This window comes from Oncorhynchus masou, chromosome 33, assembly GCF_036934945.1.
Source record: "Oncorhynchus masou masou isolate Uvic2021 chromosome 33, UVic_Omas_1.1, whole genome shotgun sequence".
NCBI lineage: Eukaryota > Metazoa > Chordata > Actinopteri > Salmoniformes > Salmonidae > Oncorhynchus > Oncorhynchus masou.
In genome coordinates this window covers 13524862-13646757 of record NC_088244.1, presented here as the reverse complement: position 1 = coordinate 13646757, position 121896 = coordinate 13524862, and the positions used below count along the sequence as shown (strand labels likewise).

The 121896-nt window shown below is 43.8% G+C and overlaps 5 protein-coding genes, 1 long non-coding RNA gene and 4 other non-coding genes across 12 annotated transcripts in view; 6 read left to right on the top strand and 4 right to left on the bottom strand.

Annotated features, from left to right (window-relative positions):
- Positions 1-18976: 18976 nt before the first annotated feature.
- Positions 18977-51793, bottom strand: LOC135527864 (deoxynucleoside triphosphate triphosphohydrolase SAMHD1-like). Of its 2 annotated transcripts, none has more exons than XM_064956473.1 (16): positions 51520-51793; positions 51132-51198; positions 50857-50929; positions 44345-44505; positions 38021-38136; positions 37876-37946; positions 37611-37766; positions 36650-36750; positions 26260-26368; positions 25889-25980; positions 25604-25719; positions 25222-25361; positions 25007-25102; positions 24212-24316; positions 23981-24118; positions 18977-20690 (listed from the first exon to the last, which is right to left on the bottom strand). In XM_064956473.1, the coding sequence occupies exons 1-16, from the start codon at positions 51695-51697 to the stop codon at positions 20574-20576; spliced, it is 1836 nt and encodes a 611-aa protein (XP_064812545.1). In that variant the 5' UTR covers positions 51698-51793; the 3' UTR covers positions 18977-20573. The 2 variants fall into 2 exon arrangements, with proteins under 2 accessions (XP_064812545.1, XP_064812546.1); XM_064956474.1 differs by having other exon boundaries at positions 25007-25096.
- A 78-nt stretch (positions 51794-51871) lies between these two features.
- LOC135527866 (uncharacterized) lies at positions 51872-53670 on the top strand. The gene is made up of 2 exons (XR_010453482.1): positions 51872-52011; positions 52206-53670. It is a non-coding gene; the product is annotated as an uncharacterized LOC135527866 (long non-coding RNA).
- Positions 53671-58649: 4979 nt separating this feature from the next.
- Positions 58650-103625, bottom strand: LOC135527862 (NUAK family SNF1-like kinase 1). The gene is made up of 7 exons (XM_064956471.1): positions 102838-103625; positions 86562-86682; positions 86316-86467; positions 82381-82446; positions 62641-62760; positions 62432-62564; positions 58650-62315 (listed from the first exon to the last, which is right to left on the bottom strand). Exons 1-7 carry the CDS (start codon positions 103165-103167, stop codon positions 61081-61083), a joined length of 2157 nt encoding a protein of 718 aa, XP_064812543.1. The 5' UTR covers positions 103168-103625; the 3' UTR covers positions 58650-61080.
- On the bottom strand, positions 68177-69924 carry LOC135527623 (histidine-rich glycoprotein-like; the record flags this gene model as incomplete). The annotated part of the gene is made up of 2 exons (XM_064956113.1): positions 68177-68321; positions 68552-69924. Coding segments are annotated over 2 exons (1518 nt in total), but the record flags the coding sequence as incomplete, so codon positions are not given.
- trnag-gcc (transfer RNA glycine (anticodon GCC)) lies at positions 79740-79810 on the top strand. Its single transcript has one exon. It is a non-coding gene; the product is annotated as a tRNA-Gly (tRNA).
- trnag-gcc (transfer RNA glycine (anticodon GCC)) lies at positions 80202-80272 on the top strand. The gene has a single exon. It is a non-coding gene; the product is annotated as a tRNA-Gly (tRNA).
- trnag-gcc (transfer RNA glycine (anticodon GCC)) lies at positions 80570-80640 on the top strand. The gene has a single exon. It is a non-coding gene; the product is annotated as a tRNA-Gly (tRNA).
- Positions 82140-82210, top strand: trnag-gcc (transfer RNA glycine (anticodon GCC)). The gene has a single exon. It is a non-coding gene; the product is annotated as a tRNA-Gly (tRNA).
- Positions 103626-103872: 247 nt separating the features above from the next.
- On the bottom strand, positions 103873-109492 carry LOC135527863 (kelch repeat and BTB domain-containing protein 12-like). The gene is made up of 10 exons (XM_064956472.1): positions 109365-109492; positions 108920-109126; positions 108658-108839; positions 108455-108587; positions 107950-108183; positions 107519-107868; positions 107098-107371; positions 106788-106938; positions 104554-104751; positions 103873-104482 (listed from the first exon to the last, which is right to left on the bottom strand). Exons 2-10 carry the CDS (start codon positions 109088-109090, stop codon positions 104322-104324), a joined length of 1854 nt encoding a protein of 617 aa, XP_064812544.1. The 5' UTR covers positions 109091-109126; positions 109365-109492; the 3' UTR covers positions 103873-104321.
- Positions 109493-121200: 11708 nt separating this feature from the next.
- Positions 121201-121896, top strand: part of slc26a6l2 (solute carrier family 26 member 6, like 2) — a 22013-nt gene continuing 21317 nt past the window's right edge. For both annotated transcript variants that reach the window (XM_064956470.1, XM_064956469.1), the window contains exon 1: positions 121201-121704. In XM_064956470.1, coding sequence (XP_064812542.1) covers positions 121565-121704 — 140 coding nt within the window. In that variant the 5' untranslated portion in view covers positions 121201-121564. The remainder of the gene's footprint in view (positions 121705-121896) is intronic.

Sequence of the window (121896 nt, the reverse complement as noted above, 5' to 3'; positions counted from 1 at the left end):
TGCATGGAGATCTTAGGCTTGTGTGTGCCTGCTCGGCCATGGAAACCCATTTCAGGAAGTTCCCAACAAACAGTTCTGGTGCTGAAGTTGCATCCAGAGGCAGTTTGGAACTCGGTAGTGAGATGATTTTTATGCGTTAGCGCTTGGCGGTGCTGTTCTGTGAGCTTGTGTGGCCTACCACTTCGGGGCTGAGCTGTTGTTGCTCCTAGACATTTCCAATTCACAATAACAGCACTTACAGTTGAACAGGGCAACTCTAGCAGGGCAGACATTTGAGTAACTGACTTGTTGGAAAGGTGGCACCCTATGACGTGCCACGTTGAAAGTTACTGAGCTCTTCGGTAAGGCCATTCTATTGCCAATGTTTGTCTATGGAGATTGCATGGCTGTGTGCTTGATTTATACACCTGTCAGCAACGGGTGTGGCTGAAATAGCAAAATCCACTCATTTGAAGGGGTGTCCACATACTTTTGTATATATAGTGTATCAATGATTAACTTGAAGATTAAATTTGAAATCAACCACAGCTTGAAACCCAAAGCCAATATAGTACCAGTCAAACGTTTTTGGACACCTACTCATTCAAGGGGTTTTCTTTATGAAATAACACACATGGAATCACGTAGTAACCAGAAAAGGGTTTTATATTTGAGATTCTTCAAATAGCCACCCTTTGCCTTGATGACAGATTTGCACACTTGGCATTCTCTCAACCTGCTTCATGAAGTAGTCATCTGGAATGCATTTAAATTAACAGGTGTGCCTTAAAAGTTAATTTGTGGTATTTCTTTCCTTCTTAAGCGTTTTAGCCAATCAGATGTATTGTGACAAGGTAGAGGGGTATACAGAATATAGCCCTATTTGTTAAAGACCAAGTCCATATTATGGCAAGAACAGCTCAAATAAGCAAAAAGAAACAACAGTCCATCATTACTTTAAGACACTAAGGTCAGTCAATCCGGAAAATTTCAAGAACTTTGAAAGTTTCTTCAAGTGCAGTCGCAAAAACCATCAAGTGCTATGATGAAACTGGCTCTCATGAGGACAGAAACTGGCTCTCAAGACCCAGAGTTAAACTGCTGCAGAGGAGAAGTTCATTAGAGCTACCAGCCTTAGAAATTGCAGCCCAAATAAAGTTCAAGTAACAGACACATCTCAACATCAATTGTTCAGAGGAGACTGTGTGAATCAGGACTTCATGGTCAAATTGCTGCAAAGAAACCACTACTAAAAGGACACCAATATTAATAAGAGACTTGCTTGAACCAAGAAACACGAGCAACGGACATTAGACCGGTGGAAATGTTGAGATTTTTGGTTCCAATCCTGTGTCTTTGTGAGACGCAGTGTGGGTGAACAGAGGATCTCTGCATATGTATTTTCCACCATAAAGCATGGAAAAGGAGATGTGATGGTGTGGGGGTGCTTTGCTGGTGACACTGTCTGTGATTCATTTAGAATTCAAGGCACACTTAACCAGCATGGCTACCACAGCATTTTGCAGCGATACACCATCCCATCTGGTTTGGGATTAGTGTGACTATCATTCATTTTTCAACAGGACATTGACCCAACACACCTCCAGGCTGTGTAAGGGCTATTTTACCAAGAAGGAGAGTGATGGAGTTCTGCATCAGATGACCTGGCCTCCACAATCCCCCGACCTCAACCAAATTGAGATGGTTTGGGATGAGTCGGACCGCAGAGTGAAGGAAAAGCAGCCAACAAGTTCTCAGCATATGTGGGAACTCCTTCAAGACTGTTGGAAAAGCATTCCAGGTGAAGCTGGTTGAGAGAATGCCAAGAGTGTGCAAAGCTGTCATCGAGTCAAAGGGTAGCTATATGAAGAATCTTAAATATAAAATATATTTAGATTTGTTAACACTTTTTTGGTTACTACATGATTCCATATGTGTTATTTCATAGTTTTAATGTCTTCACTATTATTCTACAATGTAGAAAATAGTACAAATAAAGAAAAACCCTTTTGACCGATAGTGTATGTATTGTCTATGTTTAGTTGAACTCTGGGTTGAATTGAAACAATAGCTGTTGATGACTTTTGCAAATGCCATATAGGCTTAAAGAGGATCATTGATAATAATAGTTACATTTCATTTGCTCTGTTAAACCTGCCATTTCGAATGACTTTGATAGCAACAGTGAATACATTTAGTTATTAATATATTTCTCAATAATCATTCTCACGATTGCACTGTAAGTGACAAATATAAAAGCAAAGCAGAGCTGGGCTTAGTTAAAACCCTGACTGGGAGACCAAATTAATAGCTGTACATAGATCAACTCTCCAGTAGGAGGTGCTGCCCAACCTATAGTTTTTTTTTCTGATAGTGGATATAAAGTAGTAGATCTGACGTTTCAAAGGCACAAATGTAACATATTTTTATACAAGGTATTTCTATTTTGAAAATTGGTTACAATGATGACATAATCCTTTGGTTCAAATTTCACTCTCAAAACAACAGCATACTTTGGTAACATTTTTCAAAATGTAATGTATTTTCAATGTAGATTCCATGTCACAATAACGTCTACAAATTACGTTAAAACAACGTTGATTCAACCAGTTTGTGCCCAGTGGGATCAGTGAGTGAGTGAGTGAGAGCTTGAATGACTGTCTGTGAGTGAGCACAGATTGCATCCCCCACCTCCCTCCTCCTTCCCACTCCCCCACCCTGCTCCTCTCCTGTCCCGTCTCATCCTGTCCCTCGGGCAGCCGAAGGGCACACAAATGCACCTGCCTGAAATCCAAACCTCCAGGCCAGACGCTTATCCAACCATCTCCAAGTTCTTACAGCATCTTAAAGCCACACACCGGTGTCCCCTTACACACACACACACACGCGCATGCAAACACACGCACACAGGTTAAGATTGACAGTTTAGTTGGAGATCCATTTGGTTCGTAGTGAGCACATTCCTTCCTGAGGAATGTTGAGATTTATGACATCACTGTCTAATCCCACTTCACCTCATTCTTATACTGAATGAAACGATTGGAATCTTTGGCCCCCTTCACAGTCTTACACTTCGCTTCAATGACACTTTAATTGTTCAACCTTCTTGAGTTGGATCCATACGAGGCGTTCCTTTTCCTCCCGATAGCATAGCATCAGACGTAACAATATCCTTACTGACCCGGGAAGATCTTAAATGACTCAAATGGAAATGTATCTCATGGTAGATGAAGACCTAAATCAGACCAAGAACCTGTCCTTCCCCCTTCCTCTCATTCCTTCTCTCTTCCCCGTCCTCTCTCTCTCTTCTCTTTCACACACCCAGGATTATACGTAACATCATTGTTCTCATATGTCATACTTCCCCCAGTCTCCAACGTGATGACAGTGTGAAAGGCATATAGAGTTAACCCTGGCATGTTTTCCTTGGCTAGGGTTACTTCCCCCAGTCTCCAACGTGATGATAGTGTGAAAGGCATATAGAGTTAACCCTGGCATGTTTTCCTTGGCTAGGGTTACTTCCCCCAGTCTCCAACGTGATGATAGTGTGAAAGGCATATAGAGTTAACCCTGGCATGTTTTCCTTGGCTAGGGTTACTTCCCCCAGTCTCCAATGTGATGATAGTGTGAAAGGCATATAGAGTTAACCCTGGCATGTTTTCCTTGGCTAGGGTTACTTCCCCAGTCTCCAACGTGATGATAGTGTGAAAGGCATATAGAGTTAACCCTGGCATGTTTTCCTTGGCTAGGGTTACTTCCCCAGTCTCCAACGTGATGATAGTGTGAAAGGCATATAGAGTTAACCCTGGCATGTTTTCCTTGGCTAGGGTTACTTCCCCCAGTCTCCAACGTGATGATAGTGTGAAAGGCATATAGAGTTAACCCTGGCATGTTTTCCTTGGCTAGGGTTACTTCCCCAGTCTCCAATGTGATGATAGTGTGAAAGGCACATAGAGTTAACCCTGGCATGTTTTCCTTGGCTAGGGTTACTTCCCCAGTCTCCAACGTGATGATAGTGTGAAAGGCATATAGAGTTAACCCTGGCATGTTTTCCTTGGCTAGGGTTACTTCCCCAGTCTCCAACGTGATGATAGTGTGAAAGGCATATAGAGTTAACCCTGGCATGTTTTCCTTGGCTAGGGTTACTTCCCCAGTCTCCAACGTGATGATAGTGTGAAAGGCATATAGAGTTAACCCTGGCATGTTTTCCTTGGCTAGGGTTACTTCCCCAGTCTCCAACGTGATGATAGTGTGAAAGGCATATAGAGTTAACCCTGGCATGTTTTCCTTGGCTAGGGTTACTTCCCCCAGTCTCCAACGTGATGATAGTGTGAAAGGCATATAGAGTTAACCCTGGCATGTTTTCCTTGGCTAGGGTTACTTCCCCCAGTCTCCAACGTGATGATAGTGTGAAAGGCATATAGAGTTAACCCTGGCATGTTTTCCTTGGCTAGGGTTACTTCCCCCAGTCTCCAACGTGATGATAGTGTGAAAGGCATATAGAGTTAACCCTGGCATGTTTTCCTTGGCTAGGGTTACTTCCCCCAGTCTCCAACGTGATGATAGTGTGAAAGGCATATAGAGTTAACCCTGGCATGTTTTCCTTGGCTAGGGTTACTTCCCCAGTCTCCAACGTGATGATAGTGTGAAAGGCATATAGAGTTAACCCTGGCATGTTTTCCTTGGCTAGGGTTACTTCCCCCAGTCTCCAACGTGATGATAGTGTGAAAGGCATATAGAGTTAACCCTGGCATGTTTTCCTTGGCTAGGGTTACTTCCCCAGTCTCCAACGTGATGATAGTGTGAAAGGCATATAGAGTTAACCCTGGCATGTTTTCCTTGGCTAGGGTTACTTCCCCAGTCTCCAACGTGATGATAGTGTGAAAGGCATATAGAGTTAACCCTGGCATGTTTTCCTTGGCTAGGGTTACTTCCCCCAGTCTCCAACGTGATGATAGTGTGAAAGGCATATAGAGTTAACCCTGGCATGTTTTCCTTGGCTAGGGTTACTTCCCCCAGTCTCCAACGTGATGATAGTGTGAAAGGCATATAGAGTTAACCCTGGCATGTTTTCCTTGGCTAGGGTTACTTCCCCAGTCTCCAACGTGATGATAGTGTGAAAGGCATATAGAGTTAACCCTGGCATGTTTTCCTTGGCTAGGGTTACTTCCCCAGTCTCCAACGTGATGATAGTGTGAAAGGCATATAGAGTTAACCCTGGCATGTTTTCCTTGGCTAGGGTTACTTCCCCAGTCTCCAACGTGATGATAGTGTGAAAGGCATATAGAGTTAACCCTGGCATGTTTTCCTTGGCTAGGGTTACTTCCCCCAGTCTCCAACGTGATGATAGTGTGAAAGGCATATAGAGTTAACCCTGGCATGTTTTCCTTGGCTAGGGTTACTTCCCCCAGTCTCCAACGTGATGATAGTGTGAAAGGCATATAGAGTTAACCCTGGCATGTTTTCCTTGGCTAGGGTTACTTCCCCCAGTCTCCAACGTGATGATAGTGTGAAAGGCATATAGAGTTAACCCTGGCATGTTTTCCTTGGCTAGGGTTACTTCCCCCAGTCTCCAACGTGATGATAGTGTGAAAGGCATATAGAGTTAACCCTGGCATGTTTTCCTTGGCTAGGGTTACTTCCCCAGTCTCCAACGTGATGATAGTGTGAAAGGCATATAGAGTTAACCCTGGCATGTTTTCCTTGGCTAGGGTTACTTCCCCCAGTCTCCAACGTGATGATAGTGTGAAAGGCATATAGAGTTAACCCTGGCATGTTTTCCTTGGCTAGGGTTACTTCCCCCAGTCTCCAACGTGATGATAGTGTGAAAGGCATATAGAGTTAACCCTGGCATGTTTTCCTTGGCTAGGGTTACTTCCCCCAGTCTCCAACGTGATGATAGTGTGAAAGGCATATAGAGTTAACCCTGGCATGTTTTCCTTGGCTAGGGTTACTTCCCCCAGTCTCCAACGTGATGACAGTGTGAAAGGCATATAGAGTTAACCCTGGCATGTTTTCCTTGGCTAGGGTTACTTCCCCCAGTCTCCAACGTGATGATAGTGTGAAAGGCATATAGAGTTAACCCTGGCATGTTTTCCTTGGCTAGGGTTACTTCCCCCAGTCTCCAACGTGATGATAGTGTGAAAGGCATATAGAGTTAACCCTGGCATGTTTTCCTTGGCTAGGGTTACTTCCCCCAGTCTCCAACGTGATGACAGTGTGAAAGGCATATAGAGTTAACCCTGGCATGTTTTCCTTGGCTAGGGTTACTTCCCCAGTCTCCAACGTGATGACAGTGTGAAAGGCATATAGAGTTAACCCTGGCATGTTTTCCTTGGCTAGGGTTACTTCCCCCAGTCTCCAACGTGATGATAGTGTGAAAGGCATATAGAGTTAACCCTGGCATGTTTTCCTTGGCTAGGGTTACTTCCCCAGTCTCCAACGTGATGATAGTGTGAAAGGCATATAGAGTTAACCCTGGCATGTTTTCCTTGGCTAGGGTTACTTCCCCCAGTCTCCAACGTGATGATAGTGTGAAAGGCATATAGAGTTAACCCTGGCATGTTTTCCTTGGCTAGGGTTACTTCCCCCAGTCTCCAACGTGATGATAGTGTGAAAGGCATATAGAGTTAACCCTGGCATGTTTTCCTTGGCTAGGGTTACTTCCCCCAGTCTCCAACGTGATGATAGTGTGAAAGGCATATAGAGTTAACCCTGGCATGTTTTCCTTGGCTAGGGTTACTTCCCCCAGTCTCCAACGTGATGATAGTGTGAAAGGCATATAGAGTTAACCCTGGCATGTTTTCCTTGGCTAGGGTTACTTCCCCCAGTCTCCAACGTGATGATAGTGTGAAAGGCATATAGAGTTAACCCTGGCATGTTTTCCTTGGCTAGGGTTACTTCCCCCAGTCTCCAACGTGATGATAGTGTGAAAGGCATATAGAGTTAACCCTGGCATGTTTTCCTTGGCTAGGGTTACTTCCCCCAGTCTCCAACGTGATGATAGTGTGAAAGGCATATAGAGTTAACCCTGGCATGTTTTCCTTGGCTAGGGTTACTTCCCCCAGTCTCCAACGTGATGATAGTGTGAAAGGCATATAGAGTTAACCCTGGCATGTTTTCCTTGGCTAGGGTTACTTCCCCCAGTCTCCAACGTGATGATAGTGTGAAAGGCATATAGAGTTAACCCTGGCATGTTTTCCTTGGCTAGGGTTACTTCCCCCAGTCTCCAACGTGATGATAGTGTGAAAGGCATATAGAGTTAACCCTGGCATGTTTTCCTTGGCTAGGGTTACTTCCCCCAGTCTCCAACGTGATGATAGTGTGAAAGGCATATAGAGTTAACCCTGGCATGTTTTCCTTGGCTAGGGTTACTGAGAAAAATGGACTGGATTTTCATGGCTAAGTGATATACACTGCCTGAACGAAAGCTACTCTTGGCATTTGCATGTCAGAGCCAATGGCAGGGAAGATGCAGGTGTGTGTGTTCCTATGTAACATGATCCTCCTGTGCGAGTAGGGACAGGTGTGTCACCACTTGACCACGCCCCCAGGCCACACGGCACCTCCTGTCCCTAACACCTGCCCGTCTGTGCAGAGACTTGTGTCTCCACACACATACGCACGCACGCACACACACACACACACACACACACACACACACACACACACACACACACACACACACACACACACACACACACACACACACACACACACACACACACACACAGTGGGCTGGTCAGTGGGCTGTGACGGACTGAACACAACCCTGTCTCCATCTGCTTTCTCCAACTCTGTGACATTTAAGATCACCTCTATCCACCACAATACTAAACCACTCTCCACTGACCAGCCAAGGCAATAAAGATAATCACATCAATCAATGGCTGAGAGGAGCCATGACTGACATGAGTGAGCCACTGCACATTGTAAAGCTAAACATTTTTGGAATGAGAATTAGTGACAAGGAGTTGGCATGATAGCACAACTAGGCATTCAGGCTACAAAAACGAAAACGATGGAACAATATTGCCAGAACCTTGACGTGAATTAGCAATTGATGTCTCTAGTGCTCAATGAAAGTCATTCCACGAGAGCAATGTAAGCAGGAATTTTTGGGGGGCCAAAGAAAATCCTTCAGAAAGTATTCATACCCCTGGACTTATTCCACATTTTGTTGTGTTCCAGCCTGAATTCAAAACCTATTTTCTAACCCATCTACTCACAATACCTGATAATGATAGAGAAAACATGTTTTTAGAAATGTTTGCAAATTTATTGAAAAATAAATATAGAAATATCTAATTTACATAAGTATTCACACCCCCGAGTCAATTCATCAGTACATTTTATCATCACCTTTGGCAGCGATTCATGCTACTACTCTTTCTGAGTAAGTCTCTAAGAGCTTTGCACACCTGGATTGTACAATACTATCTTTAAAATATTCTTCAAGCTCTGTCAAGTTGGTTGTTGATCATTCCAAGACAACTAAGTCTTGCCACAGATTTTCAAGGTGATTTAACCTCTTTAAACTCCCCATCCCGGATCCGGGATTGTGACTAAGCCTCAGGCTCATTAGCATAACGCAACGTTAACGATTTCTGAAAATCGCAAATAAAATTAAAATAATGCGTTTGCTCTCAAGCTTAGCCTTTTCTTAACAACACTGTCATCTCAGATTTTCAAAATATGCTTTTGAACCATAGAAATTGACTAATTTGTGTAAGAGTATGCAAAGCTAGCATAGCATTTTGTGTAGCATGTAGCACGCAACATTTTCACAAAAGCCAGATAACCAAATAAATAAAATCATTTACCTTTGAAGAGCTTCTGATGTTTTCAATGAGGAGACTCCCAGCCACATACCAGATGTGCAGTGTTTCCTGAAAGCGTCTGTGTGTAGGAGAAATCGTTCAGTTTTCTACATTGCGCCTGGCTACCGAAACGAACCGAAAATGCAGTCACCTACAACGTGAAACTTTTTACGGATTAACTACATAATATCGACCGAAACATGGCAAACGTTGTTTGGAATCAATCCTCAAGGTGTTTTTTCACATATCTCTTCATTGACATGCAGTTCGTGGAAGCTTGCTTCTCTCTCTGTGCCCCATGGAAAAATACTGGCAGGTGACTTTTGCACACCAATTTCGGCGCAGGACACCGGGCGGACACGTGGTAAATGTGGTCTCTTATGGTCAATCTTCCAATGATCTGCCTACAAATACGTCACAATGCTGCAGACACCTTGGGGAAACGACAGAAAGGGCAGACTCATTCCTCTTGCGTTCACAGCCATATAAGGAGATCATGAAAGACAGAGCCTCAAAAATCCTTGTCATTTCCTGGATGCCATGTCATCTTGGTTTTGCCTGAAGCTCACGTTAAAGGGCACGCACAGAGAAGATATTTGTATTTCTGGACACGTCAGAGTGTTTTCTTTCGAACAGTAGCAATTATATGCATAGTCGAGCATCTTTTTGTGACAAAATATCTTGTTTAAAACGGGAACGTTTTTCTTCCAAAAATGAAATAGCGCCACCATAGGTGTAAGAGGTTAAGTCAAAACTGTAACTAGGCCACTCAGGAACAGTGTTGTCTTGGTAAGCAACTCCAGTGTACATTTGGCCTTGTGAAATGAAAAGAAAAAGCCATATCTCTGTCCAGTGTCTGTGTTCTTTTGCCCATCTTAATCTTTTCTTTTTATTGGCCAGTCTGAGAAATTGCTTTTTCTTTGCAACTCTTTCTAGAAGGCCAGCATCCCGGAGTCGCCTCCTCTCTGTAGACGTTGAGACTGGTGTTTTGCGGGTACTCTTTAATGAAGCTGCCAGTTGAGGACTTGTGAGGCGTCTGTTTCTCAAACTAGACACTCTAATACACTTGTCCTCTTGCTCAGTTGTGCACCGGGGCCTCCCACTCCTCTTTCTATTCTGGTTAGAGCCAGTTTGCGCTGTTCTTTGAAGGGAGTAGTACACAGCGTTGTACAAGAGCTTCAGGTTCTTGGCAATTTCTCACATGGAATAGCCTTCATTTCTCAGAATAACAATAGACTGATGAGTTTCAGAAGAAAGTTATTTGTTTCTGGTCATTGTGGGCCTGTAATCAAACCTTCAAATGCTGATGCTCCAGATACTCAACTAGTATAAAGGACGCCAGTTAATTGCTTCTTTAATCAGACAACAGTTTTCAGCTGTGTTAACATAATTGCAAATGGGTTTTCTAATGATCAATTAGTCGTTTAAAATTATAAACTTGGGTTAGCTAACACAACGTGCCAATGGCAAACAGGAGTGGTTGCTGATAATGGGCCTCTGTACGCCTATGTAGATATTCCATTAAGAATCAGCCATTTCCAACTACAACAGTCATTTACAACATTAACAATGTCTACACTGTATTTCTGATCAATTTGATGTTATTTTAATGGACAAAAATGTGCTTTTCTTTAAAAAAAAAGGACATTTCTAAGTGACCCCAAACTTTTGAACAGTAGTGTATATCGTTCAACTATGCTGTGATGTTTAACGTACAATTTCAATCTATCTAATCGAATAGAATCCACAGATTGAGAGTTGAAAATAAATACTTTTACTAAGAGTATTAGTATATTAGGAATTGACTGACCCGGTCTCTCTAGATCTCCTAACAGTACTATTTCTAGGGTCAATTTTAGATCAATGTTTTGTAATTTCAGCCATTCCTGAACCTGAGACCAGAAACAGGCTACCTGAGGGGCAATACCAAAATAAATGCTCTATTGATTCTGTATCACAACAAAATCTGCAGAGCTTCGATCATTTTATGCCCCAAATATTCAACATTTTGTTGGTGGCAATAATTCTATATAGGTGCCCTTTGCGAGGCATTGGGAGACATAGCTGGTCTTTGTGATTGAGTCTGTGTTAAACATTATCTGCTCGACTGAGGGACAGATCATGTGTGGTGTACAGAGATGAGGTAGTCATTCAGAAATGTTAAACATTAAAACTGAGGCCATGCAACTTATTATGGGACTTGTTAAGCACATGTTTACTCCTGAACTCATTTAGACTTGCCATAACAAAATATTTATTGACACAAGACATTTCAGCTTTTCATTTCACTTTCACATTATGGGGTATTGTGTGTAGGCAAGTGACACAAAATCTTCATTGAATCAATTGAAAAATCAGGCTGTTCCACAACAAAAATGTGAAAAAAGTCAAGGGGTGTGAAAACTTTCTGAAGGTACTATAAGTATAGGTTAAGTTACCTGAAATGACTAGCTAGCTAATTAAGCTAATCACTAGCTCGAAAAGATGTTTGTTGTCTACGACCTGTAAGTATGGTATTGATTAATATAGTCATGAAAAGTACTGTAATGAAACAGCAGGGAGCACGTCTCGAACCCTCGACCTTCGAGCCCGAGGTCCGGTGTGCTATCGACTGTGCCGTAAAACATGCTCATGCGGCAGGGACGATTTCCGCGCTGAAAACCCAGGGTTGTTACACTACTCCCTCCTTTCAAAGAGCTCGTCCTCGCGACTCTACGTCTTACAGGAACGCGCTCACCAGCCAAGCACCATCCACTTCTGACACCAATGTAATGAAACAGCAGGGAGAAGGTCTCAAACCCTCGAGGCCAGCTAAGACACAGCCTGAGATTGGAACCCAGGTAGTAGTGCAGTGCCTTAGATGCCACTCAGGAGGGCCCTAATAAACATATTTTGGACATAGAATTAAGCATAATAATTATGGCTCTAGATTGCAGGAAAAAAGCTTTTTCTGGTGTTTGAAAAGTGCAAAATCCTCCAACTTCTGGACGGGTACGGATCACCCCCCAGCCATCTTCAAATACTTTGTGCCTCTCATTTCCAACATGGCTATATTTTCTATAAAATAATAAATTGCCAGTGTGATGAACTAATGAGGAACTATGGTCATTGTATTTCAATGCTTTCCTATTCTGAATACCTATTCCTTTTACATAATTATATGGCTTGTATTTAAGATTTAAATAGGATGAAATTAGTTCATCAGACACACACACACACACACACACAGGACCAGCTGAGAGAGAGTAATTTGCAGGTACGTATGCTTATCCCCCTTTCATCCCCTCCTCCTCCCCTCACTCCCCCTCTTCTCCCTCAGACGTTGAAGTCATTACTTGACAGGTTGTTTTCTTGAAACCAAAGGAAAACACCCCCCCCAGGACAGTGCTGAGAGGATTCCCACATGACTGCCTGGACACGGTGCCACTGACCCCCGCAGACACACACACGCACGCACGCACGCACGCACACACGCACGCACGCACGCACGCACACACGCACGCACACACAGCAACCAAACAATTTAGGTCTGTGCAAAAGCTTTTCCAGATGTGCCCTCATCAGAGTATGTCAGAGAAGTGGAGCTGGAGCGGGGCATGGAGTGGAGCATGGAGCTGAGCGTGAAGTGGAGCGCGAAGCGGAGCAGGAGCGTGAAGTGTAGCATAAAGTGAAGCATGAAGTGGAGCGTGGAGTAAAGTGGAGCAAGGAGTGGAGCATGGAGTGGAGTGTGGAGTAAAGTGGAGCAAGGAGTGGAGCATGAAGTGGAGCATGGAGCGGAGCTGGAGCGGAGCTGGAGCGGGGCTGGAGCGGAGCTGGAGCGTGCCCCATTTGACTGGAGCAAGATTCCCAAAGACTGGAGTGTCTGCCTTCTCAGCCGATCCATTTTCGTTCCAGTAGCTCCAATAGCACTAACCTCACGAGCTCGGACCAATACCATTCACTTCACGAGTGCATGCATTTGTAGTCTACTTGTGTGTTGCTATAGCCCTTTTCCTTAGCTACTGTCATGGAGTTCACTAAATATTCTCATAAAGAAACTGATAAAACACAAAGGTACTAAATCAAGAGGATTTACAAAAACAAGGAGCAAGAGAGGGAGTGTGGTGATGTAGTGTCCACAACTAAATAGTCATTGTGGAATCTGAAAAGACAACATATCCTGAAGGCATGACGTGTACTTCAGTGGAGGCTGTTCATAATAATGTCTGTGACGGAGCAACTGGAATGGCATCATACACCGGCACACCACTCCACTCCTTGAGCCACTGCCTGTTCACCCCGCTATCATCCAGAAGGCAAGGTCAGTACAGGTGCATCAAAGCTGGGACCGAGAGACTGAAAAACAGCTTCTATCTCAAGGCCATCAGACTGTTAAACAGCAACCACTGACATTGAGTGGCTGCTGCCAACACACTGACTCAACTCCAGCCACTTCAATAATGGGAATTGATGGGAAAGGATGTAAAATATATCACTAGCCACTTTAAAAAATGCTACCTAATATAATGTTTACATACCCTACATTATTCATCTCATATGTATACGTATATACTGTACTCTATATCATCTACTGCATCCTTATGTAATACATGTATCACTAGCCACTTTAACTATGCCACTTTGTTTACATACTCATCTCATATGTATATACTGTACTCGATACCATCTACTGTATCTTGCCTATGCTGCTCTGCACAATCACTCATTCATATCTTTATGTACATATTCTTTATCCCCTTACACTGTGTATAAGATATTAGTTTTGGAATTGTTAGTTAGATTACTTGTTGGTTATTACTGCATTGCCGGAACTGGAAGCACAAGCATTTCGCTACACTCGCATTAACATCTGCTAACCATGTGTATGTGACAAATAAAATTTGATGTCATGTGTTTTATGTACTTGATACCATTCCACCAATACCACTCCTCATTACCATGAGCCCGTTCTCCCCAATGAAATTGCCACCAGCCTCCTGTGGTCTACTTACTACATGCAAAAAAAAGGAACAAGGTGGGAAGATTACTTTGCTACTGTGACACAGTTTTTATAAACAAAACAATCTGATCTCTTAAACATTTCCTTAATTTTTGTTCTATTATCTATAGATTAAATGATTTTGTCCCAATATACCTGGTATATTTCCATGGCCAAGGAGCTTTCTGTTTTGATTGGGTTATTTTGCCTGAAAACCTTGAGAGCTACCAGAAGTTTTTTTAAATTTAACAACTCTGCATCTCTGCTCAGCCTGGCAAGAGTGGCCAAAGGGTGTTCTGCATCCCCAGGGGCTCTGCAAGTGTTGGGAGGGTGTTCTGCATCCCCAGGGGCTCTGCAAGTGTTGGGAGGGTGTTCTGTATCCCCAGGGGCTCTGCAAGTGTTGGGAGGGTGTTCTGCATCCCCAATGGCTCTGCAAGTGTTGGGAGGGTGTTCTGCATCCCCAGTGGCTCTGCAAGTGTTGGGAGGGTGTTCTGTATCCCCAGGGGCTCTGCAAGTGTTGGGAGGGTGTTCTGCATCCCCAGTGGCTCTGCAAGTGTTGGGAGGGTGTTCTGCATCCCCAATGGCTCTGCAAGTGTTGGGAGGGTGTTCTGCATCCCCAGGGGCTCTGCAAGTGTTGGGAGGGTGTTCTGCATCCCCAGGGGCTCTGCAAGTGTTGGGAGGGTGTTCTGCATCCCCAGGGGCTCTGCAAGTGTTGGGAGGGTGTTCTGCATCCCCAGGGGCTCTGCAAGTGTTGGGAGGGTGTTCTGCATCCCCAGTGGCTCTGCAAGTGTTGGGAGGGTGTTCTGCATCCCCAGGGGCTCTGCAAGTGTTGGGAGGGGTGTTCTGCATCCCCAATGGCTCTGCAAGTGTTGGGAGGGTGTTCTGCATCCCCAGTGGCTCTGCAAGTGTTGGGAGGGTGTTCTGCATCCCCAGGGGCTCTGCAAGTGTTGGGAGGGTGTTCTGCATCCCCAGTGGCTCTGCAAGTGTTGGGAGGGTGTTCTCCGCTGCTGGCCTTCTCTCCAGGCACCATCGCATGAAGCCAAAGACAAGCCAAACATATGTTTCTAAAAAGGCACTAATAAGTAATGTTTTGATTCATTTGTATTTAAAGTCACAGACTATATGCACAATTTATATATAATGATTTACATTTACATTACATTTAAGTCATTTAGCAGACGCTCTTATCCAGAGCGACTTACAAATTGGTGAATTCACCTTCTGACATCCAGTGGAACAGCCACTTTACAATAGTGCATCTAAATCATTTAAGGGGGGGGGTGAGAAGGATTACTTTATCCTATCCTAGGTATTCCTTAAAGAGGTGGGGTTTAAAGAGGTGGGGTTTCAGGTGTCTCCGGAAGGAACGTGTGTTTCAGGTGTCTCCGGAACGCAACAAAATGTTTAAATGCAGAGCTTTTCATGCCCCTACCAGCCTATTGTGTTGCCCTCACAAATGCTTCACAATGTATTTCTTTGTAGGCTAAAGCCTAAATAATGAATTTATGAGTGAATTTGGAGCGGCAGTTTGTTTTCCTGTGACGGAGCGGTTGGAAAGGACGCGGAGCGGTTGGAAAGGACGCGGAGCGGTTGGAAAGGACGCGGAGCGGTTGGAAAGGACGCGGAGCGGGTGGAAAGGAGACGCGGAGCGGGTGGAAAGGAGACGCGGAGCGGTTGGAAAGGACGCGGAGCGGTTGGAAAGGACGCGGAGCGGTTGGAAAGGACGCGGAGCGGTTGGAAAGGACGCGGAGCGGTTGGAAAGGACGCGGAGCGGTTGGAAAGGACGCGGAGCGGTTGGAAAGGACGTGGAGCGGTTGGAAAGGACGTGGAGCGCTGGAGCGGTGCTCCATGAGGGATGAGCAGGATTTCCAACTGCTCACATGCTCTGGCCCTCATCCATTCTATTACAGAGAGATGCCACCAAGGACAAACATACAAACACACACACACACACTGAAGACAGGATGTGATAAAGCCAGCCAAATGGGACATGATTACCAGAGGATCATCAGACACAGGCCAGAGGGAGGGAGGTGTTAGCATCCCCTTTCCCTTTCATTTACTGTAACTCCCAATCCTCAATACACAACTCGAAAATTCATTTGATGATTATGGATCTCTCTCTCGTCCCTGTCCCCCCTCTCTCCCCCTACAGTGACAGACAAGATTCTACCCCAGTTATCCCAAACAGCTGTAAACATTTGTACCCCCGTTACACTGACGACAGGCAAAGGAGAGGGGGCTTACGGAAGGCCCAATAAGGTGCCCCCTTGGGGGCTAGACCACCCCACTACCCTCTGGGTCCTGGAGATCTAGAGCCTGGATCAGTCACTCAGATTATACAAGACTGTTCAAATTGTCTAAAGTGGTCCAGCTCCACCTCTCCTGTTTTAAGGCTCCATCAATCTTGGAGATACAATGTACATGTAGGATTTGTTCCTAGCAACACTCTCCTTGGCTTGCTCTTTTGAGAGTTTGGAGAGGTTTGTGTTGCTCTTATGGTTGCTGTTTGTGTCAAATGCATTAGTGTTGCTCCATGATTAATTGATTAGAGTCATTGATACACAAGGCGGGACACAGGACAGGATGCTAAGCCAGGAACCCTCCACTTTAGCATATCGGGACATTTAGCCAACTTGTCTTTCATTTATATTCTCTTTAAACAGAGGTGACTTAAGCGTTTCTCACTATCACTCTAACAGTCTCTCCATTAACAGGTTTTCACTCATCTCCCCATTTCACTCCCTCTCTCCTTCCCTCCTGCCTCTCTCACTGGAGCGCTAAATGAGCAACAAATATCTAATCAACCTAGAATTGACACCTCACATCAAGGGAAAGAGGGTATAAGGAGGGAGGTAAAGAAAGTACTAATAAAGCCATTACTGCCCCCCCTAAGCTCAGCCTCCACCCTCGCTCCCCAGCCTCCCTCCCTCCCTCCCTCCCTCGCTCCCCAGCCTCCCTCCCTCTCCACTCCTCTCCCAGCAAAAGCCCTCACACCTCAGCAGGTGTGGAGAGAGAAATGGAGAGAACGACTGAAAAAAAGAGTAAGATGAAAAGAAAGAGAAAGAAAGAGAGCACCTGTTTTGAGTCCCAGTCCTTTGCCATACATGCTGGCCTGGACTTGCACTGCAGCACTTTAAACAGACAAAAACTCCCACGCACATACACCATCAGTCTCTCAGCTTCTAGATGTCCATTTGAGTCATATAACAGACACTCTTATCAAGAGCATCTTAAAGTAGTGAGTGAATACATTATCATACTGCTCCCCCACGGGAATTAAACCCACAACTCTGGCGTTGCAAGCGCCATGCTGAGCTACAACTGAGCTACAACTGACTACCAAGCTAGCTACTGCAGCATTGGGGTCAATTCCATTTCAATGTATATTCACTCAATTCAAATGTGTAATTTATATTCAATATTTTTTTTCTTTCTAAACTGGAATTCAATTCCAAAAGTCAATTTGGTCTCGTCTCCAAATCAATTGCGCTTTACCCTCATAGGTTGACAGATAGGGATTATGTGTTTAACCAGATAAGGACTGAATGCTTTGTAGAGTTACTCATATTCCTCACCTTCTTCTATATGTATTATTCTCCACAACTATACTCCTATTTCTCTCTCTCTCTCTGTACCACATACACAACATCACTGCTCCAGTCAGATCCTCCACAGTCCCTCATTAACATCCTGGCAGGGGGTGAGGGCATCAAAGTAGCAGGATCCCTGCAGACTCCCTGAGCAATCCTACCATGGGGGTCTGGAGCCTCAACGTCTCACCCCCCAATGAGAGGCCATGACACACACACACACAGTAGCTATGACCCCATAGGACCAGCTGGGAACCAGTCATGTGCAGGAATACATACCCCCCCCCCATTCCTTCCAGAGTGTCGTGGGCTAGCGTTTTGCCACCATTAGCCCATTTGTGTCAGGGCTTGAGGAGATCAGCTCCCCCATACCTTCACCCCCAGTGTGTTTGTGAGTGTAAATCAGTAATGTCTAATATTAGTTTGTGAGTTTCAGAATGTACAGGGGATCAATGACAAACACATGGAAAGCAGCCTCTCACACAAGTATGCAGGTAATACAATCACATTTTTAAATCAATCAGCACAATTGATGGGTATTGACAAGCAGTTCGAGGCCTATGGAATGGGAGGATTGTGTTTGTGTGTTGGAAAAGCAAGGCGGGGTCTACAAATACCAATCCAATCTGCCAGAGAGGCAAGTGCAGCAGGAGGGTAACGGAGGGGTGGAGGAGGGTGTGGAGGGAAGGCACCTTGCAACAGCTGGTCTCAATTATCCATGGAGGGGCTGGGTGGTGTGTGAGACAGGGGGATGGTGGGGGGCTGAGTGTGTGTGAGACAGGGGGATGGTGGGGGGGCTGAGTGTGTGTGAGACAGGGGGATGGTGGGGGGGCTGAGTGTGTGTGAGACAGGGGGATGGTGGGGGGGCTGAGTGTGTGTGAGACAGGGGGATGGTGGGGGGGCTGAGTGTGTGTGAGACAGGGGGATGGTGGGGGGGCTGAGACCACTGGCGCCAGGAGGGGAGCAACAGGTCAGGGAGGATGAAGATTATAAAAATACTATAGCAGGCAGTTGGCCTTGTGGTGGTGTGAGGGAGGGGTGATATTCCTCGGCTGGCTCTGAGAATCAGTGCCACAGGATGTGTAATGGAAGAGTATGTGCGTGTAGCAGGGCAGCGTTTTACCTCCACTTCCTGTAATATAACTTTCCTGTCCAAACAACAGAAGTTCATTCCTCTGTGACTACAACTAGAAATAGAATATTGTAATTTCCACAGAGGACTCGAGCCAGGACAGTCAGCCAATCCTTTCCTGCAAAATCCTTACTCAGACTGACTGGTATTACTGTCTAAGTGTGTGTGTGTGTTTTTCGGTGTGTGTGTATATCCCTTTGTCAGTGAGCCATGTATGGTATACATACTTAGATATGTGATTGTTGCCAGAGCCGTTTCTGCTTTACAGAAAATTCCCTCTATGGAAAGGGGATGTCTTTACCGCCCTCTAGTGGAGAAAGATGTGAAACACTGGACGTTTATCGACAGAACTCATCACGTCAGCTTTGAGTTCAACCCTCGAATGGTTCAATTGAGGATTTAGTGAGGGAATGCTGATCTTAGACCTGTGCCAAATTACATCTACACAGAGCTCTAAGAAAACAGAACTCAGATAGCCAGGCAGAGAAAATAGTTGTATTTCACAGCTTTTGACAGTTGTACTCCATCATAAAATCCCTGAAACGTTGACTGTCTCTACGATTTGTCTTTCATTATATATATTTTTTAAATGAAGCACATAATTAAAATCAACAAACATACCGTCAATGACCAACAGCTGTGGATTCATCTTGATGCAGACTGTATGGTAAACATTGTGTGTATATTGTTTACATGAAGAGAACATAGCCAGACTCAAGGGTAACATGGATGAAAACAATGTGATACCGCAGCACTTAGAGAAACAGTCCAAATCAAAACCAAAAAAGTTTCAGGTCTGAATCACACACCGCATGCATTGTGTATGTATAACTGACTACACTACCCACACTGCACACTGTGACCCATCTCTGTTTGTCAGTTCAAGTGGCCACTTTTAGGAAAATAATCAAATATACAGATCTCTGATCTTCATGTGCTTTAGTCAACCCCTACCTCACCAAACATACTGTACGTATGTCAACAACCAGGCTAGCTATGGTGGGTGCCTATATTTAAACTAAAACCTTGTAGAAACCATGCTTATAAGAAAGACAATGCCCTGAAAGACAAACAATGGTGATTCAATACCATGAAACAATTACATACTCAGCTACAATGTAAAACAAGCATGATTGTCCAAAAAGGGTTTGAGAACCACTTTCATCAGGTTGTATAAATATGTAACAGTTGCTGCTAGTATTTTCACAGTCACATCGATAATTAAATAAGGCAAAATAACCGCACTTAAAAACCTATAACATATGCTTAAAATAAAACGAGATAAAAAGAGAATAAAATAAAGACTATATGATATAATCCCTAACAGAACTGAGCGTGAACAGAACCCTGAGCCAAAGGTCTTCTTCTGGGCGTTGCTCCTAGACACTGATCTCCAACTCCCTAATATTCTCTGGTTCATATAGAGTCAATGAACTAAGCAGACCAGACCCAGCTGCTATCCCATTGATGTCCACCCAGAAACTATACTTTGGTATTTGTTTCATTAGACCATTGTTGATATAGTCCCAAAATGTTTTGCAAGTCAGCAATCAAGTTCTCAAGATATACTGCATAACTTTCAAAATACAGCCGGTATGATGCTGCGTTTTGTATCATACGATGCAAAATAAATCAAACCAGCTGTATTTCTGTATTTTGAAAGTTAGATATCTTTAACTTGATTGCTGAAATGCAAAACAATTGGTGCCGTATCAACAATGCACTAATGACAAATACGAAAATAGCATTTTGGGTGGAGTTTTCCTTTAAGATGAGAACAATGACCATTTTTTTCAAAGGTAAATGGCCTGAGCAAGACATCATTTACCCACCATCTTTGGTCCCCAACACCTAGTCCTGGGGAGCACCAGGGTATGCAACGGTTTGTTCCAACCCAGCATCAACACGACTGATTCAGCTACTCAATTAATGATTATAACCTAGACTAGCTGAATCAGGTGTGTTAGTGCTGGGTTGGAACAAAACCTTGCATACTCTGTAGCTCTCTGGAACCAGGATTGGTGACAGCTGCCATAAAAGAGGTAAACAGACAGATCCTCTTTCTCATCCTCCTAAAAGAGAGCCCTCCTCCTTCCTCCCTGGCTATCCTCTTCATCACCGTTGTCATCATAATTGTGGGCCCAGCTATGCTTCAGAGGGGTGAGCTCCGGTGCAATCGAATCTCCGTCCTAAACAAACGTGAACACAAACAAATACCAGAGTCAATTTTAAAATGTGGGAAAGTAAGATGATCATTAGAAAGCAAATGACAGACTCCTCTTTAAAGCTCAGTTGTCCTGAGTCTTCACAACACTGTCAGGACATAGGATCAAGGGAGACACTCAAGTTTTTTAATACTAGATCTCTTGACACATTGATGAAAATAGTTATGGCCTCTACTTTCAACCTGCATACTGGACCCTATTCCAACTAAACTACTGAAAGAGCTGCTTCCTGTGCTTGGCCCTCCTATGTTGAACATAATAAACGTCTCTCTATCCACCGGATGTGTACCAAACTCACTAAAAGTGGCAGTAATAAAGCCTCTTGAAAAAACCTTGACCAGGAAAATATTAAAAACTATCAGCCTATATTAAATCTCCAATTCCTCTCAATTAATAATTTTTAAAAAGCTGTTGCGCAGCAACACTGCTTACCTGAACACTAACAACGTATTAGAAACGCTTCAGTCTGGTTTTACACCCCATCATAGCACTGACTGCACTGGAAGGTGGTAAATGACCTTTTAATGGCATCAGACCGAGGCTCTGCATCTGTCCTCGTGCTCCTAGACCGTAGTGCTGCTTTTGATACCATCGATCACCACATTATATTGGAGAGATTGGAAACCCAAATTGGTCTACACAGACAAGTTCGGGCCTGGTTTAGATCTTATCTGTCGGAAAGATATCAGTTTGTCGTCAGACAAATCAATTGTAAGTGTCGGTGTCCTCAAGGTTCCATTTTAGTGATGTCATTCGGAAACAATTTTAACTTTCACTGCTATGCGGACGATACACAGCTGTACATTTTCAATAAAACATGGAGAAGCCCCAAAATTGCCCTCCATGGAAGCCTGGTTTTCAGACATAAGGAAGTTTAACTTAATGTTTTACTTTTAAATTAGGACAACAAAAAAAAGATGCTAGTTCTAGGTCCCAAGAAACAAAGATATTCTGTTGGATCTGACAATTCATCTTAATGGTTGTACAGTCGTCTCAAATGAAACTGAAGGACCTTGGTGTTACTCTGGACCCTGATCTCTCTTTTCACGAACATATCAAGACTGTTTCAAGGTCAGCTTTTTTCCATCTAAGTAACATTGCAAAAATCTGAAACTTAATCCAAATGAATGACAAATGAATCCATGCTTTTGTCACTTCTAGATTAGACTACTGCAATGCTCTACTCTCCGGCTAAAGCACTAAACAATCTTCAGTTTGTGCTAAACACGGCTGCTAGAATCTTGACTAGAACCAGAAAATGTGATCACATGACTCCAATGCTAGCCTCTCTACACTGGCTTCCTGTGAAGGCTAGGGATGATTAAGGTTTTACTGCTAACCTACAAAGCATTACATGGGCTTGCTCCTACCTATCACTCTGATTTGGTCCTGCCGTACATACCTACACGTATTCTACGGTCACAAGACACAGGCCTCCTGATTGTCCCTAGAATTTCTAAGCAAACAGCTGGAGGCAGGGCTTTCTCCTATAGAGCTCCATTTTTATGGAATGGTCTGCTTATCTATGTGAGAAATGCAGACTCAGTCTTGACCTTTAAGTCTTTATTGAAGACTCATCTCTTCAGTAAGTCCTATGTTGAGTGCAGTCAGGCCCAGGTGTGAAGGTGAATGGAAAGGCTCTGGAGCAACAAACCGCCCTTGCTGTCTCTGCCTGGCCGGTTCCCCTCTCTCCACTGGGATTTTCTGCCTCTAACCCTATTACGGGGGCTGAGTCACTGGCTTACTGGTACTCTTCCGTGCCGCCCCAAGGAGGGGTGTGTCACTCGAGTGGGTTGAGTCTAACGTGATCTTCCTGTCCGGTTTGGCTCCCCCCTCGGGTTTGTGCCGTGGGGGAGATCTTCGTGGGCTATACTTGGCCTTGTCTCAGGGTAGTAAGTTGGTGGTTGAAGATATCCCTCTAGTGGTGTGGGGGCTGTGCTTCGGCAAAGTGGATGGGGTTTTATCCTGCCTGGTTGGCCCTGTCCGGGGGTATAGTTGGACGGGGCCACAGGGTCTCCCAACCCCTCCTGTTTCAGCCTCCAGTAATTATGCTGTAATAGTTTGTGTCGGGGGGCTCGGGTCAGTCTGTTATATCTGGAGTATTTCTCCTGTCTTATCCGGTGTCCTGTATGTTCCCTCTAATTCTCGCTGTCTTTTTCCTCAGAGGACCTGAGCCCCAGGACCATGCCTCAGGACAACCTGGCCTGATGACTCCTTGATGTCCGCAGTCCACTTGGTCGTGCTGCTGCTCCAGTTAACTGTTCTGCCTGTGGCTATGGAACCCTGACCTGTTCACCGGACGTGCTACCTGTCTCAGACCTGCTGTGTTCAACTCTTTCTCTACCGCACCTGCCGTCTCTAACTTTGAATGATGGGCTATGAAAAGCCAACTGACATTTACTCATGGAGGTGCTGACCTGTTGCACCCTCTACAACCACTGTGAATATTATTATTTGACCCTGCTGGTCATCTATGAATCTGGCATAGCCAGAAGTGTACTGGCCACCCCTAGGAGCCTGGTTCCTCTCTAGGTATCTTTCTAGGGAGTTGTTCCTAGCCACCATGCTTCTACATCTGCATTACTTGCTGTTTGGTGTTTTTGGCAGGGTTCGTGTATAATCACTTTGTGACCAGGCTGATAGACTTTACAAAAGCATGTTTTTGATTGATTATGGGTGGTGCAGGTAAGCTGGTCATAGCTAGCTGGCTTAGCCTTGCACTCGAATGTCATCATCCGTCAACTGTTCTGCCTGCGGCTATGGAACCCTGACCTGTTCACCGGACATGCTACCGGTCCCAGACCTGCTGTTTTCAACTCTCTAGAGATAGCAGGAGAGGTAGAGATACTCTTAATGATCGGCTATGAAAAGTCAACTGACATTTACTGCTGAGGTGCTGACTTGTTGCACCCTCGACAAATACTGTGATTATTATTATTATTATTTGACTATGCTGGTCATTTATGAACATTTGAACAGCTTGGCCATGTTCTGTTATAATCTCCACCCGGCACAGCCAGAAGAGGACTGGCCACCCCACATAGCCTGGTTCCGCTCTAGGTTTCTTCCTAGGGAGTTTTTCCCAACCACCTGCATTGCTTGCTGTTTGGGGTTTTAGGCTGGGCTTCTGTACAGCACTTTGAGATATCAGCTAATGTAAGAAGGGCTATATAAATACATTTGATTTTCTCCACAACGCTAACAGGTTGAGATAGAGATCCATACAGTAAATGAAAGATCAGAGGCCTACTGACCTGAGGCTTGGAGAAGTTGTTGTCCATGCACCACTTGACATAGTTAATCTTAGCTGCCTCCACGGTCTTCTCATCTCTCTTCTTAAAGTAGACCCTGATCTGCTGCTCAGCAAACTGATCTGGCAGCATCTGAGACACCTACAGGGGAGAACAATCATGTAAAATAATGTTTTCAAGATCCAAAACTAACAGACTATTTCCAAAAAGATTTGAGTGAATTGTAGTATTGACCTGGTTCCTGCTGATCTGGGTGGTTTTGGTTGGGGTATTCTTACAGTAGAAACGCATGTTGTTGATGGGGTTCTTCTCCTTCATACCCCAGTCCATGTTGATGATCTGATGAAGAGAAAGAAAGAGGGACAGAAAGAGAGCGAGTGATTGATAAAGAGACAAAGGGTATTGCTGAGCGATTAGTGCTTTTCTAGGTCGGTTCGGTTATTTAAAAAATAATAAAAATGAGTCCTGGTTTTCGATATCAATCATTTTTGTAAAACAAATGCATTATGAAATAATGCCGAAAAATATTTGAGCTTTTTCATTGAGAAGGATTTGATTTCTCTCTAGAGAAACGGCGTGTTGCGTTCACAAAAAACACAACTTGATTTCCATTTAGTTCTATTAAACCAACGCTGGTCAATTAGTTGTTTAATAACCCGCCCCCCCCCAAAAAAAACTGATGGTGGTTAATCTGGCCTTCATGGCAACATGTCCTCTTAAATCTCCACCTGGTACAGTCAGAAGAGGACAGAGCCTGGTTCCTCTCTAGGTTTCTTCTTTTCTAGGTAGTTGTTCCTAGCCACCGTGCTTCTACATCAGCATTGCTTGCTCTTCATAGTTTTAGGCTGAATATCTGTAAAACACTTTGACAACTGCTGATGTAAAAAGGGCTTTATAAAAAGACATTTTATTGATTGATATATTTCCAATAAAGCCAACGGTAATAAAGGTCATCTATAGACGGGCTTTGTGATGTGACCTGTGTCTTCGATCAGTTCCCTGAGTGAGGTGGAAAGACTGGACACTCACATTGACTACAAAGTCCCCTGGCTCTAGAGTGACGCCCTGGAGGTCGCTCTCAGGCCTGCACGTCGCCAATTCACCTGCCCATTTCTGGAGCTGTTCCTGGGCGAGAAAAGAGGAGGATGAGAGGCACATAATATGGATCTTCTAAAAAAGCTCACCTAGAAAGCCATGGGGGGATATTCACCCTCCATCCCCCAGACATGCACACACACACACACCTGTGAGACCTCCACACGTTCCTTGGCTTGGGTCTGTCCCATATTCTTGTAGAGGTTTCTGCAGGTGATGTTGTAGAGGATCTTTCTGGCCTCTGACAGCTCAGAGGATGAAGAGTACAGGATCTGCTCAAACACATGGTCTACATGGAGAGGGGGGGGAGAAGAGGTTAATCATGCAAACCAAACCCAGGCAGTGATTATGGACATGAATGTGACAGACAACCAGGTGTGGCAAACCCAGCCTGTTCGGGCAGCCATGACACCTAAAAAAACCAAAACAAAAAAAACCCTGACAACCAAAGAGGTTTGAACCATATAATGAGAGTGAGTAGACAAGACCAGAGCCATTCTACATATTATATTTCTATGAGGTTGAACTGACCAGTGAGTTTAGTGTAGGCCTCCATGTCATCTATTGCTGTGGAGATGGTGAACATTTTTCCCTCTGAACCTTGAATCTTGATGTGGGGTTCTGCCTTGATGAAGGCCTCTGTGATCCTGAATTGGGGCACACACACACTTGAATCAAATGTCATTTTTAATCCATAACATACAGCAGAAAAGCACCTGAATGTCCGAGAACCTGTATGTATGACTATATAAGAGATCGTAAGTCAGCTAGATATTTAACAGTAGAATGAATAGCTGTTGATGCGAGAGCACTTACATTGTCTCTATTATGTGTCCCACTTTGTGCTGGTAGGCTTTTCTGTGGAGGTAGCTGCGTGTGTGGAACATGTCGTACAGATTACCCACTTCCTGTAGGTGGACAACACACATGGATATCACTGGTAACGGAAGTGACCTTGTCCGAGCGGCCCATAGGGCAGGAGCCCATCTCCTGATTCTGTAGTGTGAGGCAGCTTGATGTACAAGTACACCCCCTAGACAGGACACTAGTCGATAGCTGGGCCTAGTCTACATCACCACTAAACTAGGCTAATACTGCATTACTTCACCAAATTGAATGAAAAGGTAAATGAAAACATAACAATGAAGGGAATGAATGAGAGGTGAAATCTAGGGCCAAGCCTTCACCTTTTCTCTGGTGCAGATCTGCTTCTTCCCATCTACCTCACACACCCGAGCAAACTTGAGGAAGCGATGGTAGTCAAAGTTATTCGGGATGCCCAGGTGGTAGCAGTCCCTATGGGGAGGGAGAGAGAGTGTTGGTTTGGTCTTCAGTCTGGGTTATCCTTTCCTTTATTAATACTGCTCAAGTATCCATTGTGTTTAAACTGCTGTCCTGTCGTTATACTCCTGACGTAATTGTATGTTCCTGTTGTCATTTAAGTAAAACATGTTTTTTTTTTAAATGAGCTCACTAAACAAAATGTACATTTGTATTAATTTCCTCTGCACTACAATAAAACATATTTGAGAAAGAGAGGGAGAGAGATTATAGATGGAAAGTTGCCCAAAGTGGACTTTTTTTCTATTATAAATTGGGTGGTTGGAGCCCCGAATGCAGGAAATCTGGACGCTCTTTCTGCCAAAATTATCCACCAAAATTGTTGCAACCCCATTACTAGCCTGTTCAACCTCTCATATCGTCTGAGATCCCCAAAGATTGGAAAGCTGCCGCGGTCATCCCCACTTCAAAGGGGGACACTGTTATAGACCCAAAAGTTTATAGACCTATATATATCCATCCTGCCCTGCCATTCTAAAATCTTCAAAAGCCAAGTTAACAAACAGATCACAGACCATTTCAAATCCCACCGTACCTTCTCCGCTATGGAATCTGGTTTCCGAGCTTGTCACTGGTGCACCTCAGCCACGCTCAAGGTCCTAACCGCCATCGATAAGAAACAATACTGTGCAGCCGTATTCATCGACCTGGCCAAGGCTTTCGACTGTCAATCACCACATTCTTATCAGCAGACTCAATAGCCTTGGTTTCTCAAATGACTGCCTCGCCTGGTTCACCAACTACTTCTCAGACAGAGTTCAGTGTCAAATCACAGGGCCTGTTGTCCAGACCTCTGGCAGTCTCTGTGGGTTGCCACAGGGTTCAATACTCAGGCAGACTCTTTTCTCTCTGTGTGTGTGTGTGTGTGTGTGTGTGTGTACACACACACCCACCACAAAAAAAAAGGGAACACTAAAATAACATCCTAGATCTGAATGAATGAAATATTCTTATTATATACTTTTTTCTTTACATAGTTGAATGTGCTGACAACAAAATCACACAAAAATGATCAATGGAAATCAAATTTATCAACCCATGGAGGTCTGGATTTGGAGTCACACTCAAAATTAAAGTGGAAAACCACACTACAGGCTGATCCAACTATGATGGAATGTCCGCAAAATAAGTCAAAATGAGGTTCAGTAGTGTGTGTGAGCTTCACGTGCCTGTATGCCCTCCCTAAAATGCCTGGGCATGCTCCTGATGAGGTGGCGGATGGTCTCCTGAGGGATCTCCTCCCAGACCTGGACTAAAGCACCAACTCCTGGACAGTGTGGTGCAACTTGGCGTTGGTGGATGAAGCGAGACATGATGTCCCAGATGTGCTCAATTGGATTCAGGTCTGGGGAACAGGCGGGCCAGTCCATAGCATCAATGCATTCCTCTTGCAGGAACTGCTGACACACTCTAGCCACATGAGGTCTAGCATTGTCTTGCATGAGGAGGAACCCAGGGCCAACCGCACCAGCATATGTTTATACATACATACATACATACATACATACATACATACATACATACATACATACATACATACATACATACATACATACATACATACATACATACATACATACATACATACATACATACATACATACATACATACATACATACATACATACATACATACATACATACATACATACATACATACATACATACATACATACATACATACATACATACATACATACATACATACATACATACATACATACATACATACATACATACATACATACATACATACATACATACATACATACATACATACATACATACATACATACATACATACATACATACATACATACATACATACATACATACATACATACATACATACATACATACATACATACATACATACATACATACATACATACATACATACATACATACATACATACATACATACATACATACATACATACATACATACATACATACATACATACATACATACATACATACATACATACATACATACATACATACATACATACATACATACATACATACATACATACATACATACATACATACATACATACATACATACATACATACATACATACATACATACATACATACATACATACATACATACATACATACATACATACATACACACACACACATACCTATATCGACATATATACTTTAAAGAATATACCTTTATCATTATTCCCCGCAAACCCTACCACCCTTCCCCCAATTGGAGTAAACTAATAAACACTTCTACTTTTACCTTAAATTTATACATCTTATACACATTTTACATTCACAGTCTATTTTACAATAGTTATTTTGTTTGTTTTTAGTCCTTCCTCTATTTCTGATGTCCATCCAGTTTGATTTCTATTTGTAACTGTGCTATTTCACAAAAGTTCTGACCATAAATACATTTTACAGAGCCTGTGTGTTCTACATGTTGGATTAATCAGACTATATTTCCACCGGTCTATTAGTCCCACCCTTCAGCTCCATGCAACCCATCCCATCGATCGCTCAACAGCATCCATTTTAGATTTCTATTTGCCATATATTTTTCAACTGTGCTGTGATGCTTCAAATGACTTGAACCTTCCTATTGTCATAGCTTCTACAGATTGTAAATGAAATAAAAATATATTTTTTTGTTGCTAAAATACTTATTATATTATTGATTATGGCTTTTCAAATCACCCATTATTGCTGTCTGCAGCATTAGTTCTAGGCAAATGTTGCAATTCTTCAGCCATTCCTGGACCTGTGACCAAAAACAAGCTACATATGGACAATACCAAAATAAATGATCTAATGACTGACTCACAGCAGAATCTGCAGATCTGGGAACAATCGAAAGTGGGCCGGTGTAAATCTGAATAAACGGAAAAAGGCCCTTCTTGAACATTTTGGCAAAAGCCAAAAAAGATCAGACCCCTCCCTCAGTGGTCAGTCCAGATCCAGAGCCACATTCATGGGCTCTAAGACCAACTATTGACTGAGCAATGAAAGAAGAAACTGCCACAACAGCAAGTGATCAGCAGAGGGAGCCAAATGCACGGGAAATACAAGTACTGGGCATTAACCTGTTATGGTTTGAACCCTGTACAGAGATCAACATCAGGGGAAATTTCAGTGTGACAACTAAAAATACAACTTCGTAACATTAAACATTCTTGACCACTGATCTTCTTGAAATCTAGCTGGGTAGATAGCCCATGAGCTGAGGTAAACACCAGTATGTGATGTTTTGGGTTGGAGCCCCATTCCTTGTTTGATATCGCATGCGTAACAAACTCCATTCTCACCTTGACGATCAGAGGAGTTGCTGTGAGGCTTGTTACGCGCAGCTGTATTTCGGAAAGTTGTATTTTCAACGATTTCATTGAAGACATCATGGCGAATAAATCAGGTAAAGCGAAGTCAAAGTCTAAAGTGAAAGTGAGACAGATTTTTTGTTTGAACCATAACACTCAGATTCCTCAATCAGGAACTGAGGAGCTGTACTTCTGGACGGGTAAGTGCTAATGCCGTTTTATGAAATATAAATATACATTTATTTTTTGCAAAAATAATAATAATAAATATATATATATTTTTTTTTACAAATTTGCAATGAAATGTGAGGTTTGTTTGGATATATATATACACACACACACATATATATATATATACACACACACACACACAATGTCAGATTATATATTCCATTTTTTTATTCAAATGGAATGGAGTAGAACAGCAAACACACATGGCCACTGTGCCTGCTACTCCTCTTCATTTCCATACGAAATAGCCATTGGGTGCTGTTCAGGGGAGGGCAGGCCCACAACAATGGCCGGAGTTGAATGGAACAGCACTTCACCTTAGTGACTGTTCCCTCTGCTCTATACAATACATATCTGTTAATTTTATGTGATGATAAAAGGCTCATACAATACAAATATTTTTTTCATGTTTTCTTTCACAGTGATAGCGACTCCGACTGGGAACCCCCGGTGCCAAGCTGCCCGCTCTACCTCTGCCCCAGTGGTGTTCATATGCCACAGTTCATTACTGCAGGCATGACTGTGCCTCAGAGCCCAAAGGGCACAGCATGGAGGCGTCGTTGTGTCGCATGAAATGCACCACTTGTTCAGTTTGCCTCTGCTTTACATCAGAAAGAGACTGCTATGGGACATGTTTTGGGATATATTTTCTACATTAAAAAAAAAAAAACATTTTTTGTGTGTGTGTTTGAATTGCTTTTGGATATGTTATATATAGTTATTTGCACTGTTGTATATAGTTATAGGTCATTTCACCATTTCGGCCACTTGGGTACATTTGGGCAACTTGTGTGGGACACCTGGGTGACTTCATGCTAAATGTCATGTAGCTCACCCATTCCTGAAGTTATCAGTCTGAAACTTTGCACACCTACAGTTGCCCTCTTGTGTTATCCATTAAAATTATCTCCAGCATCCTATCTGACTGTGGCTATTCTAGTACATGTGAAAGATGATACTACAACAAAAAAACAGAAAACGTATGCTCTTTCTTTCTCTTTTCTTCCAGATCTCCTGTGTTATATTCTCCTACATTCAATTAACATTTCCACAAACTTCAGAATGTTTCCATTCAAATGATACCAATAATATGCATATCCGTGCCACCGGGGCTGAGCTACAGGCAGTTAGATTTGGGTTTGTCTTCAGGTGGAAATTGAGATCAAAGGGATGCAGCCATAACAGGTTTTAAACAAGAACCAACCTACAGGAAGAATGAAGAGGAGTGGTATGAACAGACATACCAAACCAACGCCCCAACAGAAGATTACTTATGGGCCTCAGTGCTGAAGGAACTAACATTGGACTAAGTGCTACTTAATCTGGGGCGGCAGGGTAGCCGAGTGGTTAGAGTGTTGGACGAGCAACCGGAAGGTTGAAAGTTCAAAAACTCCCGAGCTGGCAAGTCTGTCGTTCTGCCCCCGAAGAGGCAGTTAACCCACTGTTCCTAGGCAGTCATTGAAAATAAGAATTTGTTCTTAACTGACTTGCCTAGTTAAATAAAGGTCAAATGAAATAAATAATAAATCTCGATGACGCGACAACAAAAAGTGGCAAGGACATAATGTAATGGTGCACTGTTAGTTTGGGGGAAGATTTTCGGGAGTGCAATCTGAGTGTCGAAAAGAGGTATAAAAGGAGGAGAGATCAGTGCCTAGGCATGATCCTCAACCCATTTGGACATCATAGAGAATCAGACAAGGTGAATTACTTTTACTATACTCTGTTTGTATTGACTACTTTGACATCAAGGCACAAGCAAACTATTCACTGGTATATCTTAAGATGTGTGTTGTACACTGGAAGCTCACACCACATAAAAAGAATAAGAGAATAAGAGAACACTGTTGTGAAAGAGAGAACTTCAGGCGTAGAGAACTCTTGGGAGCAACAAGTTCCATCTTGGGTGTGTCAGTGACAATTGCAGTTTGGCAAGATGGAAAAAGCCCAGAAATAAGTAAGCCTCGTAGTAGCAGAGGGTTGATAAAAGGGAATCAATATCTAAACAGTAGGCAGTAAAAAGTGTCACATAGGAAATTCAGACTACATAAGAATGTAATACTATAATTAACAGTGGGGGCTGCAAAAATATTACTACTCTTATAAAGAGCAGTTTGGGGAAGGACCAAGGGAATAGAGCTTCAAGGTAAATATATGGTTATTTGCTTTGTTTAAGAGTTATAAGAAGTGTGTTAAGCAATTTACATTTTCAATATTATTTGGCATAGCGCATTAAGGATTGATTTAGCATTATTGATGTATTGGGACTGTATAACCATTGAATTGTAATAACGTGTATAAGACAAAAAACAGAGTGACTTAATAAAAGCTTCAAACTTTGACAACTAGGCCAGATTAATGATCTGGAGAGCAAATGCATTTGACACTGAACAGAAAGTGACCCTGGTTATAGGTTAAAGTGATTGCACTAAAAAATATTTCATTGTGTAGACAATAATATATCTTTGGAAAAGTCAAATATATATAGCAATACTAGTTTCCAAGTGACTACTAGCTGACGAGCATAATTAACAGAAAATAAGTTATTAGGTATTGATATATAAAAGAGGAAGACCCAAGGTAAGGGAGTATAGGAAGAGTCTATAAACAAAGTAATAAAGTCCTCATCTATCCAAGGCCCCATACTAGACCGGGAAATAAGGGAGTGACAATGTGAACGAAGGAACAAACCCAACTCATGCGAAGGGCCATTACAAATATATAGAAGAGTTGGTAGGGCCGCACGGCAAGGCCCTTGTTACACCGAAGTGACTAAAATCCTAAAGTACTCTGCCTAGCCAGAGGACGGGATAGAGGCTTTTGCTGCAGGCGACGGGCAACAGTCAGCACCGTGACAACATAGGATGAGACATTTGTACCAATTTACTAGAGAACCAGTTTGGATTTAAGTGTAACTTTTGTATGACTGATGCCTTTAGTGAGAGGTCTATTGCTTTAATATTTAATAATGTCTGCCCTCCGAAATTCATATTCGTTATATAAATAGGCCCTTTTAATTTTCTGGCTTGCCGTTCCAAATCAAATTGAATATTTTATGTTCATATAATTTAAAAAAGCAGGTCACTAGGTGTAGGCAAAACCATAAGCAAATAGGTCAACTGTGAACTAACTAAAGAGTTAATCAGGGTGATTTTTCCACAAATAGACAGGTATTTTCATTTCCATGGTAGCAAGATCTTATCCATTTTTGCCAACTTTCTATAAAAATTTGAGTGAGATCATTTCTTTTTGGGATTTGTATACAGAGTATGTCCACATCTCCGTCAGATCATTTAATTGGTAAACTACACTAATGTAAAATTTGCATTTGTTAGTGATCCAATACGTAATATGGTACATTTATCATAATTTGGTTTTAATCCAGAGAGAATAGCAAAAGTATCTAGATCCTCTATGAGGCCGTGGAGGGACTAGTTGTGGTTTTCAAAGAAAACATGAATCATCAACGTACAATGACACCTTAGTTTTTAAGGCACGGATTTCTAATCCCTTAATATTGTTTGATCTGATCTTAACAGCTAACATTTTAATGGCAATAATAAATAGATATGCCAATAGTGGACAACCTTGTTTTACTCCTCTTGAGAGTTTAACATTTTCTGAGATGTAGCCATTATTTACTATTTTACACCTAGGGTTACTATACATAACTTTAACTCATTTTATAAGAGATTGCCCAAAATTCAAATATTCTAGGCATTTATATTTAAACTCCAGTTGTACTTTATCAAAAGCCTTTTCAAAAATCAGCTATGAAAACCAGGCCTGGTGTCCCCGATATTTCATAGTATTCTATTGTTTCCAGTACTTGTCTTATATTATCTCCAATGTATCGTCCATGTAAAAAACCTGTCTGATTAAAATATAATTTGGTGAATCATGCGTGATTCCATCATTTGTAACAAGTTTTAATAAAAACATTTTGGTAGCATTTCTATATTGAAGATTGAAAAATAATTTGGTGCATTTTTCCCCATATTCCATCCAGTTCGCTTTATTTTTATAATCTATTACACTGGATCTTTCTTGAATAATTTCCTCCATTTCTTTTTGTTTTTCCTCTTATTTTGTGCCCTTTATGGTACCGTTTTAATTGCACATTCTTAAAGGGAGTGCTCCTAATCTCAGCTTGTTACCTGTATAAAAGACACCTGTCCACAGAAGCAATCAATCCAAACTCTCCACATTGGCCAAGACCAAAGAGCTCTCTAAGGACGTCAGGGAAAAGATTGTAGACCTACACAAGGCTGTAATGGGCTACAAGTCCATCGCCAAGCAGCTTGGTGAGAAGGTGACAACAATTGGTGCGATTATTCGCAAATGGAAGAAACACAAAAGAACTGTCAATCTCCCTCAGCCTGGGGCGCCATGCAAGATCTCACCTCGTGGAGTTGTAATGATCATGAGAACGGTGAGGAAATCAGCCCAGAACTACACGGGAGGATCTTGTCAATGATCGAGGCAGCTGGGACCATAGTCACCATAGTCATCAGTGGGCAAACATACAAAATCAGCAGGGGATCAAATACTTTACCCCTCACTGTATCAATGTTGTTGCTCTGATCCACCTCTACGCAGACGACACCATTTTGTATACATCTGGCCCGTCTTTGGACACTGTTAGCAAACCTCCAAACGAGCTTCAATGCCATACAACACTCCTAACATGGACTCCAACTGCTTTTAAAAGCTAGTAAATTACGTGCATGCACTTCAACCGATCGCTGCCCGCACCCTCCCGCCCGACTAGCGTCACTATTCTGGACAGTTCGGACTTAGAACATGTGGACAACTACAAATACCTGGGTGTCTGGTTAGACTGTAAACTCTCCTCCCAGACACACATTAAGCATCTCCAATCAAAAATTGGCTTCATATTCCGCAACAAAGCCTCCTTCACTCATGCTGCCAAACATACCCTCGTAAAACTGACTATCCTACCGATCCTTGACTTCGGCAATGTTATTTATAAAATAGCCTCCAACACTCTACTCAGCAAACTGGATGTAGGCTATCACAGTGCCATCCGTTTTGTCACCAAAGCCCCATATACCACCCACCACTGCTACCTGTATACTCTCATTGGCTGGCCCTCGCTACATATCCGTCGCCAAACCCACTGGCTCCAGGTCATCTATAAGTCTTTGCTAGGTAAAGCCCTGCCAATCTCAGCTCACGGGTTACCATAGCAACACCCACCCGTAGCACACGCTCCAGCAGGTATATTTCACTGGTCATCCCCAAAGCCAACACTTCCTTTGGTCGCCTTTCCTTCCAGTTCTCTGCTGCCAATGACGGGAACGAATTGCAAAAAAAATAATCACTTAAGCCGGAGACTTCAATATCTTCTCTAACTATAAGCATCAGCTGTCAGAGCAGCTAACCGATCACTGTACCTGTACAGAGCCAATCTGTAAATAGCACACCCAACTACCTCATCCCCATATTGTTACTTATCTTCCTGCTCTTTTACAACTCAGTATCTCTACTTGCACATCATCATCTGCACATCTATCACTCCAGTGTTAATGGTAAATTGTAATCATTTCACCACTGCGGCCTATTTATTCCATTACCTCCCTAATCTTCTACATTTTCACACACTGTACATAGAAATAATCTATTGTGTTATTGACTGTATGTTTGTTTATGTGTAACTCTGTTGTTTTTGTCGCTCTGCTTTGCTTCATCTTGGCCAGGTCACAGTTGAGAAGTTGAACAACTGGCCTACCTGGTTAAATAAAAGGTGAAATCAAAAAAATGGAGAAATTTTGAGCCTGTAATCAAACCCACAAATGCTGATGCTCCAGATACACAACTAGTCTAAAGAAAGCCAGTTTTATTGCTTCTTTAATTAGCGCAACAGTTTTCAGCTGTGCTAACATAATTGCAAAGGGGTTTCTAATGATCAATTAGCCTTTTAAAATTATAAACTTGTATTAGCTAACACCACATGCCATTGGAACACAGGAGTGATGGTTGCTGATAATGGGCCTCTGTACACCTATGTAGATATTCCATTAAATATTTGCCTTTTCCAGCTACAATAGTCATTTATAACATTTATAACATTAACAATGTCTACACTGTATTTCTGATCAATTTGATATTATTTTAATGGACATTTCTTTTTGCTTTTCTTAAAAATAAAAAACACATTTCTAAGTGACCCCAAACTTTTGAACGGTAGTGTACACCAGTGGTCTATGTATTGTTAGATCTCTAATAGAGCCCCACAGTGGAGGGGTCATTTTACCCATGAAACCTAGCAGTCAAACAGGGAAATGGTTCCAATCATTTTTCCCCATAGGGAATTTTAGAAACACTTAAAATAAGGGCTGTGTTTCTTGCAGGCTTACCCTGGTGTGATGTTTTGATCACCATGTAAAGCTCTTGGACAAAGTGACTTATCAACAGTCGGCTCTAAACACAGGCAAATATATTAATAAAAGTCACCCTGTCCGAGAGATTTACACAGTTATCAGAACGAAACACAGCCCTTACTTTAAATGTTTATAAAATCCCCTATGGGAAAAAGTGATTGGAACCATTTCCCTGTTTGACCGCTAGGTTTTATGGGTATTATGACACATACTGTGGTACTCTATATAGCTTACTCCAGTAACTGATGATGATTTCTAAAAGAGAGATCAACTTCAACTGGGGGACTCACCTGGCGAAGTAGTCCCACTTGTCCACATCGATGCCGGTCAATTTGTTGGCCACAATCTCATAGAGGAAAGACTTCTCCTCTGGACGGCCCTTATAAGGCCACTGTGGAAAGACAGACTCAGAATGACACTAATCCTTTGAAATCCCAGCATGTACAGTAACTCTAAATTAGTTCAAGGGATACTTAACCGGAGTGTTTGTTTGATTTATTTCACCTTTATTTAACCAGGTAAGCCAGTTGAGAACAAGTTCTCATTTACAACCGCAACCTGGCCAATATAAAGCAGTGCGGCAAAAACAACAGTGTTACACATGGGATAAACAAACACAGTCAATAACACAAAATAAAAAATCTATATACAGTGTGTGCAAATGTAGTAAGATTAGGAAGGTAAGGCAAAAAAATAGGCCATAGAGGCGAAATAATTACAATTTAGCATTAACACTGGAGTGACTGATGTGCAGATGATGAGGTGCAAGTAGAGATACTGGGGTGCAAAAATATATAACAATATGGGGACGAGGTAGTTCTCTGACAGCTGATGCTTAAAGCTAGAGCGGGAGATATAAGTCTCTTTTTGCAATTGGTTCCAGTCATTGGCAGCAGAGAACTGGAAGGAAAGGCGGCCAAAGGAGGAATTGGCTTTGGGGACCAGTGAAATATACCTGCTGGAGCGCATGCTCTGGGTGGGTGTTGCTACAGTGACCAGTGAGCTCAGATAATGCGGGGCTTTACCTAGCAAAGACTTATCGATGACCTGGAGCCACTGGTTGGTTAGCAGTAGTTTCACAAGCTAATGCTAATTAGCGTATCCAGAGGTTTAAGAGTTTGAATTCAACCTGTTGTCAATACACTGCTAGTAACCATCAGAAAATCATATTCATAAAGTACTTCAAAATGTTGATTGATGCTCAAATTTTTAATTGATTGAGGCTGTCGACTGACTAGCTAGCTGACTCACCCCCTGTCTGAGAGGGACAGTGCTCTGTGATCCAGCAATCTGCTCCTTGATGAAGACCAGGTCATCAGGTAGGACCAGACCATGATCCTTCATCACTGGCTCCAAGGCATTTACAGACACCAGATGGTCAAACATCGCAAGGGACGCCTCCTCATGCTGTAACACACACACACATACGTGACATGGACATTCTCGCGCCCACACAGGAAGATGAGGAGAGAAGGCTATGGCAATAAAGAGGAGGTTATTCAGACTGTAGTCTTACCTTCCACTTGGACTTTGGACGCATTTTGGGGATGAACATGCTATCAAACATATGGGAGAAAGGACCATGACCTGGAAAGAGAACACATTCAACAGAATAAGATTGGAAAAGAGGGAGGGAAGGAGGGAGAGAGAGAGAGACTCACCCAGGTCGTGACAGAGCCCAGCAATCTGGACACACAGGATGTCTCTACTGGAGATGAGGAGCTCTGGTTGTCTCTCACTCAACTCCTGGACCAGCCGACCTGCTAGGTAGCCCACCCTGAAAACACAACCACAACACAACCAATTAATAACCATTGTACAACCAATTAAACCTGCCAGGCAACCACAGGGGTGTGAGCTTAGGGAAGGGGCTTGGGTCTGAAAAGCAACTAGGCCAGTTTCTGTTGTGCCTTTTAAACGCAGGATAGGGCCTCAAACCACATAGGCGGAATCCCAATTCTCCACGCTTTTCCAGAAGTGTGCACTTGCACGCTGCCCATTATGGATTTAAAAGCATATGATTGGTGTAAGCATAGGCTATACACTTGGCCGGTGGAACCTAAGCTTCCCTCAAAATGGACTAGATTAGAACTCCAGTGGCGGTCGGTGCCGTTTAAGATGAGGGAGGACACCGTTTTGTAATGAGCATTACCTTATTTCTATTACAGCATATTGGATGACGAGCATTCATATTTCATTCAGGTCAATGTCACATCGATAAGTTTAGGCTACTACATGATACTCAAATTTTCCCTATACTGTTAGGGATTTCTGCCCTGTTCATACAAGAGACCACAGGAACCTTATTTGATCAGAGGTTAGTTTGTTTAATAAGGACTGCAACCCAGAGCATACATACACTTAGTGGCACAATCAATACCACCTTGCACACTCTTGCCTCCATCAGTGTGTTAAATCAGAGGGCCTGTTGTCTGGACCTCTTGCAGTCTATGGGGGTACCACAGGGTTCAATTCTCAGGCAGACTCTTTTCTCTGTGTGTGTGTGTGTGTGTGTGTATGTGTGTGTATATATATATATAAATGATGTCGCTCTTGCTGCTGGCGATTCCCTGATCCACCTCTATGCAGACGACACCATTCAGTATACTTCTGGCCTTTTTGGACACTTAACTAATCTCCAAACGAGCTTCAATGCCATACAACACTCCTTCCGTGGCCTCCAACTGCTCTTAAACGCTAGTAAAACTAAATGCATGCTTTTCAACCATTCGCTACCCGCACCCGCCCGCCCGACTAGCATCACTACCCTGGACGGTTCTGACCTAGAATACGTGGTCAACTACAAATACCTAGGTGTCTGGCTCGACTGTAAACTCTCCTTCCAGACTCATATTAAACATCTCCAATCCAAAACCAAATCTAGAATTGGCTTTCTATTTCGCAAAAGCCTCCTTCACTCACGCCTCCAAACTTACCCTAGTAAAACTGACTATCCTACAGATCCACGACTTCGACGATGTCATCTACAAAATAGCTTCCAATACTCTACTCAGCAAACAGGATGCAGTCGATCACAGCGCCATCAGTTGTCACCAACGCCCCATATACTACCCACCACTGCGACCTATATGCTCTAGTCGGCTGGCCCTTGCTACATATTCGTCGCCAGACCCACTCCAGGTCATCTATAAGTCTATGCTCGGTAAAGCTCCGCCTTATCTCAGCTCACTGGACACAATAACACCCACCCGCAGCACGCGCTCCAGCAGGTATATCTCACTGGTCCTCTCCAAAGTCAACACCACCTTTGGCCACCTTCCCTTCCAGTTCTCTGCTGCCAGTGACTGGAACGAATTGCAAAAATCGCTGAAGCTGGAGACTTACATTTCCCTCACTAACTTTAAGCATCAACTTTCTGAGCAGCTAACCGATCGCTGCAGCTGTACATAGTCCATCTATTAATAACCCACCCAATCTGCCTACCTCACCCCCATACTGTTTTTATTTACTCTGCTCTTTTGCACACCAGTATCTTTACTTGCACATCATTATCATTAGTCCAACAGTTGCAAACGAGAGTTTCAATTAGACAAATTCAAGTATGTTTATCCCTGTTTTGTTCAGTTTGCTTCCACTTAAGAAACATTTTTCAACAGAAGAATCGGGCAGAATGAATACACCCGATGACACGCAAACACAGTTCACTTATAGTAGCCACATAGAAACAGCATGATTTGCTAGTTTTATAATTCCTTCTCGCATCGACACTCGTCCTCTCACCTTTTCTTTTCACTTGTGGACTTCAGTGCACAACACATCAGCTGTCTATAACCAACTTTCCAAGCCAAACCTTTGTATCATAACTGCTACACAAGGCCTACATTGTTGTCGCCATATTAGATAACGTCAGTCAGCATCGCTACTTTAACAAATGCGTTAGTAAACCTGCTACAATCATGCAGTACAGTGTAATCAGCAAGTAGTTCAGCAGTTACACCGTCGGGCCCCAGTGGCAATAAATTAATAAAACCAAAAGCTTACCTTGAATTGGAAGAGTTCCAGTGTTGGATAGTCATAGCCAGCAAGCTAACATAGCATCCCTCTGTTTGAGCCAGGTGTTTGAGTAACTAAACTACCTAGATGCATTTGCTAGCTAAGTGGAAAAAATTACAACAGAATATAACTAGCTCTCTCACAACATGCTTCTATCATTTTTTAAAGAAATTAATTTGGTTCAAAAACTGTTCAACTATTGTTGCTCTCTTTGAGTCAACTACTCACAACATTGTATGCACTGTAGGGCTAGCTAACTGTAGCTTATGCTTTCAGTACTAGATTAGTTCTCTGATCCTTTGATGGGGTGGACAACATGTCAGTTCATATGGCAAGAGCTCTGATAGGTTGGAGGAGATCTTCAAGCAAGTTGTCATAATTAATGTGTAAGTCTATGGAAGCGGGTCAGAACCACAAGCTTTCTAGGTTTTGTATTGAAGTCAATGTACCCAGAGGACGGAAACTAGCAGTCCTCCGGCTACACCATGGTGCTACCCTACAGAGTGCTGTTGAGGATACTATAGACTCATTGCAAAACAGAGCGTTTGAAACAATTTTATTCAGTGACGTGAATATATTTAGACGGATAATATTTCACCATTTACATTTCTGATATTCAATGGAGGAGGATGGTCCCCTTCCTCCTCTGAAGTACTCGTGCCTATACATAAATAAATCAAATTATTCACAACACTACACCAGAGAACATGATTTTGGCCACAGGGGATCATTCGCATCTTCCAAAAATGAGCTGTGGATTGTTTTAAGAGCGCAATTTGGGCAGCGCACTTGGCAAATAGCCTACGAAAGCATCATTTGCAAATGCAATTCTAGGAAAAACAAAGTTTAAAAAGCAAATGGCTATTGCTTTAAAAGAGAAGGCAAAGAAAATACTAAATGTCTTTTAGTTACAAAAATTCTCAACTTAAATGAGCAAACAGTAGCCTGTCTTATTTGCACCAGCGGAGAGCAACGGCCATAGCCCCGGTGAGTGCACTCTATCGTCTTCTGGGTGGACAATACTTTCCTCCGGGCCAGATTTATGTCATAATACAATTTGTGCCTCCCCTTTTCGTAGGCTGGATAATCAATGGAGACAGGGTGCAACTGAGGTTAATTTCAAATATCATAGCAAAGGATCTGAATACAAATGTAAATAAGGTATTTCTGTTTTGTTTTTGTTTTTTAAAATTGCACAAATGTCTAAAACCTGTTTTTGCTTTGTCATTATAGGGCATTGTGTGTAGATTGATGAGGGCTAAAAAAACAATTTCATCAACTTTAGTACAAGGCTGTAACGTAACAAAAGGGGTCTGAATACTTTCAGAATGTAGTTGCCTTCAAGAAGAGGTAGTTTCTAATGGTCTGTTTGTTAGTGTAAGAGTAGGCTACTAATTTGTCATATGAAAAAATGTTGCTTGTGTCTCCAGTCATATAGTGGAGTAGAATTGCATGAAATGTATTAATAAAAAGACCACATTTTTTCCGTGCTAAGAACGGAGAAGAAACGTCTCTGATTACCGCCCCAACAGATCACGCACTCTATTGCACTCCACACTGCCCTTTCCCACCGGGACAAAAGGAACACCTGTGAGAATGTTATTCATTGACTACAGCTCAGCGTTCAACACCATAGTGCCCACCATGCTCATCACTAAGCTAAGGACCCTGGGACTAAACACCTCCCTCTGGATCCTGGACTTCCTGACGGGTCGTCCCAGGTGGTAAGGGTAGGTAACAACACATCTGACCAGCAGATCCTCAACACAGGGGCCCCCTCAGGGATGCGTGCTCAGTCCCCTCCTGTACTCCCTGTTCACTCATGACTGCATGGCCAGGCACGACACCAACACCATCATTAAGTTTGCCGATGACAACAGTGGTAGCCCTGATCACCAACAACAACGAGAAAGTATATAGGGAGGAGGTCAGAGACCTGGCCGTATGGTGGCAGGACAACAGCTCCCTCAATGTGATCAAGACAAAGGAGAGGATTGTGGATTACAGGAAAGAGGCTCGAGCACACCCCCATTCTCAAACAGGTCTGCAGTGGAGCAGGTTGAAAGCGTCAAGTTCCTTGGTGTGCACGTCACCAACATGATCCAAACACACTAAGACAGTTGTGAAGAGGGCACGACAAAATCTTTTCCCCCTCAAGAGACAAAAGATTTGGCATGGGTCCTCAGATCCTCAAAAGGTTCTACAGCTGCACCATCAAGAGCACCACTGCCTGGTATGGCAACTACTTGGCCTACAACCGCAAGGCACTACAGAGGGTAGTGCGAACAGCCCAGTACATCACTGGGGCCAAGCTTCCTGCCATCCAGGACCTCTATACCAGGCGGTGTCAGAGGAAGGCTGTAAACATTGTCAAAGACTCCAGCCACCCTAGTCATAGACTGTTCTCTCTGCTATCGCATGGCAAGTGGTAACGGAGTCCCACGTCTAGGTCCAAGAGGCTTCTAAACAGCTTCTACCCCCAAACCATAAGACTCCTGAACATCTAATCAAATGGCTACCCAGGCTATTTGCATTGCCCCCCTCTCCACACCACTCTGTTGTTATCATCTATGCAGTCACTTTAATAACTAAACCTATATGTTCATATTACCTCAACTAACCAGTGCCCGCGCACATCAACTCTGTACCGGTACCAACCTGTATATAGTCTCGCTATGGTTATTTTACTGCTGCTCTTTAAATTACCTATTACTTTTATTTCTTATCAGTATTCTTTTAAACTGCATTGTTGGTTAGGGGCTCGTAAGTAAACATTTCACTGTAAGGTCTACACCCGTTGTAGTCGGCGCATGTGACCAATAACATTCTATTTGATTTGCACTACATGCTCATGCAAGCATTGTTCAGAACTGTCCGTTTTGCTAACAGTGATTGAGTTACATTATTAGCCTAACTTATGACTAAAATCTACTCAACACATTAGGAATAGAAGACTAATGTAAAACAATCTGATAGATGCATGCATCACTATTAGAAAAAAAATAGCTTCCTCAAACTCACACTCCGCCTATGCATACACCCATACCCTACGGCAGGGTTTTCAAACTTATTGTGATAACAAATTCATCAAGGGCCCCCTCATAATCAGTTGATGGGCTACCCCGGCAAACGCTGGGCCAATTGTGTGCCGCCCTATGGGACTCCAAATCATGGCCGGATGTGATGCAGCCTGGATTCGAACCAGGTACTTCAGTGACTCCTGCACTGAGATGCAATGTCTTAGACCACTGGGTAGCCATTCAAGGAGTACTACTATAACTTCTGCAGTGTACGCTACATTTCTGCAAAACTATACATTTTGTCATGGGGCAGAGAAAAAAAAACTGCAGTTTTAAAGATTAAATTACAGTGCATTTATGTACATAAATTGGGGGGGGGAATACAATAAGGATTTAGTTGAAAAGTATTGTGGATACCAATATCCCTGATATTTCCCAGGGTTAATAAGAACATACATTGTAGATGAATAATATTACACGGCTGTCTAGCAATGATCAACAACCAACTTGACAGAGCCCGAAGAATTAAAAATAAACCACCAACATGCTTCATTGACAAAAAAATGACAATCCATTTGAATCCCACTTTGTAAACAACAAAAGGTGGAAAAAGTGAAGGGGTGTGAATACTTTCTGAAGCCACTGTATATTCAGAAATCTAACCCTACCCTATGGCAGGGGTGGGCAACATACAGCCGCGGACCGGATCACATCCTGCCCAGGGGAGGTTTAAGATAAAAATTATTTTTATTTTTGCTTAAGGGGGGTTATTAATTTGGGGTAAAACATTATTATTTTTTTTAACCCAGGCCACTCTTGAACATCTAAAAATCTGTGCGGCCCAATGTGGCCCTCAAGACAAAATTATTACCCAACCTTGCCCTATGGAGTACTCAAGCACACACACTCACACTTGTACCCTATGGAGTGCTCAAGCACCCACAATCATACCCTATGGAGTGTTCGAAGCGGTTGTGGGAGGCCCCAGGGAAGACGAAATATGCTCCTCCCAGCTGCTTGATGTGGCGGAGCCTCTGGAACTGAGGGGTGTCCATGATACGGACCAGCAGAGGATGCATCTCTACATGGCCATGGACTGGGTCATTAAACACCTACAGGAGACAATAATACACGTTATTGCTGATACTCTTACGGACTCTACTAATAGTCTTCCTCTTTCGGGAATAGATGGCGGTACATATTGTCATGACTGTCTTGATCAGGTCAGGTTACAGGAGACCACAACCCTACAGATTATCTCTCAACCACAACAGAGGGAGCTGTGGGTCTGAAGACATGGGGGCGTTTTACGGCCCATTGTAAATCTCAGGCCACAGACAAATTCCTTTGTCCTGTCACTATGTAGAACCAGCCTTAAACATGAAATAAAGGGACTTTGGAACAATGGTTTCCGCCAGCCACAATGGTGGTCATGACGATGGAATATGAAAATGTATGTCATTGTTGTTTTGTTATTAAAGGTTAATAGATGACGTTATTACGAAAACATTGTAATGTGAAGGGTTTCCTAGTATATGTTTCAAATCAAATTTTATTTGTCACATACACATGGTTAGCAGATGTTAATGCGAGTGTAGCGAAATGCTTGTGCTTCTAGTTCCGACAATGCAGTAATAACCAACAAGTAATCTAACTAACAATTCCTAAACTACTGTCTTATACACAGTGTAAGGGGATAAAGAATATGTACATAAGGATATATGAATGAGTGATGGTACAGAGCAGCATAGGCAAGATACAGTAGATGGTATCGAGTACAGTATATACATATGAGATGAGTATGTAAACAAAGTGGCATAGTTAGTGGCTAGTGATACATGTATTACATAAGGATGCAGTCGATGATATAGAGTACAGTATATACGTATGCATATGAGATGAATAATGTAGGGTAAGTAACATTATATAAAGGTAGCATTGTTTAAAGTGGCTAGTGATATATTTACATCATTTCCCATCCATTCCCATTATTGAAGTGGCTGGAGTTGAGTCAGTGTGTTGGCAGCAGCCACTCAATGTTAGTGGTGGCTGTTTAACAGTCTGATGGCCTTGAGATAGAAGCTGTTTTTCAGTCTCTCGGTCCCAGCTTTGATGCACCTGTACTGACCTCGCCTTCTGGATGATAGCGGGGTGAACAGGCAGTGGCTCGGGTGGTTGATGTCCTTGATGATCTTTATGGCCTTCCTGTAACATCGGGTGGTGTAGGTGTCCTGGAGGGCAGGTAGTTTGCCCCCGGTGATGCGTTGTGCAGACCTCACTACCCTCTGGAGAGCCTTACGGTTGAGGGCGGAGCAGTTGCCGATTGTGCATCTGTAGAAGTTTGTGAGTGCTTTTGGTGACAAGCCGAATTTCTTCAGCCTCCTGAGGTTGAAGAGGCGCTGCTGCGCCTTCTTCATGATGCTGTCTGTGTGAGTGGACCAATTCAGTTTGTCTGTGATGTGTATGCCGAGGAACTTAAAACTTGCTACTCTCTCCACTACGGTTCCATCGATGTGGATAGGGGGGTGTTCCCTCTGCTGTTTCCTGAAGTCCACAATCATCTCCTTAGTTTTGTTGACGTTGAGTGTGAGGTTATTTTCCTGACACCACACTCCGAGGGCCCTCACCTCCTCCCTGTAGGCCGTCTCGTCGTTGTTGGTAATCAAGCCTACCACTGTTGTGTCATCCGCAAACTTGATGATTGAGTTGGAGGCGTGCGTGGCCACGCAGTCGTGGGTGAACAGGGAGTACAGGAGAGGGCTCAGAACGCAGCCTTGTGGGGCCCCAGTGTTGAGGATCAGCGGGGAGGAGATGTTGTTACCTACCCTCACCACTTGGGGACGGCCCGTCAGGAAGTCCAGTACCCAGTTGCACAGGGCGGGGTCGAGACCCAGGGTCTCGAGCTTGATGACGAGCTTGGAGGGTACTATGGTGTTGAATGCCGAGCTGTAGTCGATGAACAGCATTCTCACATAGGTGTTCCTCTTGTCCAGATGGGTTAGGGCAGTGTGGTTGAGATTGCATCGTCTGTGGACCTATTTGGGCGGTAAGCAAATTGGAGTGGGTCTAGGGTGTCAGGTAGGGTGGAGGTGATATGGTCCTTGACTAGTCTCTCAAAGCACTTCATGATGACGGAAGTGAGTGCTACGGGGCGGTAGTCGTTTAGCTCAGTTACCTTAGCATTCTTGGGAACAGGAACAATGGTGGCCCTCTTGAAGCATGTGGGAACAGCAGACTGGTATAGGGATTGATTGAATATGTCCGTAAACACACCAGCCAGCTGGTCAGCGCATACTCTGAGGGCGCGGCTGGGGATGCCGTCTGGGCCTGCAGCCTTGCGAGGGTTAACACGTTTAAATGTTTTACTCACCTCGGCTGCAGTGAAGGAGAGACCGCATGTTTCCGTTGCAGGCCGTGTCAGTGGCACTGTATTGTCCTCAAAGCGGGCAAAAAAGTTAGTCTGCCTGGGAGCAAGACATCCTGGTCCGTGACTGGGCTGGATTTCTTCCTGTAGTCCGTGATTGACTGTAGACCCTGCCACATGCCTCTTGTGTCTGAGCCGTTGAATTGAGATTCTACTTTGTCTCTGTACTGACGCTTAGCTTGTTTGATAGCCTTGCGGAGGGAATAGCTGCACTGTTTGTATTTGGTCATGTTACCAGACACCTTGCCCTGATTAAAAGCAGTGGTTCGCGCTTTCAGTTTCACGCGAATGCTGCCATCAATCCACGGTTTCTGGTTAGGGAATGTTTTAATCGTTGCTATGGAAACGGCATCTTCAACGCACGTTCTAATGAACTCCCACACCGAATCAGCGTATTCGTCAATGTTGTTATCTGACGCAATACGAAACATGTCCCAGTCCACGTGATGGAAGCAGTCTTGGAGTGTGGAGTCAGCTTGGTCGGACCAGCGTTGGACAGACCTCAGCGTGGGAGCTTCTTGTTTCAGTTTCTGTCTGTAGGCAGGGATCAGCAAAATGGAGTCGTGGTCAGCTTTTCCGAAAGGGGGGCGGGGCAGGGCCTTATATGCTTCACGGAAGTTAGAGTAACAGTGATCCAAGGTTTTTCCACCCCTGGTTGCGCAATCGATATGCTGATAAAATTTAGGGAGTCTTGTTTTCAGATTAGCCTTGTTAAAATCCCCAGCAACAATGAATGCAGCCTCCGGATAAATGGTTTCCAGTTTGCAAAGAGTTAAATAAAGTTTGTTTAGAGCCAGCGATGTGTCTGCTTGGGGGGGATATATACGGCTGTGATTATAATCGACGAGAATTCTCTTGGTAGATAATGCGGTCTACATTTGATTGTGAGGAATTCTAAATCAGGTGAACAGAAGGATTTGAGTTCCTGTATGTTTCTTTCATTGCACCATGTCTCGTTAGCCATACGCCCCCACCCCTCTTCTTACCAGAAAGGTGTTAGTTTCTGTCGGCGCGATGCGTGGAGAAACCCGCTGGCTGCACCGCATCTGAGAGCGTCTCTCCAGTGAGCCATGTTTCCGTGAAGCACAGAACGTTACAGTCTCTGATGTCCCTCTGGAATGCTACCCTTGCTCGGATTTCATCAACCTTGTTGTCAAGAGACTGGACATTGTCAAGAAGAATGCTAGGGAGTGGTGCACGGTGTGCCCGTCTCCAGAGTCTGACCAGAAGACCGCCTCGATTCCCTTTTTTTCGGAGTCGTTTTTTTGGGTCGCTGCATGCGATCCATTCCGTTGTCCTGTTTGAGATGTTTATACATTGTACGTTGTATGGAAAATATCCAAATCAAAGAGAATGTTTTGGGGAAGATGAAATGTTAAGTTAGTGGTCTAAAATGGGATTTGAGAAAATCTAGCCTTGCCTTATTAACTTGGTACGCCCAGAGAAATGCCCTAAAGGCGGTTACGCCCACTTCTGACCCAAGGGTATAAAACCTGTGTGTGTAGAATTTACGACAAGACTACATGACCCCAGCTGCAGCAGGGTCTGAAGTCAAACAACCCAGAACGCAACGGAAGTTTGAGGACAAAAAAATCCTTTTCTACCCATGAGTAGATGAGTAGCTGTGTCTAAGCGGGTGAATTCAAGTCGAACCACCTAGCCTCCATCTCCCATCGAATCGTGGTATCTAAAGAGTTTCATTCCTATGCTGTGAGCTCTGAGCTAGAGCTGTCTGGCCTCAGAAGACCCATTCCTGAGAAAGGGGTGAGGGATCAGACTCCTAGGCCAAAAGGGACACTGACACCGGGAGGACGAGCAGGGAGGTGCGCAGGAGAAGTGCGTCCCTCGAACACCTGAAGGCCTACCCAGAGAATGGCGGGAGATCATTCCCACGTAATTACATCATTATATTCTGACCCATAAGAGTGGCAGTTTGAGGCAAGGCTAGGGTTAGAATAGCATAGCTGACAAATTCACCCAAATGTATATTTCTCGTGTACTCCTTTTTCGCTCTTGAAATTCCCATTGTGGGTAACGCGGCATAGTGTGTTGGCCCATTATACTAAGTTCTAATCAATAGCCTATAATGTGCATCTTTTATCATCCATTTAGCTTTTTAGTAAATAAATATTCAATTAAGATTGGTGTGGTACGAATTCATTAGTGGGACCCGGGTCCGTGCAGATTCACGGGCTATACGACGTTCAGAACGAGATTGGTAGAGGCAACTGGTTAATTAGCGGCTGTTGTAAAATTGATATTCTTTGAGTTAATTTGGGAAATAGAAACTCAATAAAAACTAGTTTTCCCATGGTGCCCCAGGTTAATGAGTTAATCATTGCTTGATTCAGTTAATCACGTCATTAGAAACTTGTAATCATTCGATGAGCAACAGTCGTCACATTAACCAATACAACGTCACGACAATATTTTGAAAGCCTGACAATACAAAGAAATGCTGATGTCTTATATAAGGGCAGCAGTAACCTAGCGGTCAAAGCATTGAGCCAGTAACAAAAAGGTTGCTGGATCAAATCCCTGAGCTGACAAGCCAAAAATCTGTCGTTCTGCCCCTGAACCCACTGTTCCCAGGCCGTCATTGAAAATAAGAATGTGTTCTTAACTTCTTTGGGGTAGGGGGCAGTATTGGGTAGCTTGGATGAAAAACGTGCCCAAATTAAGCTGCCTGCTACTCAGCCATAAAAGCTAGAATATGCATATAAATTTGTAAAGAAAACACTGAAGTTTCTAAAACTGTTTGAATGATGTCTGTGAGTATAACAGAACTCACATGGCAGGCAAAAACCTGAGAAAAGAATCCAACCAGGAAGTGGGATATCTGAGGTTTGTAGTTTTTCAACTCAGCCCCCATTGAAGATACAGTGGGATATTAGTTTTGTTTCACTTCCTCCCAAGGCTTCCACTAGATGTCAACAGTATTTAGAACCTGTTTTGAGGATTCCACTCTACATTTACATTTAAGTCATTTAGCAGACGCTCTTGAGGGGCTCATAAGAGCTCTTTGAGTGAGTGGTCTGGCAGAGTGCCACAGCCTCGGTCTGGCAGAGTGCCACAGCCTCGGTCTGGCAGAGTGCCACAGCCTCGGTCTGGCAGAGTGCCACAGCCTCGGTCTGGCAGAGTGCCACAGCCTCGGTCTGGCAGAGTGCCACAGCCTCGGTCTGGCGCGCTCACGTGAAAGGTAGCTACGTTCCACTTCATTTGTACAGACAAAGGAATTGTCCGGTTGGAACATTAATGAAGTTATGTTAAAAACAGCCTAAAGATTGATTCCATACTTAGTTTGGCATTTTTCTACGGGCTGCAACAGAACTTTTTGAACTTTTCTTCTGACGTTCGGCGCGACCTAAACGTGCTTTGGAATTTGATTACCAAACGCCCTAACAAAATAAATATTTGGACATAACTGATGGACATTATCAAACATTTATGGTGGAACTGGGATTCCTGGGAGTACATTCTGATGAAGATAATCAAAGGTAAGTGAATATTTAATATAAATATATAAGTGGCTGGTTCCACCCTTCCCCGGCAGATCAGTGCATGATGAGCTATGTGCCTCGGGTCATAGCGCACGAACAAGTTATAACGTACTCTCTGTTCAAGCCAGCCTCTGTTCACCTCATATCTCCACACAGCTGTGCCCTTGAAAGATATGAGAAGAACAGGGTGGACTGAGAAACTGTGGTCACTCTCAGAGGGTATTTGTCTTATGCCATGTGACCAAGTTGAACAGAAGCCCAGAAGGTTGGAAACAATAACAGATCGTCGCACCATGTCCTTGACGATATTCCCAGACCAGCTGCAGAAAGGAGAGAGGGAGGGGAACCATCCTCTCAAACATAGTATTGTAAGTTCTGAAAATCTCTTGACCAATGTTAAGCATAATTGTTAACTATTAATATTAAACAAAGCAGGTAAATACATAATTTCTCACACATACGTCTCCCTCATTTCGTCTTTCATTCACTCTCTCGCCTTTGAAAAGGATAACAGGGGTTAGTTGTGCCGTCTGTGTTACCTTGGTGGTCTCTGCTGCCATCTGCCACAGCTTCCTCAGACTGTGCAGGATCTGCAACCGGGTGCCTAGAGGCCTGAGGAGAAGGAGGGGGAAGAGAGAAAGTGTGTGTTCAATTTCATAATCATAAAAGCACCAACAACACAACCCAAGGCATTGACTGAAAAACATGTCACAAATAAACCAAGGTTATTAGAGTGACTGGTGCACATTTGATTGCCATGCCATTGAAGATTTGCATACCACCACCACACCCAAAATAATACCACCACACGTACACTACACCCATTTTATCCAGAAGTGTCTCTGTGAGGTATCGTAATCCCACTCCTGTCATCTTTTGCTCTGTTTTGGGGGAAGAACAAAAACACAAATAACAGGTCATATTTCCTGTGTGTCAGTCATTAACGATGTGTAAATATGCACAATGAGAATAAAATGTCACAGGTCAATTGCATGGCATAAAACCAGAACCGTGTGTGCGTAGTTCGTGATAAAAACGTGCTAGTCTAGCTAAGGTATGGACAATGTAGTCCTTCTGGGTGCGCTTGACAGCCTCACGGATCACAATATAGTTTCAAGCTTTCAAGCCACGTTGGCTTGTTCAATCAAATATGTGTAGTTAGCTAGCGAACATAAGCAAAAACACTGATGAAAAAAACGAACCTCTGAATGCATCCTCCCATTTGCAGTGACCTTCTTGACGCAGGTATCTACAAACGTCCTCGACACCCCACTGCCCGAAATCCTGCCACGCCGCCTCATAATGCCGCTTCTCCGGGGGTTTTAACTGATCACTACTAGTATTCGGCAAATCTTCTCTGGGACGCTTTCGAGTATCCATAATGATCGGTGATTGAATGGTGCCAGTAACACAGTAGAGCCGGTACTGGGGACTTCTTTCCGCGCGAACTATTTTAAACTATGGTGCGGTCTACTAAATTGTCGACTAAATAGGTTCTCTTTCCGAAACGAGTTACCCTTTTTTACTGGGCTGACAGACCAGGAGGGAGGAGCGATCAAAGATCGTATAAAGATACGAAGATGCAAAGTAATTTGACAGTCCCATGATACTACTGTATGCATGCCATGCGGACATAGAAAACAACATTGTCTTCTTCGCAAATAGCCATTGGAAGGAGAGCTGACTTTGACAAAGTATGTAACATTTACTCTGTGAAATATAAACTGTGTACAATAAAAAAAAATATTTCATGTCATTGCGTTGATAAAATCCGGAAGTGATTCACAGAGAGAATCTCTATTTAAAAAAAAAATCTTTGTAATAGTAATGAGGCTTGTGTACAGGACGTCATTGGTCAAAAATAATCTGGGCGTATGTCTTCGTGCAGGACTGCCTGTCCCTGAAAACACCCGCCCAAATGTGGACTGTAACAAGATGCCTGGACTGGAGGAAAGTTATTGTAGTTCGTAAAAAAACAAACAATATATTAGACTAAATATTTCACAACATTCTCCTATATTCTGTGCCCCAGCTCAGCTGTCTTTTAGAGTTGTAATGAGTGTATTTCACCAGTAGACAGAGACATTTCTTCTCTTTTACGATCAGTGTACTGGTCCATAGGGAAGATAATGCTAGCTAGCATTAAGCCATTTTCTTTAATATGTAGGCATTTACTGTCATTAAGGCAATGACAGCCTGAGGAGTTGGTTATTATTGTGAGTTATCTGGAAGGTATGGATGACTGGTCATCAACAAAGTCCACTTTACAGTTTGCCCAAATCAAATCCCCATTCTCGCAGAAAGAAGAATTAATGCTAAATGGCTGGGGAATGTCCCAACAGCTTCCAGTGGTTAGGCTAAGACATACAATGCATTCAGAAAGTATTCAGACCCCTTGACTTTTTCCATGTTACAGCATTATTCTAAAATTGATGAAATTGTTTCCCCCCTCCTCAATCTATGCACAATACTCCATAATGGGTATAACTGGCCAAGCTTCCTGCCATCCAGGACCTCTATACCATGGAGAGTCGGAGGACGGCCCTGAAAAGACTCCAGCCACCCCAGTCATAGATCGTTCTCTCTGCTTCCACACAGCAAGCGGTTCTAAACAGCTTCTACCCCGAAGCCAGAAGACTCCTGAACATCTAATCAAATGGCCACCCAGACTATTTGCATTGCCCCCCCCCCCCTTACACCACTGCCACCCTCTGTTATTATCTATGCATAGTCACTTTAATAACTCTACCTACATGTACATATTACCTCAATTACATCAACTAACCGGTGCCCCCGCACATTGACTTTGTATCAGTACCACCTGTATATTTTTTAATTTTACCTTTATTTAACTAGGCAAGTCAGTTAAGAACAAATTCTTATTTTCAATGACGGCCTAGGAACAGTGGGTTAACTTCTATATATATCTGTATATAGTCTCACTATTGTTATTTTACTGCTGCTCTTTAATTACTTGTTATTTAATATCTTATTCATATTTTTTAAACTGCATTGTTGGTTAGGGGCTTGTAAGTAAGCATTTCACTGTGAGGTCTACACCTGTTGTATTCAGCATTTCACTGTAAGGTCTACACCTGTTGTATTCAGCATTTCACTGTAAGGTCTACACCTGTTGTATTCAGCATTTCACTGTAAGGTCTACACCTGTTGTATTCAGCATTTCACTGTGAGGTCTACACCTGTTGTATTCAGCATTTCACTGTGAGGTCTACACCTGTTGTATTCAGCATTTCACTGTAAGGTCTACACCTGTTGTATTCAGCATTTCACTGTAAGGTCTACAACCTGTTGTATTAGGCGCATGTGACTAATAAAATGTGATTTGATTTGAATGACAAAGCAAAAACAGGTTTTTATAATTATTTGCAAATTTCTTTTAAAAAACGACTGAAATATCACATTTACATAAGTATTCAGACCCTTCACTTAGTACTTTGTTAAAGCACCTTTGGCAGCGATTACAGCCTTGAGTCTTCTTGGGTATGACGCTACAGGCTTGGCACATCTGTATTTGGGGAGTTTCTCCCATTCTTCTCTGCAGATCCTCTCAAGCTCTTTCAGGTTGGATGGGGAGCGTCGCTGCACAGCTATTTTTAAAGTCTCTCCAGAGATGTTCGATCGGGGTTCAAGTCCAAGTACAGCCACTCCTGCGCTGTTTTGGCTGTGTGCTTAGGGTCGTTGACCTGTTGGACGGTGAAGCTTCACCCCAGTCTAAGGTTCTGTGTGCTCTGTAGCAGGTTTTCATCAAGGATCTCCTGTACTTTGCTCCGTTCATCATCTCCCAGTCTATGACGCTGAAAAACATCTCCACAGCATGATGCTGCCACCACCATGCTTCACCGTAGGGATGGTGCCAGGGTCCTCCAGACATGATTCTTGGCATTCAGTCCTTTGGGTGCCTTTTGGTAAACTCCAAGTGGGCTGTCATGTGCCATTTACTGAGGAGTGACTTCCGTCTGGTCTCTCTACCATTACGGCCTGATTGGTGGAGTGCCTCAGAGATGGTTGTCCTTCTGGAAGGTTCTCCCATCTCCACAGAGGAACTCTCGAGCTCTGTCAGAGTGACCATTGGCTTCTTGGTCACCCCCCTGACCATTGCCCTTCTCGCCCGATTGCTCAGTTTGGCCGGGAGGCCAGCTCTAGGAAGAGTCTTGGTGGTTCCAAACTTCTTCCATTTAAGAATGATGGAGGCCACTGTGTTCTTGGGGACCTTCAATGCTGCTTAAATGTTTTGCTACCCTTCCTCAGATCTGTGCCTCGACACAATCCTGTCTCGGAGCTCTACAGACAATTCCTTCGACCTCATGGCTTGGTTTTTGCTCTGATATGCACTGATAACTGTGGGACCTTATATAGACAGATGTGTGCCTTTCCAAATCATGTCCAATCAATTGAATTTACCTCAGGTGGACTCCAAACAAGTTGTAGAAACATGTCAAGGATGATCAATGAAAACAGGGTGCACCTAAGCTCAATTTAGAGGCTCATAGCAAAGGGTCTGAATACTAATGTTAAAGGGTATTTCTGTTTAGTTTTTTTCAAACATATCTATAAAGCATGTTTTCGCTTTGTCATTATGAGGTATTGTGTGTCGACTGATGAGGATTAAAAAAAATACATTTTGAATAAGGCTGTAACATAACAAAATGTGAAAATAGTCAAGGGGTCTGAATACTTTCCGAATGCACTGTAGGTACGCATGCATACACATACAACATATGTTTGTTGTTGTTGAACGCTGAAACCTGAAGTAAAGACCTCGGTTTAAAAGCTGACAGTGTTTTCATATACTTGTATTTTATTTTGGATCCTGCGGCTCTGTTGGGCTAAATTGCTGTGAGCGCTACTATCTGTCCCGGGAACCTGCCAGATTCCGCATAGTGTGAGAGACATGAAAGCCCAGTTAGCCTAGCTGGCTCGGCGGTCTCAAATGGTGGCCACTATTGAACGTTTCCAGCGCTGCAGGAGCTGTGTTTACTTTGCTTTGTTCCTGGACTGTGCTAACTTTCAATGTAGCAACGGCTTGCTTGCGGATTACTACAGGAGCGACTCTTAGCAAACCTACACAAGCTACTGGGGAACCCACGCCCGCCTACTTTTCCTTTTTCTTCCAGAAGCCGGACACCACGCTGGTCTGGTGGAAGTTTCGCCACTGTGTCAGCTCTCCACAGCCGGCTGGCCGGTGCTCGGCCGGATTCCATCCCTGAAGGAGATGTACTCGTTACATTTTGAATGCTTAGGACAGGACAATTGTCAAATTCACACACTTATAAAGAGAACATGTGGTCATCCCTACTGCGCCTGGCCTGGCGGACTCACTAAACACAAATGCATCTTTTGTAAATAATGTCTGAGTGTTGGAGTGTGACCCTGGCTATCCATACATTTTAAAAACAAGAAAATGGTGCTGCCTGCTTGCTCAATATAAGGAATTTAAAATGATTTATAGTATCTTTTGATACTTATGTAAGTATGTTACATTTACTTTTGATATTTAAGTATTTTTCTGGGTGACTTTCACTTTTACTTGAGTAACTTTCTATTAAGGTATCTATACTTTTACTCTAGTGTGACATTTGGGTACTTTTTCCCCCACTGGTTCTGTGCCAGTGGTACCAAATTGGCACGTGTTATTACTTGGCACGTTCTGTTACTTACTACTTGGGCTATTAGTCTTCATCAAATTTGTGTGAAATGCATTTAGCTGATGCTTATATCTTAAAGACCTATGAAAAATGGACAAATGGATTGACTGATTAATAAATGGGAAATATGAAAATATAAGATCATGTGACATTTCAGTTGCAAAGCAACACAAACAGAGTCAGGCTTCCACAAAGATGATCTCCTCAGGCCTAGAAACCCAGATTGTGACTAGCCTACTGATTTTGCTGCACTCGTTAAATCTAGGGGTCTTAGGTCTAGTTAAGTGGTCTGGAACCTGACTTGTTAAGTCTAGGGGTCTTAGGTCTAGTTAACTGGTCTGTAACCTGACTTGTTATGTCTAGGGGCCTAAGGTCTAGTTAACTGGTCTGTAACCTGAATGGATGTGTGTATTTATGTGAGAAATCAGCATATGCACATAGGTGTTGAATGTACATGTTCCCAGGGAGACAGCAACTTACTGAGTTCAGGGCCAGCTCCATATTGACCTCTTAGTCGACCAGGCCAAGCGGAGTATTTTTTGTTGAAAATAAACTTCCAAAACTGAAAAATTCAGGCATGCCCCAAACTAAAGACTCAAAACCCCCAAAAAGGTCTCATGACCACCAAACAAAACCTGCAGCCTTACGGCTTACCAGCTGGGACATTCACTAACAATTCCCCTAATTGGCTACACATGATGTGCTTATCAACCAGGCTCAGTATTTGGACAAGGTTGCTGCTGCCCCCTGGGGGATGGAGTGTGGAAGTGTATCCTGGATAGTGTGTTTGTCTATGTCTTAACACTAACCTAACAGAATCACTTCAGTCCAATACAATGATCTGACCTCAAGACTTGGCAATCACCAAAGACAAAAGGGTTTAAACTTTTTACCCTGACTCCATAAACTGTCAAAGTTGCCAGATTTAGGACTTTGGTCAGAAACTGTAAAGTGGTGCAAAATCTGGCATTTGCCACTCAGCTTGAAGAGCCAGTTCAGACATGAATAGCCATACCCCCGGAAATTAGACAATCTCTTCATGTTCCTTTGTATGTTCCTGAATTATTATCGTTTTTTCATCGCCCTAAGTCTAATTTCTCAAATGAAGCAGTTTGAATCCTTTTTAATGTTTGGAAAGCACAAACTGTGGCTATGCTTCTATGTATGGTTTTGGGTCCAAAGGTTTTCCTAAATAATGATGTGTAATGGAAATAGGGCCCTGGAGACAGGAACATTGAAGGACCATTGCATAGTTAGAGTTCCATGGTCAATGACTGTTGACGCCACTACTCATTGTAGCTGTCAGCTGAACATTAGCTCAACATTTTAAAGGGGGATGTTACGTAACGTTATGGCTCTGTCCTGATGTGAAGTCAAGAGCTATTTTGAAAGGTTGTCAACAACAACCTACAGCCTGGATTCCATCCTTCATTAAACACGTCAGTTGACGGAGTGGACTTCCACTCACAAACACTGCAAGCCGAGGTTGGGTTATATATTCACGTTATGTACACTAGTCAACCTCAGCCTGCAGTGTTTGTGATTGGAAGTCTACTCCGTCAACTGACGTCCCCTAACATGTCACTGACGTGTTTAATGAAGGATGTTGGTGTTCTGTTCAATCCAAAAATGGTCCAGTGTACCTGCATAACACCATGCTGTGATTCCTCACAGCATCACCCAAAGAGAGGGGGCACGAAAAGCTATACAACTCTGGGAATTGGAGCATGAGGTCTGATACCAACAGGCTCAAAGACAGTTTCTATCTACAAGACGTTAGACTGCTGAACACTTGAACTGGACTGATCACCAGCTCTGATTCATCACCCCCCCCCCCCCCCCCACACACACACACACACACACACACATGCATGCTTCACACACATCACAATTGCTCCTACCAGACTCTTGTTATACTGCTCAATTTAAACACCTGACCCCATCCCCCCCTTTCCCAATATGTGTAACAATTAGATTATAAACTGTACCTTCCTGTATTATACTGATGCTAAAATGTTTATTCTATTCTACTGCCATTTACTTTATGTTCCTATTATTATATTTGATTATTTCTTATTGTTATTGCATTGTCATGACGGAACCTGCAAGAAAGCATTTCATTGGACGATATATATATATATATATCTATATATACACAGTTGAAGTCAGAAGTTTACATACACTTAGGTTGGAGTCATTAAAACTCATTTTTCAACCACTCCACACATTTCTTGTTAAACTATAGTTTTGGCGAGTCGGTTAGGACATATACTTTGTGCGTGACACAAGTCATTTTTCCAACAATTGTTTACAGACATATTATTTCACTTATAATTCACTGTATCACAATTCCAGTGGGTCAGAAGTTTACATACAGTAAGATGACTGAGCCTTTAAACAGCTTGGAAAATTCCAGAAAATTATGTCATGGCGCTAGAAGCTTCTGATAGGCTAATTGACATCATTTGAGTCAATTGGAGGTGTACCTGTGTATGTATTTCTGTGGATGTATATATACACTGAGATCATTAGACAGATCATGTGATACTGAGATTGCACACAGGTGGACTTTATTTAAATAATTATGTGACTTCTGAAGGTAATTGGTTGCACCAGATCTTATTTAGGGGCTTCATAGCAAAGTGGGTGAGTACATATGCATGCACCACTTTTCAAGTATTTTTATTTTTTTTTACAATTTTTTAAAACAAGTTAGTCTTTTCATACACTATTTTGTGTATGTCCATTACATGAAATCCAAATAAAAATCAGTTTAAATTACAGGTTGTAATGCAACAAAAGAGGAAAAAAGCCAAGGGGGGTGAATACTTTTGCAAGGCTCTGTACGTATCAAGTAGATAAACACACTGCTCCAAAGTTAATGGAAAAGATTCTTGACGGTGATACTAAAGAGAGGGACAAATTACTCTCACTGCATACAATCCATTATTCAGATGTTCTGTGTTGCTTAGCTGAATGTTATTCTTACCCCCATTCTTGGGTAAATGTTAGTTTAGTGTTGCCTGAGCCATGACATCATCAAGTCTCCCTGAAAAGAATAGGATTTGCCATTTAAGCAACACCATCCTTTTCTGATGCGGATAACAAAAACACACTAGAGTCAACCTGAGATTAAAATGGCTGCCTTTGTGTCAGTCGTTCTGATGGTATGGGGTAACATGGTGAGGGTTTGGCTGGACTATGACCTAGATTCGCTCCATAGAGGGGATTGTGGTATGGACAGCATTTGCAACAGAGAGGCAAGGCATCAGTCATTTTGTGTTTGTGACTCCAGTCAGTAGAGTGCACTACTTCAGATGGTTTCTAATCATAGCAAATGAACAGAACATGGAAATGGACTTTAGAGTAAATATGTCTTTGTGTAGAGGGACAGAATGGGGTTTCTGCTATCGATCAAAAACAACCACTAGTGGCACATTATAAACACAACGCTCTGTTCTCCCTAATGTTCCCCTACTTATGGTCAACCCAGGGAAAAGGCCTCTCCACTGCAGAGAACAGAGAAGTGTCTAAAAATGGATGTCCTGTTTGGTATTAGACAGGCGTTTTATAATCACTATCATGATTGTATTTTAAAAAGCTCCTATGTTTGTATCCAGCTTGTTTAATCTGTCATCTCCATTGGCTCACAATGTTTTCTCAGCATCTTATTTCTAGACCTCCAGACATCTGTGAAAGTGCCAGGGACACAAATCAGTCAAGTTATTAATACCTCAAACACTTCCTGCGATTTATGATAAATGAATGTGCTTTTTGGTCGTTGCTCATTCTGAAGGAAGTGAGACAGCAGAAAACATTAGGCCTATTTCCAGAAAAAAAGTATTCATTTTCATCATTCCTTGTATTTATTTTTTATTTCACAGTACCAAAACGGTTGAACCAATCCAAAAACCAAAGCATTAATACTTTGTGTAACTTCCTCCTTGCCTCCCAGTCAAATGTAATCACATACCCTTACACTTTTCCAGCGCACAGATCCCAGATTTAAAATCCTCAAAGTCTCATTCAATCTTCCAGTCTGTTTGACCATAAGATCACATTCTATGGTAAAATGCCATCAGTCAGCCTCATGTGACCTCAGAGATCATATATATATATATCTGAAGGCTCATGCTGTCAGTGAAATCCGATGAAATCAGAGTAATATTACATGTCTTGTGGCACAGAGATAACACATCCACGTGTCTTGTGGCACAGAGATAACACATCCACGCGTCTTGTGGCACAGAGATAACACATCCACGCGTCTTGTGGCACAGAGATAACACATCCACGTGTCTTGTGGCACAGAGATAACACATCCACGTGTCTTGTGGCACAGAGATAACACATCCACGTGTCTTGTGGCACAGAGATAACACATCCACGTTGACACCATTTGGTTTCACCCCAGTCAAAGACATACACTGTACAGACATTTAGATCATTGTTTTAACCAAAGTGACTTATAATTAACACATAAAATGGGCATATTGTACAGTATATTTGGCCCATGCAGGAATCAAACAACTCAAGTCTGATGCTGCAAACAGCATGCTTGAATTAAAGGAACAATTTTAACTATGTCTTAACATTGCACATTAGCTTCGTGTCCACAGGATTCCATAGACATTTTATTTTTTACCCTTATCTTACCAGGTAAGTTGACTGAAAACACATTCTCATTTACAACAACGACCTGGGGAATAGTTACAGGGGAGAGGAGGGGGGATGAATGATCCAACTGGAAGTAGGGGATGATTAGATGGCCATGATGGTATGAGGGCCAGATTGGGAATGCCATGTGGTCTCCTGTACAGTGTTTTGTTAGTTCACATAGGAGTCCTTAAAGTCAGTGATGGCTTCATTCACACAGTTATAGAGTCCAAAGGTGTTTTTTCCCATCACTAGGACAGCAGTCTCAATCCATTCCAATCAGTAACTGATCTTGATGAAATGAACAATTTCTTGATGACTTTCCTTCAACATACGATCACTGCAGGTTGTATGACTAGGTGCTTCCGCTGAATTCTTTATTCTTATTTGTCATTTGGTTAGCAAAGACAAAGTCTGTCAGTAATTTCAGCAACCTTTATCTTATCTTAGCATCTCCTGTCTCTCCTCCAATGACATCTCATCTTCCTCCTCTCTGCCCCGCCCTATTCCTAATCCAATCCCGTCTGCCGCCCTTGCTACCGGGTCCTCGAGTTCCTCTTCTGAGCTGCAAGCACTGCATTGGGTGCCCCGGGAGAAGATCCTGCGGCGTGATTGGGCGCTGAGGTCCAGCAGGTCAAAAGAATCAGATGAGAGGAGGCTGTCCTCACTCACCACGCTGGGGGGTCTGCTGCCCCCAGAGGCCTGGTGGAGCTGGTGCAGTGCCTCAGGGAAATGGGCCAGAGCTGAGGATAAGGAGGGATGAAGGGCATCAGGGAGGTCCAGGCTGTGTGAGAACTTGCCGTTGCGCTTTAGAATTCCTTTCCTCCTTCTCACTGCTTCCGTCCGCATCGTTGGACTGTGCTCTGAGCTGGGGGAGTGGGGATCGTAAGAGCAGCACATATCTCCATCAACCCCTCTACCTCCTACTCTTGTGCCCGCTCCAGACATACCTCTCTCTGGGGATGAGCAGTACCCTGACTCACCACCATACAGGTTCTTTAGGATCCCCTTCTTGGGCATCTTGGAGGAGGAATGGGAGAACATAGAGGGGGCAGGCATGCTTGTGGACAGACCATCACTGTGTGAGTGAGTGTGTGCGTGAGCTCTGTGGGGCTGGGGAGGCAGGTTGCAGGGCTTGGCGGAGGAGTTCTCCCCCATCACTCTAGGAGGGGGCAGGAAGGTTGAATCAAAGCTCCGCTGGGGTTTCAGAATCCCCTTTGGTTTCTTCCTCTCGACCTGGCCTATGGAGGAAGAGGAAATGGAGGCGGCAGTGGTGGTGGTGGTGTTGATGGCAGTTGTCGTACAAACTGGACTACATGCTCCCAGTGCATTCTGGGGGATAGTGTTCACCTTACGCGACTTCCTTAAACTTGACCTCTCCCCCCTCGACCTCCCCCCTCCCCCGCGATCACCCTTCAGGGGGAAGCTGAAGTAGAACGGGTGAGGGTGAGCGGAAGGGTCAGAGCTCGGGCAACTGGTTGCCGTGGCAACCCGGTTCTGCCAGTCGATGTAGCGGGCGAGCAGCGGGGAGGGGCAGTCCTGGTGGGGGGATGAGGGGCAGTCACATACACTGTCCTCATAGCCCCAGTTGACCCACCAGTGGTTGGCTATGTCCTCCACCGTGGCCCTCTCTTCTACACGCACCGTCAGCAGCCAGTCAATCAGGGCACAGGCGTCTGTGTGGAGGGGACAGACACAGGCAGGGCTCAGTACAATACGACGGTTAACAGGACAGTCGTGGACTAACAGGTTTACAGTTCCTTGTGAGACTGCAGGTGATGTGTAGGCTTACCTGAGGGAGGGTTTGGTCTGCGGTAGCGTCCCTGGCTGATCTGCTCTGTGAGCGCTCTGTAGCTGGCCCCGTCAAACGGCATACTGCCGTACACCAGCGCATACAGCAAGACTCCCATAGCCCAGCAGTCCACCTGACACAGACCCAGGAGAAACACAGGGAAACGGTGTAATTGTGTGTGTGTGTGTGTGTGTGTGTTGTCCTCTCACCTCTGGGCCATGATAGGGCAGTCCCTTGACTATCTCTGGGGAGGCGTAGAGAGGACTCCCACAGTACGTCTGGAGCAAATTGTCCTTCTTAAAGCGGTTGGACAAGCCAAAGTCAGCCAGCTACAGACACAGAGAGAGAGAGGAGAGGAGGAGTGGAGAGAGAAAGAGGGAGAGAGAAGCCTTTTAGGTTAGCTATTGCACAAAGAAATCTAATTTTAATATTTCTATAAAATAGTTGGACAGCTGAGCACCAGTGACTGAAGTGACATGATATACTGAATGGATACTTAATGTCATGAGATAACATCAGGGACATATTGTACTGTAGACCCCAGGCCAGACTGCTGTCTGCTATTACGTGGAGTCAAGAAGCACACATAATGATAATGTAATGGGCTAATTAGTCTGTGATAAAGTAACACAGACACACACGCACGTTACAAATTCCATCCCGGTGACTGTACTTTCCCTGTATTAACCTTGTGGTAGAACACAACAATCCACCACAACACTCCATTCAGTTATTTTCAAAGGGCCAGAAATAGACGTGCGGTCAGGTTTGGCCAACGCAAGCCAGAGGATAGAGAAGAGGGCCAAGAACAGCATCCAACAAACACTCATGTATCAGGACAGGCCCTCAGAAGGGTGAGGGCCCAGGGGTGCCAGACTGTAGCCTGAGGACCAGGATCGTCATTGCGATCTTGAGTGAATATTAACACACGCGCCCTAGTTGCACCGACAATAGAAAGACCTATTGCCTATCCTAGATCAAAATTACCCTTGACCTTACACACAATTACCTCCTCATGCACCTTCTGTTGTGTGTGTATGTACTGTTCAGATGTAGGACCTTTTTTAACCTTTCAAATTGTTAATTATCAACAGATTGTGAGATAATAATTTTAGGAAAAGTTATTTATTGACTGACTATGGCTTTCCAAATCGCCCAACACTGGTATTTGTAGTGTTCGTTTGGTGTTTGTTTCTAGTTTTGTTTAATGTTGTGTTAGTGTATGTAAGTTCTGTCTGAAACGGTGTTCCCCCTGCTGCTATTGGACCAGGTCTCTCTTGAAAAAAAAGACGTTATCTCAATGAGAAAAACCTGTATAAATAAAGGTTAAATAAATAAAATTGTAAGGTTCATTTTAAGTGAATGTTGGGATTTTTTTTAACCATTCCTGAACCTGTGACCAGAAACAAGCTACATAGGGGCAATACCAGAATAAATGATCTATTGATTCTGTCTCTTTGCAGCAAAATGTAGGATCTTAATTGGAACTGTATGGTCGTAGCAAAATATTCCCGCTGTAACAGGATTTGAACATTTAGTCCATAATGTTGCTTGATCAGTGGTTAGGCTGTTAGCTGGCCAAAAGTAGGGTACATGAGAAGTGCAATACTGTTAATATAAATGTGTGTTAGTGTGGGTTTTCAGTGCATTTATGTAAATCATGAAGCTCATCTATTTTTCCTGATCAAATTAAGATCCTACATCTCTACATGTGTGTTTATAAAAATATATTACAGTTGATTTATACCATAATTGGGGAAGTGTGTGTGTGCGGCGTAAATTCTACCTGGCTCCAGCACGAGTCAGGCAGACAGAGTTAAGCCTGCATGCCATTCCTGCTCTCATTTTGTTCCTCTCGTTCTTAGAAGAGGCATTCTTTTGCCTTGACACACAAACACACACAACACCTCCCTCCATATCTCCTCTGCCCACACGTGCCTGAGGATTAGCTGAACTATTATCAGAGGCTTGGAAGGTATGCAAGCTACCTGCTGCATCTCCCCTCATACTGTACAACTATCACTATAGAGAAACTGGGTCAGTAGAAAACTATTAGTGGTGTAAAGTACTTAAGTAAATATAGTGCTACTTAAGTCATTTTTGGGGGTATCTGTACTTTACTATTACATTTTTTTTAACAACTTTTACTTTTACTCCACTACATTCCTAAAGATAATAATGTACTTTTTACTCCATTAATTTTCCCTGACACTCAAAAGTACTTGTTACATTTTGAATGCTTAGCAGGACAGGAAAATGGTTAAATTCACACACTTATCAAGAGAACATCTCTGGTCAACCCTACGGCTTCTGATGTGGCAGACTCACTAAACACAAATGCTTCATTTGTAAATTGCCTGTGTGTTGGAGTGTGCCCTTGACTATCATTTAATTTAAAAAACAAGAAAATTGTGCTGTTTGAATTGCCTAATAAAAGTAATTTTAAATTATTTATAATTGTACTTTTGATACATAAGTATATTTTTGCAATTACATTTACTTTTGATACTTAAGTATATTTAAAACCAAATACTTTTGACTTTTACTGAAGTAATATTTTACTGGGTGACTCACCTTTACTTGAGTAACGTTCTATTAAGACATCTTTACTTTCACTCAAGTATGACAATTCGGTACTTTTCCCACCACTGACTATTATATGTGCTTACAGGTTGTCAAAACAGTATCATCATAATATTAGGCCCAACCAAAATCATTTGCATGTCAGATACTATATTTAGATGGAAATAATTCTCAAATGTTCTGTTTTACAACCAGGTTGTCATGCCATCAGCAGAGGGGTATAGCATAACATCAGATGAAGACACATTTCCAGAAATGTTCACTTTACCTACCCATAAAAGTATCTGGTTGGCATGGTGAAATGAAGTAAAGTCAATCAAAATGGTCAAAACTAATCCTAATGTTTTTACAAGAACAATTGTTCCCTGACATGCTATGGAACGCCATTTGGGTCTTTGCGTTGTTCCCTGACATACTATGGAACGCCATTTGGGTCTTTGCGTTGTTCCCTGACATACTATGGAACGCCATTTGGGTCTTTGCGTTGTTCCCTGGCATACTATGGAACGCCATTTGGGTCTTTGCGTTGTTCCCTGACATACTATGGAACGCCATTTGGGTCTTTGCGTTGTTCCCTGACATGCTATGGAACGCCATTTGGGTCTTTGCGTTGTTCCCTGACATGCTATGGAACGCCATTTGGGTCTTTGTGTTGTTCCCTGACATACTATGGAACGCCATTTGGGTCTTTGCGTTGTTCCCTGACATACTATGGAACGCCATTTGGGTCTTTGCGTTGTTCCCTGACATGCTATGGAACGCCATTTGGGTCTTTGCGTTGTTCCCTGACATACTATGGAACGCCATTTGGGTCTTTGCGTTGTTCCCTGACATGCTATGGAACGCCATTTGGGTCTTTGCGTTGTTCCCTGACATACTATGGAACGCCATTTGGGTCTTTGCGTTGTTCCCTGACATGCTATGGAACGCCATTTGGGTCTTTGCGTTGTTCCCCGACATACTATGGAACGCCATTTGGGTCTTTGCGTTGTTCCCTGACATGCTATGGAACGCCATTTGGGTCTTTGCGTTGTGCCCTGACATGCTATGGAACGCCATTTGGGTCTTTGCGTTGTTCCCTGACATGCTATGGAACGCCATTTGGGTCTTTGCGTTGTTCCCTGACATGCTATGGAACGCCATTTGGGTCTTTGCGTTGTTCCCTGACATGCAATGGAACGCCATTTGGGTCTTTGCGTTGTTCCCTGACATACTATGGAACGCCATTTGGGTCTTTGCGTTGTTCCCTGACATGCAATGGAACGCCATTTGGGTCTTTGCGCGTCAAAACAGATACACGTCAAATAACACTTTGTCACGTCAAATAATAGTATTTGACGCTTCAAATAACAATATGAAAATGATATGCAAGGGTTGGTGTAATATGTTGTATTGCAATCACATATTGATCACATATAGCTTAGCTGGTCAAACTACTTGACCTTACGTAACTATGGCCTTGGTGTCCCCAGGCTGCCTCGGAGAAATCATATGATTAAAGCTTGCACAATACACCCCATGGCTGAAACATAAGGCGGTTATTGCTCAAAACAGACTTCTGCATTAACACAAACACACTCTGTCCTCAGCAGATTCTAACCGCACAAACAATTATAGAACACCAAGCTCATCTGACTGACTTGAGTTGTCACATGCGTCCCTTTAAAAAATAATTTTTTACCTTAATTTTACTAGGCAAGTCAGTTAAGAACAAAATCTTATTTTCAATGACGGCCTAGGAACAGTGGGTTAACTGCCTGTTCAGGGTCAGAATGACAGATTTTGTACCTTGTCAGTTTGGAGATTTGAACTTGAAACCTTTTGGTTACTAGTCCAATGCTCTAACCACTAGGCTACACTGCCACCCCAAAACAGGAAACTGAGGCAACAAGTGTCAGTTTCAGTTCCCCTTATCTCACGCTCCTGGACACACAGACATTTCATAAGAACATACACTCACACCCTACTCCCCTCTCTACTGGTCCGGTGCCAAGGGCAGAGGACTCTGCTGTGCACCAACGGGGCTCCTGCTCAGGCTCGAGCAGGCCCGCCTCCAACCTTCACCATCCAGTCAGAAGACAGAACGACGAGACTCAACCTACATCATTCTATGTATAAAATCCGCTGCACACTCTGTCTAAGCAGCCTTTTCAGCTGACTCCCTACTGAGCCATATGACTAGGTCTGTGCACGTTTAACTGCAGGACAAGATATCTTTGACTTAATAAACTGCCTTTTTGCTACACTTGAATCCATTCTGTCCAGCGTCGTTGATTTGGTCTCACTCTCCAGTATTTGAACACTAACATTGGCCATTTAAGTGTTAATGCCCCAGAACCCGGTGTTTAAAGGATATATTGGCACGAGTGTTGGTAGGCCCGAGACGAAGCTGTACTTCATTTGAACTTTTTCTTCTTCGAATTGACATGTTCCTATATATCCTAAAAAATTACCATCCTGTAGGTTTTCACTCCAAGCCTGTTCCTGTAGAGATACCCTCCTGTTGTGACTAACCTGGTTAACTTATTAACCAGGCAATTATTAGAATCAGGTGCGCTAGATTAGGTTTTTAGCGATAACCTACAGGGCAGTAGCTCTCCAGGAAAAGGGTTGGAGAGTCCCGTACTAGTCCATCTTCAACCACATCATTCGAGCTGTCACAATGTGTCAACAATGTTATGTTGTTAACTGTAATAGGTTGCTGTTAATCACAATTATATAACATTTAAATGTAATGGGGGGCCGATCCACCGGTCCAGTAAAAAGCCAGTAGAATCCCTATCTTGAGGAGCAGACTGAAGGACCTTCCACACAATTGTTTTTTAAACGATTTCTAAAAGTCCCAATTGGGCATTCCAAAAGGTAAAGGTAAAGTTGTTTTAATGTTCATTCAGAATGTTATGTTGTCCTCCCACGGCAGGCACGCTCTGAAGGCTCCAATCCAGTGATTGCAGTAGGCCTCTCCTGGGTCATGTTGTACTGAGTGGAAGACAAATATTCTGTCAGTAGATGGCACTGTTGTGCTAAAGTGCCATAGAGCAAAATACAATTGACCTCAACAATAGGCCATATATCTTAAAAGTACCTTACTCTCTCCAAATATGATCAAACAAAACCGTACTGGAATGGAGATGTACTTAACTTTTGTGAAGGTTGCTCTGTCTAAACTGCTTTGTCTAAACTATGGAAGGAGCTGACGTGGTGATTGAAGCAGCTGACGTGGTGATTGAAGGGGCTGAGGTGGTGGTGATTGAAGGAGCTGAGGTGGTGGTGATTGAAGGAGCTGAGGTGGTGGTGATTGAAGGAGCTGAGGTGGAGGTGGTTGAAGGAGCTGAGGTGGAGGTGGTTGAAGGAGCTGAGGTGGAGGTGGTTGAAGGAGCTGAGGTGGAGGTGGTTGTAGGAGCTGAGGTGGTGGTGGTTGAAGGAGCTGAGGTGGTGGTGGTTGAAGGAGCTGAGGTGGTGGTGGTTGAAGGAGCTGAGGTGGTGGTGGTTGAAGGAGCTGAGGTGGTGGTGGTTGAAGGAGCTGAGGTGGTGGTGGTTGAAGGAGCTGAGGTGGTGGTGGTTGAAGGAGCTGAGGTGGTGGTGGTTGAAGGAGCTGAGGTGGCGGTGGTGGTTGAAGGAGCTGAGGTGGTGGTGGTTGAAGGAGCTGAGGTGGTGGTGGTTGAAGGAGCTGAGGTGGTGGTGGTGGTGGTGGTGGTTGAAGGAGCTGAGGTGGAGGTGGTTGAAGAAGCTGAGGTGGTGATGGTTGAAGAAGCTGAGGTGGTGGTGGTTGAAGAAGCTGAGGTGGTGGTGGTTGAAGAAGCTGAAGTGGTGGTGGTTGAAGGAGCTGAGGTGGTGGTGGTGGTGGTGGTGGTGGTTGAAGGAGCTGAGGTGGTGGTGGTGGTTGAAGGAGCTGAGGTGGTGGTGGTTGAAGGAGATGATGTGGTGGTGGTGGTGGTGGTTGAAGGAGCTGAGGTGGTGGTTGAAGAACTGAGGTGGTGGTGGTGGTGGTGGTTGAAGGAGCTGAGGTGGTTGAAGGAGCTGAGGTGGTGGTGGTTGAAGGAGCTGCGGTGGTGGTGATTGAAGGAGCTGAGGTGGAGGTGGTTGAAGGAGCTGAGGTGGAGGTGGTTGAAGGAGCTGAGGTGGAGGTGGTTGAAGGAGCTGAGGTGGAGGTGGTTGAAGGAGCTGAGGTGGAAGTGGTTGAAGGAGCTGAGGTGGAGGTGGTTGAAGGAGCTGAGGTGGTGGTGGTTGAAGGAGCTGAGGTGGTGGTGGTTGAAGGAACTGAGGTGGTGGTGGTTGAAGGAGCTGAGGTGGTGGTGGTTGAAGGAGCTGAGGTGGTGGTGGTTGAAGAAGCTGAGGTGGTGGTGGTTGAAGGAGCTGAGGTGGTGGTGGTTGAAGGAGCTGAGGTGGTGGTGGTTGAAGGAGCTGAGGTGGTGGTGGTTGAAGGAGCTGAGGTGGTGGTGGTTGAAGGAGCTGAGGTGGTGGTGGTTGAAGGAGCTGAGGTGGTGGTGGTTGAAGGAGCTGAGGTGGTGGTGGTGGTGGTGGTGGTTGAAGGAGCTGAGGTGGTGGTGGTGGTGGTGGAGGTGGTTGAAGGAGCTGAGGTGGTGGTGGATGAAGGAGCTGAGGTGGAGGAGGTTGAAGAAGCTGAGGTGGTGATGGTTGAAGAAGCTGAGGTGGTGATGGTTGAAGAAGCTGAGGTGGTGGTGGTTGAAGAAGCTGAGGTGGTGGTGGTTGAAGGAGCTGAGGTGGTGGTGGTGGTGGTGGTTGAAGGAGCTGAGGTGGTGGTGGTGGTTGAAGGAGCTGAGGTGGTGGTGGTTGAAGGAGCTGATGTGGTGGTGGTGGTGGTGGTTAAAGGAGCTGAGGTGGTGGTGGTGGTTGAAGGAGCTGAGGTGGTTGAAGGAGCTGAGGTGGTGGTGGTTGAAGGAGCTGAGGTGGTGGTGGTTGAAGGAGCTGAGGTGGTGGTGGTTGAAGGAGCTGAGGTGGTGGTGGTTGAAGGAGCTGAGGTGGTGGTGGTTGAAGAACTGAGGTGGTGGTGGTGGTTGAAGAACTGAGGTGGTGGTGGTGGTTGAAGAACTGAGGTGGTGGTGGTGGTTGAAGAACTGAGGTGGTGGTGGTGGTTGAAGAAGCTGAGGTGGTGGTGGTTGAAGAAGCTGAGGTGGAGGTGGTTGAAGAAGCTGAGGTGGTGATGGTTGAAGAAGCTGAGGTGGTGATGGTTGAAGAAGCTGAGGTGGTGGTGGTTGAAGAAGCTGAGGTGGTGGTGGTTGAAGAAGCTGAGGTGGTGGTGGTTGAAGAAGCTGAGGTGGTGGTGGTTGAAGGAGCTGAGGTGGTGGTGGTTGAAGGAGCTGAGGTGGTGGTGGTGGTTGAAGGAGCTGAGGTGGTGGTGGTGGTTGAAGGAGCTGAGGTGGTGGTGGTGGTTGAAGGAGCTGAGGTGGTGGTGGTGGTTGAAGGAGCTGAGGTGGTGGTGGTGGTGGTTGAAGAACTGAGGTGGTGGTGGTTGAAGAACTGAGGTGGTGGTGGTTGAAGAACTGAGGTGGTGGTGGTTGAAGAACTGAGGTGGTGGTGGTTGAAGAACTGAGGTGGTGGTGGTTGAAGAACTGAGGTGGTGGTGGTTGAAGAACTGAGGTGGTGGTGGTGGTTGAAGAACTGAGGTGGTGGTGGTTGAATAACTGAGGTGGTGGTGGTGGTGGTTGAATAACTGAGGTGGTGGTTGAAGAACTGAGGTGGTGGTGGTTGAAGAAGCTGAGGTGGTGGTGGTTGAAGAAGCTGAGGTGGTGGTGGTTGAAGAAGCTGAGGTGGTGGTGGTTAAAAGGAGCTGAGGTGGAGGTGATTGAAGGAGCTGAGGTGGAGGTGATTGAAGAAGCTGAGGTGGTGGTGGTTGAAGGAGCTGAGGTGGTGGTGGTGGTGGTGGTGGTGGTTGAAGGAGCTGAGGTGGTGGTGGTGGTTGAAGGAGCTGAGGTGGTGGTGGTTGAAGGAGATGATGTGGTGGTGGTGGTGGTGGTTGAAGGAGCTGAGGTGGTGGTTGAAGAACTGAGGTGGTGGTGGTGGTGGTGGTTGAAGGAGCTGAGGTGGTTGAAGGAGCTGAGGTGGTGGTGGTTGAAGGAGCTGAGGTGGTGGTGATTGAAGGAGCTGAGGTGGAGGTGGTTGAAGGAGCTGAGGTGGAGGTGGTTGAAGGAGCTGAGGTGGAGGTGGTTGAAGGAGCTGAGGTGGAGGTGGTTGAAGGAGCTGAGGTGGAGGTGGTTGAAGGAGCTGAGGTGGAGGTGGTTGAAGGAGCTGAGGTGGTGGTGGTTGAAGGAGCTGAGGTGGTGGTGGTTGAAGGAACTGAGGTGGTGGTGGTTGAAGGAACTGAGGTGGTGGTGGTTGAAGGAGCTGAGGTGGTGGTGGTTGAAGGAGCTGAGGTGGTGGTGGTTGAAGGAGCTGAGGTGGTGGTGGTTGAAGGAGCTGAGGTGGTGGTGGTTGAAGGAGCTGAGGTGGTGGTGGTGGTGGTGGTGGTTGAAGGAGCTGAGGTGGTGGTGGTGGTGGTGGTGGTTGAAGGAGTTGAGGTGGTGGTGGTTGAAGGAGCTGAGGTGGTGGTGGTTGAAGGAGCTGAGGTGGTGGTGGTTGAAGGAGCTGAGGTGGTGGTGGTTGAAGGAGCTGAGGTGGTGGTGGTTGAAGAACTGAGGTGGTGGTTGAAGAACTGAGGTGGTGGTGGTGGTTGAAGAACTGAGGTGGTGGTGGTGGTTGAAGAACTGAGGTGGTGGTGGTGGTTGAAGAAGCTGAGGTGGTGGTGGTGGTTGAAGAAGCTGAGGTGGAGGTGGTTGAAGAAGCTGAGGTGGTGATGGTTGAAGAAGCTGAGGTGGTGATGGTTGAAGAAGCTGAGGTGGTGGTGGTTGAAGAAGCTGAGGTGGTGGTGGTTGAATGAGCTGAGGTGGTGGTGGTTGAAGGAGCTGAGGTGGTGGTGGTTGAAGGAGCTGAGGTGGTGGTGGTGGTTGAAGGAGCTGAGGTGGTGGTGGTGGTTGAAGGAGCTGAGGTGGTGGTCGTGGTTGAAGGAGCTGAGGTGGTGGTGGTGGTGGTGGTTGAAGGAGCTGAGGTGGTGGTGGTGGTGGTTGAAGAACTGAGGTGGTGGTGGTTGAAGAACTGAGGTGGTGGTGGTTGAAGAACTGAGGTGGTGGTGGTTGAAGAACTGAGGTGGTGGTGGTTGAAGAACTGAGGTGGTGGTGGTTGAAGAACTGAGGTGGTGGTGGTTGAAGAACTGAGGTGGTGGTGGTGGTGGTTGAATAACTGAGGTGGTGGTTGAAGAACTGAGGTGGTGGTGGTTGAAGAAGCTGAGGTGGTGGTGGTTAAAAGGAGCTGAGGTGGAGGTGATTGAAGGAGCTGAGGTGGTGGTGGTGGTGGTTGAAGAACTGAGGTGGTGGTGGTGGTGGTTGAAGAACTGAGGTGGTGGTGGTTGAAGAACTGAGGTGGTGGTGGTTGAATAACTGAGGTGGTGGTTGAATAACTGAGGTGGTGGTTGAAGAACTGAGGTGGTGGTGGTTGAAGAAGCTGAGGTGGTGGTGGTTAAAAGGAGCTGAGGTGGAGGTGATTGAAGGAGCTGAGGTGGAGGTGATTGAAGAAGCTGAGGTGGTGGTGGTTGAAGGAGCTGAGGTGGTGGTGGTGGTTGAAGGAGCTGAGGTGGTGGTGGTGGTTGAAGGAGCTGAGGTGGTGGTGGTTGAAGGAGCTGAGGTGGTGGTGGTTGAAGAAGCTGAGGTGGTGATGGTTGAAGAAGCTGAGGTGGTGATGGTTGAAGAGGCTGAGGTGGTGGTGGTTGAAGAAGCTGAGGTGGTGGTGGTTGAAGGATCGGAGGTGGTGGTGGTGGTTGAAGGAGCTGAGGTGGTGGTGGTGGTTGAAGGAGCTGAGGTGGTGGTGGTGGTTGAAGGAGCTGAGGTGGTGGTGGTGGTTGAAGGAGCTGAGGTGGTGGTGGTTGAAGGAGCTGAGGTGGTGGTGGTGGTGGTGGTTGAAGGAGCTGTGGTGGTGGTGGTGGTGGTTGAAGGACTGAGGTGGTGGTTGTTGAAGAACTGAGGTGGTGGTGGTTGAAGAACTGAGGTGGTGGTGGTTGAAGAACTGAGGTGGTGGTGGTGGTGGTTGAAGAACTGAGGTGGTGGTGGTGGTTGAAGAACTGAGGTGGTGGTGGTTGAAGAACTGAGGTGGTGGTTGAATAACTGAGGTGGTGGTGGTGGTGGTTGAATAACTGAGGTGGTGGTTGAAGAACTGAGGTGGTGGTGGTTGAAGAAGCTGAGGTGGTGGTGGTTAAAAGGAGCTGAGGTGGAGGTGATTGAAGGAGCTGAGGTGGAGGTGATTGAAGAAGCTGAGGTGGTGGTGGTTGAAGGAGCTGAGGTGGTGGTGGTGGTTGAAGGAGCTGAGGTGGTGGTGGTTGAAGGAGCTGAGGTGGTGGTGGTTGAAAGAGCTGAGGTGGTGGTGGTGGTTGAAGGAGCTGAGGTGGTGGTGGTGGTTGAAGGAGCTGAGGTGGTGGTGGTTGAAGGAGCTGAGGTGGTGGTGGTTAAAGGAGCTGAGGTGGTGGTGGTTGAAGGAGCTGAGGTGGTGGTGGTGGTGGTTGAAGGAGCTGAGGTGGTGGTGGTGGTGGTGGTGGTTGAAGGAGCTGAGGTGGTGGTGGTGGTTGAAGGAGCTGAGGTGGTGGTGGTTGAAGGAGCTGAGGTGGTGAGGTGGTGGTGGTTGAAGGAGCGAAGGTGGTGAGGTGGTGGTGGTTGAAGGAGCTGAGGTGGTGGTGGTTGAAGGAGCTGAGGTGGTGGTGGTTGAAGAAGCGAAGGTGGTGGTGGTGGTGGTGGTGGTGGTTGAAGGAGCTGAAATGGTGATGGTTGAAGGAGCTAAGATGGTGGTGGTTGAAGGAGCTGAGGTAGTGGTGGTTGTTGAAGGAGCTGAGATGGTGGTGGTGGAAGGAGCTGAGATGGTGGCTTCAAAGGTGATGGTGGTTGAATTCAGGTTGTAACAAAACAAAATGCGGAAAAAGGTCAAGCTGTGAATATTTTCTGAAGGCACTACATACCCAGGAGTAGGGCCACAATTCTTTCATGGCCATATAACAAGATAAATCATAATGTTTTTACAATGCTAAGATTGTAAAAACATGTAGAGGTCAGGATGCCTAAGTCTATGCACTTACAGGATCAGCTTATGGTTGCCATCGATATGCCACAAAGAATTTGGGCCTGCAACTCTGTACTGCCTCCGCCGCTGCTGCATGGCTCTCCTCACAGCTCCCTGGGGGTTGACACGGACCCTCTCTTAACACGGACCCTCTCGCTGGACTCAAACAAACTAAGTTCTTCATTCTGTTCTATCAGCTCTTTAGATCCTCTCATCCAGTTGAGTCTGACAACAGTGAGTAGGACCTGAAGAACTGAAATGAACTAAATACAAAAGAACACAAAGATACATTAATCAGGAATGTGTTCAAATCTAGGGAGGATGTAGAGATCTCCCACTAGTGTTACAATTGCTTTATTCAATTACGATAACTTACCTCATGTGCCACTTGACCACGGAGTGTGACACATTAAGAACAGCTGCCATTTGTCTGATAGCCCATATGACAATCTATGAGGAACTCAAGCTGCTCATTGTTGATCTGATACCGCCTTCCCACCATAGGCGACTAAAATAAAAAATACAATAAATCATTAATGATGATATTATTAACATACACTACTAAAACCTTTTTTAGGTTAAGACTTAGCAACATACAGAATTTAAGAACAGCATTAGAGATAGGCCAACCAAAATGTTTTTCATTGATTGACTTTGCTAGATAAAGGTGCAGACTTGACACAGGACAAGTAAAATGATACAATCTCAGTCTTTGCCACGCATGCAATTCAAAAAAGTATACAATGTAACAACTTGCCATCTTGTTAAGGTTCCCGTTGTTGGATGTCCTTTATGTCTTGCAGGAACTGTACAACAGCTGGCCATCTCTTCATCAATCAAATGACCGCTTGCCCACCGAAGGCTCAGCAACATGGTCTCTAGCCTAAAAAATAGACAGCAGACCCGATTGGTCCAGTGCATTTTCTTTTTGTGTAGCTAAAAACCCTTTAAGTGTTTACTTGTCTAATCTGTGCCAACGCTCAGCGCCTCTGACCTATGATGACAATCGATCATTGACAGGCGATGCAGTTTTAACTACAAACTAGCTAAAAAAGGGTTCTTCTTCTTACAGACATCAATATAGCTACTGTAGTTAGCTGGTTAATGTTTTTATAGATTCTATAACTAGCTATATAATGGACAATTAACGTTAGCTAGCTATCTTGATTTCCATTTAATGTCAATGCCTGGCAGGCAGATCTAGCTAGCTAACGTTTTATATTATCTAGCTACTGTAGCTAGCTAATATTAATTTAAGGTTACCTGGCTATTAATGGCTGAAGTCCATCTCTTCTGTCCGTGACCAGCAGTCTGGTGCAATCACAGATGGTAGATTTGCAATTTTCGACTAAGTGTTAACTAGCTAGCTAATTTTACCTCAAACGAACAGACAGTTGAGCGAACGTGAAGACATACATGAGAGAATGTGCAGTTGGAGAATTGGACGGAGTTCTAATGACCTTTATGCAAATTAAGATCACTCGTGACTAAATATATTACTCATTGCATAAACAGACTGATTCCCAATTCAGAAACAGCCTAATGTATAAACACCATGACCCCTGCAGTCTCCTTGGTATTTAAACATGCATCTGATTTCCTCAGGGAGTGTGTGATTTCGATTCTGATGCAGTGATAAAAAGGCCAGCCCTTATTATGCACTTTCAGCACCCCTGAACTATACGTTTAAGGTACTTGCCCAACACCCCTTACTTTCTCATTAGTGGAACCTACAAGTCACCCCACCTGTATCAACCAATCACAGTTCACCAATCCCTGTGCACCTCACTGAATCCCGCACCTGTCTTCAGAGTGAGATCGTGGTCAGAAGAGAATGGGCTTGTTGGTCTCTTTCTAATCAATCTGTTTGTGACCTGTACTTAAAACCTGTTAGTGATCCCTTCGCGCCAATCCTTTTAGCGAGATCGATTTTGACAACATCCAGTGACATTGCAGAGCGCCAAATTCAAACTACAGAAATATCAATATTCAAGATTCACAAAAATATAAATGTAATATATCAAGATAAATCTTAACTTCTTGTTAATCCAGCCGCAGTGTCAGATTTCAAAAAGGCTTTACGGCGAAAGCAAACCATGCGATTATCTGAGGACAGCACCCCACCATACAAATGCATAACAATCATTTTCAATCAGGCAGGTAGCGACACAAAAGTAAAAAATAACCATATAATTCATGCCTTACTTTTGAAGATCTTCTTCTGTTGGCAGTCCAAAATGTCCTAGAAACATCACAAATGGTCCTTTTGTTCGACAATATCCTTCTTTATATCCCAAAAATGTCCATTTATTTGGCGCGTTTGATTCAGAAATACACCGGTTCCAACTCTCCCAACATGACTACAAAGTATCTAATAAGTTACCTGTAAACTTTGTCCAAACATTTCAAACAATGTTCCTAATCCAACCTCAGGTATCCTAAAATGTAAATAATCAATACAATTTAAGACGGGATAAACTGTTTCCAATACCGGATAAAAACAATGTGAAGCGCATTCCAGTTCACGCTCACCAAACAGTAGAGTCCACATGGAGTGACACTTACAAAGAACAGCCGTACTTCTTCATTTCTCAAAAGAAAAACATCAACCAATTTCTAAAGACTGTTGACATCTAGTGGAAGCCATAGGAACTGCAACCAGGTTCCTATTAAATAGGGCTTCCCATAGAAAACCATTGGGAAATACTATGACCTCAATATTTCTTTCCCCTGGATGGTTTGTCCTCTGGGTTTCGCCTGCCAAATCAGTTTGGTTATACGCACAGACATTATTTTAACCGTTTTAGATACTTTAGAGTGTTTCCTATCCAAATCTACCAATTATATGCATATCCTAGCTTCTGGGCCTGAGTAACAGGCAGTTTACTTTGGGCACGTTTTTCATCCGGACAAGAAAATACTGACCCCAACCCTAAGAAGTTTAAGTAAGTGTAAATACTGTCTGACATGTCTTTGCGTATTTAGTTGTGTGTTGCTTCGACAGTCGAGATATTTACCATGTTTGTTACGTTTATAGAGTCATTCCTTTTCCATGTGCGTCATGCTATTTCTAGCCAGCTAGCCTAGGTGCTAGCAAGTTATGTTAGCTCATAATGCTGTGTACCACATGCCTTGTTTAAGATAGTAAATTCATATTATTCTGTTCATATTGTTAGGTTGTCATATTTTATTATATTGTCTGGTAAGTTAATAGCTGTGTTTATGGACATTTAAAGTAATTTTAGGTAGCACCCTGAACTATTAGCATGTAGCTAATTTAGCCTGTGCCTTTCCTCGTGGTGCAGTTACTATTCCACGATGGCGTTGGTCACATGCAGTTGCACATGCGCAGACCGTAGTCACGTTGCAGTCTCTTTCAGTGGCTTGTCAGTCTACTACTATGTCATTAGATAGACACCTTTCTGTGTTTGCAAAATTGCCGCACGAGGGCGGAAAAAGATCATTTAAAAAAGCCTCTATTTACATGTTGCTTATGAGTGCATTTCACACTACTTTTAGATTATAATTGTATTTTAAGGCTCGTATGAGTGTCCTGCTTAATATGTTTCTATCATCATCGATCAATTAGATCATGTACATTATATAGTACTTTCATATGCTGTATCAAAAATAGTTATTTTGCAAAGATCATAACCAAATATAATCTTAATGACTGTTCAAGAAAGAATCAAAACATCATTGTAAGTGTATGAGAAAAAAGTTATTTTGTTTAGAAGTATTAAAAACGTACATCTAGGTTATGTTGAAAGGGCGTACATGGTGATAACTTTCTTACTGCCGCCAAGTGTCAAGTGCATATGTGCGTGACGTCAGTGTGTTGTATTTGTAAAAATAAATTGAGCCTTTATTTAACCAGGTAGGCTAGTTGAGAACAAGTTCTCATTTACAACTGCGACCTGGCCAAGATAAAGCAAAGCAGTGCGACACAAACAACAACACAGAGTTACACATGGAATTAACAAGAGTACAGTCAATAACACAATAGAAAAAAATAAAGTCTATATACAAGTGTGTGCAAATGGCGTGGGGAGGTGAGGCAATAAATAGGCAATGGTAGAAAGTAATTACAATTTAGCAGATTAACACTGGAGTGATATCTGTAAGGTAAGGGACAATAAAGTACATCTAATCTTATAGCCCAATTTGTAGCCTATGTTTTTACACTTAGCTATTATCCTGCCACTGTAGCAGTATTGCAATTGCTATTAGTAGGCCGTCATTGTAAATAAGAATTTGTTCTTAACTGTCTTGCCTAGTTAAATAAAGGTAAAATAAAAATATGAGGAAAGGAGCATTCTACAGCGTAGGAACAAAATGTGCAGTGCATATTCTGCTGTCCTATTGCGCATGCAACTGTTTGCAATAACGTCTTTGTTATAATATCCAAAACGGAAGTGGCAATTTCACCTATTAATGAATCCAGCTTCAAACATGAGAGGAGAATATGCTGAACTGGCCTTGAATCAGTGTCTCAGGGAAACTTCCTCCCTTGTCTATCTCATGCATACCATACAGAATGGCATTTTCCGCATTGGTCTGAATAATACCCACTGTGGTGAGGAAGTATGGAAGCTGCTGAGAGAAAAGTACGTAGTCTGTTTTCTTTAACTCTTAGCCAGTGTGTGTGACTTTTATTAAAACCCTCTGCTTTCCCAGATTTGCAGATTCCGTGTATTCCCTCGCGCCGTGCAACCATATAAGGGGAGTACCGGCCATAAAAGGAATGGAATGACTTCAGGGCTGGGTTATAGGAACTGACACCATGTCTTTAGGCTGGTTCTTAGCGCATGCCTTCACAATGCAGCACATTTCACAGCTTTGGCTTTCAGTCAACACAAAGTTATTTTATTGTGTTTGCTAGCTTGACAGCTAAAACTAACAATGAAATAAATGATCAATAAGTATTTGTCTCAAACATTAATCTGTAGTGATGGGCACCGATATGGAAAGTCCATATCAGCTGCATTTTTTCATTTGATATCAATATAATATATGAATATAAGAAAGACTTTACTGTAGGCTACATATTGTTTATCCCAGTTGCAATAAAAATAGAAAAAAACATGGCAACTGTGTTCAGTTTTTTGTCAACTTTCATATCTCTGTGAAGTCCAGTCAACTGGTTACCCATTAGGCCAGGTGTGAATGTTCTTGGACTCTAAAACCTACCCAAACAGTTTGAATACAATGGGAAGCCCATCTGCTGTTTATATCTAATCAGCAGGCAATTAACTATGCTATGATAGGAGCAGATGACAATGTCTGTGAGAGGGTTTTGCGCATGGAACTGTCATGTATGCTTGTTTACGTAATTATTGTATATTAACAGGAAGGATGAACCATTATTACTATATGCCTTGCAACTGCATTTTCTCACTCATCCTCAATGGTTCAGAAAGAGGTCTAGGGAAGTGGAATTGAGTGTCTGACAAACTTGGTTCTAATCATCCAGTCAACATCTTCCTTCTCCCCCTCCCTCTCTTTCACTTAAATTAAATTCATAGCTTTATTGACATGGGAAACATGTGGTTACATTGCCATAGTAAGTGAAATAGATAATAAACAAACACAAATCACACTGACAGACGCTGAAAATTACATAACCAAGGCATTGGTGGTTCAGTGGTAGAATTCTCGCCTGCCACGCGGGAGGCCCGGGTTCGATTCCCGGCCAATGCAGGGACATTTTTTGAAGTGTTGTTGAATATTCTCATAGAAGTAATATGTACATGTATTTATTTACACATTTTTAAATAGCAGCTACATGTTACATGCTTCTTTATAAATTATTATATGGATTACATTTGAAACTCAAGTTAATTATGGCTATAGCTCTGGAATCATTCTTTTAAGATCCCTCCGGTATCTCAAATAAGTTTATTTTCAAATCCATGTCGTAAACAGGCTGATGTCCACAATCAGACATAACTCATACTGCCTTTCAAAACAACTACTTTACATTTTTCACAAATGCCTTCATTCCCATCTGCTCGCCCCCCAACTTGACCCGTCATCCCCTCTGTGTTTTCCTGTTATATCAGTATTGGGAACGAAATTTTACTCCATCAAAGCATTGGTGGTTCAGTGGTAGAATTCTCGCCTGCCACGCGGGAGGCCCGGGTTCGATTCCCGGCCAATGCAGGAATATTTTTTGAAGTGTTGTTGAATATTCTCATAGAAGTAATATGTACATGTATTTATTTACACATTTTTAAATAGCAGCTACATGTTACATGCATCCTTATAAATGATCATATGGATTACATTTGAAACTCAAGTTAATTATGGCTATAGCTCTGGAATCATTCTTTTTAGATCCCTCCGGGATCTCAGATAAGTTTATTTTCAAACCCACATCGGAAACAGGCTGATGTCCCGTCATCCCCTCTGTATTTTCCTATTATATCACTATTGGGAACGAAGTATTACTACATCAAAGCATTGGTGGTTCAGTGGTAGAATTCTCGCCTGCCACGCGGGAGGCCCGGGTTCGATTCCCGGCCAATGCATGTATGTTTTTTCAAAAGTATTTTAGGATCTACTCACAGAAATAAGTTGCATTTTGGGTTCTACCCACGTAAGTAAATTTTGTCCCATTATATAAATTAAGTACCATGTATTTGTTTACATACACTACATGTTCAAAAGTATGTGGACACCCACTCCTTGAAAATCTAATTCCATTATCAGGGTTGCAGGTGTAATTGAAGGATACAGTGAAAATCTTAGGCTTCGAGCTTCAACATGCAGGGCGAGTGAAATAAAATAATGAACATTGTAATAAATACAATATAGAAGTAGCACTATATACAGTGATGAATAAATAAATGTCCCTTGGGGTGGAGGCAGAGCAAAGACTAGAAGTCGACCGATTATTGGAGGACCAAAAAAAGCAGATACCGATTAATCGGCCGATATATATATATATATTTGTAATAATCACAATTGCAACAATACTGAATGAATAATGAACATTTTTATTTGAACTTAATATAATACATCAATAAAATCTATTTAGTCTCAAATAAATAATAAAACATGTTCAATTTGGTTTAAATAATGCAAAAAACACAGTGTTGGAGAAGAAAGTAAAAGTGCAATATGTGCCATGTAAAATTGCTAACGTTTAAGTTCCTTGCTCAGAACATGAGAACATATGAAAGCTGGTGGTTCCTTTTATTAACATGAGTCTTTAATATTCCCAGTTAAGAAGTTTTAGGTTGTAGTTATTATAGGAATATTTCTCTCTATACCATTTGTATTTCATAGACCTTTGACTAGTGCCAGCCTAATCTCGGGAGTTGGTAGGCTTGAAGTCATAAACAGCGCTGTGCTTCAAGCATTGCGAAAAGCTGCTGGCAAACGGAGGAATGTACGGTTTGAATGAATGCTTACAAGCCTGTTGCTGCCTACCACCGCTCAGTCAGACTGCTCTGTCAAATATCAAATCATAGACTTAATTATAACTTAATAACACACAGAAATACGAGCCTCAGGTCATTAATATGGTCAAATCCAGAAACTACCATTTTGAAAACAAAACGTTTATTCTTTCAGTGAAATACGGAACTGTTCCGTATTTTATCAAACGGGTGGCAACCCTAAGTCTAAATATTGCTGTTCATTGCACAACCTTCAATGTTATGCCATAATTATGTAAGATTCTGGCAAATTAATTACAGTTTTTGTTAGGAAGAAAGAAATGGTCTTCACACAGTTCGCAACGAGCCAGGCAAACCAAACTGCTGCATATACGCTGACTCTGCTTCGACATGAACGCAAGAGAAGTGACACAATTTTAGGCACCGCATTGATTATATGCAACGCAGGACAAGCTAGTTAAACTAGTAATATCAACCATGTGTAGTTTACTAGTGACTATGTTAAGATTGATTTGTTTTTGATAAGATAAGTTTAAGTCTTTCTCTCCTATTTACAACTCCTCCTTTCTGCTTCATGCCACCCCCACTGTGTTGTGAGGCCTGGAATAAACTATCATAGCAGCTCAGCATTGGTGGTTCAGTGGTAGAATTCTCGCCTGCCACGCGGGAGGCCCGGGTTCGATTCCCGGCCAATGCAGGCATATCCTTTTAAAATAACTACCCTTTACACTCACTGGATGACAGGTTTTGAACAGGCACAAGGTCTGCACCATAAGCGGGAAAATCTGTAGAATCACATTTTCAATATACCAATAGGAGGGTTCGATTTTAACCAATTAATTTTGTTAGTTCTTTGTGTGTTCTCACCTTGACGTTCAGGTCCTGGTCTAGTAGAATGTTCTCCAGCTTCAGATCTCGATGGACCACACCATTCTGAAGGAGAGGGAAAGAGACAATCAAGTAAAGTACCACTATTACACACATATCTTTACACACGCACAGATTCTTCACCCCCTTGATGTTTTTCTAGGAAGACACTGCTGTGTTGATTTAGGAACTAGAGAGCAGATGACATTTACACAAACATAGCCTGAATACATAAGTGGAGGTCCAGTGTGTGTTTGTGTTTTGTGTGTGATATCAATCATTTTGTAACACAGTCGCTGTATAGAGATTCAAGAGAAATAGGGAACAGATGAAGAGAACAAAAGACCAGCTTAAAAGAGGAGAGATGAAAATGTAATTGTCTAATTGACATTGAAAGGTCATTCTCATGATATGAGTGTTTGATTCAATGATTAATCCACGAGCATACAGTACTGGTGAATGGTCAACAGTATACAGTCAGTGTGTGTAAACCTTGTCTGTGTTTGTTAGTCGATTCCTAGCCTGGGCTTTGTTTAGTTATTGTTTCTGTCTTTCAGTTAGCTTTCCTTAATTATTTTGGATTGTTCTGTTATCCCTCCTTCTGTCTTTCATTGTATTATCACAATTAACAATCCATCTCTATAACAAACCCAACATGTACAGATGAATTCGCTAATGTAGTATAACGATATTGAAGAGAGAAAGAGGGGGTATAAGAGTTTGCTACAGAAAAATATGAATAGCACAGCAGAGGTCAATTCAGGCGAAGAGTGAATGTGAGAGAGCGAATAAGATAAAGAGGAGGGGGAGAGAGAGACTGAGACATGAATAGGGAAAGAGAGAGGTTTATGTGGCGTGTCCTTTAAAAACGTTCATTTCCCCTGAAGCCTAAATACTTCCTGCTAAAGCTGCATACCTCAGAAGCATTCTAAATAATTCACGCGTTCCGGAACACTCATGTCTATTTTAGAACACCATTTGAGGTCAGACAACTAGAGGATGCAGCATCGAGCTCCAAAGCTAAAATAGCGAGGGGTCTTTTTTGTTCTTCATTCAAATGTAGTGGTTTGAGATTGGGGGATTATTTAGCCATCTGGTGTTAAGCAGTATCAGCTATGAGCTAGCTCTGGTGTGCACACATGTATGTGGTTTATTCCACTGAAGAGCTTAATCCCAAAACTCTGCCAAGAGGTGTTCACTATTTCCTAAGTCTCCTATTTCCTCAATTTCTGCACCAACTAGGAAATTTAGCTTTTTAACTTTTATCACGACACAATTCTATAAACTAAGAAAGTGAAATGTCCGAATAATAGTAGAGAAGGATTTATTTCAGCTTTTATTTCTTTCATCACATTCCCAGTGGGTTAGAAGTTTACATACACTCAATTAGTATTTGGTAGCATTGCCTTTAAATTGTTAAACTTGGGTCAAACGTTTCAGGTAGCCTTCCACAAGCTTCCCACAATAAGTTGGGTGAATTTTTGCCCATTCCTCCTGACAGAGCTGGTGTAACAGAGTCAGGTGTGTAGGGCTCCTTGCTTGCACACAATTTTTCAGTTCTGTCCACAAATGTTCTATAGGATTGAGGTCAGGGCTTTGTGATGGCCACTCCAATACCTTGACTTTGTTGTCCTTTAGCCATTTTGCCACCACTTTGGAAGTATGCTTGGGGTCATTGTTCATTTGGAAGACCCATTTGCGACCAAGCTTTAACTTCCTGACTGATGTCTTGAGATGTTGCTTCAATATATCCACATAATTTTCCTGCCTCATGATGCAACCTATTTTGTGAAGAGCACCAGTCCCTCCTGCAGCAAAGCACAACCACAACATGATGCTGCCACCCCCATGCATCACGGTTGGGATGGTGTTCTTCGGCTTGCAAGCCTCCCCCTTTTCCTCCAAACACATTCAATGGTCATTATGGCCAGACAGTTCTATTTTTCTTTCATCAGACCAGAGGACATTTCTCCAAAAAGTATGATCTTTGTCCCCATCTGCAGTTACAAACTGTAGTATGGCTTTTTTTATGTCGGTTTTGGAGCAGTGGCTTCTTCCTTGCTGAGTGGCCTTTCAGGTTATGTCGATATAGGACTCATTTTAATGTGGATATAGATATTTTTGTACCGGTTTCCTCCAGCATCTTCACAAGGTTCTTTGCTGTTCTTCTGGGATTGATTTGCACTTTTCGCACCAAAGTATGTTCATCTCTAGGAGACAGAACGCGTCTCCTTCCTGAGCGGTATGTCGGCATGGTCCCATGATGTTTATATTTGCATACTATTGTTTGTACAGATGAACGTGGTACCTTCAGGCGTTTGGGAATTGCTCTCAAGGATGAACCAGACTTGTGGAGGTCTTGGCTGATTTCTTTTGATTTTCCCATGATGTCAAGCAAAGAGGCATTGAGTTTGAAGGTAGGCCTTGAAATACATCCACAGTACACCTCCACTTGACTCAAATTATGTCAATTAGCCTATCAGAAGCTTCTAAAGCCATGACATCATTTTCTGAAATTTTCCAAGCTGTTTAAATGCAGAGTCAACTTAGTGTATGTAAACTTCTGACCCTCTGGAATTGTGATAGTGAGTTTTAAGTGAAATAATCTGTCTGTAAACAATTGTTGGAAAAATGATTTGTGCCATGCACAAAGTAGATGTCCTAACCGACTTGCCAAAACTATAGTTTGTTAACAAGAAATTTGTGGAATTGTTCTTAACCGACTTGCCTCGTTAAATAAAGGTGGAGTGGTTGAAAAACAAGTTTTAATGACTCCAACATAAGTGTATGTAAACGTCTGACTTCAACTGTAATTCTCCTTTGACCCACAAAGTTTTCCTCTGGTATTAGGAGTAGGATTTTGTGGGTTTAGCTGTGCAATGTTTGCCTGTTGCTTCATTTCACACCCTGAGAAGAGAAACTGCAGTGATCAGGATTTTTTGGGATTAGCTCACAGGTGGCTTGTGTCACCTTAACTGGGGAGGACAACCTATTGTATTGGCTGGAACGGAATTAATGGTATCAAACACATGGTTTACAAATGTTTTAATATCACTCCATTCACTCTATTTCAGCCATTATTATGAGCCGTCCTCCCCTCACCAGCCTCCTGTGGCTTAGCAGCACCATGTTTGCCTGTTGCTCCGTTTTACACTAAGTGGGTTAATTGCAACCAACATTGAGCACTGCCTCAACATGAGGTGAACTCTCGTTAAACCATAAATATGTGCTACCGGTACCAAAATGTTATGATACTTATGATACCAACATTTTAGAATACGTAGTACGTAGTACCGTTTTATATAGTACACTGAATTTGTTCCTCCAACCAATCAAAAGAACCCGCTGGGCAACAGCAGCTTGTCTCTTAATGTGCCAGCCCACTTGTCTTGTATGCCAATATAACGTGCGGCATATGTCATCAACCAGTAACATCCCTGTAGAGGTCGACCGATTAATCGGAATGGCCGATTAATTCGGGCGATTTCAAGTTTTCATAACAATCGGAAATCGGTATTTTTGGAACCGTGAGTTTTGTGATCCGTTGCACCACTACTGTCTAGCAATGATTAACAACCAGCTTGACAGAGCTTGAAGAGTTTAAAAAATAATAAATGGGTAAATATTGTGCAGTCCAGGTGTGCAAAGCTCTAAGTGACTTACCCAGAAAGACAGCTGCTAAAGGTGATTCTAACATGTATTGACTCTGGGTTGAATACTTAGCCAATAGCTAATCAAGATATATTAGTGTTTTATTTCACATTATAAATAAATAAAAAATGATAATCGTCGACCTTGACAGAGCACACGCAGACATAGGATTCATCACATTATTTAGCAAATAATTATGCTAATTGAAATACAAAGATTGCGTGTGCGTGTGAACGCTCATGCATTTCTGTGTGAGCCTGTGCAGCTTGCATGTGTGTGTTTACCGTGTGGCAGTAGTGCACGGCGGAGGTGATTTGTCTGAAGATGTCTCTGGCTTCTGTCTCCACCAGTCTCCTCCTCTCATTGACGTAGTCATACAACTCCCCTCTGCTGGCGTACTCCATCACTATCACTATCTTATCACGACTCTCAAACACTACACAGGACAGGGAGAGCACAGACAAAGGTTACATTGTGTGTGTACGTATGCGTGTTTTCCTTTCAGTGTGTGTGTGTGTGTGTATTCTCACCCTCGTGGAAGCGTATGATGTAGGGGTGTTTGAGGGCGGAGGTGATTTCTATCTCTCTCTGGATATGAACTCTGTCCAGATCATCAGTGATGCTCTCCTTACGAATCAACTTGATGGCCACCTGAGAACACACAACACCAGACACACACAGCGTTAGACCTCATTACGGTTACACACACCTCCGAGCTACAAACACACCACACAGACAGACACACTTAAGAATGTTAATGGCACAGGCACACACACAAACGATACAATGCTAGACATTGCTAGGTGACGCACATCTGCACAAACAAAGTTAATTCATAGTCAATATGATGATGCTCATAAATCAATGAACACAGTGTCACTGGGTAGCGTTGGCAACCTCTTCTCTTCTGGTCGATAGAGTAGTCTTTCTTCTATCTGGTTTATAGCGTAGGCTAAAAATCACATACTGTGAGCTAGTGATGGGTGAAAAAAAATCAAGTTATATATCGGGATATTATTTTTGACAATATATTGTATAGTTTTGACAATATTGCAATATTATTTTTGCGCTAGTTGGCAATACTTGCACCAAAACTCCAGTATGTTTCCTTCATAGCTTGTTCTTCATCTTGTTTTTAAACAGGGAGCCAATTTGTTTTCAGCACTTATTTCAATGACTAATCAAAACTCGTTTTCTCATGGCTCTCTTTTCCCTCTGCAACAGACATGGTGAGTGAGCAATTTGTTTGAAACAGCGAATTGCAATAAAATCACAGTATCGAATCGCAATAAAATCACAGTATCGAATCGCAATAAAATCACAGTATCGAATCGCAATACATATTGTATCGGCACCTAAGTAACGTGATAACATCGTATCTTGAGGTCCCTGGAAATTCCCAGCCTTACCATGATCCAGGCGTAACCATGGTGATACTTTATTTGTCCCTGTTGTCCGTCTGTCCAGGGTTTGGTCCCAGCAACAAGAGATTCCTCACTAGTTAAATCCCCGGCCAACACTTAATTCATTCACTCTTCCTTATTTCGTTCAAACTTAATTAATCTCATTAAGGAAGACAGGCAAACACTGACAATCACACAATTCACAAGTTTGCAAACACAGAAGTAAAGTCCCTGGGTAGAGGTGATACTTGGTGTTTAGGGGTGAAGGGTGACTGCAGGCAGAAGCTGCAGTGTTCATACACTGTTCACTTAATCTCACACACACTCAAGCCCCAAAACCCCTGGCACACACACACACCCCTGAAAATGTTTTGTGTGAAGCTTCAACCTGATACGTAATATTTATTCAACCCTGTGGCATTATATCAACCACTAGGGTTCTCAAAGCTAGCACTCTCTCGCTCTCTGAGGACCACTGTTCTTCCAGTTGGGTCACAGTTCTAGAATTCTCAGCTGCCGGAAAGAACTCTGGGACATCAGAAGATGGTATTCACACGCTCTCTGGGCCAACACAGTTACAAAACACACACATATCCACACACACTCCAGGGACTCTCTGACTTAGATACTCATGCTTGCTTGATCAGCCACCAGAGATCCATGTCTTGTAAACTGTGTGGACGTGCGAGCAGGGTAATGTCCCACTCGAGAGAACAGTGATGTAACCACACCTCGGAGTTTCCCTACAGACTCCACGTCTCATCTGATCATGTAGGGGATTGTTTGTATGTATGTATGTATGTGTGAGAGAGAGAGAGAGAGAGAGAGAGAGAGAGAGAGAAAATGTATGTGTGTGAGCGCATGCCTGTGTTCATTGAACTATTAGTCAAAGTATCTGAATGACCTCTAAAAATATGTGGATCATTTCAATCATTTGTTTGTGTAAAATACTGAAGGCTGATCCGGGAGGACCATGAATAACAAGTATTACTAGATAGATACATGTGCCAGAGTATACGGTTCAGCCACCACTGTCACGGCTTTCGTTGTGGGAAGGAGGAGCGCACCAAAATGCAGCGTAGTTGTGATTCATTTTATTTAATAAGGAAACTATACACGATTAAACTAACAAAATAACAAACGTATGAAAACCGAAACCAGCCCTATCTGGTGCAAACCACAGAGACAGGAACAATCACCCACAAACACACAGTAAAAACCCAGGCTACCTAAATATGGTTCCCAATCAGAGACAATGACTAACACCTGCCCCTGATTGAGAACCATATCAGGCCAAACACAGAAATAGACAAACAAGACATCCAACATAGAATGCCCACTCAGATCACACCCTGACCAACCAAAACATAGAAACATACAAAGTAAACTATGGCCAGGGCGTGACAACCACAGCTCTGTCGGGTATGGAACGCCATTTGGGTCTTTGCGTGTCAAGAAATATACACGTCAATTAACACTATCTGACATGTAAAATAAGCTTGACCCGAATATGAGTGTACGTCACATAATCATTTAACACGCTCATACATTTTTACATAGTTATTACACATTGATGACACTATAACTCGTATTCTATGTCACAACGATTCACCCATACGTATGCTATGATGCTGGTAAAGGTTTTTGTCTGGCGCCCGTGACGCTGCCGGATGAGCGCACACACTTTCCCCAAGCTTTGGACAGTGCTGGTCGTAAAAAAGGCTAGCTAGCTGAAGGATGCACACAATGTTCTTCCCCAAAAACATACCAAAACGACATTGCTCGGTAGTTAGCTAGCTAGGTTAAGTGTCGTCATCTAAAATACCCATACATTTATAAGACAGTTTTTATTTGATTAATGGTGGTCGATGTGGGTCCCACCATAGCTAGCCACAATAAGGATTAGCCACAATAGTGGAATTTGAGGTTTGCCTTCAAAATGAAAGTCATGCAAATAATACAGAGTGAAATCATGCCATAATGGAACAACATATCATGCGAAACGAGGTTGGAATGTTCTTATATAAATTCAACAAAAGACAATATTTTGTTAATTTCACAAAGATCTGTTGAAATCACATTGGATGTATTAGACTTTAGAATTTCATTGGGGACATACTTATTTCACTGTTCAGCCTTACCTATAGATTGTGGATCAATGACATGGGATGGGGTATCAGTCTACTCAGTGACAGCCAGAGAACATTAACTGTGAATTGAGCCACATTTATTGTACCAGTTAACCTACTATGTGAATTGAACACTATTCCAGAGGAAAAACTGTACAAAGTGGATGTTTTGGAGCCTGATAACTCTTGAGGAGGACTTTGGGGAAAAAAGCACTTGGGTACTGAGTAGGCTGATATCCCATTTCATTGATCCCCAATCTTTAGGTAAGGCTGTACAGTGCAATATGAATGTCAATATGCACAATAGGGTGAATGGGGTGGTTTCCCACAGCCAAAGTCCCACAATAAGAGCTACGACGCTAATATTTCCGTAAACTCTTCACCGTTGTGTTCTCTGGGTGTCACCGAGTAGACTGATACTCCATTTCATTGGTCCACATTCCAAAACTCCAACCATGTTTAACATGATCAAGTCAAAATATGGCAACATCTGTATCGAAGATATTTGCAAACATTTTTGATCTTGCTCGTTTGATCCTGAACTAATTTCAAATGCTCACTCAGATTCACATTCGGTCGAACAAATAGTGCCTTATTAAGAACGCGGTATTGTACAGCTTAGACGGTGATCGTAATGGTTGAGCTTGGCTTGCGCACACATCATTCTATAATAGAATCGTGTTATATTTGACGTTTTAAATTAAAAGCTTATGTGGCGCATCAAATAGTGTTATTTGACGTGTATTCCAAGATATCTTAAGAACAGGTTTATTCAGTTACTGGGTTCAACACACCACATTCCTATGTATTGACTGCTCACAGTGAACGTGCGAGTGTTAACGTGTTTTTATGGAGAGAACAGAAATAATAACCATGAGTAGAGGCTTACATACAACTATACAGGCCCATAGAATAGACTGTAGAGGTATACATGCTGCTATATAGAAGAGACCAAATGACTTGGTATACACAATCTCTGCCATGATATAACGTAAGTGGTAGGGTTAACTATTTTCCTAGTATTTTACAAATGTTCCATCCCAAGAATAAATCCCTTTTCTCCCGAGTGACCCGAAATTTCCTGCTAAAGCATGAAAATATGTCTAGCTTTGATCAGCATGAAAAGTCTACCTTAGCCCGATGAGCATGACATTGAAGACATTTCAGAGCCAAAGCCCAAATGATTGTACCGTTATCCAATACATAGCCTATGATATATATATGATATCTAGGCACATTACGCACGACAGAAAAACATAAAAGCCCATAGATGTAGCTATGCTCTCTTGTTTAAATAAATGAAACAAGCTCTGATAGGCTAGTCTTTGAGTGTGGACTGTATTACTGTACTGTATATTATATTGGCTGGAATTACACACATCAACTTTCTAGTTAATGCACAAGCAGGTGAAATGCCTTTCTTGCAGGCTCTAAACCCAACAATGTAGTAATCAATAACAATGTAATACTAAACATAACATAAGGTAGAACAAAAACACACACGAAATAAAAACACAAGTACAGTGCATTCAGAAAATATTCAGACTTTTTCCACATTTTGTTACGTTACAGACTTATTCTAAAATGGATTACATTGTTTTTTCCCCTCCTGAATCTACACACAATATCCCATAATGACAAAACAAAAACAGGTTAAGACATTTTTGCATAAAAATAAAAACTACAGAAATATCACATTTCTATAAGTATTCAGACCCTTTACTCAGTACTTAATTGAAGCACCTTTGACAGCGATTACAGCCTCGAGTCTTCTTGGGTATGATGCTACAAACTTGGCACGCCTGTATTTGGGGTGTTTCGCCAATTCTTCTCTGCAGATTCTCTCAAGCTCTGTAAGGTTGTATGGAGAGCGTAAATATAGGATAAACAGAGTAGCAGCAGCATAGGCTATATGATGATTGTAAGTGAGTGGCTGTGCGTGTGTTTCGAGTCAATATGAATGTATGTGCATATTATGTGTGTGTGTTGGAGTGTCAGTGTGCATGAGTGTGTTGGGCCCTGTGAGTGTCCTCGACCCTTTGTACCGACAACCCTGTTGATGTGGAAGGGGTTCGTGCCCCCCCCCCCCCCCCTTTCCGGCACCACACTGCCAGGTCACTGACCTCTCATCGTCGCCGGTGATCAGACCTACCACACATCCCTGTGGGGCCCCCGTGTTGAGGGTCAGCATGGCGGTCAGCCCGTCAGGAAGTCCAGGATCCAGTTGCAAAGAGAGGTGTTCAGTCCCAGGGTTCTAAACTTGGTGACGAGCTTGGAGGATACAATGGTGTTCAATGCTGAGCTGTAGTGAAGGAACAGCATTCTCACATTGGTATTCCTCTTATCTAGGTGGGTGAGGGCAGTGTGGAGTGCAGTTGAGATTGAGTCGTCTATGGATCTGTTGGGGCGGTATGCAAATTTGAGTGGGTCTCGGGTGTCTGGGATGATGAAGTTGATGTGTGCCATAAACAGCTTCTCAAAGCACTTCATGATTACAGATGTGAGTGCTACAGGCGGGTAGTTATTGTGGCATGAAGCCTGAGAGTTATTGGGGACAGGAATGATGGTGGTCATTACAGACTGGGACAAGGAGAGGTTGAAAATTACCATGAATATGCCTGCCAGCTGTTCTGCGCATGCTCTGAGAACGAGCCCTGGAATATCGTCGGGCCCAGCGGCCTGCCAGGTGTTGAGCTTATTAAAGACCTTACTCATGTCGGCCTCGGAGAGCGAGATCACACAGTCCTCTGGGTCGGTGGCACCCCTCAAACCCAGCACGATGTTGTTATTGTTCAGGCGTGCATAAAATGCATTGAGCTCGTCTGGTAGGGAGGCATCGTTTGGAAGATCACGGCATCCTTTGCATTCCGTAATGGACTGTAGCCCTTGCCACATACGGTGGGCGTCAAAGCCTTTGTAATATGATTCCACCTTACTCCTCGATTGTCCTTTTGCTCGTTTGATGAATCTGGAGGTCATAGCCGGACTTCTTGTACTTGTTCCTGTCCTCAGCCGTAGCCCACATGATCTTGAAAATCAAATCAACACTAGAACCACCTGACCTTTCAGCCTATAAATACCCGCTAGAGAATGCTGAGAATGTTGCCGGGTGTCACATTTAGCATACGCTTCAGATGCATATCAACCTGCAAAGTGCACAAACAAACACCAAGCCTTGATAAATATTGCATAAACAATTGTAAAGCATGAATTGCATGAAGAAATATTAGTGGAAATATACCCATGTAGAAATATTTTAAAAAAAATGTTTAGATAGAGTAAAGGACATGTTTTGTATAATTCTACAAAGTAGGCCAAAAGACTATTTCCAACACTTCCAGACAAATGAGTCATCAACATTCTAACAGTTTAATAAATCCATTTCATATTACCTATGTGAAGAATAATCATTTGGTTGTGTTTATAAAAGTCGTAAGTAACATTAGAAAACTAAAAAACAATTATTTCAAAGAACATGAAAGCCTGTTCATTCGTTTATGTTACTCTAGGCCAGTGGTTCCCAAACTTTTCATAATCCCCCTCTTTTGCACCAGGGTCAAATGTTGTTTTTTGCCATCATTGTAAGTCTGCTACACACACACAATGATACATTTATTAAACATAAGAATGAGAGCGAGTTTTTGTCACGACCCAGCTCGTGGGAAGTGAAAAAGAGCTCTTATAGTACCTGGGTACAAATAATAATCAATTTTGCTCTTTATTTTACCATCTTACATATAAAACCTTATTTGTTAATTGAAAATTGTGAATAACTTACCACAGGTTAATGACAAGGGTGTGCTTGAAAGGATGCACATAACTCTGCAATGTTGGGTTGTATTGGAGAGAGTCTCAGTCTTAAATCATTTTCCACACACAGTCTGTGCCTGTATTTAGTTTTCATGCTAGTGAGGGGCAAGAATCCACTCTCACATACACTACCGTTCAAAAGTTTGGGATCACTTAGATACTTGTTTTTGAAAGCACCTTTTTTGTCCATTAAAATAACATCAAATTGATCAGAAATGCAGTGTAGACATTGTTAATGTTGTAAATGACTATTGTAGCTGGAAACTGTAGATTTTTAATGGAATATCTACATAGGCGTACAGAGGCCCATTATCAGCAACCATCACTCCTGTGTTCCAATGGCACGTTGTGTTAGCTAATACAAGTTTATAATTTTAAAAGGCTAATTGATCATTAGAAAACCCTTTTGCAATTATGTTAGCACAGCGGAAAACTGTTGTGCTAATTAAAGAAGCAATAAAACTGGCCTTCTTTAGGCTAATTGAGTATCTGGAGCATCAGCATTTGTGGGTTCGATTACAGGCTCAAAATGGCCAGAAACAAAGACCTTTCTTCCGAAACTCGTCAGTCTATTCTTTTTCTGAGAAATTAAAGCTATTCCATAAAAGAGGGGTTGGCGGGTGGTGGGACACAATGCAGATAGCCTGGTTAGCCAATGTGCGGAAGGACTGGTTGGTCGGCCCAATTGAGGTAGTATGTACATGAATGTATAGTTAAAGTGACTATGCATATATGATAAACAGAGAGTAGCAGCAGCGTAAAAAGAGGGTTTGGGGGGGGCACACAATGCAAATAGTCCAGGTAGCCATTTGATTACCTGTTCAGGAGTCTTATGGCTTGGGGATAAAAACTGTTGAGAAGCCTTTTTGTCCTAGACTTGGCACTCCAGTACCACTTGCCATGCGGTAGTAGAGAGAATGTATACAGAGAAGAGAGTCGGCCCGAGAATTGAACACTGTGGTAACCCCATAGACTGCCAGAGATCCGTAAAACAGGCCCTCCGATTTGACACACTGAACTCTGTCTGAGAAGTAGTTGGTGTTCCCCCTCAGGAGACTGAAAAGATTTGGCATGAGTCTTCAGATCCTCAAAAGGTTCTACAGCTGCACCATCAAGAACATCCTGCCTGGTATGGCAACTGCTCGGCCTCCGACCGCAAGGCACTACAGAGGGTAGTGCGAACAGCCCAGTACATCACTGGGACCAAGATTCCTGACATCCAGGACCTCTATACCAGGCGGTGTCAGAGGAAGGCCCTAAGAATTGCCAAAGACTCCAGCCACCCTAGTCATGGACTGTTCTCTCTGCTATCGCATGGCAAGCGGTACCGGAGCGCCAAGTCTAGGTACAAGAGGCTTCTAAACAGCTTCTACCCCCAAACCATAAGACTCCTGAACATCTAATCAAATGGCTACCCAAACTATTTGCATTGCCCCCCTCTCCACACCACTGCTACTCTGTTGTTATCATCTATGCATAGTCACTTTAATAACTCTAACTACATGTACATATTACCTCAACTAACCAGTGCCCGTGCACATTGACTCTGTAGCGGTACCCCCCTGTATATAGTCTCGCTATGGTTATTTTACTGGTGCTCTTTAATTACCTGTTAATTCTATTTCTTATCCTTTCCGTATTTAAAAAAACTGCATTGTTGGTTAGGGGCTCATGAGTAAGCATTTCACTGTAAGGTCTACTACACCTGGTGTATTCAGCATTTCACTGTAAGGTCTACTACACCTGTTGTATTCAGCATTTCACTGTAAGGTCTACTACACCTGTTGTAGTCAGCATTTCACTGTAAGGTCTACTACACCTGTTGTAGTCAGCATTTCACTGTAAGGTCTACTACACCTGTTGTAGTCAGCATTTCACTGTAAGGTCTACTACACCTGTTGTATTCAGCATTTCACTGTAAGGTCTACTACACCTGGTGTATTCAGCATTTCACTGTAAGGTCTACTACACCTGTTGTATTCAGCATTTCACTGTAAGGTCTACTACACCTGGTGTATTCAGCATTTCACTGTAAGGTCTACTACACCTGTTGTATTCAGCATTTCACTGTAAGGTCTACTACACCTGTTGTAGTCAGCATTTCACTGTAAGGTCTACTACACCTGTTGTATTCAGCATTTCACTGTAAGGTCTACTACACCTGGTGTATTCAGCATTTCACTGTAAGGTCTACTACACCTGTTGTATTCAGCATTTCACTGTAAGGTCTACTACACCTGTTGTATTCAGCATTTCACTGTAAGGTCTACTACACCTGGTGTATTCAGCATTTCACTGTAAGGTCTACTACACCTGGTCTATTCAGCATTTCACTGTAAGGTCTACTACACCTGGTGTATTCAGCATTTAACTGTAAGGTCTACTACACCTGTTGTATTCAGCATTTCACTGTAAGGTCTACTACACCTGGTGTATTCAGCATTTCACTGTAAGGTCTACTACACCTGTTGTATTCAGCATTTCACTGTAAGGTCTACTACACCTGGTGTATTCAGCATTTCACTGTAAGGTCTACTACACCTGGTGTATTCAGCATTTCACTGTAAGGTCTACTACACCTGTTGTATTCAGCATTTCACTGTAAGGTCTACTACACCTGTTGTATTCAGCATTTCACTGTAAGGTCTACTACACCTGGTGTATTCAGCATTTCACTGTAAGGTCTACTACACCTGGTCTATTCAGCATTTCACTGTAAGGTCTACTACACCTGGTGTATTCAGCATTTAACTGTAAGGTCTACTACACCTGTTGTATTCAGCATTTCACTGTAAGGTCTACTACACCTGGTGTATTCAGCATTTCACTGTAAGGTCTACTACACCTGTTGTATTCAGCATTTCACTGTAAGGTCTACTACACCTGGTGTATTCAGCATTTCACTGTAAGGTCTACTACACCTGGTGTATTCAGCATTTCACTGTAAGGTCTACTACACCTGTTGTATTCAGCATTTCACTGTAAGGTCTACACCTGGTTTATTCAGCATTTCACTGTAAGGTCTACTGCACCTGTTGTATTCAGCATTTCGCTGTAAGGTCTACTACACCTGTTGTATTCAGCATTTCACTGTAAGGTCTACTACACCTGTTGTATTCAGCATTTCACTGTAAGGTCTACTACACCTGTTGTATTCAGCATTTCACTGTAAGGTCTACTACACCTGGTGTATTCAGCATTTCACTGTAAGGTCTACTACACCTGGTGTATTCAGCATTTCACTGTAAGGTCTACTACACCTGGTGTATTCAGTATTTCACTGTAAGGTCTACTACACCTGGTGTATTCAGCATTTCACTCTAAGGTCCACACTGGTTGTATTCAGCATTTCACTGTAAGGTCTACTACACCTGGTGTATTCAGCATTTCACTGTAAGGTCTACTACACCTGGTGTATTCAGCATTTCACTGTAAGGTCTACTACACCTGGTGTATTCAGCATTTCACTGTAAGGTCTACTACACCTGGTGTATTCAGCATTTCACTGTAAGGTCTACTACACCTGTTGTATTCAGCATTTCACTGTAAGGTCTACACCTGGTTTATTCAGCATTTCACTGTAAGGTCTACTGCACCTGTTGTATTCAGCATTTCACTGTAAGGTCTACTACACCTGTTGTATTCAGCATTTCACTGTAAGGTCTACTACACCTGGTGTATACAGCATTTCACTGTAAGGTCTACTACACCTGGTGTATTCAGCATTTCACTGTAAGGTCTACTACACCTGGTGTATTCAGTATTTCACTGTAAGGTCTACTACACCTGGTGTATTCAGCATTTCACTCTAAGGTCCACACTGGTTGTATTCAGCATTTCACTGTAAGGTCTACTACACCTGGTGTATTCAGCATTTCACTGTAAGGTCTACTACACCTGGTGTATTCAGCATTTCACTGTAAGGTCTATTACACCTGGTGTATTCAGCATTTCACTGTAAGGTCTACTACACCTGTTGTATTCAGCATTTCACTGTAAGGTCTACTACACCTGGTGTATTCAGCATTTCACTGTAAGGTCTACTACACCTGTTGTATTCAGCATTTCACTGTAAGGTCTACTACACCTGTTGTATTCAGCATTTCACTGTAAGGTCTACTACACCTGGTGTATTCAGCATTTCACTGTAAGGTCTACTACACCTGTTGTATTCAGCATTTCACTGTACGGTCTACTACACCTGTTGTATTCAGCATTTCACTGTAAGGTCTACTACACCTGGTGTATTCAGCATTTCACTGTAAGGTCTACTACACCTGGTGTATTCAGCATTTCACTGTAAGGTCCACACTGGTTGTATTCGGCACATGTGACTTAAACAATTTGATTTGATTTGTGAGGTCTGGGGTCCGCTCACCAACCAAGAATCCACTAAATGGGACAAACACCAAATTGAGACTGCATGCAGAATTCTGCAAAAATATCCTCCATGTACAATGTAAAACACCAAATAATGCATGAGGAGTAGAATTAGGCCAATACCCGCTAATAAAAGGAATACCCGCTAATTCCCAAACCTTCCATAACAAAGCCATCGCCTACAGAGAGATGAACCTGGAGAAGAGTCCCCTGAGCAAGCTGTTCCTGGGGCTCTGTTCACAAACACAAAAAGACCCCACAGAGTCCCAGGACAGCAACACAATTAGACCCAACCAAACCAAATCCCGAGAAAACAAAAAGATAAAGACTTGACACATTGGAAAGAATTAACAAAAAAATGAAGTAAACTAGAATGCTACTTGGCCCTAAACAGAGAGTACAATGGCAGAATACCTGACCAGTGTGACTGACCCAAACTTAAGGAAAGCTTTGACTATGTACAGACTCAGTGAGCATAGCCTTGCTATTGAGATAGGTCGCCGTAGGCAGACAGGCTGTGCACACTACACACAAAATTAGGTTGAACCTGAGCTGCACTTCCTAACCTCCTGTCAAATGTATGACAATATTAGAGAGACATATTTCCCTCAGATTACACAGATCCACAAAGAATTCACAAACAAACCCAATTTTGATAAACTCCCCTATCTACTGGGTGAAATTCCACAGTGTGCCATCACAGCAGCAAGATTTGTGACCTGTTGCCACAAGAAAAGGGCAACCAGTGAAGAACAAACATCATTGTAAATACAACCTATATTTATGCTTATTTATTTTCCCTTTTCAACTTTAACTATTTGCGCAATGTTACAACACTGTATACAGTTGAAATCGGAAGTTTAAATACACTTAGGTTGGAGTCATTAAAACTCGTTTTTCAACCACTCCACAAATGTCTTGTTAACAAACTATAGTTTTGGCAAGTTGGTTAGGACATCTACTTTGTGCATGACACAACTAATGTTTCCAACAATTGTTTACAGACAGATTATTTCACTTAATCACAATTCCAGTTGGTCAGAAGTTTGCAAACACTAAATTGACTGTTCCTTTTTAAACAGCTTGGAAAATTCCAGAAAATGATGTTATGGCTTTAGAAGATTCTGGTAGGCTAATTGACATCATTTGAGTCAATTGGAGGTGTACCTGTGAATGTATTTCAAGGCCTATTTTCAAACTAAGTGCCTTCTTTGCTTGACATCATGGGAAAATCAAAGTATAAACACCATGGGACCACGCAGCCGTCTTACCGCTCAGGAAGGAGACGCGTTCTGTCTCCTAGAGATGAAAGTACTGTGGTGTGTAAAGTGCAAATCAATCCCAGAACAACAGCAAAGGACCATGTGAAGATGGTCACATTCTTAAAATTAAGTGGTGATCCTAACTGACCTAAGACAGGGAATTTTTACTAGGAGTAAATGTCAGGAATTGTGAAAACTGAGTTTAAATGTATTTGGCTTAGGTGTATGTAAACTTCTGACTTCAACAGTATATACGTAAACACATTTCAAAAGTAATTTATTATTTTGGAACTTCTGTGAGTGTAACGTTTACTGTTTATTTCACTTTTGTTTATTATCTACCTCACTTCCTTTGGCAATGTCAATATGTGTGTCCCATGACATTAAAGCCCTTGAATTGAAATGGTGGGGGAGAAGGGGGAAGTGGAGACTACGTGAGGAAAGGAGGGAGGGCTAGCATTTGGTGAAAGGGCTTAGAGGTTGATGGCGTAAAAGGGGTGTGAGAGGGGGCAGTGGAGAGCAGGAGGGAGTGGGGAAGAGGGAGGCACAGGGTTAACAGAAGGAGAACTGAGAGCAGGAGGGAGTGGGGAAGAGGGAGGCACAGGGTTAACAGAAGGAGAACTGAGAGCAGGAGGGAGTGGGGAAGAGGGAGGCACAGGGTTAACAGAAGGAGAACTGAGAGCAGGAGGGAGTGGGGAAGAGGGAGGCACAGGGTTAACAGAAGGAGAACTGAGAGCAGGGGGGGGGGTGTCACTTCAGGCCTGCCTGGGGAGAAGCCTGGCATTCCACTGCCCCCTCCTGCCTTCCTCTGGGGCATTAAGACCTGACCAGCAGAGCACAGAGAAGGGTCTGGGTTTTGCTCTCTTCTAGACACCTACGGGAACACACAGCATTCCTGAAAGGACAATGACTAGGGTGTGTGCTGAAATGAGAGAAAGAGTGAGAGAGAGCGAGAGAGAAAGTGGGACACAGAGAGAGACAGAGATGGAGTCATGAGTCTAAACATATGTAGTACAAATATAGAATTAGTGTACTTGCTGGGTGGCAGAGCCGTATCTAACATAAGAGGGAGTTCAACTGCCCTCCTATAATATGTCCAATAATGCAGTTTGCACACATTCAGTCAGTGAAAGTGACCTACAACACACATTCAGTCAGTGAAAGTGACCTACAACAAAGCTTACTGTACTGACATACCCCAGACGCTCTCCCTCCATCCCTCTCCCCCTCCCAGCCTCTCTCCCTCCATCCCTCTCCCCCTCCCAGACTCTCTCCCTCCATCCCTCTCCCCCTCCCAGACTCTCTCCCTCCATCCCTCTCCCCCTCCCAGACTCTCTCCCTCCATCCCTCTCCCCCTCCCAGCCTCTCTCCCTCCATCCCTCTCCCCTCCCAGCCTCTCTCCCTCCATCCCTCTCCCAGCCTCTCTCCCTCCATCCCTCTCCCCCTCCCAGACTCTCTCCCTCCATCCCTCTCCCCCTCCCAGACTCTCTCCCTCCATCCCTCTCCCCTCCCAGACTCTCTCCCTCCATCCCTCTCCCCCTCCCAGACTCTCCCCCCCCAGCCTCTCTCCCTCCATCCCTCTCCCCTCCCAGCCTCTCTCCCTCCATCCCTCTCCCCTCCCAGCCTCTCTCCCTCCATCCCTCTCCCCCTCCCAGCCTCTCTCCCTCCATCCCTCTCCCCCTCCCAGCCTCTCTCCCTCCATCCCTCTCCCCCTCCCAGCCTCTCTCCCTCTATCCCTCTCAGACTCTCTCCCTCCATCCCTCTCCCCCTCCCAGACTCTCTCCCTCCATCCCTCTCCCCCTCCCAGACTCTCTCCCTCCATCCCTCTCCCCCTCCCAGACTCTCTCCCTCCATCCCTCTCCCCCTCCCAGCCTCTCTCCCTCCATCCCTCTCCTCCTCCCAGACTCTCTCCCTCCATCCCTCTCCCCCTCCCAGACTCTCTCCCTCCATCCCTCTCCCCCTCCCAGACTCTCTCCCTCCATCCCTCTCCCAGCCTCTCTCCCTCCATCCCTCTCCCAGCCTCTCTCCCTCCATCCCTCTCCCCCTCCCAGACTCTCTCCCTCCATCCCTCTCCCCCTCGCAGACTCTCCCTCCATCCCTCTCCCCCTCCCAGACTCTCTCCCTCCATCCCTCTCCCCCTCCCAGACTCTCTCCCTCCATCCCTCTCCCCCTCCCAGACTCTCTCCCTCCATCCCTCTCCCCCTCCCAGACTCTCTCCCTCCATCCCTCTCCCCCTCCCAGACTCTCTCCCTCCATCCCTCTCCCCCTCCCAGACTCTCTCCCTCCATCCCTCTCCCCCTCCCAGACTCGTCTCCATTAGCAGGCTGTCTGTAAGGATGCCAAAATGTTCCGACCCTAATCTGGAGTCAATGCCCCGGCCCTCTATATTCCTTCCTTCTCTCCTTTTCCATAGACCCCCTCCACATCTTCCCCCTCCCCACCACATCTCTTCTTCATCTGTCCTTCTTCACTCAGACAACAGCTCCCGATCCTGTTTCTAAAAATATGGTCAATTTGTCTCAAGGAATTCTCGGTATGCACTGGCCACTGGCACAAGGAATTCTACCACCATCTCTCTCCCTCTCTTCTATTCTCTATCCCTCGCTCTCCAGTGAATGTAGGAAAGAGGGACTGGGTGTACAGTACAGTAGCAGACAGTGACAGGATTGGGCTAGTCCTAGTCTCCTAATCTGATATCCCATCAGATTATCTCTATAATAACATGTTTGTTTACTAAAAATCAGAAAGGGGTAACTATCTCTTTGTCTTCTGCTCACAGTAGACTGAAGGATTAAACCCTGAACTACGAGCAACAAAACCATTAAAACAAAACAATTCTCTCTCTCTCATAATGTATTATTTTTCTCAGGTACATTAACAGATAGCCAATAGCCATATTGCAAATCATATAATGCGCATGTCATATGGTTCTTTTCCCCTTTAGAATAACCAATCCTTCATTATCACACCTAGAATGGAACGACGTCTGTTACATTTGGTCTGTGTTTGGAAGGGAAAACCTTGTCAGTTGCACAACTGAATACATTCAACCAAAATGTGTCTTCCACATTTAACCCCATGTCTGTCTTCATCGAAGTCTGGGGAGTAGTTGTTGCGGGGTGAACTACCACGCTGGAGGGCAGTTACTGCAGATTTTTACATCGTTCGGTGACACTCTAACCGCTAGGCTGCCTGCCCTCCGTGTCTGTGTGTGGGCCTGGGTGCATGCCAGTGAGAGTGTGTGAGGGGTCAAGGGTAATGAGTCAGATAACGAGAAGGTGGCCTAGGCCCTCAGAAGGACCCTGATCCCTGGCATAGCAGCGGGTATGAGCTAATCCACTACAGATGGCACGCAGGCACACACACGCACACAAAGTATTCTTTAGACCGATGACAACACCTTCCCCATACAATCTGTCCTCTATCACACATGAATAATTAATAACACACACAATACATCATTCTGATACGAACCAAAACATAACTGAAGGACAGCTGCCTGAGACTTCCAGGCACAGCCAAGGGCAAGAGCACACACACATCATCTGGGGTCCCTTTGTTCGAATGATATAGCAAACGCACGATACAGGTAACAAACAAAATGTCAATAACAGATGCATATTTTGCCTTGGTACCCCTAACATAGAAGGCAGCACACATTCAGAAACATTTGGATGCAATGATGAGTTGGTCTAATATCTGTAAAGTGAACATTTAGGTAATAATATGACATAAAAGGCTAACACATGGAAAGGAAGGACAGTATAGGGTCGAGATAGACAGAGACATATTTTAATTGAAAAACAAAACAAGAACACCTACTGTCTTCCTGGTCGTTCTCTCCACCGCCCTCTTCACTTTCCCGTAGGTGCCTTTTCCCAGCGTCTCCATTACCTCGTAGCGGTGTTTCAAATTGTGTTTATGTTGGTGCTTCTTCACTTCCACCGGCATAGAGCCACTTTCCCCGGTGTGGCTGGGGCGCTTGTCCCCGCTGAGGAGACGACCGCTGTCCAGACTTGAGGTCTCGGAGCCATCATCGCCGGTTTCGGTATCTGCCGTGTCCTGCATGTTCTCCCTCCGTTCTGACCGGTCTTCAGTGCTCATCACGCTGCTGGTGCTGCGGTGGTCTCTGCGAATTTCCCGCCTGCCCATCCTGGTCTCGCTCAGTGCGCACCTGCCGCAACTAGTTGCCTACTTGGCAGCGGAAATATTTCATAAACTGACACAGGATTTGTTATATTTCTTTATCCCTACAAGCAACTAAAGGAAGCCTCAAATTGCCCAGTTTCATAGCAGATAGATGAAGCAACAAAACACCAGGCTACTATCAATGATTCACTCTGCTTGAGGAAATTAAATGTCAAAGGGGTATTCGGTTAATAATCCCAGACATCAGCTCATTAAGGAAACCCCTGTTCCATTTGTCTCGCCTCCCGTTCTTATGCTGCTGTTCATACTCGCTCTCTCTCTTTCCTCTATCTGAAAACAAATCACAACAAATCAGCAGTGAGAACCACATGGTCCCATTGGGTTGGTGGATCCGCCCCAGTCCATACCGATGCCAGCTGTCATAGCAACATGCAGCGTCACACTAATTTAGGATCGTTTGGGCTTCCCGCCGACCTATTTCTGACCATGCCGAACAGTAGGAGAAGGAGAAGGAATGCTTGGCACGTAAGCAACGTCCTCGAGGAATGACCCGTTCAATCAGACTTGTTTGTTTTCCGTTCCCCGGAAAAATAAACGCTTCAGTTAAAGATCCAGTGCATTGTTAAACTGTGAATATGTATTGTGGAAGGAGAGAAATAGGCCTATAGACCAGACATTTTATATTTGGAAAGCCTGAATGTCTTAATTTGTATTTTATTGAAACACAGAGTTCAGATGTTAGTACAGGCATCACATCACGCAGAGTCTGTGTGATAGGCTAGTAGTCTATAGCCCTCAAGCTCAACTGCCAGTTCTACTGCATTATTTCATGGACTGATTTAGACCTGGGACACCAACTAATGATCAGGTAGAAGAGAAAAGCAGCAGGCTTCGGACCTCATAGGGTCAGAGTTGAATACCCCTGGTCTAAAGCTTAGGCTGTCCTTACAGAGTAAGTTTACAAAGCAATTGATTTCCATACCTTATCCTTTCATCTGAGGGATACCACATACAGTACTTATAAGCGTATAGGCTATCATGTCTTGACGATGAAACAAAGTTATAGGGTAGGCCTAGAGCAACATGAGTCCCTCTTTATGCAATATTGTCTCTGTGTTTTCTCTTCCTCTGAGTAGGCCATTTTTGTCCTGTGTCCATCAATGGTCAGAGCTCGGGGTTGAGAGATCACGGGGGTTGAGGTTGGCCACCAGACAGACGCTGTAGCTGTCATGCATGGCTGCTCGACGCTCCACCACCGTCCACACGTTATCCTTGGGGTCCAGCTCTAAGATCTCCTTGGTGATGATCTCATGGCGACCTGTCAAAATATGATTGATAATTGATTGATTCATTTATTGATTGATCAGTGTAAATGTGTTTGGTTCTCACCTGCCCCCTTGTAGTAGCCACAGAGGTACAGCTTGCCGTCCACCTCCCCAATGTTGGAGGCATTGGTTCGTAAAGAGAGGAGAGCTGTGGGGAGGGTTGGCCCTGACCTCCAGGTATCTTCTTCTGGGTTGTAGATCTCCACTGAGCTCAGGCAGCGACGAGATTGGCCACGGTCCTCCCCCTCACACCCTATACCCCCTAGAGAACACACATATGCACTGAAAATAAATATAAACGTAACATGTAAAGTGTTGGTCCCATGTTTCATGAGCTACAATACAAGGTCCCAGACATTTTCCATATGCACAAAAAGCTTATTTCGCTCTAATTTTGTCCACAAATTTGTTTACATCCCAGTTAGTGAGCATTTCTCCTTTGCCAAGATAATACAGCCACCTGACATGTGTGGCATATCAAGAAGTTGATTAAACAGCATGATCATTACACAGGTGCACCTTGTGCTGGGGACAATAAAGGGCCACTCTAAAAATGTGCAGTTTTGTCACACAACACAATGCCACAGATGTCTCAAGTTTTGAGGGAGCTTGCAATTGGCATGCTGACTGCAGGAATGTCCACCAGAGCTGTTTCCAGATAATTTAATGTTAATTTCTCTACTGTAAGCCGGCTTCAATGTCGTTTTTGAATACTTTCCAAAGGCACTGTACATGTGGTGTGCGGTTGTGAGGCCGGTTGAACGTACTGCTAAATTCTCTTTTTGACTTTTTCCACATTTTGTAATGTTAAAGCATTATTCTAAAATGGATTAAATAGTTTTTTCCCCTCAACAATCTATACACAATATCCGATAATGACAAAGCAAAAACAGGTTTTTAGACATTATTGCTAATTTATTTATTTTTTAAATGAAAAATGAAATATCACATTTTCATAAGTATTCTGACCCTTCACTCAGTACTTTGTTTAAGCTCCTTTGGCAGTGATTGCAGCATATATTCTTCTTGGGTAAGAAGCTGCAAGCTTGGCACACCTGTATTTGGGGAGTTTCTCCCATTCTTCTCTGCAGATCCTCTCAAGCTCTATCAGGTCGGATAGGGAGCACTGCTGTATAGCTATTTTCATGTCTCCAGAGATGTTTGATTGGGTTCAAGTCTGGGCTCTGGCTGGGCCACTCAAGGACATTCAGAGACTTGTCCCAAAGCCACTCCTGCGTTGTCTTGGCTGTGTGTTCTTAGGGTTGTTGTCCAGTTGGAAGGTAAACCCCTTTCGTCACAGTCTGAGGTCCTGAGCGCTCTGGAGCAGGTTTTCATCAAGGATCTCTCTGTACTTTGCTCTGTTCATCTTTGCCTCGATCCTGACTAGTCTCCCAGTCTCTGACGCTGAAAAACATCCCCACAGCATGATGCTGCCACCACCATGCTTCACGGTAGGGATGGTGCCAGGATTACTCCAGACGTGACGCTTGGCATTCAGGACAAAGAGTTCAATATTGTTTTTTATCAGACCAGAGAATCTTGTTTCTCATAGTCTGAGAGTCTTCAGGTGCCTTTTGGCAAACTCCAAGCGGGCTGTCATGTGCCTTTTACTTAGGAGTGGCTTCCGTCTGGCCACTCTATCATAAAGACCTGATTGGTGGAGTGCTGCAGAGATGCTTGTCCTTCTTGAAGGTCCTCCCATCTCCACAGAGGAACTCTGGAGCTCTGTCAGAGTGACCATCGGGTTCTTGGTCACCTCCCTGACCAAGGCCCTTCTCCCCTGATTGCTCACTTTGGCTGGGAGGCCAGCTCTAGAAAGTGTCTTGGTGGTTCCAAACATCCTCCATTTAAGAATGATGGAGGCCACTGTGTTCTTGGGGAACTTCAATGCTGTAAAATAAGAATTTGTTCTTAACTGACTTGCCTAGTTAAATAAAAAATGTTCTGTTCACTATTATGTTCCAACTGTTTTGGTCCACAGGCCTCCATCTGGATGAAGTAAGAAAAATAAAGACAGAAAACGTCCAAGCATGTAGATCTCTCCATTGAAAGACATGGTCTAACCTGGCATGTAGATCTCTCCATGGAAAGACGTGCTCTAACCTGGCATGTAGATCTCTCCATTGAAAGACGTGCTCTAACCTGGCATGTAGATCTCTCCATTGAAAGACGTGCTCTAACCTGGCATGTAGATCTCTCCATTGAAAGACATGGTCTAACCTGGCATGTAGATCTCTCCATTGAAAGACGTGGTCTAACCTGGCATGTAGATCTCTCCATTGAAAGACGTGGTCTAACCTAGCATGTAGATCTCTCCATTGAGTGTAGCGACTCCACAGCGGTAGCGTGAGTATCTCATGTTCTCACACTCTATCCACCGGTCCTTGCCTGGGTCAAACTGGAACACACGGCTACTCAGCCTGTCTGGCTCATCGTCTGGACGGTCCGACTGGAGGGGGCGAAGGAGGGATGGAGAGAGAGGATGGGAGAAGGGAGGAGGATCAGAGTTTTTCCCAAGTTGCACTTTGTAACAAATGCATTTGTAAAAAGCATCACATAACCTATAAGTGATTGATTGAGTGGTTTTTTGACTGACATCCCTGCTCACCTGTGGTGTCCAGCCCCCCAGCACGTAAAGGTGGTCCTTGAGGCTCACCACACAGTGACAGGCCAATGGGAGAGGCAGAGGAGCGAAGCTCAGCCAGGACCCGCCCCTTCTCAGCGACCACCTCTCAACACTGTTGGTGATGATGTAATGGTTCCTGACCTTCATCTGTCCCCCCAGCAGGTAGAGAGCATCACCTAGTGCCGCCAGGGCATACATGTCCCTGTACCCCACCCAGCATAGCTCCTCCCAGCTGCCCTCACAAGACCGATCATACCTGGGCAGACAACAGAGGACAGGTATGTATTTTACACACACACACACACACACACACACACACACACACACACACACACACACACACACACACACACACACACACACACACACACACACACACACACACACACACACACACACACACCTGTACATCCCCAGCCTCTTGGTCCTGTGTTCGTCCTCCTCTTCTACAGCCACCACTATGCTGTTGTCCCGTGTCACCGCCCCTGCCGTGATCGTCCCTGTCCCCTTCACTGGAGAGGGGATGTAGTACGTCCTTCTGGCCTGGGGGGCAAAGCATAAGCTGAGGTCAGCCTTACCCCCCCGGCGGGCTGGGACGCCCCCTTCATCAGTCCCCCCTAGGCAGAGGAGCAGGTCTGTGGTCTCCATCCCGTAACGCAGGGTGGGGCGAGGAGGGGCAGCCGCCACAGAGAGATAAGAAGTCTGAAGAGCCGCGTCGATCATCCCGAAGCATTCCGCATCCCGGAGCAATACCTGCAACCATACACTTAGTAGGGTGGACATAGCTTTAAAATCTCCTTCTCTCCATCCTCCTCTTCCTCTTTCCATCCTCACCGGGTTTCTCCTCCTGGCCCTCCTGAGGAAGTTGGGGTCTATCAGCTCCAGTCGTACCCGCCTGAGGAGCTCCACGGCCTGGGCCTCACTCTGCTCATCTCCCCTGCGCTTCTCCACCCAGCGCAGCACCAGTTCCAGAACGCTCTCCTCCTGGGTCACATTCAGGTCGTCTGAACCCAGCAGACCCCCCAGACTCTGGGCGTCCAACTCCAACACCTCCTCTTCCTGACACACCTGAAAGGAGAGGGGAGGAGGGGAGAGAGAGAGAGAGAGAGAGAGAGAGAGAGAGAGAGAGAGAGAAGAGAGGTGATACAAAGAGATGACGTTGTGAGCGAGAGTAGGTAATACATTTAATACATGTTTATATGTCAGACCGCTCTGTTTAATTCTGCCTGTAGACAGATGCAGGGAACTACTGCTCTCTTGTGGTGAGAAGAGGAAATGGACATGACTGTGGCAGTTGGGAAGAATTATACTAAGATTACACTGAATGATATGGTTCTACCTGGGCAAAGTGACGACACAAGTATCTCAGGGCGAGGTCTGCCAGGTCAGCAGCCCCCAGGTCTCTGGCCCAGTGGTACAGTCCTACACAGTTGGAAGTATCCATGCTGTCCAACATGTAGCTCTGACACAACCTGTAATAGTGACCATAATGTAGTGATTGTATTAGTCGTGTCATGGCGAACAGTAGCCACCTGAACCCACCTGAATGCCCCGTCTATGTGCAGCAGGAAGGCAGCAGCGGCCACTCCCTGAGTGTTGTCGTGGGAGAGAGGCAGCTGGGCGCGGTACATGTACCCCAGGAGCAGCTCCAAGCTCTGGGCAGGAGTGTCCCTGAGAGGCACCTCACCTCCACGGGTCTCCCTCAGACCACAGGTAAACATGGCCTGGAGGGATAAAATAAGTATGGTAAACACCATGGTAAAATTTATTTTGGGGTTCATTGAAACAAGCACAATTATCTTACCTGGAAGTAAGGGCTGAAGGCAGATAGCACCACCCGGTGGCAGGGGAAGGGAATGCCCTCGGCCAGGAGAACCACGTCAGTCAGTTCCCTGGCCCCCCACATCCTCTCCAGCTGCCCCAGCAGAAGAAGTCCATGTTCAGCCTGACCAGGCACCATCACCTGGGGGTCCATCTCTCACCTTGGAGGGTGAAGATAGCTCTGCTAAACCTAGAGAGAGAGAGAGAGAGAGAGAGAGAGAGAGAGAGAGAGAAGACAGAGAAGACAGAGAAGACAGAGAAGAGAGAGAGTGGGGACATCAGAAATAGACACAACGGTGTGTGTAACACTACACCAGTGCAGACATGCTCCTTGTACACCCCACACGGTAGACATTGAGCTGTAGCGGTAGAGTTAGTTTAAGAAGCAATACCATGACATTAGTTTACTCTGATCAGAGCTACTGTACCAGCAGTCTGCAGGACAACCTCTCCAGGGCTTGGTGCTTCTCTTTCAGGACTGGAGTCATGTCAGTTGCATTGTATCATAATGGAGAATGGAGTTGTGTCTCTGTCAATGGCCGTGGCTGTGTCTGTCATTAATACTGTTTGGTTGCTGTTTGCCTCTCTCTCTCTCTCTCTGTGTGTGTGTGTGTGTGTGTGTGTGTGTGTGTGTGTGTGTGTGTGTGTGTGTGTGTGTGTGTGTGTGTGTGTGTGTGTGTGTGTGTGTGTGTGTGTGTGTGTGTGTGTGTAAACAGGTTTTAAATAGATCAGTGCAAGGGAGCCATGTGTCTCTGCTGTAGTTCAGTCAGGGCCAAGTGCTTACTGAAAATCTGTGAACTTCTCCCATTGACTCTGATGCATGATGCATCTACAGAAACCGCAACGATCAAACTATCTATGGCTATGGCTCCACCCAGTATCAAAATATACTAAACGTTTTGATAATAGTTGGTATTCACAGTGCTTAGTGGTACTGTTAAAATGTCATTTGAAGCATTTCTCCAATTTGATGTATTATTTGACCTACAAACAAGAATTGTTGTTGGCAAATAGGTCAGAATGAAATAGTGTACAGTTGGAGGAGATTGGCTACTACTGTACGAACGTCCAGAGAGGACATTCATAAAAAAAGGATTCCCATGTTAGGTCGTGATCACAACATATTTATCTCATGATCACAACATAATAAAAGTTGTTTTGTCGAGCCCACAACATAAACTCTATACATTTAAGTTATTTAGCAGACGCTAATATACAGAGCGACTTACAGGAGCAATTAAGCTTAAGTACCTTGCTCAAGGGTACATTGGCAGATTTTATTTTCACCTAGTAAGCTCGGGGATTCGAACCTGCCACCCACAGGAGTGGACGTATTGACAATAGATTTGCAGCGGTGTCACAGTGCACCAGAGGCAGATCTGTTAAATAACCATGTGCTAGTGTACAGGGGCCTTCTTATCAAAGCTCCAAAAATAAAAGGCAAACGATGGCAAACTGAGGAATTACAAATTCCAAACAAACTGTATGTGTCTAGTCCAGCGTTTCCCAAACTCGGTCCTGGGGACTCCAAGAGGTGCACCTTTTGGTTTTTGCCATAGTATCACACAGCTTATTCAAATGATGAACTCATATTCAAGCTTTGATTATTTGAATCAGCTGTGTAGTGTTAGGGCAAAAACCAGAACGTGCACACCTTGGGGTCCCCAGGCCCGAGTTTGGGAAACGTTGATCTGAGATCATTTTTCTAACTGGATGAATGGCAAAGCTGTCCTTCAGCACAACAGCATTTAGCCCACCATTTGTGACTATAATGACAAATAGACTGCAGCCTTCATGAAATGTATTTAGAAACCTCAACATGTGATTCACTTTAGCTGTTTTACCAGTTTAGTTTTTCTGTACTACTTGTTAATTGTTGTTTGTGACTGTTTTTGCTGTTATTGACAGGCCAACCTCCCTGTTAAAATTATTAAAGAGATTAAAATAAACATTTATTGGTAGTCTGGTAATCTTTGGTAAACTTTCATTGGTAGTCTGTGACCACAGACCTTTTCTTGCACTGAACATTTCACATCCAATCCATTCAAAATAGTAGTGCAACCGTACGTTTACATGTCTTTAAAATGTGATTGTATTGGAGCCAAAACTGGAAGCCATCTATAACTGACAGACATAATGCAATTTCTGCCTGGGTTAATCCCTTACCAAAATAAAAGTGGATGCGCTGATCCACAGTGGGCTCTGCCTCCTCAGCCGTACTGTCAATCTATCATCAATACCAGTGGTGGGCCGTCAGGGCCAGCAAGGCCTTCTCTGCTGGCCTAAACATCATCAGAATAGAATTTAAATATATATATATTTTCCTACAAATATGTATTAAATTATTTCCCAGAGTAAGAGTTCCACTCTTCATTTCATAGCGTTCCTCTTGGTTGCACTGCTTCCAGCCCCAGGTTGAGATTTGGAGGGCTGGTCTTTATGTTAGATATTTTATCCAATCATATTCAGCCATCATGTGTTGCCAGGGGTCTAAAATCTGCCCTCAGGCCTTCAGAATCAACAGTGTGGGCGATTGAAGCTTAAAGTGAATGGAAATTAAAATTGAGTGTCAACCAATCAGCTTTAGAGTTGATTTGATTTGATTTGATATTGTACGCTTGCTGGCTGGCTCCAGTGTTACACAGGAGCCAGCTAGCAGGCGTAGTCCCTGCACGTCTTTTGATTGGATTACCAATATTGAGAGGCAGGTCCTATATGGGCAGGTCTCAGAACTAGGAAACTGAAATTGATCAACAAATTACTACTAAGCTCTTTTTTCAACCCACAATGGCGGAAGGAGAAGATATCGATTTGGTCGAGGATATAATTATAACGCCATTCTCAAGACAAACTTTTCAAGAAAAGTTAGACATTGTCAGGAGAGGTAGACGCCGACGCGACAAAGACCGGCTCCGAGAAGCACTGCAAACTGTACTGCTGGGAATGCCTATTATTTGCAAGTGATCGATTTGGTGTTTGGAGCCACACTGGCTTTGCAAACCTGAGTTGTCTAACCAAGGCAGCAACGAGACACCAAAGTACGGCTGGACACTTACAAACAATGGTGCTTTTGAAAACTTTTGGGGACACCCGAGTGGATCTAAAGCTCAACGAACAAGCGCGCAGGGCAACGAAGCTGCACAATGAAAAGGTATTGTACTCTTCCCCTGCAATTCTCTGAATAAAAATGTCAATTTCAAGGTGACGCAATGCCTGGTTATACTGCGTTTCTGTCTAAATGTATAGTGTCTAGAGCCATGGCATCATAATGATGGTAATAAGAGGTGGATTAATTCGGGGTGACTGTGTAGGACTTCACTGAAGGCCCAGGCCCCAGAACCATGGCACGCTACTGATCAATACTGATCCACAGTGGGCTCTGCCTCAGCCGTACTGTCAATCTATCACCAATACTGATCCACAGTGGTCTCTGCCTCAGCCGGACTGTCAATCTATCACCAATACTGATCCACAGTGGTCTCTGCCTCAGCCGGACTGTCAATCTATCATCAATACTGATCCACAGTGGTCTCTGCCTCAGCCGTACTGTCAATCTATCACCAATACTGATCCACAGTGGTCTCTGCCTCAGCCGGACTGTCAATCTTCACCAATACTGATCCACAGTGGTCTCTGCCTCAGCCGGACTGTCAATCTTCATCAATACTGATCCACAGTGGTCTCTGCCTCAGCCGGACTGTCAATCTTCATCAATACTGATCCACAGTGGTCTCTGCCTCAGCCGGACTGTCAATCTTCATCAATACTGATCCACAGTGGTCTCTGCCTCAGCCGGACTGTCAATCTATCACCAATACTGATCCACAGTGGTCTCTGCCTCAGCCGGACTGTCAATCTATCACCAATACTGATCCACAGTGGGCTCTGCCTCAGCCGGACTGTCAATCTATCACCAATACTGATCCACAGTGGTCTCTGCCTCAGCCGTACTGTCAATCTATCACCAATACTGATCCACAGTGGTCTCTGCCTCAGCCGGACTGTCAATCATCATCAATACTGATCCACAGTGGTCTCTGCCTCAGCCGGACTGTCAATCTATCACCAATACTGATCCACAGTGGTCTCTGCCTCAGCCGTACTGTCAATCTATCACCAATACTGATCCACAGTGGTCTCTGCCTCAGCCGGACTGTCAATCTATCACCAATACTGATCCACAGTGGTCTCTGCCTCAGCCGGACTGTCAATCTATCACCAATACTGATCCACAGTGGTCTCTGCCTCAGCCGGACTGTCAATCTATCATCAATACTGATCCACAGTGGTCTCTGCCTCAGCCGGACTGTCAATCATCATCAATACTGATCCACAGTGGTCTCTGCCTCAGCCGGACTGTCAATCTATCACCAATACTGATCCACAGTGGTCTCTGCCTCAGCCGGACTGTCAATCTATCACCAATACTGATCCACAGTGGTCTCTGCCTCAGCCGGACTGTCAATCTATCACCAATACTGATCCACAGTGGTCTCTGCCTCAGCCGGACTGTCAATCTATCACCAATACTGATCCACAGTGGTCTCTGCCTCAGCCGTACTGTCAATCTATCACCAATACTGATCCACAGTGGTCTCTGCCTCAGCCGGACTGTCAATCTATCACCAATACTGATCCACAGTGGTCTCTGCCTCAGCCGGACTGTCAATCTATCACCAATACTGATCCACAGTGGTCTCTGCCTCAGCCGGACTGTCAATCTATCATCAATACTGATCCACAGTGGTCTCTGCCTCAGCCGGACTGTCAATCATCATCAATACTGATCCACAGTGGTCTCTGCCTCAGCCGGACTGTCAATCTATCACCAATACTGATCCACAGTGGTCTCTGCCTCAGCCGGACTGTCAATCTATCACCAATACTGATCCACAGTGGTCTCTGCCTCAGCCGGACTGTCAATCTATCACCAATACTGATCCACAGTGGTCTCTGCCTCAGCCGGACTGTCAATCTATCACCAATACTGATCCACAGTGGTCTCTGCCTCAGCCGTACTGTCAATCTATCACCAATACTGATCCACAGTGGTCTCTGTCTCAGCCGGACTGTCAATCTTCATCAATACTGATCCACTCCTGTTTATAGAGCTTATCTCGTGATCTCGACAAGACAACTTTTGTTATGTTGTGATCTTGAGATAAATAAGTTTTGACTTCCGTACAAACCTTTGTCTTACACGTTACATTTAACTGTTTTATGAGGATATTTTAATGTTTCATGACGTGACATGACTGTTAGCCCCATACACTGAAAAGCTCCTATTTATCTTTATGGCATTTTACAAGCTTCTGTCTTCATGTCATTTCAGTCTATGCGTCTCATTTCTTCTATGATATTGTTCCTTGTAAATCCGTTATCAAGTTCGGTTATTTTTTTCTTGGTTTTCAGTCAAGAGCATTACATAATACAGTGTTGGAAAAACTGTCTGAAAACATGATGCAATGACTTTATTCCTGCGGTATATTGTGCTGTATATTTTATTGTTCTGTCATTGCCCTACAATGTCTGCAAGGCACCATTACATACTCAGTCATGCTCTGTAGTAAACTGGTTTTATAGGTGCTTTCAGACGAGCCCCTCTCCATCTGTGTATCAGTAAAACATGAAAAAGCAAACAACAAAAACAAAAAGGCTAATGACCTGTCACTCCAAGAAGAACATGTGAACATATCTGTTTTAATGTTTACCAACATACACCTGTGTTTATGTGCTTTTACGTAGTTATCCCACGGGACAAACCTTCTGACAGTACAAATGACACCGCAACAAAAACATCAGTGGACATGTTCAAAAATGCTCAAATAACAACTCTCACGGTAGGCACAATAATCAGGCGACGCTCAACGACAGTACATCACTAGTAGCGCAGAGGGAATGTCAGTGTGTGTGTGAGTGTGAGTGTGTGTATGAGTGTGAGTGTGTGTGTGAGTGTGAGTGTGAGTGTGTGTGTGTGTGAGTGTGTGAGTGGGTGTGTGAGTGTGTGTGTGTGTGAGTGTGAGTTTGTGTGTGAGTATGTGTGATTGTGAGTGTGTGTGAGTGTGGGTGTGTGTGTGTCTGTGTGTGTATGAATGTGAGTGTGAGTGTGAGTGTGTGTGTGAGTGTGAGTGTGTGTGTGAACCAAATTTGGTTTGAATGGACAGGAACAGGCTGAATGGGATTTTATTTTGTTTCTTGATATACCCCACACTATTTTAGTGTAGATACAGTATTTAGCGAATATATTCACTGAATTAAACCCACATTTGATATGAAAGGACATGACTCGAGGCAGATTCATTTGGAAACAAAATATGCTGGCACACATTAATGTCTTGCCACACACACACACACACACACAGACACACACACACACACACACACACACACACACACACACACACACACACACACACACACACACTTGGAATGTGAGGCCAACACATTGAGGAACACTGAGGCCCCAATGCAGGGCCAGGGGTCAGGTCAGGATAGCCTGAAGACTGACGATACATGATAAACACCAAGTGTGTGTGTGTGTGTGTGTGTGTGTGTGTGTGTGTGTGTGTGTGTGTGTGTGTGTGTGTGTGTGTGTGTGTATGAGTGTGAGTGTGTGTGTGAGTGTGAGTGTGTGTGTGTGTGTGAGTGTGTGAGTGGGTGTGTGAGTGTGTGTGTGTGAGTGTGAGTTTGTGTGTGAGTGTGTGTGTGAGTGTGTGTGTGAGTGTGTGTGTGAACCAAATTTGGTGTGAATGGACAGGAACCAGCTGAATGGGATTTTATTTTGTTTCTTGATATACCCCACACTATTTTAGTGTAGATACAGTATTTAGCGAATATATTCACTGAATTAAACCCACATTTGATATGAAAGGACATGACTCGAGGCAGATTCATTTGGAAACAAAATATGCTGGCACACATTAATGTCTTGCCACACACACACACACACACACACACACACACACACACACACACACACACACACACACACACACACACACACACACACACACACACACACACACACACACACACACACACACACACACACTTGGAATGTGTGGCCAACACATTGAGGAACACTGAGGCCCCAATGCAGGGCCAGGGGTCAGGTCAGGATAGCCTGAAGACTGACGATACATGATAAACATCAAGTGTGTGTGTGTGTGTGTGTGTGTGTGTGTGTGTGTGTGTGTGTGTGTGTGTGTGTGTGTGTGTGTGTGTGTGTGTGTCTGTGTGTGTGTGTGTGTGTGTGTGTGACACTGTGTTTTTGGACTTTAGAGATGTCTTTGGCCTTTGGTACTGAAAGACAGTAAATGTGCAGTGTTGTATGAAAGACGCAGCAGAGGTAACCACGGGTACAAGTCTAAAACAGACAAGCCCCCAGAGAATAAACCAATCAGAGTTTACTCTCATCACAAAACATATAGTTTCATCTTGGACATAAGTTTAATTTATTTTTATTTTTAAATTACACCTTTTTTCTCCCCAATTTCATGGAATCCAATTGGTAGTTACAGTCTTGTTTCATCACGGCAACTCCCGTACAGACTCGGGAGAGGTGAAGGTCGAGAGCCGTGCTTCCTCCGAAACACAACCCAACCAAGCCGCACTGCTTCTTGACACAATGCCCACTTAACCCGGGAGCCAGCCGCACCAATGTGTCACCGTACACCTGCCGGCCGTGTCAGCATGCACTGCGCCCGGCCCACAACAGGAGTCCCTAGTGCGCGATGGGACAAGGACATTCCTGCCGGCCATGTGCGCCGCCCCATGAGTCTCCCGGTAGACGCCGGCTGCAACAGAGCCTGGACTCAAACCTAGAATCTCTAGACCACTGAGCCACTCGGGAGGTCCTTCTTGGACATACGTTTAATGTTGCTGGCGAGAGGGGGGGAACAAGTTGAGAAGCTTGTCCGTTAGTATTCAACCAGGCTTGATTTGATTGACATTTCCCCTCTGCCTGTGGTCATGAAGCTAGAAGCTGCGAGAGAGGTGGTCCTAGTAAAGATTCAACATCTGCTTTCAAATGTGCCTCTCCCACAGAAGGTTCCGAGGGAAATGAATAACAAAACTGTTCAGGTGGTGAGAAAGTGGCTATGCTTAAACACACACCACACGTGACGGTGTCTTCCTGAGCCAGAGAGAGGGGGGTTTAGAAGTCCCGAATATTGAGTGGATTTACACTGCTACCAGACTGACTCACCTGTTGGACATGCTCAACAGTGACGATGTGAGAGCCTCCGTCCTTCTGGACCTACGGAGGAAGGTTTTGATTTGATTGGTGGATTCAAATAAAGTATTTAAAATGTGTGTGTGTACACACAACTATCTTTGGATAGAATAAAAGCAGAACGGAGGATGAAAGATGGTGGTCTAATGCAGTTCCACCATTGGTGTAACGAATCTCTTCATCGTCTAAGGAGGAGTAGGAAGGACCGGACCAATGTGCAGCGTGGTAAGTGTCCATGTTAATTATTTATTAGACTGAACACACTAAACAAAATAACAAAGTGAAAGGAAGAAACAAAACAGTTCTGTCAGGTGAATACACAAAACAGAAAACAACTACCCACAAATCATAGTGAGAACACAGGCTACCTAAGTATGGTTCTCAATCAGATACAACGATTGACAGCTGCCTCTGATTGGGAACCATACCAGGCCAAAAGCAGAAATACAAAACATAGAACAAAAACATTGAATGCCCACCCCAACTCACGCCCTGACCAAACTAAAACAGAGACATAAAAAGGAACTAAGGTCAGGACGTGACAATTGGCTGTAAGTAGTTCATTCATATCTGGGGTGTGATCCCCATCCTCCATCCATCATGAAGGTACAGTGGGGCAAAAAAGTATTTAGTCAGCCACCAATTGTGAAAGTTCTCCCACTTAAAAAGATGAGAGGCCTGTAATTTTCATCGTAGGTACACTTCAACTATGACAGACAAAATGAGAAGAAAAAAAATCAGAAAATCACATTGTAGGATTTTTTATGAATTTATTTGCAAATTATGGTGAAAAATAAGTATTTGGTCAATAACAAAAGTTTATCTCAATACTTTGTTATATACCCTTTGTTGACAATGACAGAGGTCAAACGTTTTCTGTAAGTCTTCACAAGGTTTCCACACACTGTTGCTGGTATTTTGGCCCATTCCTCCATGCAGATCTCCTCTAGAGCAGTGATGTTTTGGGGCTTTTGTTGGGCAACACAGACTTTCAACTCCCTCCAAAGATTTTCTATGGGGTTGAGATCTGGAGACTGGCTAGGCCACTCCAGGACCTTGAAATGCTTCTTACGAAGCCACTCCTTCGTTGCCCGGGAGGTGTGTTTGGGATCATTGTCATGCTGAAAGACCCAGCCACGTTTCATCTTCAATGCCCTTGCTGATGGAAGGAAATTTTCACTCAAAATCTCACGATACATGGCCCCGTACATTCTTTCCTTTACACGGATCAGTCGTCCTGGTCCCTTTGCAGAAAAACAGTCACAAATCATGATGTTTCCACCCCATGCTTCACAGTAGGTGTGGTGTTCTTTGGATGCAACTCAGCTTTCTTTGTCCTCCATACACGACGAGTTGAGTTTTTACCAAAAAGTTATATTTTGGTTTCATCTGACCATATGACGTTCTCCCAATCTTCTTCTGGATCATCCAAATGCTCTCTAGCAAACTTCAGATGGGCCTGGACATGTACTGGCTTAAGCAGGGGGACACATCTCGCACTGCAGGATTTGAGTCGCTGGCGGCGTAGTGTGTTACTGATGGTAGGCTTTGTGACTTTGGTCCCAGCTCTCTGCAGGTCATTCACTAGGTCCCCCCGTGTGGTTCTGGGATTTTTGCTCACCGTTCTTGTGATCATTTTGACCCCACCGGGTGAGATCTTGCATGGAGCCCCAGATCGAGGGAGATTATCAGTGGTCTTCTATGTCTTCCATTTCCTAGTAATTGCTCCCACAGTTGATTTCTTCAAACCAAGCTGCTTAACTATTGCAGATTCAGTCTTCCCAGCCTGGTGCAGGTCTACAATTTTGTTTCTGGTGTCCTTTGACAGCTCTTTGGTCTTGGCCATAGTGGAGTTTGGAGTGTGACTGTTTGAGGTTGTGGACAGGTGTCTTTTATACTGATAACAAGTTCAAACAGGTGCCATTAATACAGGTAACGAGTGGAGGACAGAGGAGCCTCTTAAAGAAGAAGTTACAGGTCTGTGAGAGCCAGAAATCTTGCTTGTTTGTAGGTGACCAAATAATTATTTTCCACCATACTTTGCAAATAAATTCATTACAAATCCTACAATGTGATTTTCTGGATTTTTTTTTCTCATTTTGTCTGTCATAGTTGAAGTGTACCTATGATGAAAATTACAGGCCTCTCTCATCTTTTTAAGTGGGATAATATGCACAATTGGTGGCTGACTAAATACTTTTTTGCCCCACTGTATGTATAACCTCAGTTACTCATATCCATCATGAAGGTATTATAACCTCAGTTACTCATATCCATCATGAAGGTATTATAACCTCAGTTACTCATAGAAATACTACAGACTGCATCCTGGAAAAGACCTCAAAGGAACATGTCTGTCTATAGGTTCAATAGAGGTTAAACAAACAAAGCATTATGGTCAAATCCAGATGCAAATCCACTCCAACAGCACGTTTGGAAAGGTACTTGATAAAGGGGCTTCACCGAGTTTCCCAGCTTACTTGTGTAAACATGAACTACGAAGACACACATTTAAACTAACCCGAGAGGTATTTAACAGCCGATCGAAAACAAATCCTCATTTGTACGATATTTTGGACAGTATTTATTTCTATCAGAGGTGGTGAGTTATGATGTGTTGCGCAGTAGGATATGAAACTCTGGAGGAAGGTGTGGAGTCAGAGTAGAACATCTTCCTCCTAAATCTGGACTTCAGTCTGTCTAAACCTTGTAGTACAGTCTGTCCGAGCCAAGACAAGACAATCACTACCAATAAAACTGGCAGTATATTGCAATACTAAGTCCAAAATGAATTCACGGGAACGGACAGTTTTATACAGAGCCATGATCACATTGATCCCTTCCATCTCAAATTAGTCAAGCAAGCAGCAAAATTACCTTGAAAACAAAAACCAGATTAAAAAACAAGCGAGGTACTGTGAGGGGACACACCCTCACACACACATCATTTTTGTTGTTGTATTGTTTGTATAATGTTTTGTTGTCAAATTGTTTGTATATTTTGTATTTAAAATGAGTGTGACTGTCGTTGTCTATCAGTGTATCAGTGTTTTGTTACTTGTCATGCTTGATGTTTTTTGTGGACCCCAGGAAGAGTAGCTGCTGCAAATACAGTGCAAATACTGTTCCTACTAAATCAGATTACAAGTGTGTTTTGTGGGTGTGAGGGAAGAGACTTTACTGATTGATTTATTGATTGATGGGTAAAACAATTCATACAGTTAAAAACTATTTAGAAAAACTATTTTGAACTACAAAGAACTCTGAAGGATGGCACGTGAAAACAGGACACAACACTCAGGAAAACAATTGAAAAACGTGTGTGTGTTTATGTGTGCATGAGGAGGTAGAGATGTCAACTCAGCCCAGGATGAATGACCTAGGGAAAAAGTACAGCTGGGTGACTGGCCTGAGTAAACACTTTCACCGTACTTTCATTGCCGACCACACACACACACACACACACACACACACACACACACACACACACACACACACACACACACACACACACACACACACACACACACACACACACACACACACACACACACACACACACACACACACACACACACACACACACACAGAGAGAGAGAAATATACACACACATTGGTTTTACAATCCAAGTGGGGACCAAGACATTCACTCCCATTCAAAGTCCTTTTTCCCCCAACCCTTAACCCTAACCCTAACCCTTAACCCTTACCTTAACTCCAAACCCCTAACACTAAAACTAAACCTAACCCTAACTCCTAACCCTTATTCTAACCCAAACCTAATTGTAACCCTAACCCTAAATGTAACTCCTAACCCTAATTCTAACCCAAACCTAATTCTAACCCTAAACCTGACCCTAAGCCTAAAATAGCCTTTATCTACAAAATGTCACCACTTGTTAGAATTGTCCTTCTTTTACTCTCCCTGTGAGGACTTCTGGAACCCGGCAGATATTAAAGTTAGACCACACACACTACTGGCTTGGGTGGGGGTGTGAAGTGTTCCCTCATAAGGGCAGGAGAGGACTGTCACTCCCACACTCTGCTAAACTGGATACAAACTGAGGCACAGCCAGGAGCGTGGGACTTCTTATTTCATGCTTTTGTAACTCTTATCAGGGTGTTGGACAGTTGTTGGTAATTGGCAGACAACTGTTGTTTTGGACCAAGAGGTTTTTCTATTTTATGACTAATAGATTTTAAACTTTTTGGACCAACCGTGTTTTTTTCTAAGTAATGTTTTGGAGAGACCTGCACAGTGTTTCAGACTAGGACAGGCAGGCAGACAGACAGACAGACAGACAGACAGACAGACAGAAATAAAGAAAAGACAGAGAGACTCAAAGCAATCAACACAAAGACACTCAGTGTTGGAAGACAGACAGGCAGACAACCATGGGTGTTGAAGAACAGAGAGCTGGGAAGTTTTACGTGGAGAGGGATGTTTTGGACGAGCTTTGCCTTGACCAGGTGGCCCGAAGACGGACACACTCCACCACACCTCCCCTGAAGGAGAGGGTGAAAGATTCCCTCAGGTAAGATATGGCAAAAGAGAAGGAGAGAGAGCAGGAGGGATGGGAGGGGGGGGGGGAGGGATGATAGTGCACGTGGGGAGCAGGAACATGCATCAGTTTCACTATTTGCTGACTAATTCTGCAGATGAATAACATGCATTGACAAAAGCTATTTTGGATGTGTCTGTGTTGATTTCAGTTTACAATTTACTG

Excerpts from the sequence above, each read along its gene's own strand:
- LOC135527864 (XM_064956473.1), bottom strand. The coding sequence starts at position 51,697 with ATGGATACTCGAAAGCGTCCCAGAGAAGATTTGCCGAATACTAGTAGT. Across the intron at positions 50,930-51,131 it reads CTGGATAAAATGGGTGTAGT|GCCTCTAGGCACCCGGTTGC; the intron begins GTACGTGTGGTG and ends CCTTCTCCTCAG. Across the intron at positions 25,981-26,259 it reads AGATCTGCACCAGAGAAAAG|GAAGTGGGTAATCTGTACGA; the intron begins GTGAAGGCTTGG and ends GTCCACCTACAG.
- LOC135527862 (XM_064956471.1), bottom strand. The coding sequence starts at position 103,167 with ATGGGCAGGCGGGAAATTCGCAGAGACCACCGCAGCACCAGCAGCGTG. Across the intron at positions 86,468-86,561 it reads CATCATACGCTTCCACGAGG|TGTTTGAGAGTCGTGATAAG; the intron begins GTGAGAATACAC and ends TGTCCTGTGTAG. Across the intron at positions 62,316-62,431 it reads CAGACCAAACCCTCCCTCAG|ACGCCTGTGCCCTGATTGAC; the intron begins GTAAGCCTACAC and ends CCCTCCACACAG.
- LOC135527863 (XM_064956472.1), bottom strand. The coding sequence starts at position 109,090 with ATGGACCCCCAGGTGATGGTGCCTGGTCAGGCTGAACATGGACTTCTT. Across the intron at positions 107,869-107,949 it reads GGGCCAGGAGGAGAAACCCG|GTATTGCTCCGGGATGCGGA; the intron begins GTGAGGATGGAA and ends GTATGGTTGCAG. Across the intron at positions 104,483-104,553 it reads TGGCTACTACAAGGGGGCAG|GTCGCCATGAGATCATCACC; the intron begins GTGAGAACCAAA and ends ATATTTTGACAG.